The following is a 144179-nucleotide window of genomic DNA, read 5'->3' as shown; positions in this document are numbered from 1 at the left end:
GTGTTCCGTAAGTATCTGCTATTTTCTTTCTAAAGTCATGTTGTAAGATCTTCCGGCGACTTATGATCGTGCCTCTTTACTGTAGGTCCTTGAGGTGCCACTCTTCAGGATGATTGCATTTTGAAGTTGAAGGCGATCTATACTTTGACAGAGCAGTTGTACACTGGTGGCATGATAACTATGAAGGTCGTCATGGGCGACAAAGAGCCCATAAAATCAATCAAGTATATGCTGGGATGCTTGTCCATGCTGCCACCCTAGATAGACGAGCTGAAGAAATCGGCCGTCCGTAAAGGAGCACTGACCACCTTGAGCTGGTGCTTCGCCTATGCTCCGGAGCTTAAGCCGGAGGAAATAACTGGGGGATTTCCAGAGCTTAAAGACGACGGGTCAGAGTTTACCCAAGAGGATTACCATCGTTGTGTGAAAGAATCTCGCTTTGCGGCGACTCAACTAGCAGCCGGCTTGGACTTAGCCAAATATAAGGCAGCTTATGATGAGCACAGCAAACGGGTTACTCCTCCTTCATATGAAATCACTGTTCTGACTCCTCAACGCCGTAAGCATCCTTTTGACTCTAATGGCGATCTGTCCACCATCTTGACTGACAAGGATGAGTTCCATGCCTTGATCAATTGCAATTGGAAATTGGGCGACTTACAGATCCAAGATGGCGAAAGATCGAGGCAGGATAGTCCATTGGCGGCTTGAGTTAGAAGCTACTTGAAGATCACCCACATAATTTAGTTTAAACATCCAACACCGGGTTATGTCACCTGATATTGCGTTCCGAGCCATGTAATAGGCTAGAGATTGAAACAATATTATGATACAACTGTACCTTTTGCTGAATTTTAAGGTCTCACCCTTTTATTAGCATGAATCGCCTTACCAGGTGCTTTTGCCATATCTGACAGATAATCACTTCCCCTGTTTATCAGAGAAGAAAAGATGAGCCGGCTCAATGAGTCGCGGCGGTTTAGAATGGAGTTTCTTTTATATAACTCCTGGCTATGCTACAAAGATACTTTATAGTAATAAAGGTTGCCGGCTCAGTGAGTCACGACAGGGTAGGACGAGTTTGCAAGACTCTAGTGCTACCCCACGTAGGCTTTTGCAACACCCTGAGTTGTTTAGACCGGATCATCAGGCGCGAGTCAAGCTTTAGTGAAGAAGGTTCAGTGAACCCATGGTTTGTTTATTTTCCATATACCGGCTCCCGCCAGCACCCTTCATGTTTTAACCTAGGCAAGTTCAGGGTCCAAAAAGTGGATTGACTTACCATGAGTACATGGGACCATAGGTCGAGTCGCCAAACACACAGTCCAGTATAACCATTGTAATGCGTTAATTTTTTGCTAGCCAAGAGGGTATTCAGGCTGAACTCAATGAGCAGAAGCCCCCAAGTGACCTATGATTAGGGGGGAAACTATACAAAGGATTACACAGCGTTTAAGCTCTTACTGCAAAACGACTTGGGAGCTAGTAGACCCCAAGTAAGTCGGCTTAATTCTCAAAACCATATAGGGTGCCTATGTTTGAACCGTGCAACGTGGCAACTTTGGTCCTCTTTGGCGTACCAACATCCAGTTTTGAAATAAGCGCGGCATGGCGACTTATGCTCTTTGGTGCTGATAGCGTCCATGCTTGGACGACTTATGAAACAATAAAGACTCATGCTCTCAAGAAGCTGAAACGGCAGAGACCCCGAAGTTCGTGGGGGCGGGCTTTATCGCTTTATATATATATAAATAGATTACACTGACTAAATTATGTGCACAGATAAGGAGCCAGTAGCTCTAGGTATAGTAAGGCATTAAGTGGGCAATGTTCCAAGGTCGGGTTGTTTTAACCTCTGTTGTTGGCCTATCTGGGCGAAGACCCACCAGATAGTAGGAACCATTGTGAAGACTCTTGCTGACAACAAAAGGTCCTTCCCATAGAGGGGATAGCTTATGCATACCAGTATGATCCTGAATCCACCGGAGTACTAAGTCACTCTCTTGAAAGACTCGGCTTTTGACTCGACGGCTATGATAGTGTCACAAGTCTTATTTGTAAATCACCGATCGTGATGCTGCCAAGTCGCGTTCCTCCTCTAAGGCATCCAACGAATCTTGACGCGCCAGCTCATTGTCTTTCTCTACATAAGCGGCGACTCGTGGCGAGTCATGCCTGATGTCACTTGGTAACACCGCCTCAGCTCCATAGACAAAGAAAAAGGGCGTATAACCAATAGATCGATTAGGGGTGGTCCTGATGCGCCATAAAACCAAAGGCAACTCTTCAACCCAACATCTCGGAGTACGTTCCAAAGGCACCATAAGTCGGGTCTTGATCCCCCGTAAAATTTCTTGATTCACCCTCTCTGCTTGTCCGTTAGATTGGGGGTGTACAACTGCGGAGACATCAAGCCGGATGTACCCTTTCTCTCAAAATTATTGCATGGAGCCTTTGGATAGATTAGTACCATTATCAGTAATAATACTATAAGGATACTCGAAGCGAAAAATCAACTTCTTGAGGAACATGATGGCCGTGTCTAGATCGCAACTACTGACCGGCTCTGCTTCAACCCACTTGGTAAACTTGTCAACCGCCACCAATAGTTGAGTCTTTTTGTTAGATGACATTTTGAAGGGGCCAACCATGTCCAGTCCCCAAACCACAAAAGGTCAAGTAATTGGGATCATCCGTAGTTCCTGAGCCGGCACATGCATCTGACACCCAAATTTTTGGCATCCGTCACATCTGCATACTATGTCCTCAGCATCTGCATGGGCTGCCAACCAGTAAAATCCATGCTTAAAGGCTTTGGATACCAAAGAGCGTGACCCTACGTGATGACCACAATCACCTGCGTGAATCTCGTTAAGAATCACACACCCTTCTTCGGACGAGACACACCTTCGAAAGATTCCAGAAGTGCTTCACTTGTGCAACTCGCCTTTATGTATAACCATGGATTTGCAGCGCAGGATAATTTGGCGGGCCATCAACTCACCAGTAGGTAACTCTCCTCGCGCCAGATATGCCATGTAAGGGACCGCCCAATCCGGAGTAGCACGGAGAGCCGCCACAAGTTGAGACTCGGGGACAGGAACCGCTATATCCTCCTCCGAAGGCAATTTCACAGATGGGTTATGCAAAATATCCAAAAATACATTGGGGGGGACCGGCTTACGCTGCAACCCAAGTCGTGAAAGAGCATCAGCTGCCATGTTGAGTCGACGATCAATATGATCAACCTGAGAACCCTGAAAGTGACCGGCCACATCTGACACGGCATGCTTGTAAGCCGCCATCAAAGGATCTCTGGAATCCCACATGCCAGAGACTTGTTGTGCCACCAGAACTGAGTCGCTCAAACATCTGATTCTACTGAGATTCATCTCTTTGGCAATTCTAAGCCCATGGAGAAGAGCTTCGTATTCCACCGCATTGTTAGTACATGGGAACATGAGCCGGAGGACATAGCAAAACTTTTCGCCCTAAGGTGAGGTTAATACCATGCCAGCCCCCGAGCCTTCCAGCTGCCTAGACCCGTCAAAATGGATAGTCCAATACACGTGGTCAGGTCTGTCTTCTGGAATTTGTAGCTCGGTCCAATCGTTAATAAAATCCACTAAGGCCTGAGACTTGATGGTCGTGCAGGGCGTATATTTCACATGATGGGGACCAAGCTCAATGGCCCACTTAGCAATTCGCCCAGTTGCTTCACGGTTTTGTATGATGTCGCCGAGCGGCGCGGAGCTGACCACCATGATCGGATGCTCGTGAAAATAATGTTTTCTTTTCCTTCTCGCCATAAAGATCTCAAAAACCATCTTCTGCCAGTGCGGATAACGTTGTTTGGGGAGTGTTAAGACTTCGCTGACAAAGTATACCGGCCTTTGGATCGGATATTCCTTTCCTTCTTCCCTACGCTCGACGACCACTGCTACACTTACTGCCTTAGAGTTGGCAGCAATGTACACGAGCATAGGTTCTTTGTCAACAAGGGCAGCTAAAATAGGCGGCTTAGCCAGTTGTTTCTTCAAGGCCTCAAAAGCTTCATTGGCTTCATCGTTCCAGACAAAACGGTTAGTTTTCTTGAGCAGCTAATAAAGAGGGATGGCCTTCTCCCCAAGGCGACTTATGAAACGGCTTAGAGACGCAATACGACCCGCCATGCGCTGAACTTGGTTAATATTGGCCGGCTTGCCAAGTGAAGTAATCGCCTTGATTTTGTTCGGTTAGCCTCAATGCCTCGTTCCGACACCAAGAATCCCAATAACTTTCCTATAGGAACGCCGAAAACACAATTGGTCGGGTTAAGCCTCATCTGATATACGCGCAAGTTGTCAAAAGTCTCCTTAAGGTCCTCCAAGAGTGACTCTTTCTTCTAGGATTTCACCACTATGTCATCGACATAGGCATGACCATTGCGCCCAATTTGACTGTGCAGACAATTCTGGATGGATCGTTGATAAGTGGCCCCCGCGCTCTTGAGCCTGAATGGCATAGACACATAGCAAAAGGCTCCAAAGGGAGTTATGAACGATGTCTTCTCCTAATCCTCCAAAGCCATTTTGATCTGGTGGTGTCCTGAGTAAGCATCCAAGAAACACAGCCGCTCGCAACCCGCCATAGAGTCAATGATTTGATCAATACGAGGGAGGGCGAAAGGTTCTTTTGGGAAAGCCGTGTTGAAGTCGGTGTAGTCTATGCACATGTAGAAGGTACCATTGTTCTTGAGTACCAGAACTGGATTGTCCAACCACTCAGGATGAAAAACCTCGACAATGAATCCGGCGGCCAAAAGTCGGGCGATTCCTCCCCAATCGCTTTACTCCTTTCTTCGTTAAACCAGCGAAGATACTATCGAACCGGCTTCATCTTAGGATCAATGTTAAGGTGGTGCTCAGCTAATTCCCTCATTATACACGGCATGCCAAAAGGATTCCATGCAAATATGTCCTGATTCTCGCGGGTGAATTCGATGAGCGCGCTTTCCTATTTGGGATCCAGACCCGTCCCAATGGTGAATTGCTTGGAAGAGTCGTCGGGCATGAAATCCACCAACTTAGTGTCATCTCTTGGTTTGAACTTGAGAGGCGGCTGTGAATCAATCGTGGGTTTCTTGAGTGGTGTCATATCCGCCGGGTCAACATTGGCCTGATGAAACTTGAGTTCCTCAGCTGCGCAAGCTGACTCAGCATAAGCTGCGTCTCCCTCTTCGCATTCTTGAGCTATCTTCCGGTCTCCACTGATCGTGATAGTTCCCTTAGGTACCGGCATCTTGAGCTTAAGGTAGACATAACATGGGCGGGCCATAAAACGGGCATAAGCCGGTCGACCGAAAAGCGCGTGGTAAGGACTCTTGATCTTGACCACCTCAAACATGAGGGACTGGCTCCTGTAGTTAGACTCTATGCCAAAGGCCACATTAAGCTTGATCCGCCCAACAGGGTATGCCGACTTACCCAGGAAAGTGTCGTGGAAGACCATGGAGGATGGCATCAAATCACCTTCCGAGAAATTCATCCGTCGAAAAGTATCATAGTATAAGATGTTGATGCTGCTGCCTCCGTCCATGAGGACCTTGGAGAGGGTATAGCCCCCTACATGTGGCGCCATGACCAAAGCTATGTCGCTAGGGTTGTCAACCCGTGGCGGGTGATCCTCCCTACTCCAAACAATGGGCTGCTCAGACCAGTTGAGGTATCTCGGGAGAGCCGGCTCAATAACGCTGAAGGTTCTGTGCCTGATCTTTTGGTCCCTTTTGCAAGTATTAGTGGTGAACACGTGATACTGCCCGCCATTCAATTTCTTAGGATTGTTTTGAAAGCCGCCGCTATCATTCTGTTGTTGGGAGCCGCCTTTTGGAAGTTTCTGCTGAAAAACGCCCTACGGGTTATACTGTTGACTGTTCTGGATCTCATACTACCCAGCATTAGTCTACGACCCGCCCTATGAGCCTGGTTTTGGAAAACCACCAAATGGGTTTCTGTGTGAGCCGCCCAAACCGTACTGATCCGGGTGTCCGCCATGATTGACTCCTTGCCCGTTTTTGAGCACTTCGACATGAAACTCTTGCATCACATAACAGTCTTCCCAAGAGTGGGTGGATGGGTCTTCCGTGGTGGTATGTTGTGGGCACGGACCCTTGAGCATTTCATGGTAGTTGCGCGCCTTTTCCCGTTGAAGCCCCTTTTCTTCTGACACTGGTACCCGTTCCTAGTGTTAGTATTGGCAACAAAGTCAGTGGCACCTTCCTGCTGCCTTTTCTTCCCTTGCCCCGCGGGGTTGTAGTTGCCTCATCCTTGGAACTGAGGGTGGCCTTTTCATGACTCGCCCCTCCTGGCGGTGCTGATTTTGTCATCATCCTCCCTGGGATCTTTGGTATCGTCTGAGTCGGCATACCTAGTCAGAGTGTCCATCAATTCCCCCATGTCCTGCACCTTGTGCTTGAGTCGCCCAAGTTTCAACACCAAAGGCTCGTAGTGATAGTTTTTCTCCAAGATTAGCATGGCCTGAGCCGCTGAAATGCCATCCGATGAGTGAATCACCTCTGCAACTCGCCGCGTTTAGTGATGGGCCGACTCGTCCGGGTGCTGCAAGTCAACGATAGTCATCAGGAACTTGCAAGTCCCTCTGAAGTTTTTAACGAAACGTTCCTTCAACTCGGCCCAGGTGTTGATGGAGTTGGGTGGCAAGTTCTTCAGCCAAGTGCGTCGTCCCCTCAAGCATCATTGTAAAAAATTTGGCACACACTGCCACATTCACATCAAGCATATCCATTGCAAGCTCGTAGCTTTCAATCCATGCCCTTGGCTCTAAATCCGGCGTGTAATTGGGAACTTTGTGTGGGCCTTTGAAATCCTTCGGCATACGCTTGTTACAGAGGGCGGGTGATAGACAAGGTATCCCAATGTTCCTACCTCCTGACTCGGCCTACGTGGGGGAAGGCAACACAACTTGTAGGTGATAGACAAGGTACCCCAATGTTTGAGACAAGTGGTATGACACGGTGAAGAATTATCCTTGGGTTCATGACCACAACTCGTCTTTGAAGCACAAGTGCCATCAACAATGGCTAATGTGAAATACTTGATCAATTTATGCATAATGGGGGAGGGAAAGTTCATTGAGAGAACAACACTTCCCCTATATCCATGCCTAGACCTAGAGCCAAATATAATGATGACTGAGGTGTGGTGTGCCTAGTTTCAGTCTACATTACTTGAATCAATGATATTTAGCTCATGCCTTAACTTGCGAAACCTTGTTTCATCTAGAGGTTTGGTGAAAATATCTGCAAGTTGTTCTTGATTGTTGATGAAGAGGACCTCAATATCTCTTTGCTTGATACGATCTTGAATGAAATGATGACGTAGATCAATATGCTTGGTCTTGCTATGTTGCACCGGATTAAGAGATATCTTGATGGCACTCTCATTGTGACATAGAAGAGGCACTTTGTCACAAGTGACACTGTAATCCTTTAAAGATTGCCTCATCCATAATAATTGAGCACAACAACTTGCGGCAGCTACATACTCAACCTCGGTGGAAAAAGTGACACACTGTTTTGCTTCTTCAAAGACCAACTTACCAAAGAATGACCAAGAAATCGGCATCCTCCAGAGGTTGACTTCCTTCCTACACAGTCTCCAGCCCAATCTGAGTCAGAGTAACCTACTATACTAAAGCTTGCTCATCTGGGGTACCATAAGCCAAAGTTTGGGGTATGAGCCAAATACCGAAAGATTTGTTTGACTGTCGCATAGTGGATTTCCTTTGGTGTGGATTGAAACCGTGCACATATTCCCACACTCAGTATGATATCGGGTCTAGATGCACAAAGGTAAAGCAAGGATCCAATCATGGAGCGATATACCTTTTGATCCACGGCTTTACCATTGGGATCACTGTCGAGCTCGCATTTGGTTGGCATGGGAAATTGGACCGACTTGACGTCCTCGAGCTCGAACATCTTGAGCATGTCCTGAGTGTACTTGGATTGTTTGATGAAGGTTCCTTCTCTTCCTTATTTGATTTCAAAACCGAGAAAGAACTTCAACTCTCCCACCATTGCATCTCAAACTTCTCAGTCATTAGTGCAGCAAACTCTTCATTGAAAGATTCGTTAGGGGAACCAAAAATAATATCATCAATATATAGTTGGCATATGAACAAATCCCCTTTGACATTCTTGGTAAAAAGAGTGGGGTCAATTTTCCCAATCTCAAACCCATGATCTTGCAACAACTCAGTAAGGTACTCATACCACGCACGTGCGGCTTGTTTAAGACCGTAGAGTGCCTTCTTGAGTTTGTATACATGAGTGGGGAACTTGTGATCCTCAAATCCTCCGGGTTGTTTAACATATACCAACTCATTTAATGGACCATTAAGAAAATCACTCTTCACATCCATTTGTTTCAATTTAAAGTCATGATGGGAAGCAAAAGGAAGTAACATGCGAATAGATTCAAGACGAGCGTCAGGAGCAAAGGTTTCACCATAGTCGATACCCTCGACTTGGGAGTAGCCTTGTGCCACCAGTCTTTCCTTGTTTCGAATGACAACACCATTTGCATCCTACTTTTCCTTGAAGATCCATTTGGTTCGAATGTCATTATGCTCCTCAGTTGGCCTTGGCACTAATTCCCACACTTGATTGCGCTCGTAGTTGTTAAGTTCATCATGCATAGCTTCAATCCAATCCTCATCATCGAGCGAATCATGTACCTTTTGGGGTTCAACACATAAACAATCGCGTGATGCATACTAAAGTTTGATAATTGTTGACGAGTGGTTACCCCTCTATCGAAGCTACCAAGCATATTCTTGAATATATGTTGTCGAACTCGGAGCCTGTTGGCTATCCTGGCAGCACGGCACTTCATGACTTCCCTAGTTGATAATTTAGGGGTTTCTACTTGAACACTTTGAGCACCGTCTTGAGCTTCTCACTAGATTGCCCTTGATCTTGTGGTTGCACTTGATCTTCAGCAGGTTTAGAATCTGGAGCATGATCTTGGACATCATTTGGTGCGACACCATCTTCATGAGGTTGATCTTGTCCTTGATCAGGTTTGTCAGGTTGAAGGCCTTCACTTTGTTCTTCGGAAGCGTGTGGGTCTAGTGAGGGTGATGGATCCACTTGAATAGAGCATTGTCCATCTCCTTCGGCCACAAGGGGTTCCTCAATGGGGACTATTTGACCAATCCCTATTATTTTTATGGATTGAGGAGGAATTTCATCACCTACATCACAAAGACCACTTTGCTCCACTTGGCAACCATTATTTTCATCAAACTCCACGTTACACGTCTCCTCAATGAGTCCGGTGGACTTGTTGCGAAAACGGTAAGCATGAGAGTTTGTAGCATAACCAACAAATATGCCCTCTTGAGCTCTAGCTTCAAATTTAGACAAACGAACACTTTCCTTGAGTATGAAACACTTACAACTGAACACCCGGAAGTACTTGAGATTGGGCTTGTTTTCGGTAAGAATCTCATACGGAGTATTGTTCAAGCATTTGCGGAGGTAGAGCCGTTTGCATGCAGGACATGCAGTGCTAATGGCTTCGACCCAAAAGTTGTACCGAGATTTGAATTCCGCCATCATGGTTCTTGTCGCGTCCATCAATGTCAGGTTCTTCCTTTCCTCAACACCGTTGTGTTGGGGAGTATAGGGTGCTGAATATTGATGCTTGATCCCCTCATCACTAAGGAACTCATTTAAGGTGTAGTTCTTGAACTGAGTGTCGTTGTCACTTGTAATCATCAATATCTTTTTTTCATGATAGTTTGTTGAGTCTCACTCTTCCTATTGAAGAAATATACCCAAGTGTATCTTCAGTAGTCATCCACAATTACCAAGCAATACTTTCTTCCCCCAAGACTATCAAAAGGAGTTCCAAAGAGATCCATGTGAAGGAGCTCCAAAGGCATTTTAGAGTAGATGATAGTTGTGGGACGGTGAGCCGTTTCATGAAGCTTTCCTTCAATACAAGCACTGCAAGCACAGTCTCTGGCAGAACTCACATTTGTTAGTCCACGAACATGGTCCCCTTTTAGTAGACTTTCTTAAAGATCTCATATTGAAATGAGCTAGCCGGTGATGCCATAGCCAACCCACATCAACCTTAGCCATTAGACAAGTCGCGATCTTAGTAGGTCGCTCCAAAAAGTTCACTACATAGAGACCGTTCTCGACATGTCCAACAAAGGCTACTTAAGAATCCTGCTTCACAAAAGGGCCACGGTATCTAGATTAAAGAATGTGTCAAAGCCCATAATCGCAAGCTGACGAACAGCAAGCAAATTGTATGCGAGGGACTCAACAAGCATGGCCTTCTTTATATATAAATCTTGAGAGATGACCACCTTACCAAATCCCATTACCTTAGATGTTGAAGCATCAGCAAATTGGACACGGGTTGGCATAGATGGTATTGGATGCACATCCACCACCAAGTCCTTGCTCCCGGTCATATGATTTTTTGCTCCACTATCGAGCAACCATGACACTCCACCGGAAGCAAAATCCTGCAAGAGATCAATGCTTGGATTTAGGTATCCATTTTTGAATGGGTCCTTTGAGTTAGAAACAAGGGTCTTAGGAACCCGAATAGCCCACTCAATGTACTCATAATAGGAACCAACAAATTTGGCATAAACATGCCCATCACTAGCACGACATAAAACATAAGAGGGGAATTTATCGAACTCATTTTCATCAAGTTCCACTACCTCACTATTATCAACATAGTCTAATAAAGAAGGAGAGGTAGTGAGAGTGGTTTTGATGCTAGGGTTTACCTTATTTATACCTTTGGCCATGAGGCACTTGGCGATACAGTTCTCGTTGGTGGCTCCGAAGAGAGATACCTTGGGGGAGGAAGTGGCAATGACCATGGTAGCCGTTGCCATCCCGTCACGGCGTGTATCGTCTTCGTCAACATCGGAGGTGTACTCTTCATGGGCCACCAAGCCCCTTGTATGATTCTATTTGGTTAAGGTGTTCTTGCTAGGGAAAGACTTGGGTCTGTCCTTGCGAGTGAGCTTGCCCCCGTGGTCTTCTCTCTTCTCATAAGGACAATCTGCCACAAAGTGACTCACATTGCCACAGTTGTAGCATGTTCATACTCGTTGCTTGTTCTTGGACCCACTTGAGTTCTCCTTGGCAAAGTTGGACCTTGAGTTTCTCTTGATTACCCAAAACTGCCTTGAAGCAAGAGCCATGTGCTCATGATAAGCGTATTTTGTGTCTTCGGGGCAGCCATCCTTGTCGGTGAATACTAACAACATATGCCATAGGTAGGCTAGAGTCAGTCAGAACCGAAGGCACAAAGGAGGGCGCTGGGAACGAGGTTGGTACAAGCATGGAACGCACGATGTACCCAGGTTCAGGGCTCTCCGTAGAGATAAGACCCCTAGTCCTGCCGGAGTGTTTGATGTATATGGATGGATTACAAGGTTGCTCCTGGAGCTGTGTTGGGAGGAGGAAGAGGGGAGCAGCCAGCCCGCCTCTGCCTCTCTCTATGTGGTTGGTGGATGTGAAGTCTTGTTCGACCGTCCCTCTGCATGAAGGGTGACCGGGGGGTTTTATAGACGAACCTGCCAACCTACAATATGGATAAAAGGTACAAGAGTGGGACCCGGGTGGCAGCCTCGCCGGCTGACCAGGGGCCCATGAGGGTCTTGTCTTGTCGCTTGAGGGGCCCGCCGGCTGCATGGTCTCGTCTGCCAGTGGGACCCGCCGGCTGGCCAATGAAGCTCTCGCGTAAGGTTGACGCCGAGCACGCGCCATACGTCGAGCATCGTCTAGCGAGATTCGTCATGGGCCGATAGTACGACCGCCTCCACTGTTCCCCACGTCGAGTGCAGTAATGGAGTGTGAGTGTGACGGTCCGACTCTATGCTAGGTGATGGATCAGAGCCGAGGTAGGCCAGTGGCGTGGCCGCTGACGCTCGTACCTGCCGAACACTCTGATCCAGTACCTTTGCTGACGCGTAGCCACCTTTAATCGTAAGGTCTCGTCCTGACCTACGATCATATGGGACTTGAGATCCCCGACCGGCTAGCCTGCTTCGATAGCCGGCTTGGGAACGGCCACCTCGTTCCTAGCCAGCTGGCTTGGACAAGACGGTCAGGAAGAGGTTGCCGTCTCGCATGTAGCCGGCAGGGGTTGCCTAGCCAGCTAGAAAGTTGGCCGCCTCGTCCTCCAGCCGGCAGGCGCAACCTAGCCGGCCATAAGACTTGGGCCTCGGGAAATTGTATTTGTTCATATCCTTTGGGCAGGAAATGAAGGAGCAAGCTTGATGATCCTACCCCGGAGTTATCCCCCCGACAATAGTCCCCGAAGCTAGAGAGGCCCGCCGTCTGCGGACGGGCGGCCTCACCGGCTTGATATTTTGTCTTGGTATTTCTGCCGCCATCCATGTCAGGGAGCGTCGGCTCCGAAACCGGCTGGCTTCGAAGCGACGCCTCGGCTTCGTTGTAGGTCGCTCAGAAGGCGCCACGTGCCAGGCCCTACCTGATGTAATGATGGTGCTTACCGGTGACGGGACAGGACCTGGTCCCTAGGTCCCGCCACGACACACCCTCGGCCTCCGCGCGAGAGATCATCTGCGGATTTACTCCGCGACGGTTGAGCTTAGGGAAGCGCTACCGCACGTAATACACGGGGTTAGTGGGGGTCCCGCGCGCATCGGATCCCCTCCCCACGATGCTTTGTGGGGTTTAAATGGGATGCGGGGGTTCCGAGGAGGCCATTCGCCCCCCATTCTCGCCCTGCATCGACGCTCTCTTCCTCCCTCAGCCCAGAGAGAAAGAGCCCGTCCTTTTCGTCTTCATCGCCCTCGTCGCCGTTGAGCCACCAGCCGTTTCGAGCTCTAGCGGCCCGCAGCCATGGCCGGCGGCTCCACCTTGAAAAAGTCTTTGTCGCAGAAGCCTTCGTCGCAGGGAGCCTGGCTGGGCAGCGAGATCTGCGAGGGCCACATCGAGGCGCTCCACCATCACCGGCTGCTTCCCCCGGCCTCCCAGGTGCTGGTGCGAATCCCAGGCGCACAGACCGCTCCCACACCTGCCGTGGGAGAGGTCGTTGTCTTCAACGAGCACTTCTACTGGGGCTTCGGGCTCCCAGCGAGCGCCTTCTTCTCCGAGTGGTTCCACTTCTTTGGCCTCCAGCCGCATCACCTGGCGCTGAACGCCATATTGTAGTTGTCGGCCTTCGTCGTCTTGTGCAAGGGTTTCCTAGGGATCGAGCCCCGCGTCGATCTCTCGTGCAGATTGTTCTTCTTCAAGCAGCAGTCCATCGCGATGGAGAAGGCCGAGGTAGAGAAGCTCGCCGGACCACGCCCGATGACACCGTTCGAAGCCGCACTGGTGCATCATCGCTCGAAGTCCGGCTTCCCCTAGCTGCGGCTGCAGGAGTCCATCAAGAAGTGGCAGAGGGGCTTCTTCTACGTGAAGAACGCGGACCCTGCCCAGGACGCCCTCAACATGCCCCCGTTCAACATCGATCTGTCGACGAAGTTGAACTGGTCGGCGAAGACCCCCAAGACGATTCTCGAGGTGGCGCAGATCGACGCCTACCTCGAGATTCTGGAGAAGGGAGGCCTCCTTGGCCGCGACCTGCTCACCACCATGGTGCCCCGTAGGATCCTGCCGCTGCAAAGGCGGCCACATCTGGTCGGCCACATGAGCGGCCAGCATGACCCCTGCAGGACGTCCACCAAGAGGTTCACCACGGTGCGGTGGTGCGAAGGGTGAACCTGATTTCCACCGCCCGCATGGATGACGACGAGAGCTGGTCGTGGGGGATGACCCCCTTCAACAGGTCCCGTCCGCCTCCGGTGGTAAGTGTTCTCTTTGTTCTTTGCTATTTGTCTTGCGACTGGCCGTCTCACTGAGCCAGCTGTCGAATCCTTTTTCATAGATGTTCGAGAAGCTGCAGGCATCCTTCCGTCCACCTGCTCCCGACGTGGCCACGTCCAACGCCTCGGAGATCTAGGACGAGGGCGTGATCGAGTCCCGCTCGGACTCCTCCGCAGGCTCAGAGAACGCGCTGGAGTCGGAAGGGACAGAGCCATCTGGTGAGTACCCGCGGCCCTCCGTCGCAGACTGGATGGATGACGACGAGACTTCCTCATTCATATCTGATGCAGCCTTCGAGGAAGGCTCCGACGGGGTGGGGCAACCGTCGCTGACGAGGCGGCCGGGAAGAAGGGCAAGGGTGCCACAGCTTCCAAGCCGGCTCCTAAGCGCGCGGCGCCGGGTCCTCCAGCCGGAGTAGGGGCAGGCGGTGCCAAGAAGCGACGTGGTGCCGGTAGAAGGCAGGTGCCCATGGTCGCAGGGTAAGATTTCCTCCCCCTTTTCTTCATTTGTTTGGTGTAAAGATTTGTTCCTTAAGAACCTCGCCCGGCAGGGAGGTGGAGGAAGTGGAGGTAGACACTGCCTCCGCAGCCGAGCGGGCCGGCTGGGCAGCAGCTGATGCTGCCCAGAGGGAGCTTGAGGAGCAGTCCAAGCGCCGGTGGGACACGGTCGCGGGGAAGACGGCGAGGGCCAGTCTCGCCCCAGCCGGGCCGAGAAGCCGGTGGAGAAGCGTACGAAGGCTAGACATGACCCCTCCGCGCAGGCTCGCGTGGAGGAGCCAGCTAGCGAGGCAGCCCCGAGGCACACCCCGAGGACTAAGGGGGGCCAGCCCTCCGAGCCGGACGCTTCTGCCCCGGTGAATTTGGAGACGATCCCTGACTCCCCTAGGGACGAGGCGGCGCCTGGCGCGCAGGAACTGATCCTGGACGCGCCAGACGCGGCCCCTGATGCGCCAGGGGTGATCATGGATGCGTCGGATGGGGCCCATCCACCTCCCGTCAAGGAGGTCGCGCCTGCCGGGACATCGGCGGAGCCGGACGCTGCACCGGCGCCTGGAGCTGATATGTCTCAAACGTATCTATAATTTTTGATGGTTTCATGATGTTATCTTGTCATCTTTGGATGTTTTATGTACCTTTTATATCTTTTTTGGGACTAACTTATTAATTCAGTGCCAAGTGTGAGTTCTTGTTTTTTCTGTGTTTTTGGCTCTTTTCAGATCTGATTTTGGAACGGAGTCCAAACGGAATAAAATCCCCAAAATGTTTTTTTCCCGGACGGAAGAAGATCAGGGGGCCTGTGGGCCAAGCCAGGAGGGCTGCAGGGAGCCCACAAGCCCCCACTCCGCCACCAGGGGGAGGCGGCTGTGTCAGGGCTTGTTGCCACCCTGGCGCCCGCCTGACCTAGATCTTTGGCCTATATATTCCCTAAAATACAGCAAAAAATCAGGGGATCCACGGAAATACTTTTCCGCCCTCGCAATATTCCGTTTCCGCGAGATCTCATCTGGAGACCCTTCCCAGTGCCCTGCCGGAGGGGACTTTGGAGTTGGAGGGCTTCTTCATCATCATCATCGCCCCTCGAATGACTCGTGAGTAGTTCACTTCAGACCTACGGGTCTGTAGTTAGTAGCTAGATGGCTTCTTCTCTCTCTTGGATCTTCAATACAAAGTTGTCCATGATCTTCATGGAGATCTATCCGATGTAATCTTCTTTGGCGGTGTGTTTGTCGAGATCCGATGAATTGTGGATTTGTGATTAGATTATCTATGATATATATTTGAGTCTTTGCTGATTTCTTTTATGCATGATTTGATATCCTTGTAATTCTCTCCGAGTCTTGGGTTTTGTTTGGCCAACTAGATCTATGATTCTTGCAATGGGAGAAATGCTTGAATTTTGGGTTCTTACCATGTGGTGACCTTTCCCAGTGACAGTAGGGGAAGCAAGGCACACATTGAGTAGTTGCCATCAAGGGTAACAAGATGGGCTCTATCGTTGATATGAGATTGTCCATCTACATCATGTCATCCTCCTTAAGGCGTTACTTTGTTCTTTTGGACTTAATACACTAGATGCATGCTGGATAGCGGTCGACGTGTGGAGTAATAGTAGTAGATGCAGAAAGTATCGGTCTACTTGTTTTGGACGTGATGCCTATAGATATAATCATTGCCATAGATATCGTCACGACTTTGCGCGGTTCTATCAATTGCTCGACAGTAATTTGTTCACCCACCGTCTACTTGCTTTCATGAGAGAAGCCACTAGTAAACACTACGGCCCCCGGGTCTATTCACATCTATCGTTTACACCTCCTCTTTTACTTTGCTTTGTTACTTTGTTGCTTTCAGTTCTCACTTGGAGAACAATCTATAAGGGATTGACAACCCCTCCATAGCGTTCGGAGCAGGTTATTTGTGTTTGTGCAGGCTCTTGTGATACTCCATCACTGGATCGATACCTTGGTCCTCAAACTGAGGGAAATACTTACCATCGCTGCGCTACATCACCCTTTCCACTTCGAGGGAACACCAACGCAAGGCTCCAAGGCCACGGGGGAAATCCTTTGCATATTTTCCTAGGAAGTCCCTTAAGGTGTAGCCGTAGCAGAAGATTCCTGGTGCCGTCGACACACCTATTTCTGGTGCCATTGGAAGGTCTTTTGTTGCAGTAGCAGAAGTATTTCTGGCGCCATTGCCGAGGAAGGAGAGATCTATCCAAGTAGGTCTCACAAACTCATCTCTTGCATTTACTTTTTTGCTAGTGGCCTCTTGTTTTCCTCTCCCCCACTTCACATTTGCCATTTTTTTTCCTTTTTCGTTCGCCCTTTTCTCTCGCTTGCCTTTCCTTCGCTTGTGTGACATGTGCCTTCAATATGCTTGCATCTTCGCTTGCTGAAAAACTAGTGATATGGATCCTCATCCACTTGCTAATCTCTTTAAGAGACCCAATTATGTTGATCGAATTGCTAGTGAGTTGAGTGCACTTGACTATCTTTATGGAGTTTTGCTTGAGCTGCGTGAATCTGAAAATTGTGAGGAAGAAATTTATGAAGTGATTCATGAGGGCTCCTTGGATGAAAAGCATGATTGCAGTGGTTTCACTATAAATTCTATTAGTGACAATCATGCATAAAATATGCAAAACCCTAAGCATGGGGATGCTAGTTTTGCTATGTCCACTACTTGTTGCAATAATCATGATTGTGGTGATGATCTTTCTTATGATCTTGAAAATTTGTTCAAACCTCATGATGAATATGATATTTGCAATAATATTGAAAGAGGGTTTGGATACGTCATGACTTTAGTTGATGATAATCCCACTATTTTTGAAGAGCATCAACTTTGCATGCATGTGGATCCTGAAAAGAATATCCTATGTGATAGTTACATTGTTGAATTCGAATATGATCCCACATGTAATTATTATGAGAGAGGAAAATATGGTGGTAGAAACTTTCCTACCACTAAATCACCTCTCGTTATGTTGAGATTGCACTTGTCTCTTTCTTCTTCCTTGCATTTGGTAACTATAGGTTGTCTTGCCAATTTGTTTTCCTATAAAATGCCTATGCATAGGAAGTATGTTAGACTTATATGTGATTTTCACATGCTTTATGATGCTCTCGTTGTGCTTCAGTTCTTTTCTTTTGTGTGAGCATCATTGAAATATCAATGCCTAGCTAAGGGCGTCAAACAATAGTGCTTGTTGGGAGGCAACCCAACGAATCTATTCTTTTTCTTTTTGTTTTGTGTTTTCCGCACTTTCATAATTCTGTTATGATTGTGTTTTTGTGTTTCTTTTTGTGTTTGTGCCAAGCAAAACCATTATGATTAGTCTTGGGGATGATCGTTTGGTCATGCTGGAAAAGACAGAAACTTTCTGCTCACGAAAAGAATTTTCATTTTTTTTCTGTAAGAGATTTTGAGTTGATTCGTCTTGCTGCTGATTGCTACGCAAATTCTTCAAACTTTTGTAATTGTTTAGAATTTTGGAAGTACCAGAAGTATATGAAATATATAGATTGCTACAGACTGGTCTGTTGTTAACAGATTCTGTTTTTGTTGTGTTGGTTGCTTATTTTGATGAAACTATGGATAGTATGGAGGGGTATTAGCCATGGAAGATTGAAAATACAGTAACCCAACGTGAGCATAAGTAGAATTTATGTTTGGTACAGTACCTAAGGAAGTGGTGGTTTGCTTTCTCATACTAATGTTATCACGAGTTTCTGTTTAATTTTCGTGTTGTGAAGTTTTCATGTTTTGGGTGAAGTTCTTATGGACAAAGAGATAAAGAGTGGCAAGAGCTCAAGCTTGGGGATGCCCAAGGCACCCCAAGAGATTCAAGGATGCCGTATGTCGTGGGTATAAGTCTGACAGTAGATGTGTAGGGTACGAAAGGATGGGCAGAGCCTTAGCTACGGCGAGGATGTATGAGTTCAGGCCCCTCTACGGTGGGGGTGAAATCCCTACGTGTCAGTGCTCTTGGGAGCTTAGTGTCGAGTGGAATATAGGATTACAGTAAAAGACAACCCCTGCACCAGTGGGGAAGAGCGGCTTATATAGAGTGCGCTGCCCTCCACAACGGCCCGGTGGACAGGGGTGGAATAGTGGCGAATAAATGCCTACGTTAGAGGTAACGTATGCCTTAAATGCTAATAATGGTGTATGAAAACATATGACCGTTGCCCTCCTGGGAGGTTACGATGTACAGAGTGGAATTCAGTCGGTACGTTAAATACGCTCCGAATGCTCGTCACCGACTGGATGATGGGGGAGTCCTTAGTTCAGTCGGAACTGTCTAAGGGCCTTGTCCTCTATGAAGGGTAGTCCTTGGTTAGGACCTATAGGGCAGGCCTATGACCCTACCCTGGGACTATAACCCCATCATTAGTCCCCGAATGGATCAGGGTTGGAACGACGAAGTGATGCCTGGAGTACGGATCCTCTGGTATGGATGTGACTTTGGAGTTGTTTACCTCGATCCATTTTATCCTTTCGACCAGTGATCCGAGTGAATATACCAGTGAAACGAACCGTCACGGACCGAGTGCTTCCGTGGAATCTTTCGATGTGACCGGTCAAACTGACAACGGCGGATTTTCCGGGATCCTCAAATTTCGGTTGCCGCGCGCTCAGCGGGGATGACGACATTGCCATCGAGTAGTTTCTGCCGCCTCGATTAACGCGCCGTTATCTTCTCCACTAACATCGCACCAGCCGGTCGGGGGGATAAGATTTCGGGGCCACATGTTAGCGACTCAGTCGGAAGCTTATTTAAGCCCTTCCGGCGGGGATCTCTTGTTGCGTTGCTCTTCTTCCTCGCATTAACCTCGCTCCTCCCGCAGCTCCCTGCGCGCCCCAAGCCTCCTCCTTCCTCTCCTCCTCTGCGGATCTGTTGCCTTCACCATGACGAAGGGGCAGACCAGCAAAATCGAAGCGCAGAAGAAGAAGAAGAAGGGGGCGGCCCCTGCTCAGCGGCGACAGCGGGTACTGCCAGCAGGTTGAATCCAGGGGGATTTCCTCCCCTCCACGGTGACGGCGGATGACTTGCTGGAGCCAGTGGAGTACGGCATGATCGCCAACAAGTCGTGGAGGCTGCCGGCCGAGGGCGAGACGGAGCTGGCGCCAAAGGAGGGGGAGCGCGTCCTGCTGCTCAGCCATGTGTTCAGGGGTTTCTCCCTGCCTCCCAACCCCTTCTTCAGAGGTATTACGAATCACTTCGGGGCGCAGCTCCATTATTTTCCTCCGAACGCGATAGCCCACCTTGCCGCATTCGTCACCCTTTGCGAGTGCTTTATTGGATGTCCCCCCCACTGGGGGCTCTTTAAGTACGTCTTCTCCGCTAGGTCCCAAACTATCAAAAAGCTTAGCCAGCCGGATGATAAGACCCATCTCCTCCAACTCTGCGGGGGCTTAGGCTTCCAGAAGAAAACAAAAAGTAGCTACCCCCCTCTCCAGTTGTCCGAGTCAGTTAGGAACTACCAGTCGACCTGGTTCTATTGCCAGGACATCGCCTGTCCGAATGCTGCGACTGGGCTACCACCTTTTAGCCTAGACCGTCCGGCCCCTCCCAGGCAGCTTGTGCTCTCAAAGGTGGAAAAGGTTCAGATCCAGCCTCTAGTCGATGCGTTGATAGCCGTCGTCCGCAAGGGAGTCACCGGCACGGACTTGCTAGAGACTTTTCTGGGTCGGCGCAGCCAGCCGCTGCAAGCCCGACACCACGCCATGTGGCACTACGTGGGGCCTGAGGATTCCACTCAGACTCATCCAGAGTGCGTGACCGGGGAGACTCTGACAGCGTGGGTCCGCGGCATCACACGCGCATGCGACAATCCCCAAGGAGCCCGGCGAGTGAGGCCCTTCCGCACCGAAAATCCCCCTCCGGATGAGGTGAGTGCATCTTGTCGAGTGCTTTCAATCTTCTTAGATTTATCGCTTTTCTTGTACCGCCGCCTGGCGTCTGACGTTGCCGACTGTGTCTTGTGCAGGAGTGGAATAACTGGCATTCTGCCGTCTCGAACGGGAATCCAGCTGAGGAAGAGGAGGGCAGCCAGGAGGGCAGCGTGGAGAGCGCCGAGTACGTCTCCGACAGTGGGGAGACGAAGGAGGAGACCGAAGAGGAGGAGGAGGTTGGGGAGCAGAGCTCGCCACCTCTACCATCAGAACATCGAACTAAGCGCCGTCACGATCCCGCGACTCCGCCGGCTCCTGCAGCGGCCCCAAGTGCTCCGCCAACCCCTCCCGTAGCTCCGAGTGCTCGGAGTGTGAAGAGGACTAGGGACGATGCTGCCGAACCCACGGACCAGCCATCCAAGGTGGCCAAACCTGGCGGGCCCAAGCCTCGGAAAGCTTTTCCTCGGATGAGGATCGCTGTTCCAGTCGCCTCAGCGTAAGTGTCTTGCTCTCCCATCATCCTTCAGTATCTGATTGAACTCATGCTTATCTGTCGAGTGGATTTCACTCAACAGAGCTGCTACCTCCGCCGCCTCTCTGCCGCACCAGGACGATGATTCGATGGACACGAATAATGCTGCCACATCCCAACAAGGTATGTTGTCATGACTCTGAGACTTTGTATTTATTGTTTCGCGAGTGCTGCCTTTAATCTTGCCCTTTTTCTGTAATTTCATGTTGTTCAGTCGGGCTTCCTTTGGAGGTGATTCATCTGGAGGACGACGACCAAAGGGGGTCAGGGCCAGCTTTAGCGCATGTCCTTGAGGTTGTCCCATCTGCTGCTGCTCCCACCATGAACGTGCCGCCAACCGAGACGATGCCGCCGACTGAGACGGTGCTCCTCGCGGCGGAACCGACTAGAGCGGAGCTTGGGATGCCCAAGGAGTCTTCTGTCGTGCCGAGTCCGTCAACCGTTCAGTATCACGCCCGACATCTCCCAGAAGACCAGGTGGGGGCCGCCAAGGACGCCATGGTGCAGGTGGAGTTGATGGTGGGTGATGCCAAGGGAGCGTATGACTCCATCACGTCTTTGTACAAGAGAAGCTTGGAGCTCCGGGACGATATCCGAGTAAGTGCGCTAGTAAGTGTTTACTTTCCTCTTGTCACTCACTGGGGGTTTCAGTGATAAACTCGGATAGAGTAGGATGATTTTGCAGTGGGTTCACTTCGAGTGAACCCAGTGGGTGTAGTCCCCGAGACTTCTGTCGAGTGCTTGCACCGGCAGTTGTCTTTAGATGCAGTTTTCATGACCTGAGCGGATCAGAGCTGATCTACCCGAATGGTTCCAGTGGGGGCACTCCGAGTGCACCCACTGGGTGTAGTCCCCGAGAGTAGTGTTACTCAGGTCGGGTAATAGTAGTGTCATAGATTTGTGTGTTTGTCATGTAGCTCAATAGGGCCGGCCTGTTCGAGCTTCATGCCAGTGGGGTCACTCTTAGTGAACCCACTAGGTGTAGTCCCCAAGACCGCTATCGATTGCTTGCATCGGCAGGGGTCTGAAGAACTTTGAGCTTTGATTGTTTTCCTTGTTGAATGTGTCTGATTTTCCCTTTGCGCTGATTTGGCAGAAGACTTGCGAAATGGGATCCGCGTACAATGCTCTGAAGGCTGAAAAGATTCAGCTTGCTGCGGACTTGGAGGCGGCTGTGAATGACTTGGTTGGTGTGAAGGGGGCTCTTGCGGACCGAGAGAAGTGTTTCGAGGAGTCCCGGGAGACCAACAAGGCATTGGTAGCTGAAATTAAGAAATTGAAGAGTCAAAGAACCGAACGGATGGGTGAGCTGAAGTTGATGAACAATCGGTGCATGGCGCAGGAGAAGTACGTTAGCGACTGGGCAAGGAAGATGATTGCACTGCTTGGTGGTAAGCTTTTTGCCGAGTGCTTCTTGACTTTGGAGTTTATTCTGCGCTTACTTTGTGCTTGTCTTTTCTTGGCAGATTTTTGTCTGGACGCTGAGGCTAAAGCAGCCGACATTGAACGGTCGGTTGTTCCGAACGTTCCACTCGGCGACGAAGCCAACCGGGACTTGCTCCGAGCGCATATTCGCCTTGGCAGAGTGGGACCTTTCATTGGCCACCTGAGAGAAGTCATCGGCCGGATCGACAAGGAGCTGTGGCCCGAAAACGATTCCCAGCAAGAAATAGAAGGGTTGATGACTCGGGTGGAGGACGTCCCGAACAGAGTGCACGGATGGAAGAAGTCTGCCACTCGTTGTGGTGTGGACTTGGCGATATCGCTGGTCCGAGTGCATTGCAAGGAAGCTCGCAAAGAAAAGCTGAAGGCGTTGCAGGTCGCCAACACCAAGAAGCTTCGATCTGAAGATTTCATGGAGACCTTCCTCGACACAGCCACTCGCATCGCAGACGGGATCGACCTTAACACCTTTGTGGAGCCTGTCAGTCCCGGTGATGCTTGAAAAACTTTACCTCGGTATGCCGAGTGGTATCTGTATTAAACTTTGGCCATTGCTGTTGGCCATCACATTCGTGTTCGGTGTGGATAAGCTTGATCCACACCGAGCCGACTGATCGTAGATCTAACTTTGAATTCGAATCGAATATTTTGCTCTTCTTTCGCCAATTTTTTTACACGATTTTGGCTCGTGGTTTTTGTTTGGCGTTTCTTGGTGAAGCCAATGGCAAACATGAGGAAGCTTTTTACTTAGGCGACTCTAAGTCGCAGCTAAGTCTCCGAGTGTGACTTTTCGTGCGCACTCGGAGTGAGTTGATACTCATGTAGTTGTCAGTTGTCTTCACATCCACATGAGCCTCAATGAGGGTCTGCTAAGCCTCCGAGTGGATCTCGAGGATACACTCGAAGGAAGCTTTTTACTTAGGCGATTCTGGATCGCAGCTAATTCCCCGAGTGCGGCTTTTAGTGCGCACTCGGAGCGAGTTTGTACTCAGGTGATTCTGGGTCGCAGCTAAGTCTCCGAGTGCGGCTGTACGCTCGCACTCGGAGCGAGTTTGTACTTAGGCGAGTCTGGGTCGCAGCTAAGTCCCTGAGTGCGGCTTTTGGTGCGCACTCCGAGCGAGTTTTTACTTAGGCGATTCTGGGTCGCAGCTAAGTCCCCAAGTGCGGCTGTAAGCTCGCACTTGGAGCGAGTTGTTACTCATGTAGTTGTGAGTTGTCTTCACATCCACATGAGCCTCAATGAGGGTCTGCTAAGCCTCCGAGTGGATCTTGAGGATACACTCGAAGGAAGCTTTTTACTTAGGCGATTCTGGATCGCAACTAAGTCTCTGAGTGCGGCTTTTATTGCGCACTCGGAGTGGGTTTGTACCTAGGCGATTCTAGGTCGCAGCTAAGTCCCCGAGTGCGGCTTTTGGTGCGCACTCGGAGCGAGTTTTTACTTAGGCGATTCTGGGTCGCAGCTAAGTCCCCGAGTGCGGCTTTTGGTGCGCACTCAGAGCGAGTTTTTACTTAGGCGATTCTGGGTCGCAGCTAAGTCCCCCAGTGCGGCTTTTGGTGCGCACTCGGAGCGAGTTTTTACTTAGGCGATTCTGGGTCTCAGCTAAGTCCCCGAGTGTGGCTTTTGGTGCGCACTCGGAGCGAGTTTTTACTTAGGCGATTCTGGGTCGCAGCTAATTAAGTCCCCGAGTGCGGCTTTTGGTGCGCACTCGGAGTGAGTTTTTAGACCAGAGTCTGCAAACGTGGAAATTTTTTGAACCTGCGAGAAATCATTATGCTTTGTTTTACTTCAATGATACTTGTTCTTTACATTGTCCCCGTCGGTGGTCACGTGTAGAAGCGCTTCAGGAGATCTCCATTCCATGCTCGCGACTCGTCCGTTTCTCTGTCAAGGTTGTAGAGTCGATACACTCCGTTGTTCAGCACCTTAGTGATGATGAAGGGTCCTTCCCAGGCGGGAGCTAACTTGTGAGGTCTCTGCTGATCCACTCGGAGCACCAGGTCGCCTGCTTGGAATGTACGACTCCTGACGTGTCGCACATGAAATCGCCGCAGATCTTGTTGATAAATTGTTGAGCGAGTCAGTGCCATCTCGCGCTCTTCTTCTAGAAGATCTACTCCGTCTTGTCTGGCTTGCTCTGCTTCGGCTTCGGAGAAGAGTGCGACTCGCGGGGAGTCATGAAGCAAATCACTCGGAAGGACTGCCTCGGCTCCATAAACGAGGAAGAACGGGGATCGCCCAGTAGATCTATTCGGAGTTGTGCGGAGGCCCCACAACACCGAAGGCGGCTCGGTGACCCATGCGCCGGGGGCATGTCCAACTTCTCGCAAGAGTCGAGGCTTCAACCCTTGAAGAATAAGTCCATTCTCCCACTCTGCTTGCCCGTTTGTTTGGGGGTGCGCCAAAGATGCAAAATCCACTCGGATACCTTAGCCTGTGCAAAAACCTTTGAATATGTCCGAGTCAAAGTTTGTGCCATTATCGGTGATTATGTTGTGCGGAACCCCGAATCTGGCGATGATGTCTCTGACAAATTTGATGGTCGTAAGGGCGTCGAGCTTCTTGATGGGCTTGGCTTCAATCCACTTGGTGAACTTGTCGACTGCTACCAACAGATGAGTGAATCCCCCTTGGCCTGTTCTGAATGGTCCGACTATATCTAATCCCCACACGGGGAACGGCCAAACAAGAGGGATTGTCTTCAGCGCAGATGTTGGCTTGTGGGACTTGTTCGAATACAACTGACAGCCTTCGCATGGTCGACCATATCTTTTTCCATTTCATTCGCGTGCAACCAGAAGAAACCAGCTCTGAATGCTTTGGCGACGATTGCTCTTGAGGAGGCATGATGGCCGCAGGTTCCCGAGTGAATTTCTTCCAGGATTAACTGTCCCTCCTCATGGGAGATGCACCGCTGAAGGACGCCTGAAACACTTTCCTTGTACAACTGGCCATCAATGACGGTGAAGGACTTCGACCTGCGGACGATCTCCCTAGCTTGTACTTCGTCTTCTGGTATTCTTGCCTCAGGATGTACGCAATGAACGGCATAGTCCATTCGGGCACAACGGCAAGAATCTCCATAATCAAATCAACCATAGCGGGGACCTCGGCTTCAGTCAGATCTGTTGAACACTTCGGTTGTACCGGTTCCTCTATAAAAGGATCTTCTTTCACCGAAGGGAGATGTAGGTGCTCGAGGCAGACATCACTCGGGACTGGTCTCCGAGTGGATCCGAGTTTTGCAACTCATCAGGTGCTTGGTTTTTCAGTCGGGGAACATGGTGAAGTTCCAGACCCTCAAACTTCTTCTCGAGCTTCCTTACTGCGTTGCAGTATGCGGTCATGGTGGGGTTCCTTACGTCCCATTCCTTCATCACTTGATTAACCACCAGCTCTGAATCGCCATAGACCATCAGGCGACGGACGCCAAGTGTGATGGCCATGCGCAATCCATAAAGGAGAGGTTCGTACTCTGCCTCATTGTTGGAAGAATCGAAATGTATCTGTAACACATACTTGAGTTTATCACCTTTTGGCGATATGATCACTACGCCAGCGCCAGAGCCATTCAACATCTTGGACCCATCAAAGAACATGGTCCAATGAGCCGAGTAGATGTGAATCGGTTGCTGTTGTTCTACCCATTCTGCTATGAAGTCAGCCAGAGCTTGAGACTTTATAGCCTTCTTGGCTTCGAACTTGATGTCGCAGTATAACATCTCCATTGCCCACTTCTCCACTCGGCCTGATGCGTCCCGATTGTGGAGGATTTCCGACAACGGAGCATCAGAAATGACAGACACCGAGTGGTCTTGGAAATAATGAGCCACCTTCTTTGCAGTCATGTAGATCCCATAAATAAGCTTTTGATAATGGGGATACCTCTGCTTGGAAGGAGTCAGGACTTCGGAGACATAATATACTGGCCGCTGAACCTTGTACGCTTTGCCTTCTTCTTCGCGTTCGACTGTCAGAACGGTCCTGACGACTTGATTTGTAGCCGCGATGTACAAAAGAAGGGGTTCTTTACTGAGCGGGATAGGAAGTACCGGCTGGGTGGAAAGCAGGGCTTTGAGGTCGTCAAATGCAATTTGGGCTTCGTCTGTCCACTCGAAGGTATCTGATTTCTTCATGAGTCGGTACAGAGGTAACGCCTTCTCGCCGAGTCGAGCGATAAACCTGCTCAAAGCTGCTAGGCAACCTGTAAGCCTTTGAACATCATGTATTCTGACCGGCCATTCCATTCGGACGATGGTCCCGATCTTTTCGGGGTTGACATCGCTCCCTCGTTCGGAAACAAAGAAACCGAGTAACTTCCCGCTGGGAACGCCGAATGAACACTTGGCTGGGTTGAGCTTGATATCGTACCTACGTAGGTTGGCGAATGTTTCTGCCAAGTCTGTCAGCAGGTCGGAACCTTTGCGTGACTTGACTACGATATCGTCCATATATGCCTCCACATTTCGACCGATCTGGTCAAGGAGGCATTTTTGGATCATGTGCATAAAAGTTGCTCCTGCATTCTTCAAACCAAATGGCATAGTGATGTAGCAGAAGCACCCGAATGGGGTGATAAAAGCTGTTTTTAATTCATCCGGACCATACAGACGGATCTGATGATAGCCCGAATAGGCATCAAGGAATGATAAACGCTCGCAACCCGCAGTCGAATCAACAATTTGATCAATGCGGGGGAGCGGGGAATGATCTTTCGGGCAGACCTTATTGAGATGCTTGAAGTCGATGCACATACAGAGAGACTTGTCCTTCTTGGGCACCATGACAACATTGGCGAGCCACTCGGAGTGGTGTACCTTGCGAATGAAGTTGGCTGCCAAAAGTTTAGCCACGTCCTCTCCGATTGCCTTCCTTTTGTGCGCGGCGGACCGACGCAGGCGTTCTTGGACGGGCCGAGCAGCAGGATCCACATGCATTCGGTGCTCAGCAAACTCCGTGGGTACACCTTGCATGTCAGCGGGCTTCCATGCAAAAATGTCCCAGTTCTCACGGAGAATTGGATGAGCTCGGCTTCCTATTTTGGATCAAGGGTGGTGGAGATGTTCGTTGGGGCAGCGGCGTCGTCCGTCGGGTGGATGCTGACTTTCTTCGCGTCTCCCGCCGACGGGAATGCGGACTCTGAAGCTGGCTTCTTCGAACACATCAGGTCAGCGGGGTCGGCTGTCTTCTTTTACTCATCCAGCTCGAGGATAGCCATCTGCTGGTCGGCAATCCTCGACCCCTGCTGCAGACACTCCTCGGCCCGCTGCCGATTTCCTGTGACCGTGATCACACCTTTAGGACCCGGCATCTTCAGCTTCAAATACACGTAACATGGACGGGCCACGAAACGCGCATACGCCGGACGACCCAGAATCACATGGTATGCACTCTGGAAGTCGAGCACCTCAAATGTCAGCCTTTCCTTGCGGAAGTTCTTGTCAGAGCCGAAAACGACGTCCAACGCGATCTGGCCGAGTGACTTGGCCTTTCGTCCTGGGATGACTCCGTGGAACTGCATGCTGCTCTCGCTAAGTTTGGACATCGGAATGCCCATCCCCTTGAGAGTGTCGGCGTACATGATGTTCAAGCCGCTGCCGCTGTCCATGAGGACTTTGCGCAGCCGGACTCCTTCCACCACCGGGTCGACGACTAGAGCTTGCCTCCCTGGGGTGGGTACCTGTTCTGGATGGTCCGACTGATCAAAGGTGATCGCAGTCTGAGACCATTTGAGGAACGTGGGGTTGGTTGGGGTTGCCATGTTCACCTCCCTGTTCACCAGCTTCAATCGACTCTTGCTTTCCACATCAGCAAAAATCATCAATCTTGCATGGACTTGGGGGAACGGATCCTCCTTGTCCTCACCATCCTGCTTGTTGTCCTTTTCAGTCGGCTGCCCTTCGCCAAACCCTTGGATCAGGAGGCGACATTGCCGAGTGGTGTGCTTCGGGAATATGGCGTTACCTTCTTCGTCCATCTTCGTGTGGATTGGACATGGCTGATCCAGGATGGAATTCCCGAACTATTTCTTCTTGGGGGTATACTGAGCTTTCCCCTTGCCCTTGAACTTGGCATTGGTAACGGCTGCTGCCTCTGCCTGCGGAGTGGACGGAGCTTTCTGCTTCTGCTTCTGATTGTTGTTCCCATCTCCATCGGCGACTGCCGTATGCTTGCCGCTACGTATGCGGTCCTCTTCTTCGCCATTTGCATAGCGTGCGTCTATCTCCATCATCTTGCTCATGGAGATGTCGCCTGTCCGACCGAACTTCAGGTATAGATCTCTGTACCGCACGCCTGCCTTGAAGGCGCAGACTGCTTGGTGCTCTGTAACGTTCTCCACCTTGTGGTAGAGGGTCGTCCAGCGCTGGATGAAATCGCGCAGGGGTTCATTCTGCTTCTGGACATAGTGTTGGAGCTCCACGAGACCAGCAGGGCGTTTGCACGTGCCCTCGAAGGTCCTGATGAAGACTCGGGATAGATCTGCCCAAATGTAGATGCTTGACGGAGCCAACTGGTTCAGCCATGCTCGTGCCGAGCCGTCGAGCATCAGGGGGAGATGTTTCATGGCCACCTGGTCATCTCCGCCACCGAGGACCGCCACTCGGTAGTCGTCCAACCACGTTTCTGGCTTGGACTCTCCTGTGAACTTGCTGATCCCCGTCGTCAATCGGAAGTTGGGAGGGATGTGAGCTCAACGGATGGCCCGACTGAAGCACTCGGGGCCAGAGACGATGGTCCTGCTTCCACTCGGACGGTCTCTATCGTGACCATCACGGTGGGCTCGACTCATGTCAACCTTCCTCTGGGCGATGTACCCTCTTGCGTCGGGCCTTGGATCATACGCGTCACCGACTGAACACCGATCATCGTGATGTCGGGGCCCGTAAGGCCCACCTCACAGAGGGGTGCGTGAACGGCGACGATCTTCGGGATTCATGGAACGGCTGCCCCCTCTGCGTCGCTGATGTGAGTCGGGGCTGAAAACCGACCGATGCGTGTTCGCGTGAACAGAACTGTTGTGGATCCTGTTGTGCGACTGGGAGACCGCCGAATTCTGCTGCTGTGCCGTGTGCAACAGGGCACGGATCTGCTCGATCCCTCTACCAGCCTCTGAATCAGTCGGTTGGAGGGAATCGGCTATCTTGGCAGCGGCAGCCAGGTTGAGGACGGGTGTGCGGAACACCTCGACGTTGCTCTAGCGAGTGCGCCGACTGGCCGAACGGCGGTGTTGACGACGAGCGCCGGATGATTCGCCGACCTCATGCTCGTTCGACCAGTTCGGAGGGGACTTTCATGGGAATCAGCCATGAGAACTTCGGCTGCACGCCCGCGACCCAATTACTCGGAAGGTAACTCAGTCGGAACTGAGTCCAAGCATTGGGACGGCGGCGCGACCACAACCGACTCGAGGACCGCCACTTGAGAGGATGCGTTCTGTCGCGCCTGGGCGTGTCGCACCCAACGCTGGAGCCGCGGACGGCGGGACCGCTTGTTGCCGCGCGTGACGGGGGCGAAGATCGACACCGGGGCCGATTGCTGGACAAGAAGGATGCCGCGGGAACCGGCACGGAAGTGCGTAGCCCCGCGGCTGGGGAGCGCCTCGACATCGAGGGGCGCATCCCGAAGCCATGCCGAATCGTCGACGATGAAGGAGAGTGCGCCGAAGAGGATCTCATGACCCATGCACGAATCACCGCCGGCCGACATGATGAAAAGATGAAGTCGCAAACTCGCTGGAAGTCGCTTAGACGCTTGCCCCACGGTGGGCACCAACTGTCGTGGGTATAAGTCTGACAGTAGATGTGTAGGGTACGAAAGGATGGGCAGAGCCTTAGCTACGGCGAGGATGTATGAGTTCAGGCCCCTCTACGGTGGAGGTAAAAGCCCTACGTCTCAGTGCTCTTGGGAGCTTAGTTACGAGTGGAATATAGGATTACAGTAAAAGCCAACCCCTGCACTAGTGGGGAAGGGCGGCTTATATAGAGTGTGCTGCCCTCCACAACGGCCCGGTCAACAGGGGTGGAATAGTGGCGAATAAATGCCTACGTTACAGGTCACGTATGCCTTAAATGCTAATAATGGTGTATGAAAACGTATGACCGTTGCCCTCCTGGGAGATTACGATGTACAGAGTGGAATTCAGTCGGTACGTTAAATACGCTCCGAATGCTCGTCACCGACTGGATGATGGGGGAGTCCTTAGTTCAGTCAGAACTGTCTAAGGGCCTTGTCCTCTATGAAGGGTAGTCCTTGGGTAGGACCTATAGGGCAGGCCTATGACCCTACCCTGGGACTATAACCCCATCACCGTAAAAGCCTAAGCTTGGGGATGCCCCTGGAAGGCATCCCCTCTCTCGTCTTCAATCCATCGGTAACGTTACTTGGGGCTATATTTTTATTCACCACATGTTATGTGTTTTTGGTTGGAGCGTCTTGTATCATAGGAGTCTTTTATTTTTTTGTGTCACAATAATCCTTGTTGCACACCTAGAGAGAGAGATATGAACTCACCATGATTTTGTCGAGCTTCACTTATATCCTTTGGTAGACAATTCAGCTGACATGTGCTTCACTTATATCTTTTGAGCTAGATACTTTTGCTCTACGTGCTTCACTTATATCTTTTAGAGCGCAGCGGTGCGTGGCTTTGTAGTTGATCTATGCTTTGAAAGTAGTGTCAAAAGGGGTAGTTATCCAAAGGGATACGAAAACTTCCACCTTCATGTGCATTGAATAGTTAGAGAAGTTTGATCCATCTCAATTAGTTTTGAGTTGTGGTTTTAGTTAAATTGAAGTCATGCTAGTAAGGTGTTGTGGATCTAGAAATACTTGTGTTGAAGTTAGTGATTCCTGTAGCATGCACGTATGGTGAACCGCTATGTGATGATGTCGGAGCATGATTAGTCTTTTGATTGTCATCCTTTGCGTGGCGGTCGGGATCGCGCGATGGTTTATACCTACCAACCCTTCCCCTAGGAGTATGCGTTGAATGCTTTGTTTCGATTACTAATAAAACTTTTACAACAAGTATATGAGTTCTTCATGACTAATGTTGAGTCCATGGTTTAGTTGCACTTTCCACTATCACTATCTTCTTAGTGCTGTGCAACTTTCGCCGGTGCACAAAAACCCACCATTAGCCTCCCTCAAAACAGCCACCATACCTACCTACTATGGCTTTTTCAGAGTCATTCGGAGATATATTGCCATGCAACTACCACCATGACATGTGCCACAACATCTACATTGCCATTGCATGATCGTAAGATAGCTAGCATGATGTTTCCATTAATGTCTATGCCATGCTAGATCATTGCCACAGTACACTACCGAAGGCATTCCATATAGAGTCATTGTTTCTCTAAGTTTTGTGTTCAAAGTGTGATGATCATCATTAATGGAGCATTGTCCCATGTGAGGATATAAAAGAGGCCAAAGAAGCCCACCAAAAAAAGAGAGGTGAAAGTGCGTTATATCGACTAGAGGGGGGGTGAATAGGAGATTTGTAGAATTTCATCATTCAGGAAATTCCTTTTGAGGAAATTCCTCACTCATGACTAACTCACAGCAGAAACAGTAAAGGATCAGAAGTGCAAAGTTTCACACCAGCAGTTTTTCAGAGTGAGGAATGTGAAAACAGATTGCACAGTGTGCACGCACGCAGAATACATATGACGATTAACTGACGTGAAGAATTTGGGGTTGAGAAAATTCAGAGAAAGTCTTAAGCAAATTCTTCAAACAGTAGCACTGAATGTCATCAACACATAATACGAGGAAATTAAGGAGTTGAGGAATTAGAACCCGTTTCTCAGTGAAGACAGTCGTTGATGACCGAGTTCCAACTGCTGTGACAGTCGTACATCTGGTTTGGAGCGGCTTGGTATTGAAACCAAAGGACACACAATCCCTACCATGTTCTCCTTGGGCTAAGAACAGTCAGTCCTCGCCCACCACTCGTGGTAAGTCTTCAGGGCAGACTTCCAAACCCTCACAAACTTGGTCACCCGACGATCCACAATTGACTGCTGGAAACCTCTAGACCATGACGCCTAACCGTCTGGAGGATGCACAGTCCTCAAAGGTAAGAGGCTTCAGTCCCACACAGGAACAACTTCTTCAGTGATGCTCAATCACTAGGTTTGGTTTGTGGTTTCGGTGTATGGGGTATTTCCTCACTAATGAATTACTCTCGAAGACTCCGAGGAATTGGGTTGCTCTTATGACAAGTGTCAGTTTCTAACGGAGCAGCCAACCAGCTAATGGTTGTGGGGGGTGGCTATTTATAGCCTGGGAGCATCCCGACATGATTTTACACTAATGCCCTTAAATAATATGACCGTTGGAGTGGATAAGACCAATGACTTGGCGTGGCTATCGAAACGGTCGGAACCCTCAACTGTGAGAGTCCTCATGTCACTCGTATTCCTCACTTGAGGCTTTTGATAGGATTAGGCTTGGGTTAAGCATCATGAGGAAATTCATTCCAAAGTGTAACTTCGACCCCCTTTAACAGTACGGTGTTCCTATTACTCAAATGAGAAGAAAATAAAACAGAAAGAGTAAGTCTTCATGCTTCAAATTCTTCAAAGTGATTTTCTTCAGGACACACTGAATTCCTCAATTTCAGTATCTTCATGAGGAATATCAATTTCATCGCAGATTCCTCGCGATTCATTTCTTCAGCTTCAGAACAATTTCATCAACCGAAGATATATATTTTTAGGAGTCGATATTCTTCAAATATCTCAAACTCCTCAATGACTTATAGATCCTGTGTACACTCATAAACACATTAGATACTTAACCTATAAGTCTTCAAACCACCAAAATCACTAAGGGGCACTAGATGCACTTACAATCTCCCCCTTTTTGGTGGTTGATGACAATTAGGTTAAGTCTTCAACAAGGATCAAAAATATGCAGTGTAAATACTCATTTGAGGAATTTGAAATCAAGATTCAGAGAGACTCCCCCTGAAGATGTGCTTATCGTGAGGATTTTGCTTTTCACAGCAAATGCACATTGATGATTTATATCATGGAGATCTCCCCCCGAGTCTTGTAAATCATGCATACATGTAACATATCATATGAAGAAAATGAAAATGCATGATGACAAATGGTATCTGACGAATTCCAGCATGCGTGCATTAAAACTTGAGGAATAAGCATGCGAAGATAAACGTTGAAAAGCATCAGAGTACCATCGGGCTTAAGTTACAACTCATTACATAAAGAACTTCAGAAGAGCCAAGAATTTGTAACTTAAATATAGTTCATAAGCCCCAAAAATATCCCGTTTGAAGACTAACTCTCAAGTTTCTCCCCCTTTGTCATCAAGTGAAAAAAGGGACAAACTGAGGACTAACGCCCATGAAGACTTCACTTCTTAGCGGTTGAGGAAGAGCCGTGACGCTTCTTGGGAGTAGTCTTCTTCCTTGGACCGGTAGCAGTGTTGAGCTGTTCTTCATCAGTTTCAGCAGTGCGGAATGAAGAAAAGGAGCTGTCTTCAAGGTCTGGAACTGGAATGGGCCTGAACTTCACCTTGGGAGGCCACGACCAGTCAAAGTCTCACTCAAAGTCCATTTCTTCAAGCTCAGTCTGAGTCTTTAGATGTGCAAGTGCAGCCCAGGTGCGATCAAAAACCTCATGCAGATAGTGATGGTTGAGCTTCACAGATTTCTGTGTTTCAGTGAGGGCTTTCACAATGGCGCCAAACTGGCGTTTGACCCACTTGTGATTGCGATCCACCTTCTGGTGAAGACTGAGGAGGAGCTCTCTTGTATTCATCACTCGAGGAGGAACGGGGCTTGCCGGACGAGTCTCAGTATCATCCCATGAAGAATAAGCTTTTGGCTCTCTGAACTGGCTATCAAGGGGCATACTGCCTTCTTCGATCACAGATTTGCCTTTTCCTTCAATGGGCTCGAAAGTCTTCTTGTTGACCCGGATAGGAGGCATATAACCAACATGGATTTGGCATTCAGCGAGAAAGTTGGTGCCTGTCCTTGTCCTGATGAATCTCATGATCCATGGGGCATATAACTTGTAGTCAAAAGGACAAATAGCATTGTCGGCCAAAGTCCTCAAGAAGAAATCATGGATGTTGATAGGAATACCATGAATGATGTTGAAGAGGATATTCTTCATGAGGCCTACGACATCTTCTTCATCATCATGGCCTTTGATCGGCGCGAGCACACTACAGAGGATTCTGTAGACAGACCTGGGTGTATACTTGAGCTCGTGGACGAGGAAGGTTTTTCTCGGTGGTTTTCCTTCAGCCAAAGGCTTCATGAGGACTTCCATCATCCCATTGGGCAGCTCACGCTCACCATAAAGCTTCACAGCCTCCTCTGAGGGAATTGGTACAGGCAGTTCATGGAGGAGCTCAGTAGCAGGAGCCTTGTAGTGAGTGTTTTGTGTCATCCAGTCAAACACCCAAGTGTTAATGTCTTCAGGGTTGCCAGAGATGTGAAGAGTGGCATAAAACTGAAGAATTAGCTCGATGTTCCAGTCAGAGATGTCGCAGCACATTGGCAGTAAACCAGCATCACGGAGTACATTGAGGACTGGTTCTAAGCACGGTATAGCTTCAAGTTCAACGTGAGGAATATGCCTGTGCTAGAATATCTTGTTTCTTCCACACAGCATAGAGGCATAGTAATTCATATGTGTCCTAGTCCAAAACTTCAGATGCCTCATTTGAGGCTTGTCATAGGGGTTCTCTCCAATGAAGTACATGCGTTCTTCAAAGAAATTCTTCTTTTGAAACTTTGGACGCTTGGAGAATGGCTGACGCTGAACTGGCTGAAGGTTTTGCTGAGGAACTGGAGGGGAGACAACAATTGCATTCTCGGGGTTGAGCATGACGAATACATTGTCTTGTCCAGGTGCATTGTCCTTAGCATTTTCTTCAGGGTGAGGACTTTCAGCAGCTGGGAGTTCAGGCGGAGGAGATGGTTCTGGCTGGGCGTCAGGCTGAGGGGCTTGCTCTGGCTGTGCATCAGGCTGAGGAATAGTTTCATCTTGCTCAGCTCGAGGAGTTGGGTCAGCCTGTTGCTCATCGTGAAGATTTTGCTCAGAGCTTTGAATTTCATCAGCTTGAGGATTTTCAGTTTGTTCTTGATCACCTGGCTTGGTGGTAGAGGCAGTTTCTTCAGCTAGTGCAGCTGATCCTTGAGTAGTGTCTTTCTGAGGAATGAAGGGCTGAGGACTATCGTCAATACGAATTTCTTCGTCGGTGTGTTCCTCAGCGGCAGCATCCTTCATTTCCTCATCTGCCCCTTTCGCTTGATCATCAAGGATGACCATTTCATAAGAAGGAGCGACATTTAGGGGCACATGGTCTAGAGGGGCAGTCTCTTCAAGCGCTTTGAGGCGCTTGGCCTCTGTTTCTTCTTCTGCTGAGGAGGCCTTTCTCTTTTTGGCTTCCTTCTCAGCAGCCCTGTTTTCTTCACGTCTGATACAGACGGAATCATCTTCTTCACCTTTGAAGCTTTTGGTGAAGGGGTTCTCTCGACAGATTCTTCAGCTGGTTTTGAGGAACCAGCTGGAACAGAGTCACCAGCTTGCTTTGATGAAGCAGCTGGGTCAGGGGCAGTCTCATCAACTCCAGCAGCTTCATTAGCTGGAGCTTCCATGATGATTTCCTCAATAGCCGATACATCTGCACGGCTTTCTTGGTGGATTTCCTCAGCTTGAGAAGTTTCCTCAGCATGAGGAGATTCGTCTGTTGGCTCCTCAATGAAGGGCTGAGAAGTTGGTGCTGGAGGTGCAGCCTCCTTGTTGTAGTAATCAACAGCTTTAGTGGCCAGCTTGATGAAATTGCTCTTGAGACTCTTACGATCTGACAGCTTGGAGTACTTGTCAGTCAAATTCTTCAGCTCTGCATGTGTTGATATCAGTGCATCAGGCGTCAAGCTGAGGAGATTCTGCTTGAGGAATTTCTCCTTTTTAAGCTTTGCTACCTTGGCCTGCTGTTCTTTCCACTTGGATTCATTGATCAAAGTGGCCACCATGTGGCTGATGCCAGGGGGAAGTTTCAAATCATCAAGCGGAGTGCTTGGGTCCTCATACCAGATGTTGATGTAGTCTAGGAGGACCTTGGGGTCCATGGCCAGAGGAATGGTGCTACCTGATGCCTGAGCTACTCTCTCCTGCTTGTTTCTGATTATAGCTTGCAGGGTTTGATCATCATATTCATCACTGCCCTCTGATGTAGACGGGACGGTGATGATTTTGCTGGGGCTCGGCAGAGTTGCTCTTTCAGCAGACACCCGAGTCTTCACAGGAGGTGGAGAAGACTTTGTCTCCGAGCTGGTTGCAGCTGGGAGTGAGGAGTTGGAGCTGGCGGTCATAGGCTTCATGACTTGCTTTTGTACTGGTGTGTCTTGAGGCTTTGGTGGTGGTGCTGAGGATTTTGGAGCTAAAGAGATTGGCGCTGAGGGTTTTGGCGCTGATGGTTTTGTAACTGATGCCTGAGCAGACTTCTCTTGAGTCTTTGGAGCTCTTGGCTTTGATGGCACACACTACGGTTGAGGAATTGCAGAACCAGAGGTCTCAGCGGCAGAGGAAGTAGCTGCAGCTGAGGCAGCAGCTGAGGATTCATTGAATTTCCTCACTGCAGCTTCTGCTTGCTTCTTGAGCTTAGCCAGATGCTTTTCCTTCTCATCTGGATAGTCATCAAGGGTATTGAGGCTTGAGGGATGTGCTACTTGATGAGCCTCAAGAGGGGCCCGTTTGCCAGGGGGCTTCAGAGCGAATTTCTTTGCATATTTGGCAGTTACAAACCTGTATTCCTTCCATTCCTTTGTCCATTGGCGTTCTATCTTCTGAAGCCGGATCTTTCTCTTGGCCATTGTCTCATTTTCATCAGGTGTGCAATAGTCCAAGTAAATATCCTCAAGGATATCCACAGCTGTGTTTTGCTCAAGTTTCTTTCCTCCCTTCTCTTTTCTGTCATCCTCCATTTTCTTCAGCTGAGGATTTTGCTGATGAGATTGAACTCTTGAGGATTCAGATGAGACTTGAAGATTTTCTTCCAGAAACGCTGCAAATGAGTTAATGTGATGAGAACCGAGAGATTCATCAGCTGACATGTGTGTACCTGTGAATTTGGAGAGGTCATATGCGTTCTCAGATTTGAAGAAAATGAAAAAGTTTGGCAGTTGAGGAATTTAACCAGTGGTTGAGGAATTTGCCTAAGCATACTGTTCTTGGGTTCCAGAGTTGTACAGATCCGAAAATTCGCACAATTGAGGAATCTCGTGAAAATCTTAGATGCTTAGTATAGTTCATCAATGATGTGGTGATAGGTAGTGTTTGAGGAATCAAGTGCGTATCGATTCTTGAGGAAAAACAGATTTCTCATAGAAGATGTAAAATTGTAGATCTAACTTGCGGTAAAAATGGGATTTTATTTACCCATGAAGGAGCACACGAAGAACACAGAGAAGTTGTGTAGAGAGGCTCTTCGGTCGCGTGTCCAATGCGCCCTAACCCGGCGACAGAGGACGTCTACGGCGGCGGCGGACGAAGATGATCCGACTCCAAACGATCATCGAGGCAGTCTATTGACGAAGATGAAGTCGAGGCAGTGAAGCTCTTTGTCGGGACCCCGATCCTAAGCCATAGGAATCCAACCTGTAACACATCGCATCCCTTTGCGGTCTCACGCACGGTTAACTCCATGGCTGCAGCCTTACCTTAGCCGGGACCGTTTGCGTCTTTTGACTCACGTATGCAATAGTGTCGCTAGCATTCCAATGTCAAGAACCCGGATCGAAAAGTCTAGTCAGAAACCAAACTGGCAGCACCGCACAAGGACAGGCATACATGACCCAACAAAGCAGGTGTCGGTCACCAGCGAGTGTAGACGAGTCGTAGCAAGCTACCAGGACTCCATTACATCACGTGACATTTCCCCAAAGGGGACAGACACAGCAGCTAAGAAGGACACATGCCGGTCAACCAATGTGTCCGGAGCAGTAGCGAGCTACCATGGCTCGTTGGATCACGAAGGGGCATTTCCCTGTAAGGAGTGCTACTAAAATTCACGACTAGGTAATCGAACCCCATACATATCAAGTACGACACACGTACGCATGGCATACCGATATGTATAGATACATCGATGGCATCACAACATAACCATAACATACAAGCATTATTTAAGAGGCTCGGAAGAGCCACACACATAATATTACACAGTAAGGGTCTCACGACCCATAATAGCAGTCATTCAGTTACAAGCCAGCGGAAGAGTTTAACACTGTCTGAGTACAGACAGGTGCAACTAAAAGGCACATGGCCTGACTATACTACAGACCCAACATAGCGCCAGATCGTAGCTGGGACACCAACTACTCGTCGTCGTCGATGTCTATGAAGAACCCTCCGTTAGGGTCATTAGCAACCTCTGCAACATTTATTAAACAACCATGAGTACGGAGGTACTCAACAAGACTTTAGGATAACTAACTACTCATCCACGACATGTATCAACAAGGTATGGTGGGGTTTCATGCGGAAAGCCAGCATTTGACTCGTGGCTAGACAACTTGCATTTTTAAAATAATTTTGACAACTTGATTTCTCGCACACGAGTCCACTAACACCACAATCAATACACCATCGTGGAATCATTCCGTCTCCATACGGAATTCCCGTCCACGACACTCACGCTTATCTTGACAATTTTATGAGTAGCCATTGAAGTTATCTATGAACAACATATGTCTCCAAGTAGTCCATATCCGCGGACGCGGCTATTCGAATAGATCATAACCCTGCAGGGGTGTACTTCGTCACACACACTCTCGCGACTTATCGCCATGTGCACGTCATGCACCTCGGCAACCTTCAAGCGGAAGCCTAGCAAGGGTGTCGGCCACGACCGTTAACCACACTAGTACCTAGTCCAGGTTTATCGCCTATCTGAGGGTAACCCGCACGGAAGTCCGGCCGAGGTTTCCGCCACGGCCCCAAACGATGTGCGCACGGTTCCCAAGCCCACCATCCGGGTGCCACTTGGTACACCGTGCCACTGCCTACCGCATCACAGCCCACCTCTCAGGTCAGCGCTATGCACGGCTTCCAGCATGACTATAAACACCAGAAACTACTTGCAACTCCTGGACCGAGCACTAAGCGATTAATAAGTCGAGAGGGTCAATTAAGTATCCCAACGTGTGGTAGTATCTAGTCTTGGATTACATACACGGAACTCAGTTCCTAAGGATGGTTCCAATGAAACAACCCGCCATGTACTCCTACACAGCCTTTCACCGGTACCTTTACCAAATCAGGTTCAACACACAACCTTTGCTTACCGAACACATTCTCACAATTATGTTCATCTCCCAGATGACAGACCATACACAACTCTAAGCATAGCATGCATAGCAGGATAAGGCCCATCACGGCTCAAGCAACTACCAGGTATGCTAGGTTGCAAGGTTCAGTTATTTACTGTGACAAGGATAGGTCATGCAAAGGAAGTGGGTTCAACTAACGTGGCAAAAGCATTTGAAGCATTTGATCCTATGCAATAAGTAAGTGCAGGAGCAAGAACATGGGACTTATCGGAATGATCAAAATGGTTGCTTGCCTTGTTGCTCAGAGGAGTGACAATATCCGTCAGACGGATATTCGGTGGAATCCGGGGGAGCGGAGCCTACCGATAGGAATGACATCAATCAATATCAAGCATATGCAATCAAGATGATGCATTGAGCATGGCATGAGAATGCAAGGTGATATACTATTATAACTAACATGTATTAGGTTTGATGTTGATTTGAATCAAATTCAAATATCACTTCAAACGAGGTATTCTCGGATACCATTTTAATTGATTCGACCTGATGCTCAGATCAACTTGATGTTGACATGCATGGAATGACATGTTAGGTTGATGGTTGGTAATTAGGACAGTACTTGATCATGTCAATCATAGTGAAATTTAAATATTTTCCATAATCCATTTATAAAGTATTTATAAGAATTGACTTATTCATTAATCTACATGTTTGGGTTCTGTAACGTTTTCAAAGATGTTTGAAAACGACATATTCAGATTCCTTGAATTGTTCTGATACTTTTTCATATATAAATTATTTTCATTGGAGTTACAGATTAATTTCTATGAATATTTGAAGTTTTAAACATTTCTAGAATTATTCTTATACTAGAAAATCCCTTTACTGCATCAGCATGACATCAGCAGGTCCAACTGGCCGTTTGAAAGTCAAACCTGACCAGTGGGACCCACTGGTCAGTGTCTCTGGTCAGTTTTAGATTAAAATTAAACTTAATTAGCTAATTAATCTCACTGGACCCACATGTCAGTGACTTATCAAATTAATTAGATTTATTTTCTTTGATCCTAAACTCCCAGAGGCTGGCCCCACACATCAGTGGCTCAGGCCAGCTGAGATCCACCGGCGGCGAGGTCGTCCTCGCCGGCGGGGAGCCTCCGGCAAGCGCCAGTACGTCGGAGGGGCTCGGAAACGGCACACAGGGGGACAAACTCGGGGCGGAGAGCACCAGAGGAACGACACTTCTCCCGCGGGTTCATTTTTGCATTTGGCTGGGGCTGATCTGGCCAGAGATGACGCCGGCGACGAGCTTGGCGGCGGCCATGGTTCGGGCGTCATCCGGTTCTTTGATACAGAGGGAGTTACGCACGGGACTTAGCTCCTACGGCATCTACGCGACGGCCTGAAGCTGCTGGTGGCCTCAAAAGGACGAGCTGATCACCGGAGGGCTACCGGCGACGAGCTCCCGCGGCAGATCTCGTCGGGCTCCGTTGGAACTAGGCCTAGAGGAGGGGATCGACAGGGAGATCTTAGGGGAAAGATGCGCAAGCTCACGAGGAGTGCAGTGGTGGCGCTAGCTTGCTCGGGGACGGCCTGGAGAGGAAGAACGCCGGCGACGAGTTCGGTGACCCGAGGAAGAAGACGATTGCGTCTCGTCGTTTCACTGCGTCTCGGCGTCGGGCTCGTGGCTAGAAAGATTCAGGGAGTTGCGGCAGACCTATTGCGCGGCTCAGGAGGGAGAAGGGTAGGCTAGAACGACGACGAGCTCGAGCTCTGCTCGGGCTCCAATGGCGGTAGAAAGAAACGAGGCAGAGGGGGGGAATGAGCTGGGGAACGGATAGCTACGAGCTCGGGGAGGTTATCCCCGTGCTTGCCAGCGCGAAGCGGCGGACAGGCAGCCAGGGAGCTGCGTGGAGGCGCGCGGCGACGCGTCGGCCACCTCCTGCTGCTACCGGCGAGGAGGAAGACGACAGGAGCAGATGGGCCGGGCCAGGTGAGCGTCAGGTAAGGTTTTTCTCATTTTCTTTCTGATTTGTTTCTGTTTTGCTATTGCATTAACTTGCTATTTATTTAAGCTCCCAAATAGTTTGTAAAAGCTATTTGAAACACACCAGAATATTTGTTGGAATATTTCCAACCATTCCCAAAGTTTTCAACATTTTTGAAAGTTTAAAGTTTCTGATTTCAAATTTAAAACTTGAAACTAGTAGCTTTTTCCATTTATTTAAAATGCTTAATGTGTCAAGAAGAAGGTTTTCTTCATTGCTTATTTACTTTCACGATTTATCAGAAAGATTGAACTTTTCTTGAGGCCACTTTGGGTTCATTGATTTTAACTAGTTTGAATTTTCCTTTATTCTTTTGAAGTGGCTAGGGTTTTAGCATTTTCCTTCATCACTTACTTTGTTCTTGTTGAGAACGTCCTAGATGCAATGCAAAGAAAACATGAGCACAAAGCTAACTTGCTTAAGGGGTCAGGGATGTGACAACTCACCCCCACTCAAAAGAATCTCGTCCCGAGATTTAGAAGTCGTCGTGAATAACGCAAGATACTCAAGTCGGAGACGATCCTGTCTTTCCCAAGTTGCCTCCTTTTCAGAATGATTTGACCATTGAACTTTAAGAAACTTGAGGTTTCGACGTCGAGTGGTACACTTAGCTTGATCAAGAATACGCACGGGGTATTCTTGGTATGAAAGGTTATCTTGGAGATCAAGAGTTTTGTGGTCCACTTCACGGATGGGATCCGAAAAGCAACGCCTGAGTTGCGAGACGTGGAAGACATCATGAACCTTGGAAAGATGCGGAAGAAGTTCCAACTGGTAGGCAACTTCTCCTCGTTTGGCAAGAATGCGAAAAGGACCAATGTAACGAGGAGCCAACTTGCCCTTGATACCGAATCAATGGGTACCCTTCAAAGGTGCAACCCGAAGGTAAGCCTTCTCGTCAACTTCAAAGGTCACAGCCTTATGATGACGATCATATTGGCTCTTTTGACGAGACTCGGCTGTTTTCAACTTTTCACGAATAATGCGAACCTGCTCTTCTGCATCCTGGATCATATCTACGCCAAAGAGTTGCCTCTCTCCGGTTTCTGACCAATTAAGAGGTGTTCGACATCTTCGTCCATAGAGAACTTCAAAAGGAGCTTTGCCCAAGCTTGATTGATAACTATTGTTATAATCGAATTCGGCGAATGGTAGGCACTTCTCCCAATTCATACCGAACGATATAACACAAGCTCGGAGCATATCGTCTAGGATTTGATTCACTCTTTCTACTTGACCACTTGATTGGGGATGGAAAGCAGTGCTAAAAGATAGGTGAGTCCCCATGGCATTCTGAAAACTTTCCCAGAAGCGAGAAGTAAAGATACTCCCACGGTCCGAGTTAATCTCCAAGGGAACACCATGAAGAGACACTATTCGAGAGATATATAGCTCTGCTAGCTGGCTAGTTGTTATACTCTCACGAACGGGAAGAAAATGAGCCACTTTGGAGAGACGGTCAATGACCACAAAGATAGCATTATTTCCTTTCTTGGTCTTGGGAAATCCGGTAATGAAATCCATGCTAACTTTATCCCATTTCCATTCAGGAATAGCTAGAGGTTGAAGGGTGCCAGCAGGCCTTTGATGTTCTGCCTTAACTCGACGACAAACGTCGCAGTTAGCAACGAACTCAGCAATTTCTCTCTTCATCCTAGTCCACCAGAACCTCTGGCGTAGGTCCTGATACATCTTAGTACTTCCGGGATGAATGGTGAGAGGAGAATCATGAGCCTCCTTAAGGATCAATTGCCGCAGACGTTTGCTCTTAGGAACCACTAAACGGTTCTGAAAGAACACAACACCTTTCTGATTGATGGAGAAATCCCTAGCGTTACCACTAGCAATATTCTCCTTGATCTGGGATATACCCTTATCATAAGCCTGCACGGCTATGATTTGATCCTTAAGAGTAGGCTTCGCCACCAGGGTAGAAAGGAATCCTTGAGGAACAATATGAAGATTCAACTTCCGAAAGTCCTCATAGAGATGTGGTTGACCTTGTTGTAGCATCAAATTGTTACAATAAGATTTACGACTTAGTGCATCGACATAACATTGGCCTTCCCTGGGGTGTAAGTTATCCCTAAGTCGTAATCCGAGATCAACTCAACCCACCGTCTTTGCCTGAGATTCAAATCCGGCTGGGTGAAGATATATTTCAGACTTTGGTGATCAGTGAATATTTCGCAACGATTACCCAAAAGGTAATGTCGCCAGGTTTTTAGTGCATGGACCACAGCTGCAAGCTCAAGGTCATGTGTGGGATAATTATCCTCACGTGGACGCAACTGTCGAGATGCGTATGCGATCACATGACGATATTGCATGAGAATGCAACCTAATCCTTGTCGCGAGGTGTCGCAATAGATAACAAAGTCCTTAGAAAAATCTGGTGGTAGCAACACAGGTGCGGAAGTCAGGCGTCTTTTCAGTTCCTGAAAACTATGCTCACACTGTGGTGTCCACTCGAACTTTTTATCCTTCTTGAGGAGTTTAGTTAGAGGCTTTGCAACCTTGGAGAAATTCTCGACAAAGCAGCGACAATAGCTCGCTAGACCAAGAAAACTCCTAACTTGCTTAACCGATTCAGGTTCAGTCCAATCAAGGACAGCTTGAACTCTCTCAGGATTGACAGCAATACCCTTACCAGAGAATACGTGACCTAGATAGGTCACTTCTGGTAACCAAAATTCACATTTTGAAAACTTGGCATAAAGGCGATACTCTCGAAGTTTCATCAATACCAGCCTTAGCTGCTCAGCATGTTCTTGTTCGTTCTTCGAGTAGATGAGAATATCATCGAGGTATACCATGACGAATTTATCCAAATACTCCATGAAGATTGAATTCATCAAACGAGAGAAGGTGGCTGGGGCATTGGTTAAACCGAACGACATGACGGTGTACTCGTATTGGCCATAACGAGTAACAAAAGCCTTTTTTGGAATGTCCCCGTTCTTGATCTTGATTTGATGGTATTCCAACCTCAAATCCATTTTGGAGAAGACTGAGGATCCAGCGAGCTGATCGTACATGTCATTGATCCTGGGGAGCGGATACTTGTTCTTTATGGTGACCAGATTAACTGATCGGTAATCTACAACCATCCGATCCATTCCGTCTTTCTTCTTGACGAAGAGGACGGGGCAAGCCCAAGGAGAAGAGCTAGGACAAATGAAACCTTTATTCAAGGCCTCATCTAGTTGCTTCTTAAGTTCGGCTAGCTCCATGGGTGCCATCTTATATGGTCTTCTGGCTATTGGGACAGTTCCCGGAACAAGATCTATCACAAACTCTACATCTCTGTGAGGTGGAATTCCTGGCAGTTCCTCTGGAAAAACATCCGGGAAGTCACGGACTACCGGAATGTCTTCAAGTTCTGGAAGATGGTTGGCATTTAAGGAATAGAGTTGGCATTTGGCAACTCGAGTAGGGACATTTACTATCTCACCCGAGGGATGGGTAAGCTGGACATTTCTAGAATGAGTATCAACTTTGGCATAGTGAGCTGACATCCAGTCCATGCCCAAGATGATATTAATATCCGAAGATTTCAATGCTATCAATGAGGCTAGAAAAACTAGCCTGTCTACTAGAATTTCATTGTCCTAGGTTATCCTAGAGGTTTGCCATTTTCTACCAGGAGTTTGGACAACCAATGGAATTGGCATATCACAAAAAGACATGTTATGCAACTGTGCATAACTTTCTGAAATGAAGGAATGAGAAGACCCAGTGTCAAAGAGAACAGACGCTGGGTGATGATTAACAAGAAGCGTACCCAGTATGACGTCGGTATCCTCTGCAGCTTCTTCTGCTGAGACATAGTTCACACGGCCACGTGCAGGAGTTGGCTTCACATAGTAAGCTTTGCCCGACTTGCCTTGCCCGACGGACTTTTTGGGTTGCTTGGCACCCACATTTTGTGGACACTCACGGGAATAGTGCCTTGGTTCTCCACACTTGTAGCATATCACTTGGGTGGCACGTGGTGCAGCATTGCTAGCTGGACCACCATAAGTTTTTGCTGGACGGTTGGTCTGATTCGTCTGAGGCGCCACGTAGGATGGCCTCGGAGTGTATCTTGGCGGCAGGGAACTATTGGAACCCACAGTCTGCGTTTTGGGAACGCGGAACCAGAAGACGAGCCAAAGTCACGGGAGTGCTTCCTTGTGACTTCAAAGTCAGTATGACCAGTCTCGGCACTGATCGCCTTGTTGACCAGGGCGTGAAAGCTTGCACACTCGTGGAGGCGCAGATCACGACGAAGCTCAGGGCTCAGACCCTTACGGAATCTTGCTTGCTTCTTGGCGTCAGTAGACACCTCCTTTGTTGCATAGCGGGCGAGGTTACCGAACTCACGGCTATAGGCATCCACGGTCAACTTGCCCTGAGTGAAGCACAGAACTCCTCTCTCTTTCTGTCCATCACGCCCTCTGGAATATGGTGCAGACGAAAGGCTGCACTGAAGTCTGCCCATGTGGCTGCTGGTTCAGCAGGACACATAGCTTCAAAGTTCTCCCACCATAGATTGGCGGGTCCTTCCAGGAAATACGCCGTGAAGGTCACCTTGTCGGCCTCAGAAACATTCGCAGAGCGAATCTTGCGTGAGATGATGCACAGCCAGTCATCAGCATCGAGGGGATCGACGGAATGGTGAAACTTTGGAGGATTCAGCTTCACAAAGTCATTGGGGGACACTTCAGCATTCCTAGGCTGACGAGGCGTATTCTGCTCAATACGCTCTAACAGTCTGTTGGTCTCCCTTTTGTTTCTCTCTGCCTCAAGCATAACTTCCGCCAGAGAGGGCGGGTGAGGCAGGTCTTCCTGCGATGCTTGACTACCCTCGCCTTGCTCATGACCAGGGGCACGGTTCAACCTGGTGAACACCATCCTGACAAACAAACTCACAGCTTAGACCAATATCATATCAATACTAGCTATGGGTTAAGAATGTACTGAACACATGGAATGCGGAAATGAATATCCGAACAACATGGTAACAAGCAACTGCTATATATACACCATGGTTCATACACACCCTTACATAGTTCAGTACAACCTTAACCGAAGAGCAAACTACCGAAATTATGAAACTACTCATCAGAGGCTTACAAGCTTCCTATACATTATTTATCTAGGCCTCCGGAATTCATTTCACATCACAGGCATACTTCACAAGTCACGCAGGACTGTGAACGTACGGCTACTACCATACTAACCTTCCGCTCACAGCTCAGGCATCCGCATAGAACATCTCATAGAGATTACCTCCATGACCTGGAAGCTCATCCTGCGGATCAGGAAACACTCTAGCCTGAGATCCCTGGGATCCATAAGGACACGGATGTGGCCTTGGTCCCCTGACTGGTGGTAAGAGGGGTCCCCGAAGAGGGGTGACTACTCCTATAGCTGGCCAGTCAACGTGGGCCGGAAGATGGGTCCTAACAGGGTTCAACATCTCCATATCTCCGTACCCTGTCTGGACTACCGGTGCCAGCTGCGTCAAAGCCGTCCACAGACGGGCACGGGTAGCATAAAGCTCCTTGCAGAGAGCACGAGCATCCCTGTCTCTGTTCTCTAGCATCTCAACAGTGGACTGCAATAGTGGATCCTCCATAGAAGAATCAAAATAGACTCCGCTGAGGTATCCCTCTTCACCGGGCTGAGAGGCCGGAACATAGCAGAACTCTGAATTCTGCAGCAGTGCATGTCTCACTCTCATAATGGTCAGCATTGAATAGGCAGCATCTTGTACTGCCATGTCAACAGTGACTCCCAACCCATAGGACCAATGGATTGGCTCCTCAGCTCCAGGGTAGTCTGGAAATACCCTAACAGTGCAGATGTACTAGCTCTGGTTGAAGTCTCGGTACTGTTCCTCCACTGTGTACTAAGGTACCAGCGGTAACCGCACACCGACATGACCCTGACCAGCATGGCCGTATGACCCGGCACATCAATGCACCTGGTGAGGCGTACCACCTGACGAGAAGGACGGCCAGACATTTGTAAATAGAGAGTAATGCAAAAGCATTAGAGCTCTGAATGCAAAATTGGGCAGCATAACGGCTGTAAATGCTCAAAAACAAATTTTGAGACAACCCAAAATGGAATAGCGTAACCACTCAACTATCAAGTTCAATTCTCTGATGATCAAACTTACTTCCTTTTTCCTAGGAATGGAAGAAACCCAAATATCTATTGACCCGGAGTCCTATAATCTACCGATCAGAAACACGAGCCTACAAGAAGATGAGTAACCTAGTCCTTAATTCCCGCAGAAAGACGAGGATGACCAAAATAGAATAACTTGAGAAGAGAACAAGAGTCTTACGTTCCCTTCCACAAACAATTCCCTTATATATAACTAAAGCAATTCTAGACACAACTTCGACCAGTTTGACTTAGTAATCCTACATTCAGTCAGGCTCTGATACCAACGCTGTCGGGACCCCGATCCTAAGCCATAGGAATCCAGCCTGTAACACATCGCATCCCTTTGCGGTCTCACGCACGGTTAACTCCACGGCTGCAGCCTTACCTTGGCCGGGACCGTTTGCGTCTTTTGACTCACGTATGCAAAAGTGTCGCTAGCATTCCAATGTCAAGAACCCAGATCGACAAATCTAGTCATAAACCAAAGTGGCAGCACCGCACAAGGATAGGCATACATGACCCAACAAAGCAGGTGTCGGTCACCAGCGAGTGTAGACGAGTCGTAGCAAGCTACCAGGACTCCATTACATCGCGTGACATTTCCCCAAAGGGGACAGACACAGCAGCTAAGAAGGACACATGCCGGTCAACTAATGTGTCCGGAGCAGTAGCGAGCTACCATGGCTCGTTGGATCATGAAGGGGCATTTCCCTGTAAGGAGTGCTACTAAAATTCACGACTAGGTAATCGAACCCCATACATATCAAGTACGACACACGTACGCATGGCATACCGATATGTATAGATACATTGATGGCATCACAACATAACCATAACATACAAGCTTTATTTAAGAGGCTCGGAAGAGCCACACACACAATATTACACAGTAAGGGTCTCATGACCCATAATAGCAGTCATTCAGTTACAAGCCAGCGGAAGAGTTTAACACTGTCTGAGTACAGATAGGTGCAACTAAAAGGCACATGGCCTGACTATACTACAGACCCAACATAGGGCCAGATCGTAGCTGGGACACCAGCTACTCGTCGTCGTCGATGTCTATGAAGAACCTTCCATTAGGTTCATTAGAAACCTCTGCAACATTTATTAAACAAACATGAGTACGACGGTACTCAGCAAGACTTTAGGATAACTAACTACTCATGCAATGTATCAACAAGGTATGGTGGGGTTTCATGCGGAAAGCCAGCATTTGACTCATGGCTAGACTACTTGCATTTTTAAAATAATTTTGACAACTTGATTTCTCGCACACGAGTCCACTAACACCACAATCAATACACCATCGTGGAATCATTCCGTCTCCATATGGAATTGCCGTCCACGACACTCACGCTTATCTTGACAATTTTATGAGTAGCCATTGAAGTTATCTATGAACAACATATGTCTCCAAGTAGTCCATATCCGCGGACGCGGCTATTCGAATAGATCATAACCCTGCAGGGGTGTACTTCGTCACACACGCTCTCATGACTTATCGCCATGTGCACGTCATGCACCTCGGCAACCTTCAAGCGGAAGCCTAGCGAGGGAGTCGGCCACGACCGTTAACCACACTAGTACCTAGTCCAGGTTTATCGCCTATCTGAGGGTAACCCACATGGAAGTCCGGCCGAGGTTTCCGCCACGGCCCCAAACGATGTGCGCAGGGTTCCCAAGCCCACCATCCGGGTGCCACTTGGTACACCGTGCCACTGCCTACCGCATCACAGCCCACCTCTCAGGTCAGCGCTATGCACGGCCTCCAGCATGACTATAAACACCAGAAACTACTTGCAACTCCTGGACCGAGCACTAAGCGATTAATAAGTCGAGAGGGTCAATTAAGTATCCCAACGTGTGCTAGTATCTAGTCTTGGATTACATACACGGTACTCAGTTCCTAAGGACGGTTCCAATGAAACAACCCGCCATGTACTCCGACACAGCCTTTCACCGGTACCTTTACCAAATCAGGTTCAACACACAACCTTTGCTTACCGAACACATTCTCACAATTATGTTCATCTCCCAGATGACAGACCATACACAACTCTAAGCATAGCATGCATAGCAGGATAAGGCACATCACAGCTCAAGCAACTACCAGGTATGCTAGGTTGCAAGGTTCAGTTATTTACTGTGACAAGGATAGATCATGCAAAGGAAGTGGGTTCAACTAACGTGGCAAAAACATTTGAAGCATTTGATCCTATGCAATAAGTAAGTGCAGGAGCAAGAACATGGGATTTATCGGAATGATCAAAATGGTTGCTTGCCTTGTTGCTCAGAGGAGTGACAATATCCGTCAGACGGATATTCGGTGGAATCCGGGGGAGCGGAGCCTACCGATAGGAATGACATCAATCAATATCAAGCATATGCAATCAAGATGATGGATGAGCATGGAATGAGAATGCAAGGTGATATACTATTATAACTAACATGTATTAGGTTTGAAGTTGATTTGAATCAAATTCAAATATCACTTCAAACGAGGTATTCTCGGATACCATTTTAATTGATTCGACCTGATGCTCAGATCAACTTGATGTTAACATGCATGGAATGACATGTTAGGTTGCTGGTTGGTAATTAGGACAGTACTTGATCATGTCAATCATAGTGAATTTTAAATATTTTCCATAATCCATTTATAAAGTATTTATAAGAATTGACTTATTTATTAATCTACATGTTTGGGTTCTGTAACATTTTCAATCATGTTTGAAAATGACATATTCAGATTCGTTGAATTTTTCTGATACTTTTTCATATATAAATTATTTTCATTGGAGTTACAGATTAATTTCTATGAATTTTTGAAGTTTTAAACATTTCTGGAATTATTCTTATACTAGAAAATCCCTTTACTGCATCAGCATGACATCAGCAGGTCCAACTGGCCGTTTGAAAGTCAAACCTGACCAGTGGGACCCACTGGTCAGTGTCTCTGGTCAGTTTTAGATTAAAATTAAACTTAATTAGCTAATTAATCTCACTCGACCCACATGTGAGTGACTTATCAAATTAATTAAATTTATTTTCTTTAATCCTAAACTCCCAGAGGCTGGCCCCACACATCAGTGGCTCAAGCCAGCTGAGATCCACCGGCGGCGAGGTCGTCCTCGCCGTTGGGGAGCCTCCGGCGAGCACCAGTACGTCGGAGGGGCTCGGAAATGGCGCACAGGGGGATAAACTCGGCGCGGAGAGCACCAGAGGAGCGGTACTTCTCCCGCGGGTTCATTTTTGCACTTGGCTGGGGCTGATCTGGCCGGAGATGACGCCGGCGACGAGCTTGGCGGCAGCCAAGGTTCGGGCGTCATCGGGGTCTTCGATACAGAGGGAGTTACGCACGGGACTTAGATCCTATGGCATCTACGCGATGGCCTGAAGCTGCTGGTGGCCTCAGAAGGACGAGCTGATCACCGGAGGGCTACCGGCGACGAGCTCCCGCGGCAGATCTCGTCGGGCTCCGATGGCACTAGGCCTAAAGGAGGGGATCGACGGGGAGATCTTAGGGGAAAGATGCGCAAGCTCACGAGGAGTGCAGTGGTGGTGCTAGCTTGCTCGGGGACGGCCTGGAGAGGAAGAACGCCGGCGATGAGCTTCGGTGACCCGAGGAAGAAGACGACTGCGTCTCGTCGTTTCACTGCGTCTCGGCATCGGGCTCGTGGCTAGAAACCTTCAGGGAGTTGCGGCGGACCTATTGCGCGGCTCAGGAGGGAGAAGGGTAGGCTAGAATGACGGCGAGCTCGAGCTCTGCTCGGGCTCCAATGGCGGCAGAAAGAAACGAGGCAGAGGGGGAGAATGAGCTGGGGAACGGATAGCTACGAGCTCGGGGAGGTTATCCCCGTGCTTGCCAGTGCGAAGCGGTGGCCAGGCAGCCAGGTAGCTGCGTGGAGGCGCGCGGCGACGCGGCGGCCACCTCCTACTCCTACTGGCGAGGAGGAAGACGACAGGAGCAGATGGGCCAGGCCACGTGAGCGTCAGGTAAGGTTTTTCTCATTTTCTTTCTGATTTGTTTCTGTTTTGCTATTTCATTAACTTGCTATTTATTTCAGCTCCCAAATAGTTTGTAAAAGCTATTTTAAACACACCAGAATATTTGTTGGAATATTTCCAACCATTCCCAAAGTTTTCAACATTTTTGAAATTTTAAAGTTTCTAATTTCAAATTTAAAACTTGAAACCAGTAGCTTTTTGCATTTATTTAAAATGCTTAAAGTGTCAAGAAAAAGGTTTTCTTCATTGCTTATTTACTTTCATGATTTATGAGAAAGATTGAACTTTTCTTGAGGCCACTTTGGGTTCATTGGTTTTAACTAGTTTGAATTTTCCTTTATTCTTTTGAAGTGGCTAGGGTTTTAGCATTTTCTTTCATCACTTACTTTGTTCTTGTTGAGAATTTCCTAGATGCAATGCAAAGAAAACATGAGCACAAAGCTAACTTGCTTAAGGGGTCAGGGATGTGACACTCTTCCTCACCGGCGACGAGACTACCAGCAATGGCGCTAGGGTTCGGTGGTGTTTGCTGTAGCAGGACAGCGATGGAGGAAGAAGAGTTTGCCGAGGGGGATAGGGACATATTTATAGCCAGACAGTTACTGTTGGCGCGAAGATTTCTGACCAAACAACCCCTGCCTCTACGTCTCCGCTGGACACATGTAGTTCCCGAACAAGGCGGTGGAGATAGTGGAGATCGTGGTTATCCGATCGTGAGAAGTGGGGTTTAGTTACTGTGCATTAAAGAAACAATTTTTGAAGATTTGAGGATTTTCGTTACAAAATCATCAGCTGACAAGGACGCAGTGAGGATTTTGAACAAAGTTTCAAGTAGAACGCATATGAAGAATTGAATAGACTGGATGAGTATAGCATAGAGGGAAAGTAGGGTCCGATCACATTCACTTAGCAGAAATATCAACTTGAAGAAATAGCTATAAGTGAATGTTGTTGAGGACTTGAAATCACAGTCTATCTAGTCAAATGAAAGTCATCAAGTGTTTTTGAAGATTTTGTGATAAATCGTCACAATGAAGAATAACTGTTTTGAAGAAAAACACATTTTGAGGAAATGGAACTTTTGAAGAAAATCAACTTGAGGAATTTCACATTGGGCGGTGGCGTGACCCACCATATAAGAATGTTGATTACAGACGTCGCGTACAATTGTCATAGGGCCCTGAGAATCAATTTCTTCGTTGATTTCTTCACATTCAGAGTGACATTCTTCATGAGTTGAAGAAAATCGATTCATCATGTGTTGCACATCTAAGTCATGAATTTTGCATAAGTGTTAGGATGTGTGCATGTTTTTACAAAACATTTGAAGATTCTAAGATATTTAGCTCACACCGCAACTTGCAAAACCTTTTCTCATCCAAGGGCTTAGTGAAGATATCTACCAGTTGATCATCAGTCTTCACATGGTCGATGAGGATATTGCCCTTGAGGACATGGTCCCGAAGAAAATGATGACGAATCTGGATGTGCTTGGTCTTCGAGTGTTGTACTGGGTTGTATGCAATCTTGATTGCACTCTCATTGTCACAGTAGAGAGACACATTCTTCATGTTGATGCCGTAGTCCTTGGGGGTTTGCTTCATCCATAGTAATTGAGCACAGCATGAACCAGCATCAATGTACTCAGCTTCGGCAGTGGAGAGTAATACGCAGTTCTGCTTCTTTGAGGACCAGAAAACTAGTGATCTTCCGAGGAAATGGCATGTGCCAGAGGTTGACTTGCGATCCACACGGTCACCAGCATAGTCAGAATCATAATGCCCTACCAGATATAGATTTGAGCCCTTGGGATACCATAATCCTAGTGTTGGTGTGTGAGCTAAGTATCGAAGAATATGCTTCACAACCTTATGGTGTGATTCCTTTGGTTTTGCTTGAAAACATGCACACATGCAAACACTAAGCATTATATCTGGCCTAGATGCACATAGATACAATAAAGAACCAATCATAGAACGATATACCTGCTGATCGAAATCTTTACCATTTTCATCAGTGCCGAGCTGGCCGTTGGTAGGCATTGGAGTCTTGGCACCTTTGCATTCATGCATGTCGAATTTCCTCAGAACATCCTTGAGGTATTTCTCCTGTGATATGAATATTCCATTGCTTTTTTGACGAATTTGAAGACCTAAGAAGAATTTCAGCTCCCCCATCATGGACATCTGATATTCTTCACTCATCATGTAAGCAAATTCGTCACTGTATTGTTTGTCAGTACAGCCAAATATGATGTCATCGACATATATTTGACACACAAATAGCTCATTATCATAGGATTTAGTGAAAAGAGTTGGATCGAGTGAACCAGGTTACAGCCTTTCGTCATGAGGAATTCCTTCAATGTATCATACCATGCCCGAGGGGCTTGCTTGAGACCATAAAGAGCCTTTTTGAGTATGAAGACTTTGTCTGGATTCTTTGGATCCTCAAAACCTGGGGGCTGAGCAACATATACTTCTTCCTCAAGCTTACCATTGAGGAATGCACTTTTCACATCCATTTGATATAAGATGATGTTATGATGATTAGCATAAGCAAGTAGTATTCGATTAGCTTCAAGTCTAGCAATAGGTGCAAAAGTTTCATCGAAATCTATTCCTTCAACCTGGGTGTAGCCTTGGGCTACAAGTCGTGCCTTGTTCCTCACCACTTGACCGTCCTCATCTTGCTTGTTTCGGAAAATCCACTTGGTGCCGATGATGTTGTGCTTGCGAGGATCTGGTCGTTTGACAAGATCCCATACGTCATTCAGCTTTAATTGAAGAAGTTCGTCTTGATAGCTTGGATCCACTCCGGTTCCAGAAAAGCCTCAACAACTTTTGAGGGTTCTGTGATGGATACAAAGGAAAGATGCCCACAAAAGTTAACTAAGTGTGAAGCTTTTGAGCGAGTGAGAGGACCTGGCGCGTTGATGTCATTGAGGATTTTGTCAAGTTCTACTTCATTTGCAATCCTCGGATGAGCTGGTTTAGGATTTTGTCTGGGCTGAGGAAGTGGTTCTGGTGCAATTTCCTCAGGAGCATATTCTTGATTTTCATCAGTGATGGGGATCGTTTCTTCACCAATTTCCTCAGTGGGGACAATGTCTTCAGTAGGTTTGAGCTTTATTGCTTCCTTAGGAGACAGCTTATCTGGATCAGAAGGCAATTGCTCTCTTTGCGTGCCATTAGTTTCATCGAACCGCACATCTATAGTCTCAACAACTTTGTTGTGATAGTTGTTGAAGACTCTGTAAGTGTGCGAGTCCTTTCCATAACCGAGCATAAAACCTTCATATGCCTTCGGTGCAAATTTTGAGCTATGATGAGGATCTCTAATCCAGCATTTTGCACCGAAGACTTTGAAATAACTTACATTGGGTTTCTTGTCAGTGAGGAGTTCATATGAGGTTTTCTTGAGGAATTTGTGAAGATATACCCTGTTGATGATATGGCATGCAGTGTTGATTGCTTCAGGCCAAAAGCGACGAGGAGTCTGATATTCTTCAAGCATAGTTCTTGCCATTTCAACCAAAGTCATGTTCTTCCTTTCGGCGACACCATTCTGCTGAGGAGTATAAGGAGCAGATAATTCATGAGTAATACCAAGTTCATCAAGATAATCATCAAGACCAGTGTTTTTGAACTCGGTTCCATTATCACTCCTGATATGTTTGATCTTGATGCCAAAGTTCGTCGAGGCCCTTGAAGAAAATCGTTTGAAGATTTCCTGCACTTCGGTTTTATACACTATGATATGCACCCATGTATATCTGGAATAATCATCAACTATGACGAAGCCATATAAAGATGCTGCATTGGTTAGTGTGGCATAGTGAGTAGGTCCAAATAGATCCATATGAAGCAATTCAAATGGACGTGTAGTGGTCATGATAGTCTTCGAGGGATGCTTTGATCTGGTCATTTTCCTAGACTCACTAGCACCGTAGAGATGATCCTTGAGGAATTTGACTGATTCGATGCCGATGACATGCTTCTTCTTCGTGAGCGTGTGCAAATTCCTCATGCCTGCATGACCTAGTCTTCGGTGCCACAACCATCCTTCTGAGGTTTTTGCTAGTAAGCAAGTGGCTGGTTGAGGACCTGTAGAGAAATCAACAATGTACAAATCCCCTCTTCTTACACCTTTGAAGACTTTGGATCTGCCAGATTCCATGATGACTACACATCTATATCTACCAAAGATCACAAAGCATCGAGACTGACATGAGGTTAAAACCAAGGGATTCAACAAGCATCACTTTGTCCATATGCCTATCCTTGGAAATAGCCACTTTGCCAAGTCCCAATACCTTGCTTTTACCTTTGTCAGCATATGTGATTTGCTTCAGAGGTGATGGAGTTAGTGGCATATTCATCAGTAAGCTTTTATCACCAGTCATGTGATGTGTGCAACCACTATCAAGAACCCACTCAGTATTCTTGGGTTTGTCATCCTGCAGATGAATTAGTACAGCTTACCATCTCATATGCTTCAGATTTGAAGAATATGATATTAATTTCATCAGATAAGAATTTAATCATAACAGAAATATAAGGCCGTGTGAAATATTTCTATTTCATAAATCATTAGCTTGCGTCCTATCAAGCATTTCCTCAGGTCTCCAGCAAATTCTTCAGATGATGATTTTCATCTAGAGACCTGACCTGCAGAAGTGATTAGTTCGATTTCTTCACCACCCACATCTGAAGGGGTGGCAATGCATTCATCATCCTGCGAGCACCATATGAGAAAGGTGGCATTGAAGCCAATGCACTTCTCTTAACAGTAGGGGGGGGTTAAAGTACTCATATGAATATGCAGAGAGCTGGTTTGAGGATTTATGAACATAATGATTTGAGGAGTAACACTCATATTCATATTCCTTGTAGTTTCCCTGCATGTTAGACGCATTAGCACGGGTACGAGCATAGTTTTGACCAGTTGAGGATTTTGATCCTCTTGAAGACTTTGGTACTCCTGATGAATTTGATCCGGGGTTCAGATTCTTCAGTGGTGGTGTCATGAGGACATTCACCTGAAGATTTTCAAGACAGCTTTTGGGAACCCAGATTTTCCACAAGGGAGGGCCATTCCTGCAGTTAGTTCCAACATATCGAGCAAATACTTCACCAGATTGATTTTTGAACAGTTTATAGTTGGAGTCAAATGACTCATCTGAGGAATAGGATAATTCACATGAAAAGCCAGTTAGATTAGATGGATCAAAAGGAGGCCCAGCAGCAGCAACCCATGAGGTTTTGGAATACTGCTCAGGTTTCCAATAAGATCCATCAGCATTTAATTTCCTCTCAAAGGCAATTCCTTATTTCCTCGGGTTCCTGTTCAAGATCTGCTTTTTGAGCACATCACAAAGGGTTTGATGTCCTTTGAGGATTTTGTATATGCCTGTCACGTACAATTCCTTCAACCCTGCATTTTCATCACTAACATTTGTGTTTTCCTCAAGTGAGGAAATAGACACAACAGGTGCAGTTGAAGAATTTGTAGCAATAGTAGAATTTGCTGATTCTGGTGAGGAATTAGCAGTTTCGCGTTCAATGCATTTAAGACATGGAGGAATGAATTCAACTTGACCAGCGCTGATCTATTGAGCTAGTAATGAATCATTTTCCATAAGAAGATCATCATGATACATCCTCAGCTTCTCAAGATAGAGCTTCCTGTGAAGAAATTCATAGGAAAGCTTCTCATGATCAGTGAGGAGTGTATCATAACGATCCTGAAGATTATCAAATCTAGACTGAAGACTTTTCACATCTTCAGTGAGGATTTGGGTAAGGTTCATTTCATCATTCAACAGATCATCACTTTTATCTAGCAGTTTCTGAAGCTTGTCCACGACAGTTTGTTGTTTAGTGGCAATGATAGCAAGTTTACTGTAACTGGGTTTCTTATAATCATCAGGTTCACAGTCACTTGAATCAGAGGAGGAGGAATTATTTGGTACCTTTGAACCCTTTGCCATGAAGCAATAGGTTGGAGCGAAGTCATCAACATAGTCATCACTGTGGATGGTGCAATCATTTTCTTCAAGATTGAAGATTGACTTGCTAACGAAAGTGGTTGCCAGTGCAAGACTAGCCTGTCCGGATTCTGAGTCTTCATCAGAACCCTCTTCTTCATCACCTTCCTCTTATTCTGCCTCTGAGTCCATTTCCTTGCCAATAAGTGCCCGAGCCTTTCTGAAACTAGTCTTCTTGTGCGATGAGGGCTTTGAAGATGAGGATTTTGAAGATTTCTTCTTCTTCTTCGAGTCATCAGAACTGTCATCCTTGTATTTCTTCTTCTTTGATTCCTTTCCCCAATGGGGACAATCAACAATGTAATGACCTGATTTCTTGCAATTGTGGCAGGTTCGTTTCTTGTAGTCCTCAGATGAAGATTCTGATTTCCTCATGTCTCTTCTTGAAGATTTACCAAACTGGCCACGTCGTGTAAATCTCTGGAATTTCCTCACGAGCATTGCAAGCTCCTATCCAAATTCTTCAGGGTCACCAATGCTGTCATCTGTGTCTTCTTCTTCAGATGAGGAAATTGCTCTAGCCTTCAGTGCACGTGGTCAAGAATAGCTTCGTCCATATAGATCTTTCTTTTCTTCTAGCTGGAATTCATGAGTATTTAGCCTGTCGAGTATATCAGCTGGATCAAGCATCTTGTAGTCTGGTCTTTCTTGAATCATCAGAACTAAAGTATCAAATGAAGAATCCAAAGATCTCAACAGTTTCTTCACAACTTCGTGATTAGTGATGTCTCGAGCTCCCAGTTTTTGCAGTTCATTTGATATGTCAGTGAGGCGATCAAAGGTATCTTGGCAGCTTTAATTGTCATGTCTCTTGAAGCGATTGAAGAGATTGCGAAGAATATCAACACGAGAGTCACGCTGGGTTGATACTCCTTCATTTACTTTGCACAGTCTCTCCCAAATCAGTGTTGCAGAGCCCAAAGCACTTACTCTTCCAAACTGGCCTGGGCTCAGATGGCCATAGATGATATTCTTCGCTTGAGAATCGAGTTGCTTGAATTTCTTCACATCAGCAGCAGAGACACTAGCAGAGATGATGGGGACGCCATGGTCCACAATATACCAGAGATCATTATCAATAGCTTGTAGTTGCATTTGCATTTTGTTCTTCTAGAAGGGAAAGTTCTTTCCTTTGAAGGTAGGACATGTTGCAGTCACCTTAAACATGCCTGCAGTCGACATAACTAAAACTCCAGGTGGTTAAACCAAAATCACACAGAACAAGGGAGTACCTTGATCTCATACCAATTGAAAGTGCGTTATATCGACTAGAGGGGGGTGAATAGGAGATTTTTAGAATTTCATCACTGAGGAAATTCCTTTTGAGGAAATTCCTCACTGATGACTAACTCACAGCAGAAACAGTAAAGGATCAGTAGTGCAAAGTTTCACAACAGCAGTTTTTCAGAGTGAGGAATGTGAAAACAGATTGCACAGTGGGCAGGCACGCAGAATACATATGAGGATTAACTGACGTGAAGAATTTGGGGTTGAGAAAATTCAGAGAAAGTCTTAAGCAAATTCTTCAAACAGTAGCACTGAAAGTCATCAACACATAATACGAGGAAATTAAAGAGTTGAGGAATTAGAACCCGTTTCTCAGTGAAGACAGTCGTTGATGACCCAGTTCCAACTGTTGTGACAGTCGTACATCTGGTTTGGAGCGGCTTGGTATTGAAACCGAAGGACACACAGTCCCTACCGTGTTCTTCTTGGGCTAAGAACACACAGTCCTCGCCCAACACTCGTGCTAAGTCTTTAGGGCAGACTTCCAAACCCTCACAAACTTGGTCACCCGGCGATCCACAATTGACTGCTGGAAAGCTCTAGACCATGACGCCTAACCGTCTGGAGGATGCACAGTCCTCAAAGGTAAAAGGCTTCTGTCCCACACAGGAACAACTTCTTCAGTGATGCTCAATCACTAGGTTTGGTTGTGGTTTTGGTGTATGGAGTTTTTCCTCACTGATGAATTACTCTCGAAGACTCTGAGGAATTGGGTTGCTCTTATGACAAGTGTCAGTTTCTAACGGAGGAGCCAACCAGCTAATGGTTGTGGGGGTGGCTATTTATAGCCTGGGAGCATCCCGACATGATTTTACACTAATGCCCTTAAATAATATGACCGTTGGAGTGGATAAGACCAATGACGTGGCGTGGCTATCGAAATGGTCGGAACCCTCAACTATGAGAGTCCTCATGTCACTCGTATTCCTCACTTGAGGCTTTTGATAGGATTAGGCTTGGGTTGAGCATTGTGAGGAAATTCATTCCAAAGTGTAACTTTGACCCCCCTTAACAGTACGGTGTTCCTATTACTCAAATGCGAAGAAAATAAAACAGAAAGAGTAAGTCTTCATGCTTCAAATTCTTCAAAGTGATTTTCTTCAGGACACACCGAATTCCTCAATTTCAGTATCTTCATGAGGAATATCAATTTCATCGCAGATTCCTCGTGATTCATTTCTTCAGCTTCAGACCAATTTCATCAACCGAAGATATATATTTTTAGGGGTCGATATTCTTCAAATATCTCAAACTCCTCAATGACTTATAGATTCTGTGTATACTCATAAACACATTAGGTACTTAACCTATAAGTCTTCAAACCACCAAAATCACTAAGGGGCACTAGATGCACTTACAAGAGGCCAAAGAGCCCACCAAAAAAATGAGAGAAAAAGAGAGAAGGGACAATGCTACCACTTTTTCCACACTTGTGCATATTAAGCACCATGATCTTCATGATTGAGAGTCTCTCGTTTTGTCACCACCATATAGCTAGTGGGAAATTTTCATTATATAACTTGGCTTGTATATTCCAATGATAGGCTTCCTCAAATTTTCCTTAGGTCCTCGTGAGCAAGCAAGTTGGATGCACACCCACTAGTTTTCTTTAAGACCTTTCACATACTCTTAGCTCTAGTGCATCATTTGTATGGCAATCCCTACTCATTCACATTGATATCTATTGATGAGAATCTCCATAGCTCATTGATATGACTAGTTAATGTGACTATCTTCTCCCTTTTTATCTTGCAACCTCCACCACACTCCACACCACTTATAGTGTTATAACCACGGCTCACGCCCATGTATTGCGTGAGAGTTGAAAAGGTTTGAGAAATTAAAGGTGTGAAACAATTACTTGGCCAATACCGGGGTTGTGCATGATTTAAATTCGTTGTGCAATGATGATAGAGCATAGCCAGACTATATGCTTTTGTAGGGATAACTTTCTTTTGGCCTTGTTATTTTCAAAGTTCATGATTACCTTGCTAGTTTGCTTGAATTATTATTGTTTCCACGTCAATAGCGAACTATTTTTTTGAATCAAATGGATCTGAACATTCACGTCACATAAGAGGAGTTACAAGGGACATCTATGCTAGGTAGCATGAAAGCATCAAAAATTCATTCTTTATCACTTCCATACTCGAGGACGAGCAGGAGTTAAGCTTGGGGATGCTTGATACGTCTCAAACGTATCTATAATTTTTGATGGTTTCATGCTATTATCTTGTCATCTTTGGATGTTTTATGTACCTTTTATATCTTTTTTGGGACTAACTTATTAATTCATTGCCAAGTGTCAGTTCCTGTTTTTTTTCTGTGTTTTTGGATCTTTTCAGATCTGATTTTGGAAAGGAGTCCAAACGGAATAAAATCCCCGAAATGATTTTTCCCGAACGGAAGAAGATCAGGGGGCCTGTGGGCCAAGCCAGGAGGGCTACAGGGAGCCCACAAGGCCCCACTCTGCCACCAGGGGGGAGGCGGCGGTGGCAGGGCTTGTGGCCACCCTGGCGCCCCCCTGACATAGATCTTTGGCCTATATATTCCATAAAATACAGCAAAAAATCAAGGGATCCACGAAAATACTTTTCCGCCGCCGCAAGATTCCGTTTCCACGAGATCTCATCTGGAGACCCTTCCCGGTGCCCTGCCGGAGGGGACTTTGGAGTTGGAGGGCTTCTTAATCATCATCATCGCCCCTCCAATGACTCGTGAGTAGTTCACTTTAGACCTACGGGTCCGTAGTTAGTAGCTAGATGTCTTCTTCTCTCTCTTGGATCTTCAATACAAAGTTCTCCATGATCTTCATGGAGATCTATCCGATGTAATCTTCTTTGGCGGTGTGTTTGTCGAGATCCGATGAATTGTGGATTCGTGATCAGATTATCTATGATATAAATTTGAGTCTTTGCTAATTTCTTTTATGGATGATTTGATATCCTTGTAAGTCTTTCCGATTCTTGGGTTTTGTTTGGCCAACTAGATCTATGATTCTTGCAATGGGATAAGTGCTTGGTTTTGGGTTCTTACCATGTGGTGACCTTTCCCAGTGACAGTAGGGGCAGCAAGGCACACATTGAGTAGTTGCTATCATGGGTAACAAGATGGGCTCTGTCGTTGATATGAGATTGTCCATCTACATCATGTCATCTTGCTTAAGGCGTTACTCTATTCTTTTGGACTTAATACACTAGATGCATGCTGGATAGCGGTCGACGTGTGGAGTAATAGTAGTAGATGCAGAAAGTATCAGTCTACTTGTTTTGGAGGTGATGCCTATAGATATAATCATTGCCATAGATATCGTCACAACTTTGTGTGGTTCTATCAGTTGCTCGACAGTAATTTGTTCACCCACCGTCTACTTGCTTTCATGAGAGAAGCCACTAGTAAACACTACGGCCCCCGGGTCTATTCACATCTATCGTTTACACCTCTGCTTTTACTTTTCTTTGTTACTTTCTTGCTTTCAGTTCTCACTTGGCTAACAATCTATAAGGGATTGACAACCCCTTCATAGCATTGGGAGCAGGTTCTTTGTGTTTGTGCAGGCTCTTGTGATAGTCCTTCACTGGATCGATAGCTTGGTTCTCAAACTGAGGGAAATACTTACCATCGCTGCACTACATCACCCTTTCCGCTTCGAGGGAACACAAACCCAAGGCTCCAAAGCAACGGGGGAAATCCTTTGCATATTTTCCTAGGAAGTCCCTTAAGGCGTAGCCATAGCAGAAGGATTCCTGGTGCCGTCGACACACCTATTTCTGGCGCCATTGGAAGGTCTTTTGTTGCAGTAGCAGGAGCCGGCGCCATCATCATCCCCCACCATGGTCCAACTGCGTCGGGAGCTAATGGCCGGGTCGGGAGTCGGCCCATGAAGTCGTGGCGGGCGGCCAATTCGACGCGCGCGCGATTGCCCGCCGGCACTGCGCTCACCGGTGTCCCGGAGCTGGTGTTGCTATTTTCCAGCAGTCGGTCCAAGGTGGAGCAGTCGGCCCGCGTGGTGGCCAGCGAATTGGAGCGCCTAGAGGCCCGCACCAGGGTAACTGCCTCATCTTGGTCTCGAATCTTGCTTCAGTGGGGGCGCGCCAGCGCACCCACTCGGTGTAGCCCCCAAGAATCGGGCCGGCCGATCATCGGCCGGCCGAATCACTTTGAGCATCTTTTCTTGTTTTGCTTCTTTAGTGGGGGCACGCTAGCGCACCCACTGGGTGTAGCCCCCGAGAATCGGGCTGGTTATGAGTTAACCAGGCCGAATCTTACTTCTGCTTCTTCTTCGCTTTTGCAAGATATTTATGATGCCCAGGTCTAGGCTTAGAACAAGCTACGGGCTCAGCACCAAGCGGCCGATGGCCAGGTTGCCGGGCTCCAAGCCCGGCTGGGTGAAGTCGCCGTGGAGCGGGACGCCGTGCGTGACGTAGGCGACCGGCTCCAGGAGCAACTGGCTCTTCTCCAGACGGAGAAGAAGGAGCTCGAGGCGGCCAGCAGGGTCGAGCTGGAGCAGCTGCATGGCATGCTGTAGGAGAAGGAAGCCTCCCATTCTACCTCCGTTGAACGCCTCGCGTCGGCTCATCTCGAGGAGATGAAGCTCAACGACACCGCCTTGAGGGAGAAGGAGGAGGCCCTTGTCCAGAAGCAGACGCAGCTGGCCAAGGCCCTGGAATCTGTGGCGACCCTCCAGGAGGAAGTTGCCCTCCATACTCATGCGAGCAAGGTGCGGGAGCTCGAGGTCCTGGAGAGCGCCCATGAGACCGATGGCGCCTTCCATCCTGAGTCTTCCTTTTTTGTTTTGTATTGAGCTTTCTTGGCCGTCTCCTCTTCTTACTCGTTTCTGCACTCGTTTTCCTGTCTCAGGCCTCTTCCCTGCGACCCAGGGCGCAGCCGACACGGCCGTCGAGGTGAGCTGTGAGGAGCGCCGCACGGCTGGGCAGGAGGTAGATGCTACTTCCGGCTGGAGCATGGAGGAGATCATAGTGGGACTCAGGGCCCTCCTGCAAGCCCTACGCGAGTCTGTGGCTTGGCTCCAGGTCGCAGGCTTGTTGATGATGGCGGCCCTGTGGCCGGCTGGCGTGGAGCCGGCGTCAATGAGCCGACTCGCCCGCTGGCTTGCAGCTCGCGAGGATCGCCTTGATGCCTGGCGTGCCTCGGCCACGCGCGCTGGAGCCTGCATGGCCCTGCGCTTGGCCAAGTCCTGGTATCGAAACCTGGACTTGGGCAAGCTCGTCGCTCAGTGCGACGGCTTGGAGGAGGAGCTGCAGGCTGTGGAGGAGGCCCTGCGCGTGAGGGCTAGCGGCATCGCTGAGTACACCGCTTGGGACGAGCTTGTTTTGGAGCATGGTGAAGGCGGCGATGTGATCCCTAAATATCTACACGGCCTTCAACCCTATGACCCCAATGGTAGCTCCGACGAGACGGCCCACGGTGTGGATACTGCGGCTGCCTCTAGCGGTGCGGCGTACGCCGACTCCGATGCGGATGGAGCCGGGAGCCCTCGCGAAGGAGACGGCGCAACCGCCTCGGGAGCAGCCGGGGATGGTGAAGCCACCACTTCAGGAGCAGCAGTCGGGGCGACCGATGAGGCCGCATTTAACGACTAAGATGCGGTCCTTTCCGATCTGGGGAACGAGGCCCCGAATTGGAAAGAAGTGAATCTTAGCGTTTCGCAAACATGGTAACATAGCACATACATAATATCAACAGAATGACAATAAAGGATTCAATTGCCATCTCATAAATATATCAGAGTTACATCATGCATCCAAACAAGGTAGTTCCGCTACGGACTAGAAAACAAGGGAAATGACTATGCTACCCTGCATGCTGGCCCACAATCACGACCACGCCTCAATCTTCTAGATAGTTCACGTATAGGCGGTCGTTCTCCTTATCGTACTGCCACGCCATCTGTGTGCCGTCGGGATCACCTGTCTCGGGGGTACCTGAACCTGTTGGTGTTGTGAAGGAATTTGCGAGCCACGGGGACTCAGCCATCTATGACCTCGGTGACAAAACTAGTCAAGTTATTAGGTTGGAAAGGTGGAGTATTTAGGTTGCAGCATCCTAAGCTTTATATGGTGGCTAGCTTACGTAGAACATGAATTGAACGTGGTCTATACTAGCGATCAATGAATAGATGATCACTAAGTGATCCTGAACACCTACCTACGTCAATCATAACCCCACCGTGTTCCCGATCGAAGAGAGGTCTTCGAAGGGGACAATCACGGTTACGCACACAGTTGGCAATTTTATTATCTTATGTTTAAGTTATCTATTACCGGGTGTTAACAAATATTCCAAGTTGCCACATAACCGCGGGCACGGCTTTCCGAAAGATTAAACCCTGCAGGGGTGCTCCAACTAGTCCATCACAAACGTACACGGGCCGCAAAGTAATCCTGTATCACGAATCTCGTGATCTCGTCGGATTCCTTAGAGGAAAACCTCAACTCTGGGGAGAACCAAAGCTTCACCGGGATTCCTATACGCAAGATATATCGCTAAGGTAAGACAAGACTAGCAGGACCTCCCGACGTGCCGACGACCTTGATAAGAGTCGCGTATCTCAGTCTCAGGACATGCCGGATAAGCGAAGCATATAGTGGCCAGAAAAATCTCCCGAGTTGCCCCGGGATGGCCCCGCAAGGTGTTCTAGTTTAGACCAACACTCATGAGGAGCACTGGCCCGGGTAGGTTATTAAATTCCTCGGGTAGGCCATTCCATATGCAGATTATTATTAAGTGATTAGCAAATTAACACCAATGTTGGGTCCTGCCGGACAAGTCTTAACACTACGCGATTTATCGAGGGGGTCCCCATACCAACCCCGAACGTGTTAGGAGCGATCATTATGGAATCAAACACCAGTAGCCGGTAACTATGGCGACAATAACGAAACAAAGCACCCGGCAAAAGGCTAGGCCTTCCGTTATTTACCAAGTATATAGGTGCATTAATTAAATAACAGAGTTAAGATAATGATATCAAGCTCATGTTATCACATGAGGCAAAGCACCTGCATCTAGCAACGCTAACATTAGTAGCTGAGCAAAGCCTACTTAGCCATTCAAGTTTGCTAAGAAGGGATAAGTGTTTGGTTTCACGGCATATCAGGAGGCAATTATTTCAGTGGTAGGAAGCGAGCATATGATGGAAGAAACGTAATCTAGCATAACAAGTCTAGAGATGGAATCAAGGTCATATCATCTTGCATGTGATATCCTCAGCTTGGAACTGTTCTTGTTCGTCTTGCACGTACTCTCCCGAATCCACGTACTCGTTCTCCGATCCCGGTGCTACCCAACATAAAAATAACATGCAATGAACAACAACACCTCAAGATGCAACAAGCACATGATGCATGAGATGAATATGAGCATGCATCACTATTCCACTCACTAGCACAAGCATGAGACCTAAATACATGTTCCTGGACATAACTACATCCTAAGCTATCTTTACATGAATTACAATGACATGATCATATGCATCACATGAAAACGATGCAAAAGCATATAAAGAACATTACAATCGGAGCTACGGATCAACGGGAAACAACGAAACAAGAAATGAAGCCCTACGTGTCAAATTCATCACAACACGCACCAATGGCTCAACTCTGGTATTTCCAGGTTGCCAAGACATAAAACAATCAAACATGGATGGGGTGGAGCAAATAAGAACACCACACCATCAACTATGCACTCACAATCATCAAAATGGCAAAACTACACAATCTACCATAAACAGCATCATAGCCCTTTGTGAGCTACATGCAAAGCACCTACACCCACCTAAACATGCCAAATAAGATATTTGGTTGTATTTATCCAAGATTACTACAAGCACAAGAAATTTTTTCACACAAAGGAGTTAAACACAGAAAGTTACACAGCTGCAAACTTGCCCAAAAATATCAGATTTCAGGGACTTAGTGAAAATTGCAGATTCTCGCTATCTGTTTATGCTCAAAAGCATTTTGACAGCAGCCAAAACAATATCTAAAGGACTCCAAATATAATGAAAATTTACAGGGAGCTAGACAAACACATAATATTCAACTTTCCAGTTTAAATCTAAGGCTGAATCACAACACATTGACCTGCACAAGCTCATCAACAAGAGAAGAAAATATAAACAGATTCTCAGACTTAGTGAAAATCTCAGATTTTCACTAATCTGGAATTTCAGCCACTTGCCTACTTTGATTGGGCACAACTTGCACATATGGAGCCCTAAACATGAAATTAAACCAACATGTGGTAGAGGAGGTCACCCTCTACTACCACAACCAATAATCAAACCCTTGGGGACACCACATCACATGGAACCAACCTCTAAACATGGAACAAATCTGAAATAAGTCATCTCCAGAAAATGTTCCAATGGCAAAAATGATTTCACCAAAGGATTCCTGGGATGATTCTACCCCAGAAACATATATAAAACATATGCACTTGCTCGGAACAAATGAGCACAAACTAGGAAGGAAAACTACATAGAATCACATAGAGATGAATAGGCATCATCACATGTGATTCCACTAGCTCATCACCTACACCATGATTATACACACATTCACAAGGAAGGGTACACACTCACACATATGGAAATGTGTTGGTGCACCTTGCTTTAGTAGGTGGGGTTAACCCACATACACTCACACAACTACACACACACATACTCACATGCATCACAACTAACATGCTCATGATCCCCTACACAAACACAAGGTAGGTGAGGGGGGAAACCCACACACACGCATCAACTATTTACATCCCCTCGGACTCGAACCCACAACCTCGCGAGAACAAACACGTATACTTGCCACTGCGCTACGCTAAGGAAGTCTGACAGAGGGGAGGACTATAATAAGGTAAACTGTCATGAGCGCCTGGTGCTCTGCTTGGCACACAGAGTCACCGGCGACAGGAAGGACGTCGTGCTAACCTGCTTCTTCAGCTGCACCACGAGGGGATACACCCCTTCTGCTACTGTTGCGCTACTCTGATGGGGAGAAAGCCTCTCTCTGCTCCTAGCTCTACGGAGCAACCACAACGAACACAACAACACAAGCACGCAAGAACTACTCTCTCACAGAGGCACGCCGGAGACGATCTACGCGAGCTACCCAAGGAGGAAGGAAGGGAAAGATGTTCCTCACCTAGGGAAGGAAGAGGATAAGCTGCACGGTGGAGGAGACTGAATTCAGAGGAAGAAGGCGCGCCAAAGGAGCCCCTGCTACAGAACCGACGTAGAACCGAGGAAGACATAGAAGAACTCCGGGGCCGAGGCGATGGCGAGATCCTAGCCGATGACGTGGGCGTTCCCTGGCCTCAGTGAGGTCGGAAATGGGGCGCGGGGAGCCCTCCCGAGCTCCTGGACATGGTGGCTGCGCCGGACGACGTGGATGCAGGGGGGTAGACGCCGGCGATGCTCTCTCTCTCTCTGATCTGAACTGCAGAGGCTTACCTTGGGGGAGAAAGAAGGAAGGAGGGGGATGGAGAGAAGTGGCGGTGCAGATGGGGAAGAGGGGGAACCCTAGAAGAGGGGAGGCACGGACGCCCAAGTTATAAGGGGGGTCCTCGATGGTTGTGCCTCACGACGCTTGCATCTCTCTCGGTAAGCCTGACGGAAAGGTGCAGAGGGGGTAGACGGCGTGTGAAGGAGGGAGGAGGGACGTGGGAGTTGGGCTAGCGCGGGGAGAGGAGGAGTTGGGCCACGCTGTGTGGGAGTAAGCCCACCAGTGGCGCAACATGGAGAAAAAAAAATCCCTGGAGCCTATTCCTATTTACAGGAAAAACCACAGAAGAAATAAAGCATAGAAAATATACTAGGGATAAAATCAAACAAAAATACCCCCTGGTCATGGAAAAATATGACTTATTGAACTAAAGTGGAAAAGAAAAGTTTGGGGCAAATAAATCTTTACAAAACAGCATTTGTTAAATCTGTTTTGTAATTAGTTGCACCTTTAAAACATGTTTTCAAAATAGCAATCACACCTCTCCATATCCAACACAAAACCTGCTAATTCATGGTCATTTTTAAAACAGGATAGGAACAAGTGGAAATTGAGCTAGAGATAGTTGGAGAAGGAGTTTTGAAACCCATGCAAGCCACAATGCACTATTCCTATTATCACATGCAAACTCCAAGAGTTGCACCACACCACACATATCATAAAACCACACCATCACACAAGGTATCACAACAACTCATAAGAACACAATGCAACATCACAAGGACATGGACATGATATGATATGCCATGCATGCATGCAAGGAAGAAAAACAAATGACATCACAAGAAATCACATGCATCGATAACTCTCATGTCATTGGAAAGATGGACCCACATGAAGAAGGTTCCAAAAAGGAAGGTTACACACTTGGGTCATTACAAACTCTCCCACACTACAAAAAGATCTCGCCTCGAGATCTATGCGTGAAAGAACTACGGAAATTCAGAACGGAGGTGATCCTCGCGTTCCCAAGTAGCCTCTTTATCGGAATGGTGTCACCATTGCACTTTGAGAAATTTGACAGTCTTGTTGCGGGTCTTGCGCTCAGTCGCCTCGAGAACCACAACTGGATGCTCACGATAAGATAGGTTAGGTTGAAGGTCGATGTCTTGAAGATGAACAGTGCACTCGAGGGTCTTGAAGCACCTCCGGAGTTAAGAAACATGGAACACATCATGGACATTTGCAAAGTTTGACGGGAGCTCGAGCTGGCATGCAAGGTCGCCTCTCTTGCCAACCACTCTGAACGGGCCAACGAAACGAGGCGCAAGCTTGCCTTTGATGCCAAAGCGTTGCATACCCTTCATAGGCGACACCTTGAGATAGACAAAGTCATCAAGCTCATAAGACATGTCACGGTGCTTGCTATCATAATAGCTCTTCTGACGGAACTGAGCTGCTTTGAGGTTGTCACGAATGACCCGACACATGTCCTCAGCTTCTTCTATCAAATCATTCCCAAGGATCCGACGCTCGCCGGTCTCGGACCAGTTGAGAGGGGTACGACACTTCCTGCCATAGAGAATTTCAAACGGAGCCTTGCCAGAATTAGCTTGATAAATGTTGTTATACGAGAACTCCGCAAAAGGCAGACAATCCTCCCACTTCATACCAAAAGTGATAACACAAGCTCTCAGCATATCCTCAAGAACTTGATTGACTCGCTCCACTTGACCACTAGTCTGAGGATGGAACGCTGTGCTGAAGCGGATCTTCGTGCCCATAGCAGACTGAAAAGAGTCCCAGAACTTGGAAGTGAAGATACTTCCGTGATCCGAAGAGATCATCATAGGCACACCGTGCAAAGACACAATCCTGGAGGTGTACAACCCTGCAAGCTGAGCTGCGGAAATGGATTCCTTAACTCAAGGAAAATGAGCCACTTTACTCAACTTGTCAATGACGACGAACATGGCATCATTACCCTTCTTGGACTTCGGAGACCCGGTGACGAAACCCATCTCAATGTGATCGAACTTCCACTCGGGAATCAGCAAAGGCTGCAAAAGACATGCTGGACATTGATGCTCTGCTTTCACCCTTCGACATACATCACATTCATTTACGAACTGAGTAATCTCACGCTTCATACGAGTCCACCAGAAGGTCTGTTTCAAGTCGTGGTACATCTTGGAGCTTCCAAGATGAATAGAGAGCAGAGAGTTATGAGCTTCTTCCAAGATTACCTTTCTGAGATCACCTTTCGGGACGACAAGATGATCTCGAAGAACAATGTGTCTCTGGCATCAACAGTGAAGCACTTATACTTGGGAAGACTCTTTGCCACGCCAATCTTGACTTTCTTCACCATCGCATCAAGAAGCTGTGCTGCTCGAACCTGATCTTCCAAGGTAGGAGAGATCTGGAGGTTTGCAAGAAATCCCTGATGTACTAACTGAAGGTTGAGCTTCCTAAAAGACTCACAAAGACCAGGATGGAGAGGTTGCAGAATCAGACTGTTGTAGTACGCCTTCCTGCTCAAGGCACCTGCCACGACATTAGCTTTGCCTGGCGTGTACTCAACACTCGGATTAAAATCTTGGAGCATTTCCACCCAACGTGTTTGCCAAAGATTCAGGTGAGGCTGAGTGAAGATGTACTTGAGACTCTTGTGATCGGTGAAGACTTCAACCTTACGTTCCAACAAGAGGTGTCTCCAAGTCATCGCAGCGTGTACCACAGCTGCTAGCTCAAGATCATGCACAGGATAGTTCTTCTCCGCTGGCTTCAACTGCCTGGAGGTATAAGCAACCACTTTCTTCTCTTGCATCAGAACTGCACCAAGACCCTGGAGAGAAGCGTCGCAGAACACCTGGTAAGACTTGGAATCATCCAGAGGAGCAAAGACTGGAGTGGAGGTGAGCTTCTCTTTGAGTGTGTTGAAGGCCAACTGACACTCTGGAGACCAAGCATATTTCACACCCTTCTGAAGAAGACTTGAGAGCGGCTTGGCGATCTCGGAGAACTTCTCAATGAACCTTCTGCAATAGCCTGCAAGCCCGAGAAAGCTTCGAAGCTGCTTCACATTCTGCGGAGGCTCCCATTCAACAATGGCCTGAACCTTGGACAGATCAACTTTGATGCCCTCGGCAGTGATAATGTGACCAAGATAGATGACTTCTTTCAGCCAGAACTCACACGTGGAAAACTTGGCATACAATTTGTACTCTCTCAGCTTATCAAGCACAAATCTGAGATGTTCTTCATGTTCTTCCTCGGTTCCAGAAAAGACCAGAATGTCGTCGAGATAGAGCAAGACAAAGTCATTCTTGAACGGAGAGAATATGTAGTTCATCAAATGACAGAATGTTGGAGGAGCATTAGCCAGACCAAAAGACATGATCGTATACTCATACGAGCCAAAACTAGTCCTGAAGGTAGTCTTCGGAATATCTTCCTCGCGAATGCGAATTTGATGATAGCCCATTCTGAGATTGAGCTTAGAGAAGACCTTAGCACCTTTCAACTGTTCGAACAACTCAGTTATGTTCGGAAATGGATATTTGTTCCTGATTGTCTTCTTGTTCAATGGACGGTAATCGACACATAGTCGGTCCGTGCCATCCTTCTTCTTGACAAACAGAACTCCATAGCCCCACGGAGACGAGCTCGGTCTGATTAGACCCAAACGCTCCTGCTCATCGAGTTTCCTCTTAAGTTCCTTCAACTCTTCTGGAACCAATTTATACGGCCGTTTGCACACGGGCTCGGTGCCTGGCTCAAGCTCAATCACAAATTCATCTTCTCGGTGCGGAGGCATGCCTAGCAGCTCTTCAGGAAACACATCTTCATATTCGCAGACTACTGGGATTTGTGAAATAGGATTAATCTCGCCCTTTTCATTCAACGAGAACAGACGGATTGTATCATCGCGCGCCGCGAATATAATCACGTCCTCCAAAGAGTGGGTAAGCTTCACTTCTTTAGCTTCACAATCAATCGATGCCTTGTTCATGGCCAGCCAGTCCATACCAAGGATCAAGTCAATGTCGGAATTGCTCAAGATATACGGAGAAGCCAGAAAAGAATAACTCCCTATCTTGACATTGACATCAGGAACTCTAGAATTTGACCTCATCTGAGCACCCGGAGAAACAACACCCAAAGGTCTATGCAAACTTGTCGAGGGAAAATCATGCTTGATGAAAAATGACTTTGACATAAAGCAATGCGAAGCACCAGAATCGAACAAGACTTTAGCAGGAAAATCATTGACTGAAAGGTTACCCATGATCACATCAGAGGAGTTGTGTGCTTTAGCTGCGTTCACCATGTTGACTCGAGCTGATCTGGGGTTGAACTTGACAAGAGCATTACTTGGAGGTTTTCCTAGAGGAGGAGGCGGCAGTCGGAGCTGAGAAATACACTTTTTGGCATAATGACCCTTCTGCCCACACTTGTGACAAGTAACATCTGCTCGCTGCCGGTACTGAGTCTGAGGAGGCCCTTGCTTCTGATGCTGGAATCTCTGCTGAAAGACAGGGTTGGGAGGGTGGGAAGAACCACGGCCACCAGAATGCTTGAGCTGCTGCGAGTGCCGAGGAGGAGGAGGAGACACCCAAAACTCCTGTTGCTTCTGAACCACCTAAGTAGAGGAAGAGCTGGAATCTGTGAAGCACTTCTTAGAATTCTCCACCCCGAGCAAGGCTGCCTCTTCCCTGAGAGCTAAGTTGTAGAACTGGTCGAACTCCTCAGGATCGTGCAAAGCGAGATCTAACTGCAAATCTTCTTTCAAGCCACCTCTGAACTGATAAATCTTGCTCTTCTGATCAGGGATATCCTGCAAGGCGTATCGGGCTAGCTCGTGGAACTCAACGTTGTACATGTACACGGAATTACCACCCTCTTTCAAGCGCCTAAACTTCTCACGCATTTCCTCCACAAAGCTGGAAGAATGTAGTGGGACCTGAAGTCACGGCAGAACTCATCCCAAGTGATCACTCTAGCGCCTTTGGAGTCCTTCAACTGTTGCCCCCAGATAGAAGCCTGCCCCTTCAACTGGAATGTTAAAAATTTGACAAAATCCTCAGGACGAACATTGCTGCACTCGAAATGCTTCTTCATATCATGGATCCAATCCTCGGCATCAAATGGTTGGTCACAGGAAGTGAAAGTCTTTGGCTGATTCGACAGGAACTGACTCAAATTAGCAAACTGATTGCCACCATGCTGGAAATTGCCTTGTGGCTGATTAGCTCTCTCTTGCAACAACTGTAGCAGCATCTGGGTGTTTGCATTAGTAGCAGCCATCACCGCTTGCCAGGCCTCTGCAGGAGGAGGCGGCGGCGGGGGATTCTCCGGAGGAGGAGGTGGTGGAGGCACATCCTCATGCCCTGGGTTCTGACGCGTTGGTGGAGCCATCCTGAAGACGGACAACACATTAGCTCATAGAATAAATGAAGATATAGCTGAATCAAAATGACAGGAATATCTGAACAGGAATATAGAAATTGCGCTCGAACAAAATAGTGAGAATGCTTCCTCAAAGTGACGGTCGACAAAATTCTGATTAAGACCACTACAAACAAGTATGAGCTAGAACTGCTCGGAACAAACATATGATCGAGATTTCATCCGATATCTTCGTGGATAAGATCGCACGGGCTCGAATTTACAGTAGCCATCCTGTGCAAGGTATTGCACATGACATACGGAGTATCCCCGAGTTGTAGCGAGCTACAAGGACTCTTTAAGACACAACGAGAACCGTTGTAAGACGACCGTGAACAAACACACCCACTGAACATCGAATCCCAACCTCAATCATACATCTGTAGGAAGATAGTCCTATAAGATACTACTTGATATCCCACCTATGAATTCCCGAAATAACTGGTCATGCAATCTGGTACACGGATACAAGGAATAATATCACACAACTCCTATACTAACCCGTCACCTGTATCACATCCGTCAACACACAACTAGCATCTCGGACCTTCATCTACAATAGACCCTCGTGATCACAACGATACAAAGTATGGCAGTAATCCCGAACAATCTGCACCAGTACTGGGGACATCGGGGTTATCTCGCCACTACCCGTATTGAAGCAATAACGAACATCCTTCGTTCTTAGATACTCAGAAATCTGAATGATGGCGATGTGCGCAAAAATCCCCTGGAGCTCAACTCCCCGGAAGAAATCAAGGCAGACAGGAGGCACCAAGACAGAACTCCGTCACATCGAAATCATATAGATTTCACAAATACCCGTGTAATCCTAAAAAAAATTTGAGCGAGAAGAGGAGTAGAATTAAGATTTCCTAAGACAGGAACCTCACTAGAGCATGGAAGAGGAGAAAAAAGAATCCTACTCTCCGATATAACTAAGACTCAAAACATTTTACTAGACTCGACTCGGCCAAGTACGATCACACAAAGGCTCCTATGGTCGTAAGGCTTTGATTACCAACTTGTAACGACTAAGATGCGGTCCTTTCCGATCTGGGGAACGAGGCCCCGAATTGGAAAGAAGCGCATCTAAGCGTTTCGCAAACATTGTAACATAGCACATACATAATATCAACAGAATGACAATAAGGGATTCAATTGCCATCTCATAAATATATCAGAGTTACATCACGCATCCAAACAAGGTAGTTCCGCTACAGACTACAAAACAAGGGAAATGACTATGCTACCCTCCATGCTGGCCCACGATCACGACCACGCCTCAATCTTCTGGATAGTTCACGCACAGGCGGTCGTTCTCCTCATCGTACTGCCACGCCATCTGCGTGCCGTTGGGATCACCTGTCTTGGGGGTACCTGAACCTGTTGGTGTTGTGAAGGAATCTGTGAGCCACAGGGACTCGGCCATCTATGACCTTGGTGCCAGAACTAGTCAAGTTATTAGGTTGGAAAGGTGGAGTATTTAGGTTGCAGCATCGTAAGCTTTATATGGTGGCTAGCTTACGTAGAACATGAATTTAAGGTGGTCTATACTATCGGTCGATGAATAGATGATCACTAAGTGATCCTGAACACCTACCTACGTCAATCATAACCCCACCATGTTCTCGATCGAACAGAGGTCTTCGAAGGGGACAGTCATGGTTATGCACACAGTTGGCAATTTTATTAGCTTATGTTTAAGTTATCTATTACCGGGTGTTAACAAATATTCCAAGTTGCCACATAACCACGGGCACGGCTTTCCGAAAGATTAAACCCTGCAGGGGTGCTCCAACTAGTCCATCACAAACGTACATGGGCCGCAAAGTAATCCTCTATCACGAATCTCGTAATCTCGTGGGATTCCTTAGAGGAAAACCTCAACTCTGGGGAGAACCAAAGCTTCACCGAGATTCCTATACGCAAGATATATCGCTAAGGTAAGACAAGACTAGCAGGACCTCCCGGCGTGTCAACGACCCTAATAATAGTCGCGTATCTCAGTCTCAGGACATGCCGGATAAGCGAAGCATACAGTGACCAGAGAAATCTCCCGAGTTGCCCCGGGATGACCCCGCACGGTACTCTAGTTTGGACCAACACTCATGAGGAGCACTGGCCCGGGTTGTTGATTAAATTTCTCGGGTAGGCCATTCCCTATGCAGAATATTATTAAGTGATTAGCAAATTAACACCAATGTTGGGTCCTGCCAGACAAGTCTTAACACTACGCGATTTATCGAGGGGGTCCCCATAACAACCCCGAACGTTTTAGGAGCGATCATTATGGAATCAAACACCGGTAGCCGGTAACTATGGCAACAATAACGAAACAAAGCACCCGGCAAAAGGCTAGGCCTTACGTTATTTACCAAGTATATAGGTGCATTAATTAAATAACAGAATTAAGATAATGATATCAAGCTCATGTTATCACATGAGGCAAAGCAGCTGCATCTACCAACGCTAACATTAGTAGCTGAGCAAATCCTACTTAGCCATTCAAGTTTGCTAAGAAGGGATAAGTGTTTGGTTTCACGGCATATCAGGAGGCAATTATTTCAGTGGTAGGCAGCGAGCATATGATGGAAGAAACGTAATCTAGCATAACAAGTCTAGAGATGGAATCAAGGTCATATCATCTTGCATGTGATATCCTCGGCTTGGAACTGTTCTTGTTCGTCATGCACGTACTCTCCGGAATCCACGTACTCGTTCTCCGATCCCGCTGCTACCCAACATAAAATAACATCCAATGAACAACAGCACCTCAATATCCAACAAGCACATGATGCATGAGATGAATATGAGCATGCATCGCTATTCCACTCACTAGCACAAGCATGAGAAGTAATACATGTTCCTGGACAGAACTTCATCCTAAGCTATCTTTACATGCATGAGAATGACATGATCAGATGCGTCACGTGAAAAACGATGTAAAAGCATATAAGAACATTACAATCTGAGCTACGGATCAACGGGAAACAACGAAACAAGAAATGAAGCCCTACGTGTCAAATTCATCACAACACACACCAATGGCTCAACTCTGCTATTTCCAGGTTGCCAAGACATAAAACAATCCAACATGGATGGGGTGGATCAAAGAAGAACACCACACCATCAACTATGCACTCAGAATCATCAAAATGGCGAAACTACACAATCTGCCATAAACATCAGCATAGCCCTTTGTGAGCTACATGCAAAGCACCTACAGCCACCTAAACATGCCAAATAAGATATGTGGATGTAGCTATCCAATAGTACTACAAGCACAAGCAAAAATATCACACAAAGGAGTTAAACACAGAAAGTTACACAGTTGCAAACTTGCCCAAAAATATCAGATTTCAGGGACTTAGTGAAAATTCCAGATTCTCACTATATGTTTATGCTCTGAAGCATTTTGACAGCAGCCAAAACAATATCTACATGACTCCAAATGGAATGAAAATTTACAGGGAGCTAGACAAACATCTATGCTTCAACTTTCCAGTTGAAAGCTAAGGCTGAATCACAACACATTGACCTACACAAGCTCATCAACAGGAGAAGAAAATATAAACATATTCTCAGACTTAGTGAAAATGTCAGATTTTCACTAATCTGGAATTTCAGCCACATTCCTACTTTGATTGGGCACAACTTGCACATATGGATCCCTAAACATGAAATGAAACCAACATGTGGTAGAGGAGGTCACACTCTACTACCACAACCAAGAATCAAACACTTGGGTACACCACATCACATGAAACCATGCTCTAAACATGGAACAAATCTGAAATAAGTCATCTCCAGAAAATATTCCAATGGCAAAAATGATTTCACCAATGGATTCCTGGGATGATTCTACCTCAAAAACATATATAAAATATATGCACTTGCTTGGAACAAATGAGCACAAACTAGGAAGGAAAACTACATATAATCACATAGAGATGAATAGGCATCATCACATGTGATTCCACTAGCTCATCACCTACACCATGATTATACACACACTCACAAGGAATGGTACACACTCACACATATGGACATGCGTTGGTGCACCTTGATTTAGTAGGTGGCGTGAACCCACATACACTCACACAACTACACACACACACATACTCACATGCATCACAACTAACATGCTCATGATCCACTACACAAACACAAGGTAGGTGAGGGGGGAAATCCACACACACACATCAACTATTTACACCACATAAACTAGGTGTCTGGGGAGGGGGAAACCCATCCACACACACTCACTCTCACTTGTGCACCAAAGGGACAAGCATGACATGACAACAACAACTACACATACATACACTCTTGTTAGCCACACAAACACCACATGCTTGCACTCTTGCAATGTGTGCGACCACACACATATCTACCATCACTGCACCATCACATATATGCACCACTAGCTACAAGGACTAGGCAACACCAATGTATGACTTGGAGCAAAAGGTATAGAAACCACATGTTGTTGATAGCTGCAAAAAAAATACCTCAACACTACCTACCGCACACAGCATTTACACAGCCCAGGAAATAGCAAAAGGAAGGAAATACACAACAAAAAAATAAAATGGGGGAAGGGGATTCGAACCCTGTACCCCCTGGTACACCAGGGTGAACTCTACCACTCTGCTATGGAACTGTTCTCGACAAAACAGGGTAACACAGGAAGGTAAGCTGCCCTGCTGCGGCAACCATTGTACCAAAATAAAATCAAAACAGGGGGGAGACATCCCCTGGGAATCGAACCCATAACCTCACGAGAACAAACACATATACTTGCCACTGTGCTACGCTATCGAAGTCTGATAGAGGGGAGGACTATAACAAAGTAAACTATCATGAGTGCCTCGTGCTCTGCTTGGCACACAGAGTCGCCAGCGACAAGAAGGACGCCGTGCTGACCTGCTGCTGCTCCTGCACCACGAGGGGATACACCCTTCTGCTACTGCTGCGCTACTTTGATGGGGAGGAAGCCCCTCTCTGCTCCTAGCTCTACCGAGCAACCACAACGAACACAACAACACAAGCACACAATAACAGGGCAAGATGTTCCTCACCTAGGGAAGGAAGAGGAGAAGCCTCCCGGTGGAGGAGACCGACTAGAGAGGAAGAAGGCGTGCCGAAGGAGCCCCTGCTGCAGAATCGACGTAGAACCGAGGAAGACGTAGAAGAACTCCGGGGCTGAGGCGATGGCGAGCTCCTGGCCGTCGACGTGGGTGTTCCCCGACCTCAGTGAGGTCAGGAATGGGGGCGCGGGGAGCCTTCCCAAGCTCCTGGACATGGTGGCTGCGTCGGACGACGTGGATGCAGGGGGGTAGACGCCGACGATGCTCTCTCCTCTCTCTGATCTGAACTGCAGAGGCTTACCTTGGGGGAGAAGGAAGGAAGGAGGGAGATGGAGAGAAGTGGCAGCGTAGATGGGGAAGAGGGGGAACCCTAGAAGAGGGGAGGCAGGGACGCCCAAGTTATAAGGGGGGTCCTCGACGGTTGTGCCTCACGGCGCTTGCATCTCTCTCGGCAAGCCTGATGGAAAGGTGCAGAGGGGATAGACGGCGTCTGAAGGAGGGAGGAGGGACGTGGGAGTTGGGCTAGCGCGGGGAGAGGAGGAGTTGGGCCACGCTGTGCGGGAGTAAGCCCACCAGTGGCGCAACATAGAGAAAAACGAATCCCTAGAGCCTATTCCTATTTACAGGAAAAACCAGAGAAGAAATAAAGCACAGAAAAATATACTGGGTATAAAATCAAACAAAAATACCCCCTCGTCATGGAAAAATATGACCTATTTAAATAAAGTGGAAAAGAAATGTTTGGGGCAAATAAATCTTCAAAAAACAGCATTTGTTAAATCTGTTTTGTAATTAGTTGCACCTTTAAAACATGTTTTCAAAATAGAAATCACACCTCTACATATACAACACAAAACCTGCTAATTCATGGGCATTTTTAAAACAGGATAGGAACAAGTGGAAATTGAGCTAGAGATAGTTGGAGAGGGAGTTTTGAAACCCATGCAAGCGACAATGCACTATTCCTATTGTCACATGCAAACTCCTAGAGTTGCACCACACCACACATATCATAAAACCACACCATCACACAAGGTATCACAACAACTCATAAGAACACAATGCAACATCACAAGGACATGGACATGATATGATATGACATGCATGCATGCAAGGAAGAAAAACAAGTGACATCACATGAAATCACATGCATTGATAGCTCTCATGTCATTGACAAGGTGGACCCACATGGAGAAGGTTCCAAAAAGGGAAGGTTACACACTTGAGGCATTACACCGTAGCCCCGTAGCCGGTGTCCTGTTTTTGTTGTCTGCAATTTTCTTGTCAGTCCAACTGTTCCACCCACTAGGGGGTGTCATGAACCTCGGCCGTGGGCCAATGCATTTTCAATGTATGTATTCAGCATTATATTCGTATTGTCATGTGTGTTGTTTTATATCTTTTTCTTTTGATTCCCGATTGACTTCTTTTTCTCCAATCCCTGTATTCCCAAGTTTCCACCCCGCCAGCCCGACAGCCGAGAGCCGGTCTGTGACTGGGTCGAGGTTTTTGGCCTTAGAACACAAGACTTAGATTTTTCGAAGCCATCAAGATTTAAAGATTCAGACATAAATGTCACACCCTGTTTTTCACCACAAGTATTTTATGTTGCAAAAATCAGAGCTTGTTAAAACTCTTTCAAATAATGTTGTGAGTGCAATGTGAACCCTTGTATCAGTGAATGCTTGCTTGTTTGATGACTCAAACCCATATAAACTTCTTATTTTGCTCTCTTCAAAAACCCTTTTTCCTTTATATCAAGATCACCTTGACCATGTTGGGATACACTACTAGCTCATGAAGCCAAGTGGCACTTCCAACCAAAGTTGGTCATCTGATCCAAATATTATTTTCATTCATTAAAAACATTAATTGGTGATTTAAAATATTATTTTCCTATTTTATATCTATGTCTGTTTCTAAGGCAGTAATGATATTTCCACAAGGAAAATTGCTTTCCTGCCTTAGAAAATTCTGAGTAAATTCATGGAAGCTCAGAAGGACATAAATTTTCCATATATAAGATTTTCAACCCTATTTTATATTAATATTATTTGAGTAAAACCCTGAAAACCATTTGTGTCTGTTTTAGCTTTTTGAGATGTTTCCAAAGGAAATTATCTCAGTAAATTCCCATAAAATTACAGGAGCCCTCCCAAGCCATATTAGGTGCTCACCTAAAATCTCACCTTGATCCAAGGTGGGGAAGTGCACCTAATGAGCCCCAAACCCTCTTTGTCCAGAGTAGAGTTGGAACAACTCTACATTGCAAAGTTCCTCCAATGGAGCTGAAACTTTGCACAGGTGTTTGACACCCCAAATGAGGACTCCACACCAAAGATGGGATTTCTGAGACTCTGTTTGGCCACACTTCCTTTGTAGAGTACAACACTGGTCATTTTGAGGCATTTTCAAGTTTACAAAGCCAAACTGGTTCAATGGAGCTCAAATTTGGTGAAACCCCATGTTTTTACCCCAAGACCAAACCTGTTAAGTTTCATTTCTAGTGGTGGAGTGGAAGCACCCCAAGTCACTGTTGAACACCTACTGACAGGAAGGTAAAAACCCTCCTAGCCACTGTTTTACCCAATGGCAAGGCCCCAAACTTGGTGGGTTAGAGCCCCAGAACACCCTGAGCACCCAGTCAATCAGCCCCTCCCCAACTCCAAGCACTAGTGACAAGAACTCCAATTTGAGCAGCAGGGCAGTACTGGCAACACTAGTGTTCCTTGCTCCCTTGACCAGCTCGAGCTCCCACTAAACCACAACGGCTAGGCACACTCCCAGCAACACTCGGGACATGGAGGACACGTCCCAAGTGCCCCAGAGAGTGCCAGCATGTCGTGGCATGCCAAAACTGCCCTCTGGGCGCGCTGCAGAGAACCTCCCGCAAGGGGACGACGCCCCGGCCGGTCCCGACCTCCCCAGTTATGTCCAAACTCTCCCCCGACAACCATTCAGTGCAAAGCTACCCCAGGGACCCTCTCCCCCTCACGCAAGAGCTCAGGCAACGCGTGCCCGTGCGCACCTGACGCGGCCGAGCATGCACGGTCGTTGCGGCTCGACCCCACTCGCTTTTCCTCTGCAGCCGATGCACCGGGAGGTCCTAAACCACGTCCTGAACCGGTGGTTTCGCGGCCACCACCTCACTATGCTCGCACGCGTGCCACGGTGAGTCACCGGCGCACCCGAGTCGGGTCACCGTCGATGGCCTATAAATAGGTCCTCCGGGCACCCCCAGCACCCTCCAAGCAGCTTCAGCACGACTAGTAGACACCCCCTAGCCACCCAGTCGAGCTCGCAGATCCCCGGTGCTCGAGATTGACCGAGGCCCCTCCGCCTCGGAGCTCAGGTCGATCTCCGGCTACACGTCGGCTCCTGCGCTACCCGACCTCCCATTACACTCCCCTTGACACCAGGAACATTTCCCCCAGCTTTCCCGAGCGAATCCGTGATCCTAGCCACCAGTTCAACACCAACCTGAAACCCTTCCTCCACAGTCACCTCGTCGCCGGCGACCCAGACCACCTCCGGTGACGTCCCGACCAAGAGCAGGTAGGCGGAGGCACGAGGGACCCGTTCCCGTTCCTAGATTGGCCTGAGGACAAGGCAGCCTCGCCGGCGTCCGTCTCCACCTCTCTGGCTGGAGGTAGGAGAAGGACCCGACAGGTGGAGCCCACCTGTCGGTGTCACAGGGCAGCCAGCGCGCGCAGCCGCTGACGCTGACCCCAGGGGCCCGCATGTCAGGTTTGAACGTGGCCCGCGCGCGCCTGGTGGCCAGGCCTGCTGGCTGGGCCGACTGGATCCAACCCCTGGCCTTTTTCCTTTTGTTTTAATCCAGTAACTTAAATGATTTTTATAAAAATATTTAACCAGTAGAAAAATATGATTCTTCCACCAGTAATTTTCTAAAAATGAGTAGTATTTTATTCTGTAGTGTTTGACATTTATCAAAAACAGAAACTATTTTGATATAATAAAATAATATTAAAAATCACTTGTTTGCTTCTGTTTGCTTTTAAATAAATATGCTTAGCTAATAAAAACTAAAGGAAACATTTTCCAAAATAATAAACTGAATTTATTCAAACTTTGCAACATTTTTTAAAAGCACTTTGTGATCTGTTTTTAGTGACAATTATTATTTATTTACTCCTTTCTCGATGGTAGAGTTACCGAGTGACGGAGGACCCGGAGCGGAAGACCTCGAAGACCCCGGATACCTAGCTGACCAAGGCAAGCAACCCTTTGACCATGACTTAAGCATATGAATTGATGCACGCTAGTATAGCAAGTACTTTCGTTGCATAAGATCACAGTGCCGGTTCATCATTGATGTGATGGTACCGAAGGCTTCATCAAAGCACTTGCATGATAGTAATGTTATTCACATGGCTCCTAGGAGCACAAACATGATGAGCTGACCCTACTGTCTGTGAGGATCATGCTACTGTCATGTTGATTAGTAAAGATATAAGATCATTGCATTGAGCTTGACCCTACCCCGTGAGGGTCATGTTATTACCATGTTGACAAGTAAAGATAGAGCATATTATCACAAGCATGATGATGAGTTAAATAAAGAGTTCATGAAAACCCCGTCGGGTGCCACTAATGCCCGAGGGTGATGATGAGTTGGTGATCACTTTTGTGAAGTGATGCACCGGTGTTTTTGTGTGAGTATGGTTTCGGAAATGGGATTAGATTTATGATGTGTCGATCGTACCAACCTTACCAGTACGACCATGATACCCCTTTTATGGGACGGGGCTTTGTTGATTACTCTGGTCGGTACTAGCAAAGAGCCACATTACTAGTGGCGGGAGTGATCGGTGTCACTCTCGTGATGGGGTCATGCCAGGTAGGACGACTATGCCATTATTATGAGTTCCAGGCCACCGTTGGTCCCTGCATGGTTGATATAGTCCAGAGTCGGTGCTCGTAATACGTACAACATGTGGGCTGGGTACCAATCGAGTGGACCTCCTTGTCTAGTATCGTCAGGGGAAAGATGATGATCGGGTACTTACCTCGGGTATATGTGATATACCGTGAGTCGTGGATGACACGGAAGTTTCCTGTTTGTCGTGGGTCCGGCGTACTACCTCTGCAGAGTGTAAACTATTCGAATAGCCGTTCCACGGTCAAGGACAGTTGGGTGGTGCTACTTAAACTACGTCCAATGTTTCCGCATAAACCAAGTGTGTGTGTGTGTGTGTGGTGTTAAAAATGTGTTGTTATAATCATGATAAAATATGACCAAGTTCGGTGACTTGGGCATATAGGGTAAACCTAGATGGTTTAACCCTCAGCTGATACATTGAGGTTATGACAAGATAGATGAGTTGGCATATAGGGTGAACCCGAATGGTTCAACCCTTAGCAGATATGTTGATATGTGTAACCTGTTCTTCAAGAGTAATTCTTTAACTTGTTGCATATACCTGATCATTCCACCAAATTGCGTTCCACTAAAGATGCATGTTACTGTTATTTTTTCACTATAAATGTTCATATCACGGGCTGTTTGCGAGTACATTCAAAGTACTCATTGGCTTGCCACTGGTTATATTATTGACCAGACATGGAAGGACTGGAGTTTGGCGATGAGTACGTCGTCAGAGACGAACCTGCGATCTAGGATGCTTCCAAGTCAGAATGCCTGTCGGTGTAGGCTTGATGGCATGGGCACCGCTTAGCCCTTACGAGTTTCCGCTACTCGATGTATCTGTTTAATTTGGCCTTAGGCCTCGCTCTTGAACCCGACCTTCTGGTCGCTTGATGTAATAATTTCGGTACTTGGATGTAAGACTCTATTATTCAGTATTTGTGTTCAGTGAACATTGATCCTTGGGGTCACTGGGCACGGCGAACTCGACTTGCTAGTCGGGGTCCCCACAGAACTGGTATCAGAGCCATCCTGACTACAGGAAGCCTTAGATAGCATGGACGTTAGCCGAGAACGTTAGAACGCCAGCCTTGCACAAGACTTTTGCACATACAACCTTCTGACTTCTCTCGTATGCCTTGTAGATGGCTGCCGTACCTGAGATGCTTCTGGTGACCGGCTTTCCACTACTTCTGGTGGATTGTCTCGAGAAGTGCCACGTACGTCGCACGCCCATCTTCCTCTACCACGAGCACTGGGTCAACGCCGACACTAAGGAATATCACGTGGATGTGATAGTGAAGGCTAATGACTCCCCGTCTAGTTGGTTCTTCGAGGGACCACACATGGGAGAGCTGATGTTGGCAGTGGAGACGGCTGCACGAGAGGCGCTCGTGCAACTCCGCAGCATCCTCCCTGAGATGGCTAATGAGCATGTCACTCGTCGCCTACCTTTCATTAAGGAAGGAGTGGATGGGAGTTGGACACTCACCCCAGCCACGGAGGATGGGATGCCATTAAGGTTTCAGACCTACTTCAGTCTCTCGTCGGACACCCTGACGCACTTCCTGGTTAAGGAATCAGTCAAGCTTCGCCAAGAGCTGCACCTAGTCAAGGGCCTGCTCCACGCTGAGAAGATGCAGAACCGCAAGCTAAAGAACGCAGGCACACCTGAAGGGAGGACAGTTGTTGCCACTAGGGGTGGTGTGTTACCCATCCAGGCAATCCCACTTCGGAGTCGCCTCCTGACAGCGGAAGAGTACACTGAGATCTTCGCCGCCTCGCCTAAGAGACGCCGTGATGTGCGGATTCTTTCTTCCACTCCTATAAAGAAGGAAGATGTTGATGAAGATGAGGATCCTGTTGAGTCCGCCTTTGAGACCGAGCAGTCCGCCGCGTAGGATTTGGTGTAGGCAAATTAGGAATACCCCGAGCATAGGGTATCCATGTATCCGTTTCTAATTTGCGTATGTGTGCATGATGTAGTCACATATTGCCTTAGGAAGCCTGTAAGTGACTACATCACTTAGTTTTTATGAATGCAATTTCCAGTTTGTCAAAATTTTGGTGTTGAAAACTTGGCACATGCACGTATTGGACCCCCTCTTACTAGGAGCGAATCCTTGTATTCCCGAGCAAGGTGGCATTTTGACCTGTCTGTTTCTATGACAGGATGGTGAACGCAACCCGCAACAGCACCTTCGGCAACCCCGGCGCCGGCTCCTCAGGGACGCCGCAGGGAACCGAAGGAGAAGCTCACGCTGGAGGTCACCACGAGCAGCCTAGAGACCTTCCGCCACCACCTCCTCCTGAGAACTTGACGATGGCTCAGTTCCTTCAAGCTCTTCGGGAGGAGCGTCAAGCCAGCAATGCCGCTATTTAGCAGCTGACTCAAGTCCTGGTGGACAACCCGCCGCGGAATGGGAATGGCGGTGGTCGCTCTACTCTTTCTGAGTTCATGCGGACTATGCCCCCCATATTCACGGAGTCGACTGAACCACTGGACACCGATGACTGGATTCGCACCATTGAAGACCTCCTTGCACTGGTCAAGTGCACCGACGATCATGAGAAGGTCCTTTATGCTTCTCACTGTCTCGGAGGCACCGCCAGGGCATGGTGGGATGGATTCCAGATCACGCGGATAGGGCAAGTGATCACTTGGGCGATGTTCAAGGAAGGATTTCGCGTGGCTCACATTCCACCTGGACTGATGACCATTAAGAAGCGGGAATTCCGAGCCTGGAGGCAGGGGCAGTGGAACTGTTAAGGAGTACCTGCAGAAGTTTAACCTCTTGTCGAGGTATGTGCCCGAAGATGTTAACACTGAGGCCGCTAAGGTGGAACGCTTCATGGAAGGGTTACAGCAGTCCCTGCAATACCAGCTGGTGGTTTGCGACAGCCAGACTTTCAGCGAGCTGGTTAACAAGGCGCTTATGCTGGAAGACAAGCGTCGTGCAATGGACGACACCCGCAAGCGCAAACTGATAGGCAGTGGAGGACCCAGTAACGCAAGACCAAGACCATGGCAGTCAGCACCTGCAAGACCCAACTTTCAGCAGCAACAGTACAAGTATCTGGTGTTCCGCCAGAATTATCAGCCTCAGCAGCAAGCCAAGCCAGCAGTCAACCCGCCAAACAACGGTGGAGTCAAGACCAACCCTCCGGGGCAAGTCACCTGCTTTGGGTGTGGTCAGACCGGGCACTATTCCAGGCAGTGCCCCACCAAGAAGCCCGACGCACCATGTCCCAATGCACCCAACCCCGGTCAAGGTGCACCAGGAAGGAACCAGGCCCCCCGCAACCAGCAGTTCAATGGCAAGGGCCGGATCAATCACATCACTGCAGAACAGGAGCAGGAAGACCCGGACTGCATTCTGGGTATGTTCCTCGTCAACTCAACTCCAACAACAGTGTTGTTTGATTGTGGTGCCTCGCATTCTTTTGTTACTCAAGGGTTTGCGGAGAAGTGTGGTTTAAAACCCACTCTACTCCATGGGCAGATGGCAATTCAAATCCCAGGAGCAGTATTGCGACCAACCTAGGGTGTAGAAGGGTCGAGATAGTTATCAATGGGACGAGCTTCTTGGCAGACCTCATTGTGCTTAAATCGCAAGGTGTAGAAGTAATCCTCGGCATGGATTGGTTGGCCAAGCACCAGAGTCTTTTGGACTGTGCCAACAGGGCCATTACCATGACAAGCAACCAAGGGGTCAAGGTCAAGTTTGTCTTTGAGCCAGTATCGGCTCAAGTGCCTCGAGTCAACAGTCTATCCGAGGTAGAACTTGATCAAGTGCCTATAGTCTGTGAATACCCGGACGTCTTTCCTGACGAGCTACCCGGAATGCCTCCTGACCAAGATATCGAGTTCATAATTGAGCTCATGCCCTGATCAAGACCTATATATAAAAAGCCTTACATGATGGGTTCCGAAGAGTTGGCAGAGCTGAAGAAGCAGCTGGATGAGCAACTCAGGAAAGGATTCATCCATCCGAGTGCATCACCTTGGGGATCACCTGTTCTATTTGTTTCAAAGAAGGATGGTACCATTCGACTATGCGTCGACTACCGTTCTCTTAATGAAGTCACAATTAAGAACAAGTACCCGCTCCCCAAGATCGAAGACATGTTTGACCAGTTAAATGGGGCCAGGGTATTTTCCAAGATCGATCTTCGATCGGGATACTACCAGTTGAAGATTCGACCCGAAGATATACCCAAGACTGCACTCGTGACCCAGTATGGTCTATATGAATGCACAGTCATGCCCTTCGGTTTGACAAATGCCACAGCCTACTTCATGTACCTCATGAACAAGGTCTTCATGGACTATTTGGACAAGTTTGTCGTCGTGTTCATCGATGACATATTAATCTTCTCCAAGTCCGAAGAGGAGCATGAGCAACACCTGAGGCTAGTACTGGGAAAGCTTCGAGAGCACCAACTTTATGCCAAATTCAGCAAGTGTCAGTTCTAGCTGAACAAAGTTGGATTTCTGGGTCATACCCTGATGGCACGCGGTTTGGCCGTAGATCAGTCCAAGATTACTACAGTGACCAACTGGGAATCACCAAAGGACATGAAGGATGTCAGGAGTTTCCTCGGGCTTGCGGGATACTACCGCAAGTTTGTCGAAGGATTCTCCGGCATCTCTCGACCTATGACTCAGCTCTTGAAGAAAGGCCGGAAGTTCGAGTGGACACCGGCGTGTGAAGCAAGCTTCCAGGAGTTGAAGAAGAGGCTAACTACCGCCCCGGTATTGGCTACCCCAGACATCAACAAGGAATTCGTGATATATTGTGATGCCTCTGGAACTGGGCTCGGTGGTGTCCTGATGCAAGATGGCAGGGTCGTGGTGTACTTGTCACGGCAACTACGACCGCATGAGGAGAACTACACCACCCATGATCTCGAGCTAGCAGCTGTAGTGCATGCTCTGAAGAGGTGGCGACATTATCTTCTGGGAAGCGATGTGAGATATATACAAACCACAAAAGTCTGAAATATATCTTCACTTAGAGGGAACTGAATATGAGGCAGCGGAGATGGCTTGAGTTAATCAAGGATTACGACCTCAGCATTCAGTATCATCCCGGCAAGGCGAACGTGGTAGCCGATGCCTTAAGCCGGAAGGCAGGCTCCTTGAACGTCACGCTCAAGGAAAGGTTACCCGTCTTGTATGAAGAGATGGAGGACTTCGGGCTTGAGATAGTGGAACCAGGGTACCTGGCCAACCTCAAGGTCAAGCCTACTCTGGCAGACGACATCAAGGAAGCCCAGAAGGGGCACAAGAGTATCGAAGGTCCCAAGAGGAAGGTGCGAGAAGGCAAAGCCCCACGATTCTCGATTGATGAGCAAGGAGTACTGTGGTACGGGAAGCGCTTGTGCGTACCTAACAAGGCCGAACTTAAGGACTTGATCCTGCAAGAGGCTCATGTCACATCGTACTCTATCCATCCAGGTGGTACCAAGATGTACCAAGACATCCGAGAATGATTCTGGTGGCATGGCATGACGAGAGAAATTGGGTCCTATGTCGCTAAATGCGATGTATGCCAGCGAGTCAAGGTTGAACACCAGCGACCTGCTGGATTACTGCAACCTCTTCAAGTGCCGGAATGGAAGTGGGATAAAGTCGGCATGGACTTCATCACCGGGTTGCCCCGGTCGAATAAGGGTCATAACTCCATTTGGGTCATAGTCGATCATTTGACCAAGGTGGCCCATTTCATCCCCGTTAACACCACCTATGATGGCAGCCAGCTGGCCAGTCTGTACATTCATCGAGTGGTGAGTCTCCATGGAGTTCCCAAAGAGATCGTGTCTGACCGCGGCACGCAATTCACCTCAAGATTCTGGAAGAAGTTTCAAGAAGCTCTCGGAACCAAACTCTCCTTCAGTACGGCTTTCCACCCACAGACGGTCGGACAGACCGAGAGGGTAAACCAGATACTTGAGGACATGCTCCGCGCATGTGTTTTGGCTCATGGCGCCAAGTGGGAAGACTGCCTGCCGTTTGCTGAGTTTTCTTACAACAACAGCTACCAGTCCAGTCTTCAGATGGCCCCATTCGAAGCGTTATATGGGCGGAAGTGCCGCACCCCGCTCAATTGGTCCGAAACCGGTGAAGGACTAGTTTTCGGACCAGAAGCACTGCAGGAAGCAGGGGACAAGTTTCAGCTTGTCCGAGAAAACTTGGAGGCAGCTAAGTCAAGGCAGAAGAGCTACGCGGATCCTCTCCGCAGAAACGTGGAGTTTGTTCCCGGAGACCAAGTGTACTTGCGAGTCACGCCTCTCAAAGGGACCAAGCGTTTCCGCGTCAAGGGGAAGCTAGCTCCAAGGTTCATTGGACCCTTCAAGATCACGGCAAGGCGTGGGGAAGTAGCTTATCAGTTGGAGCTACCTCCTGAGCTTTCGGGTGTGCACAACGTGTTTCACGTATCACAGCTCTGGAAGTCCTTGCAAGTGTCGAACCATCCCGATCTTTACAAGGACATTGATCATCAAGCTATTGACCTTCAATCGGATCTTACCTACCGTGAGAGACCGATCCGCATTTTGGATGAAGCCGAGCGTTGCACCAGAAGCCGCACCCTCAAGTTTTTCAAGGTTCAGTGGAGCAACCATACCAAAGCAGAAGCCACGTGGGAACGTGAAGACTATCTCCGATCAGAATTTCCCGAGCTATTTAACGCTTAGCTTAGGAATCTCGGGGACGAGATTCTTGTAAGAGGGATAGGTCTGTCACACCCTGTTTTTCACCACAAGTATTTTATGTTGCAAAAATCAGAGCTTGTTAAAACTTTTTCAAATAATGTTGTGAGTGCAATGTGAACCCTTGTATGAGTGAATGCTTGCTTGTTTGATGACTCAAACCCATGAAAACTTCTTATTTTGCTCTCTTCAAAAACCCTTTTTCCTTTATATCAAGATCACCTTCACCATGTTGGGATACACTACTAGCTGATGAAGCCAAGTGGCACTTCCAACCAAAGTTGGTAATCTGATCCAAATATTATTTTCATTCATTAAAAACATTAATTGGTTATTTAAAATATTATTTTCCTATTTTATATCTATGTCTTTTTCTAAGACCAGTAATGATATTTCCACAAGGAAAATTGCTTTCCTGCCTTAGAAAATTCTGAGTAAATTCATGGAAGCTTAGAAGGACATATATTTTCCATATATAAGATTTTGAACCCTATTTTATATTAATATTATTTGAGTAAAACCCTGAAAACCATTTCTGTCTGTTTTAGCTTTTTGAGATGTTTCCAAAGGAAATTATCTCAGTAAATTCCCATAAACTTAGAGGAGCCCTCCCAAGCCATATTAGGTGCTCACCTAAAATCTCACCTTGATCCAAGGTGGGGAAGTGCACCTAATGAGCCCAAAACCCTCTTTGTCCAGAGTAGAGTTGGAACAACTCTACATTTCAAAGTTTCTCCAATGGAGCTGAAACTTTGCAGAGGTGTTTGACACCCCAGATGAGGACTCCACACCAAAGATGGGATTTGCGAGACTCTGTTTGGCCACACTTCCTTTGTAGAGGACAGCACTGGTCATTTTGAGGCATTTTCAAGTTTACAAAGCCAAACTGGTTCAATGGAGCTCAAATTTGGTGAAACCCCATGTTTTTACCCCAAGACCAAACATGTTAAGTTTCATTTCCAGTGGTGGAGTGGAAGTACCCCAAGTCACTGTCGAACACCTACTGAAAGGAAGGTAAAAACCCTCCTAGCCACTGTTTTACCCAATGGCAAGGCCCCAAACTTGGTGGGTTAGAGCCCGAGAACACCCTGAGCACCCAGTCAATCAGCCCCTCCCCAACTCCAAGCACTAGTGACAAGAACTCCAATTTGAGCAGCAGGGCAGTACTGGCAACACTAGTGTTCCTTGCTCCCTTGACCAGCTCGAGGTTCCACTAAACCATAACGGCTAGGCACACTCCCAGCAACACCCAGGACATGGAGGACACATCCCAAGTGCCCGAGAGCGAGCCAGCATGTCGTGGCATGCCAAAACTGCGCTCTGGGCGCGCTGCAGAGAACCTCCCGCAAGGGGACGTCGCCTCGGCCGGTCCCGACCTTCCCACTTATGTCCAAACGCTCCCCCGACAACCATTCAGTGCAAAGCTACCCCAGGGACCCTCTCCCCCTCACGCAAGAGCTCAGGCGACGCGTGCCCGTGCGCGCCTGACGCGGCCGAGCATGCACGGTCGCTGCGGCTCGACCCCACTCGCTTTCCCTCTGCGGCCGATGCACCAGGAGGTCCTAAACCACGTCCCGAACCCGTGGTTTCGCGGCCAGCACCTCACTGTGCTCGCACGCGCGCCACGGTGAGTCACCGGCGCACCCGAGTTGGGTCACCGTCGATGGCCTATAAATAGGTCCCCCGGGCACCCCCAGCACCCTCCAAGCAGCTTCAGCACGACTAGTAGACACCCCCTAGCCACCCAGTCGAGCTCGCAGAGCCCCGGTGCTCGAGATCGACCGAGGCCCCTCCGCCTCGGAGCTCCGGTCGATCTCCGGCTACACGTCGGCTCCTGCGCTGCCCGACCTCCCATTACACTCCCCTTGACACCAGGAACATTTCTCCCAGCTTTCCCGAGCGAATCCGTGCTCCTAGCCACCAGTTCAACACCAACCCGAAACCCTTCCGCCACGGTCACCTCGTCGCCGGCGACCCAGACCACCTCCGGTGACGTCCCGACCACGAGCAGGTAGGCGGAGGCACGAGGGACCCGTTCCCGTTCCTAGATTGGCCTGAGGACAAGGCAGCCTCGCCGGCGTCCGTCTCCACCTCTCTGGCTGGAGGTAGGAGAAGGACCCGACAGGTGGAGCCCACCTGTCGGTGTCCTGGGGCAGCCAGCGCGCGCAGCCGCTCACGCTGACCCCACGGGCCCGCATGTCAGGTTTGAACGTGGCCCGCGCACGCCTAGTGGCCAGGCCTGGTGGCTGGGCCGACTGTATCCAACCCCCTGGCCTTTTTCCTTTTGTTTTAATACAGTAACTTAAATGATTTTTATAAAAATATTTAACCAGTAGAAAAATATGATTCTTCCACCAGTAATTTTCTAAATATGAGTAGTATTTTATTCTGTAGTGTTTGACATTTATCAAAACAGAAACTATTTTGATATAATAAAATGCTATTAAAAAGGACTTGTTTGCTTCTATTTGCTTTTAAATAAATATGCTTAGCTAATAAAAACTAAAGGAAACATTTTCCAAAATAATAAACTAAATTTATTCAAACTTTGCAACATTTTTTAAAAGCACTTTGTGATCTGTTTTTAGTGAGAGCTATTATTTATTTACTCCTTTCTCGACGGTAGAGTTACCAAGTGACGGAGGACCCAGAGCAGAAGACCTCGAAGACCCCGGATACCTAGCTGACCAAGGCAAGCAACCCTTTGACCATGACTTAAGCATATGAAATGATGCACGCTAGTATAGCAAGTACTTTCGTTGCATGAGATCACAGTGCCGGTTCATCATTGATGTGATGGTACCGAAGGCTTCATCAAAGCACTTGCATGATAGTAATGTTATTCACATGGCTCCTCGGAGCACAAACATGATGAGCTGACTCTACTATCTGTGAGGATCATGCTACTGTCATGTTGATTAGTAAAGATATAAGATCATTGCGTTGAGCTTGACCCTACCCCGTGAGGGTCATGTTATTACCATGTTGACAAGTAAAGATAGAGCATATTATCACAAGCATGATGATGAGTTAAATAAAGAGTTTATGAAAACCCCATCGGGTGCCACTAATGCCCGAGGGTGATGATGAGTTGGTGATCACTTTTGGTGAAGTGATGCACCGGTGTTTTTGTGTGAGTATGGTTTCGGAAATGGGATTAGATTTATGATGTGTCGACCGTCCCAACCTTACCAGTACGACCATGATACCCCTTTTATGGGACGGGGCTTTGTTGATTACTCTGGTCGGTACTAGCAAAGAGCCACATTACTAGTGGCGGGAGTGATCGGTGTCACTCTCGTGATGGGGTCATGCCAGGTAGGACGACTATGCCATTATTATGAGTTCCAGGCCACCGTTGGTCCCTGCATGGTTGATACAGTCCAGAGTCGGTGCTCGTAATACGTACAACATGTGGGCTGGGTACCAATCGAGTGGACCTCCTTGTCTAGTATCGTCAGGGGAAAGATGATGATCGGGTACTTACCTCGGGTATATGTGATATATCGCGAGTCGTGGATGACACGGAAGTTTCCCGTTTCTCGTGGGTCCAGCGTACTACCTGTGTAGAGTGTAAACTATTCGAATAGCCGTGTCCATGGTCAAGGACAGTTGGGTGGTGCTGCTTAAACTACGTGCAGTGTTTCCGCATAAACCAAGTGTGTGTGTGTGGTGTTAAAAAGGTGTTGTTATAATCATGATAAAATATGACCAAGTTCGGTGACTTGGGCATATAGGGTAAACCCGGATGGTTTAACCCTCAGCTGATACATTGAGGTTATGACAAGTTAGATGACTTGCCATATAGGGTGAACCCGAATTGTTCAGCCCTTAGCAGATATGTTGATATCTGTAACCTGTTCTTCAAGAGTAATTCTTTAACTTGTTGCATATACATGATCATTCCACCAAATTGCATTCCACTAAAGATGCATGTTACTGTTATTTTGTCACTATAAATGTTCATATCATGGGCTGTTTGCGAGTACATTCAAAGTACTCATTAGCTTGCCACTAGTTATATTATTGACCGGACATGGAAGGACCGGAGTTTGGCGATGAGTACGCCGTCGAAGACGAACCTGCGATCTAGGACGCTTCCAAGTCAGAATGCCTGTCGGTGTAGGCTTGATGGCATGGGCACCGCTTAGCCCTTACGAGTTTCCGCTACTCGATGTATCTGTTTAATTTGGCCTTAGGCCTCGCTCTTGAACCCGACCTTCTGGTCGTTTGATGTAATAATTTCGGTACTTGGATGTAAGACTCTATTATTCAGTATCTGTGTTCAGTGAACATTGATCCTTGGGGTCACTGGGCATGACGAACTCGATTTGCTAGTCGGGTTCCCCACAATAAACTAGCAGAGGCCGCCCTGAATTAGATCGTAAAATTGATCAAGCCAACCCAAGCCGACAACCTTTTTGTAGTCGAACTTTGCATGCATCCGGCCTGATCTGGCGTTGCCTCGCTAGCCGGACGGGCGGAGCCGGTGTGCAAGCTGATACGAGGTGACCAGGGATCGGTCCGGCGTACACTATGTGTTCTTCTACAACATAAGAAAGGCGTCCGGGCGGCTAGCGAGTCCCCGAGCTTATTAGAGCCAGCAAGGGGCGTCGCAGAGTGAGTACTCTAGATATGGATTCTAAAAATAAGCATGAGGCATGCTCTTTCTATTGCATTCATTAGGGATCCCTCAAGAGGGAGAAAGATACATATGTGCATGCTCTTTCCATGTTTGATACTTGCCTTCTAGCAGTAGAACGGGCGAAGCTACGCCGCGTTCCATGGACGTTCCGTCTCGTGGCCGGAGTCGTCCCTCTTGCGCTTCATTGGATTTTGGGCATTGTTGTGCAACGCCCTACTGACGATGAAGGGTCCCTCCCATGGGGATGAGAGCTTCTGCTGGCCGGCAATGCGCTGGATTCTTTTGAGGACCAAGTCAACCTCTCTGAAAGAGAGGGGCTTGATCTTCTTGTTGTGGTAGTATCTCACCTTCTGTTGATAGATGTCCGTCCGGCTCAAGGCCAAGTCCCTTGCTTCTTCGAGGAGATCCACACCATCTTCTCTTGCCTCCTTCGCCTCCATTCCGTGTACAGGGTGACTCGAGGCGAGTCGAACTTGATATCTGTAGGGATAATAGCCTCGGACCCGTATACAAGGAAGATCGGGGTGAAGCCGTTCGACTGGTTGGGCGTGGTGCCAAGGCTCCATAGTACAGCCGGCAGTTCCTCGATCCAGCAACCGGCCGATCTGACAAGTGGTGCCACCAGTCTTGGCGTGATGCCGATCAAGATCAGGCCGTTGGCCCTCTCCGCTTGGCCATTCGACTGGGGATGTGCCACTGGTGCCAAATCGAGCCGGATGCCTACCTGGGAGCAGTAGAGTGCCAGAGCGCCCTTGGTGAAGTTGGTGCCGTTGTCGGTGATGATGCTGTGGGGGATGCCATAACGAACAGAGATGTCCGTGATGAACTTGACAGCCATGGGGCCATCAAGCTTCTTGATAGGTCTGGCCTCGATCCACTTGGTGAATTTGTCGACGGCTACCAAGAGATGGGTCATGCCACCACGAGCCGTATTGAAGGGCCCTACCATGTCCAGTCCCCAGACGGCAAACGACCATGACAGGGGGATGGTTTTGAGGGCCAAAGGCGGCATGTGGCTCTTTGCGCTGAAGAACTGGCAGCCTTCGCATTTGTCGACCAGATCCACGGCCTCCTCAAGGGTCGTGGGCTAGTAGAATCCATGGCGGAACACCTTGGCCACCAGGGTTCTAGAGGCGGCATGATGCCCGCACTCCCCCTAGTGAATGTCTCTAGGATCTCCTGTCCCTTTTCTGATTCGACGCGGCGCTAGAACACGCCAGTCACGCTGCGCCCTACCAGCTCGCGATTGATGATGTCGTAGGCTGCAAACCTGCGCTGGATCTGCCTCGCCTCTGCCTCGTCTTGAGGAAGCTCGCCGCGAAGGAGGAAGGCCAGGATAGGTTGAGCCCATGACGGAGCCGACACAAGGGCTGGCTCCGCCTCGACCTGACTGTTAAGGGCTTCTACAGCCCCGCGCTTGGTGGAACATCGGTCGTGGACTCGAGACGAGGTGTCTCTGGTGCTGCTGTGGCAGCTGGCTCATCGTCTACCTCTATGATGTCCACCCACTGGGTTTCGAGACGACAAGATTCGAGGCAGGGCGGAGCCGGAGTTGTTGTTATAGTTGGTGCCGCTATTGGAGTCGGCATGGCCAGCGTAGCCGGCACAGGAGTTGTAGCCGGCACAGCTGGTGGAGCCGACGGCGCTTGCATCATAGATTCAGCCGGTGCCGCTATTGGAGTTGGCATGGCCAGCGCAGCCGGCACACGAGATGTAGCCGGCGTAGCTGGTGGAGCCAACGACGCTTGCACTATAGATTCAGCCGGTACGAAGATCGATGCCGACTCTGGAGACGACCTGATAGACGGCTTATGGAGTTGCTCGAGGGAGACGTCGTCTGGGATAGCCTATCTCATGGAGCCAATTTTGGCCACTGTATCAGCCGCCTCATTGTCTGCTCTGGGAACATGGTGGAACTCGCAGCCCTCGAAGGGACCGCTGAGCTGCTGGATGAGGAAGCGGTAGCTTGCCATGTCGGCGTCCCTGGCGTCCCATTCGCCAGAAACTTGCTGCACCACAAAGTCTGAGTCACCAAAGCATATGAGCCGCCGGATGCCAATCTCCTTGGTGAGCCGGAGGCCGTGAGCAAGTGCTTCATACTTGGCGACGTTGTTGGAGGCGGTGAAGTGGATCTGGAGAGCATACTTGAGTTGGTCTCCTTTCGGAGACGTCAAGACGATGCCGGCTCCCAGACCCGTCCGCATCTTCGAGCCGTCGAAGTGCATCCACCAATGCGTAGAGTCTGGAGGTGGCGGCTCGAACTGGGTCTTAGCCCAGTCGACTAACAAGTCGGCCACCACCTGAGATTTGAAGGCGGTGCGAGGCTCGTAGCGAATATCGTGGTCCGCCATGGCGATGGACCACTTGGTAATCCTGCCCGTTTCATCACGGTTGCCCATGATCTTTGAAAGTGGAGCCGTGCTCACCACAGTGATGGCATGCTCTTGGAAGTATTGCTTCAACTTCTTTGCAGCAAGGTAAACACCATAACACATTTTTTGGTAATGGGGATAGTTCTGCTTGGAGGCGGACCAGACCTTGTTGAGGTATTAGACAGGGCGCTGCACTAACAGTACCTTGCCCTCCTCCTTGCGTTGAACTACCAACACTACACTAACCACGCGAGTGGTCGCGGCAATGTATATGAGTATGGGTTCCCTTTCAGCCGGCGCTGCCAAGATTGGCACGCTCGAGATGACCCGCTTGAGGTTGCGGAAGGCTTCGTCCGCCTGGTCGTTCCACTCAAATTTCGTTGTCTTCTTCATGAGCTGGTAGAGCGGAAGGGCCTTCTTGCCAAGCCGGCTGACGAACCGGCTAAGGGACGCCAGGCAGCCGACGAACTTCTGGACGTCTAGGATTCGAGCCGGCCGCACCATCCGCTAGATGGTGCCGATCTTCTCGGGGTTCGCCTCGATGCCACGAGCGGACACGAAGAACCCCAAGAGTTTGCCGCCTGAAACCCCAAAGACGCACTTCTCCGGGTTGAGCCGGATCTTGTACTCGCGTAGGTTGGCGAACGTCTCCCGCAGATCGTCGAGGAGGCTAAAGTGTTGCTTCGTCTTGACGATGATGTCATCCACATAGACGTGGATGTTTCTGCCGATCTGTGGCAGTAGGCACTGCTGCATGCAGCGTTGGAACGTCGCACCAGCGTTCTTTAGACTGAAAGTCATGGTGGTGTAGAAGTAGGCCCCAAAGGGCGTGATGAAGGAGGTCTTCAGGCGATCAGCTGGATCCAGCTTGATTTGATGGTAGCCTGAATAAGCATCCAGAAACGACAGCAGCTCGCAGCCTGCAGTGGATTCGATCACTTGATCTATCCTAGGCAACACGAAAGGGTCTTTCGGACAGGCCTTATTCAGGCTAGTGTAGTCGATACACATTCGCCACGTTTTATTCTTTTTCAGCACCAGGACTGGATTAGCTAACCAGTCTGGGTGGAAAATCTCCATGATGAAGCCGGCTGCAAGGAGCCGGGTGATCTCTTCTCCAATTGTGCGCCGCTTCCCCTCGGCGAAGCGGCACAAAGGCTGTTTCACCGGCTTTGCATCCGGTCGCACGTGAAGTTTGTGCTCGGCGTACTTCCTCAGAACACCCGGCATGTCTTTGGGAGACCATGTGAAGATGTCCCGATTCTCACGGAGGAAGTCGACGAGCTCGCCTACCTATTTGGGGCTGAGGCCAGCCCCGATGGTGATGCATTTCTTGGGGTTGGTAGGTTCGAGTGGGACCTGCTTGGTCTCTTTCGCCGGCTTGAAGGAGCCCTCGCCGGCCGACTGGGATGGAGGAGAAGGAATCGCCGGCTGCTCGGTAGCCTGGGTTACGAGCTGGTCGATTTGCCGCTTCTCCTCAGTGATCACCAGGGCGTCGGCGAGGCGGCTGCTATCTTGGGTGCACTCGAGTGACTTCTTGTAGTCGCCAGCAATGGTGATGATGCCCTTTGGACCCGGCATCTTCATCTTTAGGTAGGCATAGTGCGGAATAGCCATGAATTTGGCCGGAGACGGTCTGCCCAGCAGCGCGTGATATGGGCTGCTAAGGTCCACTACCTCGAACCATATGGACTCTCGGCGGAAGTGAGCCTTGTCGCCGAAGAGGACGTCCAGCTAGATTTTGCCAATAGGTGAGCAGGACTGCCCAGGCACGATGCCATGAAAGATAGTGATGGTCGGCAGGACGTGTGTCTCCTTGAGCCCGCGCTTGAGGAGAGTGTCGAGGTAGAGGATGTTGATGCTGCTACCGCCGTCGACCAGCACCCGGGAGAACTGGCAGGTGAGCCTCTTGGAGGCGAAGGTGGGGTCAAGGACGAGCGCGTATGAGCCCGGGTTGGGCATCATAGCAGGGTGGTCCACCCGACTCCATGTGATTGGTCAGTCACACCAATGCATGTACTGGGGAACCGTAGCATTCACCTCGCGCCGTCTCTGGCGCAGGCTATGCTTGTTGTCGCCTTCAGTGGTGAAGACGACGAATGCTCCATCTTGATGAGGGTAGTCATCATGGAGGCGGCGGTCGTAGCGAGGCGGCGGCGGTGGAGCCGGAGCAGGACCAGGAGCCGGTGCATGAGGCGCCGCCTGCGCACCTGGGGGAGCCGGCAGGCCATCCCCTTGCGACAGCCTGCATGCGAAGCTGCACTGTTGAAGGGTGTGGTTGGACGGCTGCGCCCCAGAATGTATCTTGCACGGGACGTCAAGCAGTTGCTCGAAGGACTGCTTGGGCAGCCAGTTGGCGTTGTTCCTGTTGGAATGCTTCCACGGAGGGCCGACTTGAGGAGCCGACGTCTTGCCCTCCACGATGGCTACCAACTTGCTGTTGGAGTGCGAATCCATCTGATCCGCCTTGCGCTTGTGGTTGTTCTGGCCGCCTCGACCGTCTCCAGCCGGCTTGGGAGTAGCCGGCGTGGGGACAGCCTTGTCCGAGGCGGTCACCTTGACGCGCATCGCCGAGTCGGCAGTAGCGTACTTGTCCGCCTTGGCCATGAGCACCGCCAGAGAGGTAGGCTCGGAGCACATGAGCTTGTGCTTGAGGAGGGTGCCGTCTCGGCAACCGTCGATGAAGTACTGGATGGCTTGTACCTCATGCACCCCCTCCCAGGAGTTGTGGAGCTCCGTCCATCGGGTGACATAGTCGCCAAGGGGTTCGTCGGGCCTCTCGACGCACATGGCCAGCTCGCGGGGCCAGCGAGGGCGCTTGTAGGTGCCAGTGAAGTTGCGGACGAATGCCTCCTCGAAGTCCATCCAGGAGTTGAAGCTGCCGATCAGAAGGCTGTTAAGCCAAGTCCGGGCCGAACCGGCCAACATGAGTGGCACGTAGCAGACCGCTACGCGCTTGTTGCCCGTGGCAATGCCGACGGCTGTGGTGTAGTCGATCAGCCAGTCCTCTGGCTTGGCAGTGCCATTGTACTTGGGCGTCTCCCGAGGCAAAGTGAAGCCTCGGGGGAATGGCTCCCCTCGGATCCGGGGGCCGAAGCAGGCCGGACCGATGGGACCGTCCTCCTCCAGGAGGGCTGACTGGGCCAGGACGATGAGACGCCTGCGGGCGTCTCGATCATCATGGGGAATGCGAGCGCCAATCCGAGTAGCGAGAGGGGAGGCACCTGGAGAACCAGACACATGGGTCCTTCTTGGGCGAGGAACCTCACACGTCGAATAGCTCTCATCGCCATCGCGACGCTTGCTCGAAGTGTGCTCGCTCTGGAGCTGGGAGCACTGGTCTTGGATTCCCTCGCCCCTCCAGCCGGAGGTGTGATGCGAGGAACATCCCTTCGCGTGATGCTGACCGCTAGGGTTGCGGCGAGCTCCGGGGTTGGGTCCCGGAGACTCTGATTGGGCCTGTCCGAGGTCAAGCCGAGTTTGCTGCTTGTTGGCGGCGTCAAGGAGATCCTTGACCCGCTTCTCTTGGAAGGCGCACTCCTCGCCCTCCAAGCTCGTCATCTCTTCCATGGCCTCCTGCACCGCCCGCAAGTTGGCCACAGGGGTATCGTAGGTGGGCTGATTGCGCCTAGGATCTCGGCGATGAACCGGCCGCGGCCGCGGACCGATCCAAGCCGGCTAGGAGCCTCGGAAATCGGAGTGAGGCCGTATGCCGAGTTATAATCGCGCTGCATGGCCTCCATCCGACGCTTTGCCGAGGCGACGGCGATGCCCTGCTCCAAGATATGCTTGCGAGCCTCCTCTAGTGAGGCTCGGGCGTCGTTAGGGTTTGTGGAAGCAGCAATGGGTGTCTTCAGGCCGGCGATAGCGTCCTGAAGAGTATTAGCGGTGGCGGCAGCGGGCTCACCAGCGTCTGCAGACGCCTTGCCATGAGCCGCGCTGGTGCCAGCGCCGATAACCATCACCTCCACGACGTTGGAGACAGCGGCGACATGGTATGGGGTGAAGAACCCCAGCGAGGGAGGAGGGCCGTCGAAGACGAGTACGTTGCTGGGGTACACATCATGCGCAGGCATCTTAGCGATAGAGAGCCTGCTGAAGGTGGTGCAGAGAGCCTCAATGTCGAAGTCCTCGCCGAAGTAGCGAGGACCGTCGTTGAGACGTAAGTCACTAAAGAGAACGTTGAGGTTCTCCATAGCAGCGACGACGACACTAGGAAGCGCCTCGTCATCAGAATCTTCATCCGAATCCGTGTGGCCGACAGGGACGTCGATAATCATCGGAGTTGCCTTGTCGAAGGCGGGCTCCATGGGCATGCAGACCGATCCGGACGCGATGCATCCGGTGGCGTAGGTGCGGGGCCCCGTCCAGCGCGTAAAGCCAGCCGATGCCGCGATCGGCCCCACGGTGGGCGCCAAATGTCGGTGAATACTCACAACATATGCCATAGGTAGGCTAGAGTTGGTGAGAACCGAAGGGACAAAGGAGGGCGCTGGGAACGAGGTTGGTACAAGCATGGAACGCACGATGTACCCAGGTTCAGGGCTCTCCGTATAGATAAGACCCCTAGTCCTGCCGGAGTGTTTGATGTATATGGATGGATTACAAGGTTGCTCCTCGAGCTGTGTTGGGAGGAGGAAGAGGGGAGCAGTCGGCTCGTCTGTGCTTCTCTCTATGTGGTTGGTGGATGTGAAGTGTTGTTCGACCGTCCCTCTGCATGGAGGGTGACCGGGGAGTTTTATAGACGAACCCGCCGACCTACAATATGGATAAAAGGTACAAGAGTAGGACCCGGCTGGCAGCCTCGCCGGCTGACCAGGGGCCTACGAGGGTCTTGTCTTGTCGCTTGGGGGCCCGCCGGCTGCATGGTCTCGTCTGCCAATGGGACCTGCCGGCTGGCCAATGAAGCTCTCGCGTAAGGTTGACACCGAGCATGCGCTGTACGTCGAGCGTCGTCCAGCGAGATTCGTCATGGGCGGATAGTACGACCGCCTCCACTGTTCCCCACGCCGAGTGCAGTAATGGAGTGGGAGTGTGACGGTCCGACACTATCCTAGCTGATAAATCGGATCCGGGGTAGGTCAGCAGCGTGGCCGCCGAAGCTCGTACCTGCCGGACACTCTGATCCAGTACCTTTGCTCACGTGTAGCCACCTTTAATCGTAAGGTCTCGTCCTGACCTACGATCTGATGTGACTTGAGATCCCCGACCGGCTAGCCTGCTTGGCTAGCCGGCTTGGGCATGGCCGCCTCGTTCCTAGCCGGCTCGCATGGCCAAGACGATCAGGAAGAGATTGCTGTCTCGCCTCTAGCCGGCAGGGGTTACCTGTCTGGCCAGAGAGTTGGCCGCCTCGTCCTCCAACCGACAGGCGCAGCCTAGCCAGCCAGAAGACTTGGGCCTCGGGAATTTTGTATTTGTTCATATCCTTTGGGCAGGAAATGAAGGTGCAGGCTTGATGAGCCTACCCCCGGGTTATCCCCCCGACAATCCTCTTCCTCTTCTTCTTCAACAACAATGGCCTTGGTTCTTAAGGCAAGGTCGGGTGATGTTGTCTTTGATCGGACACGGGCAATAGCATTGTTGGCGGTCTTGTTCATAATATCCATGGAAATGAACTCATCCAACACTTCGCCTGAGGTCAAGGAGTGGAAATCTAGTCTTTGCCGAATGATGAAAGACATGGCTTTGTTGAAAGGCATGATGGCCTTGAGAAACTTGCGCTTGATCCAAGTGTCATTCGTATCTTTGCTCCCATGGTCTTGGAGAGCAACAGCGAGGGTAGTCACCCTTTGATAGAGATCAAGGGGGTCTTCATCTTCTAGCATCACAAACTCGTCGGCCTGATCAAGGACCACTTCAAAGTTAGACTGTTGAATGCTCGAGCTCCCCTTGTACATCACCATGATGTGCTCCCAACAATCCTTTGCACGAGTGAAGGGGTGCAGGTGTGGGAGATTTTCTGGAGGAACCGCGGATTGAAGGATGAACAACGCGAAATGATTGTATTGGTTATCCGCCTCTTCTCTTGGAATAAGGTTCCTTGGATAATGAGGGTAATAGCCTTGTTCGATGACTCTCCAAAGATTTCTTGAGTTGTGATGCAAATGAGACTTGATGGAAAAAACCAATTAGCGAAATCACCTTTAATAAGTTTAGGAGGAGGACCTAGGTTATTAATATGCGGTGTAGGGACTGGTCCTCCCTAGACCGGGGGAGGGGGAATCGAGGCAAAAGTCCCCGTCCCATTCTTGTCATGAGGGGAGAAATTTCGAGTACCTTTAGTCGCTTCCTTATCGGAATTGGCCTCCGACTCCGATGATGTGGGTTTAACCACAACCAATGGGTCGAGAGAATTCTTCATCCCCTCGAGTAATTCTTTAAGCGTGGATTTGACTTCGGTCGTCACAGACTTCTTGAGTGAAGCCATGGCCTCATTCAAGTCGTCCCATGTGACCGAAACCAACTCCACAGTCTCGGACCCTTCGGGACAAACCTCACCATCGTCAACCATACTCTTCGGGTGGTGAAACCCTTAATAAAGAGATGTGGCCCTCATACCAATATAAAGGATCGATATAGTTGACTACAGGGAGGGTGAATAGGCAACTACCAATTTTTAGCTTGTCTTAACAAATTAGCATTAGCAACAAAAGGTTCTATATGTGAACAACTAGGTGAGCAACCTATATGATACTAACTACAAGGATAACAAGTGCAAGCAAGGTATACACCACAACAATAACAAGTACAGAGTAAAGGTAAGTGATAACAGCAAGTGGAACTGGTGGAGACGAGGATGTGTTACTGAAGTTCCTCCCCTTTGACAGGAAGTACGTCTCCGTTGGAACGGTGTGGAGTCACAATGCTCCCCAAGAAGCCACTAGGGCCACCGTATTCTCCTCACGCCCTCACACAATGCAAGATGTCGTGATTCCACTATTGGTGCCCTTGAAGGCGGCGACCGGACCTTTACAAACAAGGTTGGGACTATCTCTATTGGAAATATGCCCTAGAGGCAATAATAAAGTGGTTATTATTATATTTCCTAGTTCATGATAATTGTCTATTATTCATGCTATAATTGTATTAACCGGAAACCATAATGCATGTGTGAATATATAGACCACAATGTGTGAATATACAGATCACAATCTCGTTGATCAATAGATGCGCATGGTTTCCTGATCATGGAAATTGGATGTCATTGATAACGGTATCACATCATTGGGGAATAATGTGATGGACAAGACCCAATCCTAAGCATAGCACTAGATCGTGTTGTTCATTTGCTAAAGCTTTTCTAATATCCTGTATCATTTCCTTAGATCATGAGATTGTGCAACTCCCGGATACCGTAGGAGTGCTTTGGGTGTATCAAATGTCACAACAAAATTGGGTGATTATAAAGGTGCACTACAGGTATCTCCGAAAATGTCTGTTGGGTTGTACGTATCGAGACTAGGATTTGTCACTTCGTGTGACACAGAGGTATCTCTGGGCCCACTCGGTAATCCATCATCATATTGAGCTCAGTGTGACTAAGGAGTTAGCCACGAGATGATGTGTTACAGAACGAGTAAAGAGACTTGCCAGCAACGAGATTGAACAAGGTATAGGGATACTGACGATCGAATCTCGGGCAAGTATCATACTAGTAGACAAAGGGAATTGCATACAGGATTGATTGAGTCCCAGACATCGTGGTTCATCCGATGAGACCATCGAGGAACATGCGGGAACCAACATGGATATCCAGACCCCGGTATTGGTTATTGACCGGAGAGGTGTCTCGGTCATGTATGCATGCTTCCCGAACCCGTGGGGTCTACACACTTAAGGTTCGATGATGCTAGGGTTATAGGGGAATAGTGTACGTGGTTACCGAAGGTTGTCCAGAGTCCCGGATGAGATCCCGATGTCACGAGGAGTTCCGCAATGGTCCGGAGGTAAATATTGATATATAGGATGTGAGTATTTGGTCACCGGAAATGTTTCCGGCGACACCGGTAATGTACCGGGACCACCAGAAGGGTTCCAGTGGTCCACCGGCAAGGGCCACCAACCCAAGTTGCTACATGGGCTAAGAGTGGGTGGGAACCAGCCCATATGTGGGCTGGTGCACCTCCACAATAAGCCCAAGGCACAACAACGGTGGAGAGGGGAAAACCCTAGGCGTGGGGAGGCCACCTTGGGCCTCAAGGCCCACCCTAGGGCCCCACCTCCTTGGCCGCCGCCCCAAACCCATCTAGGGCTGTCGCACCCTTTAGGGTCGGAAACCCTAAAGGTGGGCACCCTCCTCCCTCTCCTTCTATATATAGTGAGGGTTTGGGGGCTGATTTGAGACAACTTCTCTCTTTGTCTCTCTCTCTCTCTCTCTCTCTCTCTCTCTCTCTCTCTCTCTCTCTCGGCGCAACCCTACACCTCCTCCTCGTCGTCCTCCGTAGTGCTTGGTGAAGCCCTGTCAGAGTTACCACGCAGCTCCACCGTCACCATGTTGTCATGCTGCCGGAGCTCTCCGTCAACCTCACCTCCCTCCTTTCTGGATCAAGGCGTTGGAGAGGTCATCGGGCTGCACGTGTGTTGAATGCGGAGGCACCGACATTTGGTGCATAGATTGAAATCCACAGTTGTTTGAATCGCTACAAATACGACTCCATCAACCGCGTTCTAGTAACGCTTCCGCTTAGCAATCTTCAAAGGTATGAGGATGCTCTACCCCTTTGCTCGTTGCTGGTTTCTCCATAGATAGATCCTTGCATGACGTAGGGAAATTTTGAAATTACTACGTTCCCCAACAATCTCCACACAATGCTTGGAGGCTCCCAACAAGACCACGAAGCTTCACCATAATGGAATGTGGCTCCGAGGTGAGCTCAATCGTCTAGGGTTCTCAAACACCCAAGAGTAACAAGATCCGCAAGGGATTAGTGAGGGGAATCAAATATCTCTTGGTGGAAGTGTAGATCAAGGCCCTCTCAAGCAATCCCTATGAAATCAACAAGTTTGATTGGCTAGGGAGAGAGATCGGGCAAGAATAAGCTTTTGAAGCAACAATGGAGCTTGGGGTGGTAAGAGATGAGCTTCTCAGGGAAGAAGACACCTATATATAGTGGTGAGGGGGTACAATCCAACCGTTACCAACCAACTGCACTAGCCAAGCGGTACTACCGCTGCTAGGAGCGGTACTACCGCTCGGCAGCTCACCAACCACGGTAGTAAACAAATTCTACCGTGCCTACTACTATGGGGGAAAATGATGTGCAAAGTCCGACGTAGCGGTAGTAAAGAACTACTACCGCCCCGAGGGCGGTAGTACCGCTCATGGATCGGTTGTAAAAAATTACTACCGCCCCTAGAGCGGTACTACCGCTGGCCCTCTTGCATATGCATGAAAGACAAGGTTGGAGCTCCATTGTAGCAACGGAAAGGTGGTGCACCATAAATGTGTACGTGATGATTCCACCCAAACCTTTTCGACGCGGACCCGCTCTTAATAGTACGGCTTTCCTACGACTCAAATCCACCAAAGAGAAACAAAGAAAGCAACCGTATTCGAGAGACTCTGAGGGGCAACGAATCGTCTTGTGCCTAGACATGAATTATCTTAAATGCTCAATGCACGCAATTAGTCCGCACATGCATTGTGATCAATCAATAAAACCACTTAGGAGAAATATGTTGGGGAACGTTGCATGGGAAACAAAAAATTTCCTACGCACACAAAGACCTATCATGGTGATGTTCATCTACGAGAGGGAGATCGGATCCACATACCCTTGTAGATCGCTAAGCGGGAAGCATTAAGAAACACGGTTGATGTAGTGGAACAGCTTCGTGATTCAAATCACCGTCGTCCCACGATCCGTCCCGATCCAGAACCAAAGGACGACACCTCCGTGTTTAGCACACGTACAGCTCGATGACGATCTCCGCCTTCTTGATCCAGCAAGAGAGATGGGGAAAAAGATCAGTTCTCTAGCAGTGTGACGGCGCGCCGGTGATGGTGATGATCTATTCCTGCACGGCTCCGCCCGAGCTCCGTAGAAAACTGACCTAGAGGAAGAACTACGATGTAGAGGTTTAGGATTGCACGTGGCAAAGTTGTATCCCAAAAAGCCCTAAACCTCAAGTATATATAGGAGGAGACAAGGGGTGGGGCTTGCCCCTAGGGTGCCGGTCGAGAGGGAGGAGGGATCCTCCTCCAAGTCGGTTTGGAGGGAGGAGTCCCTTCCTTCCTTCCCACCTCCTCTTTTTTTCCTCCCTTGATTTTCTCTCTTGGCCGAAATAGCCCTATTGGGCTGACCTCACCAGCCCACCAAGGGCTGGTGCGCCACCCATGCGCCTATTAGGTTCTCTCCCGGGTGGGTGGCCCCTCCCGTTAAAAACCCGGAACCCATTTGTCACTCCCGGTACACTGCCGGCAATGCCCGAAATCTTTCCGGAAGCCAAATGAAACAATCCTATATATCAATCTTCGTCTCCGGACCATTCCGGAAACCCTCATGACGTCCATGATCTCATCCGGGACTCCGAACAAAACTTCGGTCACCAGCACCTATAACTCAACTATACCAAAATGTCACCAAACCTTAACTGTGCTGACCCTACGGGTTCGAGAACTATGCAGACATGACCTGATACACTCCCCGATCAATATCCAATAGCGGGACCTGGATGTCCATATTGGATCCTACATATTCTACGAAGATCTTATCGGTTGAACCTCTCTGCCAAGGATTCATATAATCCCGTATACCATTCCCTTTGTCCTTCGGTATGTTACTTGTCTGAGATTTGATCGTCGGTATCCCTATACCTATTTCAATCTCGTTACCGGCAAGTCTCTTTACTCGTTCCGTAATACAAGATCCCATAACTAACACTTTAGTCACATTGCTTGCAAGGCTTATATGTGACGTTGTATTCGAGTGGGCCCCGAGATACCTCTCCGTCACACGGAGTGACACATCCGAGTCTTGATCCATGCTAACTCAACGGACACCTTCGGAGATACCTGTAGAGCACCTTTATAGTCACCCAGTAACGTTGCGATGTTTGATACACACAAGGTATTCCTCCGATGTCAGTGAGCTACATGATCGCATGGTCATAGGAATGAATACTTGACACGCAGAAAACAATAGCAACAAAATGACACGATCACATGCTGCGTTTATAGTTTGGGTCTTGTCCATCACATCATGCTTCCAATGATGTGATCAATTCATCAAGTGACAACACTTGCATACGGTCACAAAACCTTAACCATCCTTGATCAACTGGCTAGTCAACTAGAGGCTTACTGGGGGCATAGTTTTGTCTATATATCCACACATGCATTTATGTTTTCATTCAATACAATTATAGCATGGATAATAAACGACTATCTTGAAACAGGAAATATAATAATAACTATTTTATCATTGCCTCTAGGGCATATTTCCAACATTCTCCCACTTGCACTAGAGTCAATAATCTAGTCTCACATGGCTATGCGATTTACATTGGAATGAATCTAGCACCCATATAGTTCTCGTGTTGATCATGCTTCGCTCGTGGAAGAGTTTTAGTCAGCGGATCTGCAAATATTTACGTCCTCTCCTTCGACATAGTCGCAGATGAGGTTGAAGTGTCGTTTGATGTGTCTGGTCTTCTTGTGAAACCTTGGTTCCTTGGCTAGAGCAATGGCACCAGTGTTGTGCTACTGCAACAAAAGACCTTCCAACAAAGCCAGAAACGTGCTACGGCACTAGGAATCCTTCTGCTACGGCTACGCCTTAAGGGACTTCCTAGGCAAATATGCAAAGGATTTCCCTCGTGGCCTTGGAGCCTTGCGTTAGTGTTCCCTCGAAGCGGAAAGGGTGATCTAGCGCAGCGGTGGTAAGTATTTCCCTCAGTTTGAGAACCAAGGTATCGATCCAGTGAAGGAGTATCACAAGTGCCTACACAAACACAAAAAGCTTGCTCCCAACAGCATGAAGGGGTTGTCAATCCCTTATAGATTGTTCACCAAGTGTGAACTGAAAGCAACAAAGCAACAAAGCAAAGTAAAAGCGAAAGTGGAAACGATAGGTGTGAATAGACCCGGGGGCCGTAGTGTTTACTAGTGGCTTCTCTCATGAAAGCAAGTATACGGTGGGTGAACAAATTGCTGTCGAGCAATTGATAGAACCGCGCAAAGTCGTGACGTCATCTATGGCAATGATTATATCTATAGGCATCACGTCCAAAACAAGTAGACCGATACTTTTTGCATCTACTACTATTACTCCGCACGTCGACCGCTATCCAGCATGCATCTAGTGTATTAAGTCCAAAAGAACAGAGTAACGCCTTAAGCAAGATGACATGATGTAGATGGACAATCTCATATCTATGACAAAGCCCACCTTGTTACCCTTGATGGCAACTACACGATGTGTGCCTTGATGCCCCTACTGTCACTGGGAAAGGTCACCACACGGTAAGAACCCAAAACCAAGCACTTCTCGCATTGCAAGAATCATAGATCTAGTTTGCCAAACAAAACCCAAGACTCGGAGAGACTTACAAGGATATCAAATCATGCATATAAGAAATCAGCAAAGACTCAAATATATATCATAGATAATCTGATCACAAATCCACAATTCATCGCATCTCGACAAACACACCGCCAAAGAGGATTACATCGGATAGATCTTCATGAAGATCATGGAGAACTTTGTATTGAAGATCCAAGAGAGAGAAGAAGCCATCTAGCTACTAACTACGGACCCGTAGGTATGAAGTGAACTACTCACGAGTCATTGGAGGGGCGATGATGTTGATGTAGAAGCCCTCCAACTCCAAAGTCCCCTACGGCAGGGCACCGGGAAGGGTCTCCAGATGAGATCTCGCGGAAACGGAAGCTTGCGGCGGCGGAAAAGTATTTTCGTGGATCCCTTGATTTTTTTTCTGTATTTTAGGGAATATATAGGAGAAGGAGCTAGCTCAGGGGGGCGCCAGGGAGGCCACAAGCCTGCTGGCCGCCCCTGGTGGCAGATAGGGGGCTTGTGGGCCCCCTGTGGCCCTCCTGGCTTGGCCCTCAAGCCCCGTGATCTTCTTCCGTTCGGGAAAAATTCATTTCGGGGATTTTATTCCGTTTGGACTCCGTTGCAAAATCAGATCTAAAAAGAGCCAAAAATACAGAAAAAACAGGAACTGGCACTTGGCACTGAATTAATAAGTTAGTCCCAAAAAAGATATAAAAGGTACATAAAACATCCAAAGATGACAAGATAACAGCATGAAACCATCAAAAATTATAGATACGTTTGAGACGTATCATGTTGTCACATAACAAAGTTATTGGACTTAGTGCGCTCGGCACAACTCCAAGATCCGTCATGAACTGCTTCATCCAGACACCCTCCTTAGCCGGCTCCGAGGCAGCCATGTACTCCGCTTCACATGTAGAATCTGCTACGACGATTTGCTTGGAACTGCACCAGCTTACCGCACCCCCATTGAGAATAAATACGTATCCGGCTTGAGACTTAGAGTCATACAGATCAGTGTCAAAGCTTGCATCGACGTAACCCTTTACGACGAGCTCTTCATCACCTCCATAAACGAGGAACGTTTCCTTAGTCCTTTTCAGGTACTTTAGAATATTCTTGACCGTAGCCTAGTGTTCCACTCCTGGATCACTTTGAAACCTGCCTGCCATACTTATGGACAGGCTGATGTACGGTCTTGTGCACAACATTTCATACATGATAGACTCTACGGCTGAAGCATAGGGGACGGTACTCATCTTTTCTCTATCTTCTGCAGTTACTAGACATTGAGTCTTACTCAACTTTATACCTTGTAACACACGCAAGAACCATTTCTTGGATTGTTCCATTTTGAACTTCTTCAAAACTTTCTCAAGGTATGTGCTTTGTGAAAGTCCTATCTGGCGTCTCGATCTATCTCTATAGATCTTAATACCTAATATGTAAGGAGCTTCTCCTAGGTCTTTCATTGAAAAACTTTTGTTCAAGTAATCCTTTATGCCCTCCAAAAACTCCAGATTGTTTCCAATCAGCAATATGTCATCCACATATAATATTAGAAACGCTACAGAGCTCCCACTCAATTTCTTGTATATACAAGATTCTCCAACAACTTGTATAAACACAAACGCCTTGATCACCTCATGAAAGCGCTTATTCCAACTCCGAGATGCTTGCACCAGTCCATAAATGGATCGCTGAAGCTTGCATACTTTGTTAGCATTCTTTGGATCGACAAAACCTTCGGGTTGCATAATATACAACTCTTCCTTAAGAATCCCATTAAGGAACGCCGTTCTGACATCCATCTGCCAGATTTCATAATCGAAAAATGCACCTATTGCTAACATGATTCGGACGGATTTAAGCATCGCTACGGGTGAGAATGTCTCATCATAGTCAACTCCTTGAACTTGTGAAAAACACTTTGCCACAAGTCGAGCTTTATAAATGGTCACATTACTGTCCGTGTCCGTCTTCTTCTTAAAGATCCATTTGTTCCGAATAGCCTTGCGACCTTCAGGTAATACTTCCAAAGTCTACACTTTGTTTTCACACATAGATCTTATCTCGGATTTCATGGCCTCTAACCATTTGATGGAATCTGGGCCCACCATTGCTTCTTCATAATTCACAGGCTCATTGTTGTCTAACAACATGATAGATAAGACAGGATTCCCGTACCACTCAGGAGCAGTACGTGATCTTGTCGACCTGCGAGGTCCGGTAGTAACTTGATCCGAAGCTTCATGATCATCATCATTAGCTTCCTCCTCAAGTGTTGTTGCCTCGACTGAGATTTCCCTCCGCCCTGCACCACCATCCTGTTGGAGCAGAGGTTCCACAACCTCATCAAGTTCTATCTTCCTCCCGCCCAATTCTTTCGAGAGAAACTCTTTCTCAAGAAAAGCTCTGTTCTTAGCAACAAACACTTTGCCCTCGGATCTTAGATAGAAGGTGTACCCAACTGTCTCTTTTGGGTAACCTATGAACACGCAGTTTTCTGCTTTGGGTTCCAGCTTTTCAGGCTGAAGCTTTTTGACATAAGCATGGCATCCCCAAACTTTGGCTTCTTGCCATGCCATAGCTAATATGGTGTCGCCTCAACGGATTTTGATGGTGCCCTATTTAAAGTGAATGCAGATGTCTCTAATGCATAGCCCCAAAACGATAATGGAAAATCGGTAAGAGACATCATAGATCGCACCATATCTAATAAAGTACGATTACGACGTTCAGACACACCATTACGCTGTGGTGTTCCAGGCGGTGTCAACTGTGAAACGATTCCATATTGTCTTAAGTGAGCAGCAAACTCGAAACTCACATACTCGCCCCCTCGATTAGATCATAGGAACATGATCTTCTTGCTATGATGATTTTCAACTTCACTCTGAAAATGCTTGAACTTTTCAAATGTCTCAGACTTGTGCTTCATCAAGTAGATATATCCATACCTACTCAAATCATCAGTGAAGGTGAGAAAATAACAATATCCGTTGCACGCCTCCACACTCATTGCTCCGCACACATCAGCATGTATGATTTCCAACAAGTCACTTGCACGCTCCATTGTTCGAGAGAACGGAGTCTTAGTCATCTTGCCCATGAGGCATGGTTCACATGTGTCAAGTGATTCAAAATCAACTCACTCCAAAAGCCCATCAACATGGAGTTTCTTCATGCGCTTTACACCAATATGACCTAAGCGACAATGCCACAAAAAGGTGGCGCTATCATTGTTAACTCTACATCTTTTGGTCTCAATGTTATGGATATGTGTGTCATCACAATCAAGATTCAATATGAACAAACCGCTCACATTGGGTGCATGACCATAAAAGATATTACTCATATAAATAGAACAACCATTATTCTCTGACTTAAATGAGTAACCGTCTCGCAATAAAAAAGATCCATATATAATGTTCATGCTTAACGCAGGCACTAAATAACAATTATTTTAAGTTCATAACTTATCCCGATGGTAGCTGAAGTTAGAGTGTGCCGACGGCGATTGCATCAACCTTGGAACCATTTCCCACGCGCATCGTCACTTCATCGTTCGCCAGCCTTCGTTTACTCCGCAGTTCCTGCATCGAGTTTCAAATGTGAGCAACAGAAACGGTATCAAATACCCAGGCACTACTACGAGAGTTGGTTAAGTACACATCAATAAAATGTATATCACATATACCTTGTTTGGCGTTGGCCGCCTTCTTATCTGCCAAATAATTGGGGTAGTTGTGCTTCGAGTGACCCATCCCCTTGCAATAATAGCACTCAGTTTCCGGCTTAGGTCCAGCCTTGGGTTTCTTTGTTGAAGGGGTGACAGCTTTGCCGTTCTTCATGGAGTTACCCTTCTTGTCGTTGCTGCTTTTCTTGAAAGCAGTGGTCTTATTGACCATCAACACTTGATGTTCTTTCTGGATTTATGACTCCGCGACTTTCAGCATTGCAAATAACTCGCCGGTGACTTATTCATCCCTTGCATGTTATAGTTCAACACAAAGCTCTTGTAGCTAGGTGGCAGCGATTGAAGAATTCTGTTAGTGATAGCCTATTGCGGGAGTTCAATCCCCAGATCAGCTAGACGATTTGAGTACCCAGACATTTTGAGCACGTGTTCACTAACAGATGAATTCTCCTCCATTTCGCAAGCATAGAATTTATCGGAGGTCTCATACCTCTCGATTCGGGCATTCTTCTCAAAGATAAACTTCAACTCCTAGAACATTTCATATGCTCCATGACGTTCAAAGCGTCGTTGAAGTCCCGGTTCTAAGCCATACAAAACTGCACATTGAACTACGGAGTAGTCCTCCTTACGTGCTTGCCAAGCATTCAAAACATCTTGTTCAGACGTAGCGAGGGGTTCATCTCCTAGCGCTGCTTCAAGGACATAATTTTTACCCCCGCTTGTAGGATAAGCCTAATATTACGAGCCAATCTACAAAGTTACTACCATCATCTTTCAGCTTAGCTTTCTCTAGGAACGTATTGAAATTCACGGTTGCTACTGCGCGAGCCATTGATCTACAACATAAAATATTGCAAAGTTTACTTAGACTATGTTCAAGACAATTAGAGTTCAGCTAATCATATTACAAATAAACTCCCACTCAAATATACATCCCTCTAGTTATTTGAGTGTGGCATGATCCAAATTCACTAACTCAAGTCCGATCATCACGTGAGTTGAGTGTAGTTTCAGTGGTAAACATCTCTATGTTAATCATATCAACCATACGATTCATGCTCGACCTTTCGGTCTCTTGTGTTCCGTGGCCATGTCTGTACATGCTAGGCTCGTCAAGTTTAACCCGAGTGTTCCGCGTGTGCAACAGTTTTGCACCCATTGTATGTGAACGTTGAGTCTATCACACACGATCATCATGTGGTGTCTCGAAACGATGAACTGTCGCAACGGTGCACAGTCGGGGAGAACACAATTTTATCTTGAAATTTTAGTGAGGGATCACCTTATAATTCTATCGTCTTTCGAAGCAAGATAAGGTGCATAAAAGTATTAACATCACATGCAATTCATAAGTGACATGATATGGACATGATCATGGGCTTCTTGATATCCATCACCAAACCACCGGCATGATCTTCATCGTCACCGGCGCCACACCATGATCTCCATCATCGTGCTGCCATCGAGGTTGTCGTGCTATCTATGCTATCACTACTAAAGCTACAATCTAGCAATATAGTAAACGCATCTGCAAGCACAAACGTTAGTTTAAACACAATCCTATGGCTCCTGCCGGTTGCCGTAGCATCGATGTGCAAGTCGATATTTAACTATTACAACATGATCATATCATACATCCAATATATCATATCATGTCTTTGGCCATATCACATCACATGCATACCCTGCAAAAACAAGTTAGACGTCCTCTAATTTGTTGTTGCATGTTTTACGTGGTTGCTATGGGTATCTAGTATGATCACATCTTACTTACGCAAAACCACAATGGTGATGTGCAAATTGCTATTTAACCTCTCTCCAAGGACCGCCTCGGTCAAATCCGATTCAACTAAATTTGAAGAAACAGACACCCGCCAGTCATCTTTATGCAACAAGTTGCATGTTCGTCGATGAAACCGGTCTCTCGTAAGCGTACGAGTAAGGTTGGTCCGGGCCGCTTCAATCCAACAATACCGTCCAATCGAGAAAAGACTAAGGAGGGCAGCAAACCGAACATCAACGCCTAGAAAAACTTTTGTGTTCTACTCGAGATTACATCTACGCATGAACCTAGCTCATGATGCCACTGTTGGGGAACATTGCATGGGAAACAAAAAATTTCCTACACACACGAAGCCCTATCATGGTGATGTTCATCTACGAGAGGGAGATCGGATACACATACCCGTGTAGATCGCTAGCGGAAAGCATTAAGAAATGCGGTTGATGTAGTGGAACAGCTTCGTGATTCAAATCACCGTCGTCCCACGATCCGTCCCGATCTAGCACCGAACGGACGACACCTCCTCGTTCAGCGCACGTACAACTCGATGAGGATCTCCGCCTTCTTGATCCAACAAGAAATACGGGGAAGTAGATGAGTTCTCCGGCAGCATGCCGGCCCGCCGGTGATGGTGATGATCTATTCAAATAGGGCTCCGCCCGAGCTCCGCAGAAAACCGATCTAGAGGAAGAACTACGAAGTGGATGTTTAGGGTTGCACATGGTAAAGTTGTATCGCAAAAGGCCCTAAATCTCAAGTATATATAGGGGGAGCCAAGGGGTGGGGCTTTCCCCTAGGGCGCCGGTCGAGAGGGAGGAGGGATCCTCCTCCAAGTCGGTTTGGAGGGAGGAGTCCCTTCCTTCCTTCCCACCTCCTCATTTTTTCTCCTTTGATTTTCTCTCTTGGCCAAAATAGCCCTATTCGGCTGGCCTCACCAGCCCACCAAGGGCTTTTGCGCCTCCCATGGGCCTATTAGGTTCTCTCCCAGGTGGGTGGCCCCTCCCGGTAAAAACCCGGAACCCATTCGTCACTCCCAGTACACTGTCGGCAATGCCCGAAATCTTTCCGAAAGCCAAATGAAACAATCCTATATATAAATCTTCGTTTCCGGACCATTCCGGAAACCCTTGTGACATCCCTGATCTCATCCGGGACTCCGAACAAAACATCGGTCACCAACACCTATAACTCAACTATACCAAAACGTCACCGAACCTTAAGTGTGCAGCCCCTGCGGGTTCGAGAACTATGTAGACATGACTTTAGAAACTCCATGGTCAATATCCAATAGCGGGACCTGGATGTCCATATTGGATCCTACATATTCTACGAAGATCTTATCGGTTGAACCTCTGTGCCAAGGATTCATATAATCCCGTATACCATTCCCTTTGTCCTTCGGTATGTTACTTGCCCGAGATTTGATCGTCGGTATCCCTATACCTATTTCAATCTCATTATCGGCAAGTCTCTTTACTCATTCCGTAATGCAAGATCCCATGACTAACACTTTAGTCACATTGCTTGCAAGGCTTATATGTGATGTTGTATTACCGAGTGGGCCCCGAGATACCTCTCCGTCATACGGAGTGACAAATCCCAGTCTTGATCCACGCTAATTCAACGGACACCTTCGGAGATACCTGTAGAGCACCTTTATTGTCACCTAGTAACATTGCGATGTTTGATACACACAAGGTATTCCTCCGGTGTGAGTGAGCTACATGATCTCATGGTCATAGGAATGAATACTTGACACGCAGAAAACAATAGCAACAAAATGACACGATCGGATGCTACGTTTATAGTTTGGGTCTTGTCCATCACATCATTCTCCCAATGATGTGATCTAGTCATCAAGTGACAACACTTGCATCTCGTCAGAAAACCTTAACCATCCTTGACCAACTGGCTAGTCAACTAGAGGCTGACTAGGGACCTAGTTTTGTCTATATATCCACACATGCATTTATGTTTTCATTCAATACAATTATAGCATGGATAATAAACGATTATCTTGAAACAGGAAATATAATAATAACTATTTTATCATTGCCTCTAGGGCATATTTCCAACAAAATATGCCCTAACATCGCTGCTCTCGCACTTGGATTCGTCGGAGGAACCATCGCACGAGGAGGGAAACAAGCCGAGGGTGGCTCGTTGGAGTCGAGCATAGCCACGTGTCTGGTCGTGGCTTGAAGCGCCACGTCGTTGTTGATCTAGTGTTGAAGCTGTGATCACACGAAGCGCTTGCGACGGGCCGCAGTGGGGTGAGGAGGAGCCCAGCGGTACGGGACCAACGGCTGTCGTAGAAGGACTCCGTACGTCGCTGCACTGAAATGCGTCGCGCGGTGGGCGGGTAGCGCATCCGTATCCAGCACATTTTCCTGCAGCCACGCCGAATCATCAGCGACGAAGCTGAGGGAACCGAACAGAATCTCTCCGCCGAGTGTCATCATGATGACCGAAATTGAATCTCCACCTACGCCAGATTTCGCTAAACGCACAGCCCCACGGTGGGAGCGAACTGTCGAGGGAACGATCTGACAACAGTAGTAGGGGTACGAATGAGGGGCGGAGCCTAGCGCCATTACAAGGGCACTAAATGAGAGTAACTACAGGTGTTACTCGAGACTGCCGTCTTAACTAAGGTATTTACATGTAATGTCCGTCTTGACATCACTTCATGCAAGGTTTTAAGTCCCTCAAACGTTATAGCTCCCTCGTCGTCCATAAATCTTCTCTGTCCGAATGCTGGTGCATGTCCGACTGACTAGAAGACGTCCGGTGATTTCATGGGTCCGAGTGACTCATGGTTATGCGTCGGTAGTCCTCGGAGTTTAATGGCCATGTGGGGCTCTAGGTGGCCCCTCGATGACTAGTCCATGACCCTACCCCTCGTAAGTGACCCCATCAGTTTGTAGTATGGATTTGCACTATCTGCCTTGAACTCCGACGAACTATGTTTATTTTGCCCGACGATGAAATGTTGATCGAACGAACTCTGTGTTGATCGTGTTTTACGTAGCATTGCACACATTGCATGGTTTTTTTGGTGTTAATACTCTTAGCTGGCTGGTCACCCATGCACTCGAGGAAAGCCACACAAACATGCACACGTGCTACCCCTTGTCCAAATCTACATGTGGAAAGTTTTTTTCTAAGCAAACCCCTGTTTGCAAAGTGATTGGTACGTTTTGTTGCTTCGAAAACCATGGTACCTTTCATAAAATGATGATGTTTCATAATAACTAGATGATGTCCTGACGCGTTGTTGCGGGAAACTTGCTAAAAAATCATGAAGGTTGCTAAAAAACATCTATAACTGATGGAAAGTGAATGTGAGCTTACAAATGAAAATAAAATATAAATAGTATAAAAAAGAAAAAATACAGTAAAAAGAATGTTATTTTTAACAAAAATATGAATGTGAATATGGTACATTCGACCAACACATATATTATCAATACAAAATCTAATGGGAAAGTAACTTAAGAGTAACATCATGCATAGAGTAATGAAAAAACAATGTAATTTATGACTTACATGCATGAGTTGCTCATCTAACATGTTTGCATGTCTAGGAAAAATAGCTAATGTATTATAGCCATTTAAAAATAGAAGATTCTTCTGATTTCGTTTCAGTTTGCATATTACTTTTGAAGAGGGACTTGTGCAAAGAAAATCATGGCACCTTTCATAAAATGATGATGTTTCACAATATTTCACGTGCCACCCCTTGTCCAAATGTACAGTAAAAAAATTATGCATGTCAAGATGGAGTTAAAAGGGATTGGTTAGTCTTCATGTGCAAAGATTGGCTGCCAAACTAGAAAGCATTTTTTTTCCAAATGCGCTTACTTTGCTCCGAACATTTTTTTAACAAAGTACAACCAAACTTGCTTCTATAGATGAACATACACTTATCTCTATAACCGCATGTTCACACATTTTATCCATATGGACGCCTTTGAACGATTGAGCCGGCACATCATTTTAACATCAACTAAGTCGTCAGAGACGCCTTCGTAGTCGATGTGAACATCTATTCACATTGAACGTACATCATCGAAAGACTTGAAATAAACTAAAAAAATACAACCACCAATATCAAGTCTGAGACTTAAACTCTGATGAATAGAAAATACCATTGTCCTCCTAATCATTCAACCGTAAGTTGGTTTGCCCCGGATGTTAATATGTAGAACATGAACATTTGCCATGCGTTTTTTATATTTGTACAACTGATTAAATTGTAAAACCCATTATAATTATGGACCCTAAATCAAAAAATCACCATCTTTTTTTTCAAAAACCCACCAGTACTATACTGACAGTTTGTCCGGAACACTAATTGCTTGATTAGGAGTTGTTGACATAAAAACTGGATGATTCGTCCCACCCGTCGGCTGACGTGGCACCAAGTTCTCGCATTGTTCGGTCAGCCCGTTAAACTATTCATGGGTCCACCTGTCAACTGTATCAGCCAGAAAAGCCTGCCAGCTGCAAGAGCATGGTTAATAGTATAAGCAGATGATGGCTACATGATATTGCCATGTTATTTGTAGTCAAGTTTATAGCCGACAAATACATACTTAATTATAAAGATGAGCTATTTTATTAACATGAGGATCACCTTTCATTCTTACATAGTGTTTAGGAGCATGTGTTGCAGTTGGCTTTTATTCTATAGTCAGGTCTTCTTCACTTTTCTTTATGTTATCATAAAAATAATATTTTAATCCATATAATTTGCTTACATAAGCTTATTGTATTTTCTTAAGAGCCTGTGCATTTCGGCACTCGCTCCGGCCGCCATTCGAGGAGCCCTTCTCAGCCAACTACTCGTTGTTGCCCTAGTCCGCTCGCACCAGCTCTACCTGGTCCATGACCCAGCTGCCGAAGGCTATGCTCTCAGTGAACTACTCTACACCCACAACATGCCGCCACTGACATTGATCGTCGCATGCGCGACCATCGTCGGAGAATAATTGTCAGACCTGGAGGCTCTTCCGTGCGCACGGGAGCACCCCTGCCGAAGGAATGAGGGATGATCGCCAGAGGTCGCGACGTGGTGTTGCCAGTTCGTTGCGGATCTCGCAGCCAACACTAGTAGAAAAAGGGTCTTTCAGCCGAGGGCCGAAAGACCATTAATCCCGATTCAAACCAAAACCGAAACCAATGTCAGGCATTGATCCCGGTTCGGCTTGTCGGGGCATTGATCCCGGTTCGGTCACCTCATTAGTCCAGGTTAAACGAAAAACCCGAGACTAAAGATCCATCAACTGTCACGTGGCGTGCCGCGGATCATTAGTCCCGGTTTGTGGCACGAACCGGGACTAAAGTGTAGGCTATTAGTCCCGGTTTTAGACAAAAATCGAGATTAAAGTTCTGTCTATATATATCGTCGTCCCTGCCCACACTCTCCTCTGTTTTTGGCTGAAGTATGCCCATGCCATATGCAACCCTTGCCACTTTAGTTCATGCACTTGACGTGTTCGATGAAATTCCCAAGCCATACTAGTTAAGCTTTCTTCCCTCCAAACTCGACATCCAAACTTCATTTTCCTCAATATTTGTCTACGTTTGGCCGTGCACCAACTCCACAAGTGTTTTAAAAGGTTAGCTACTTCATCCTTTCATGTGTCACTACTAGTTTAGCTCATTTGAAATGCTTAAAATAACTTTTTAGAGTTTGCACATGTGTAGGGTGTCGTCCCGTGCCCGTGCTCACCGATCACCCCACGCCGATCTCGTCGCGAGCACCACCGTGGTGAGCCTCTTGTTCTTGTCTTCTTTTTAAAAGAAAAAAAAATTCTTACTTGTATGATTTAGATACATACTTGTATAAATTACTTACTTTTATTATTTTTTGTTATTATATAGTACGATGGTTTTGGTATCCGCCTCCGTCGGCCCTCGTCCTGTCTATGATTCGGATGTGGTATATATTATCTTTTATAACTATTTGTTTTATTTATTGTTTATGACAATTATGACGACCAACGTGACATATATATTTTAATCTAAGAGGTATGTGAACCGGAAATTCCAACCCACATAGAAATTCTTCTCGAGAAGTTAAATTTGATTGAAAAAGAAAACAAATACTTGAAGGAAAAATTGAAAATAATTGAGGACAAGAATATGGAACTGGAGTTGCATGTCGCCGATGTCGTCGATGATCGCAAGATGAAGATCGATGAGATGTTGTTGAAGATGGATGCACAACGCTTGAAGATGGATGCAATGCGATCGAAGATGGATGAAATGCGCTTGAATATTAGGAATGTTAGAAAATATGTCATTGATAAAGAGGCTTGGTATCATTATGATGTTGGGTCAATTGTTACCTTAATTGCGATTTTGATCACATTTGTTGTTGCATTTAAATGTTTTACATAGTTGTATGTTGTTTTATGAGAGAACTTTATATATTTATTTTTGCAATAAAAACATTTGATCACTACTGAGCTTTGGTTTTAATGTGATGATGAACTTGTATTAATTTGGTCATTTCTTTATTCATGATGTTCTGCAATGGTTTTTTGATATACTTAATTTCATAATAGAGATGAACCGCTAATGGATGTACGGTGATCGGCGCACTTCGGCGTACATTACGAACCGGGTGCCCGAGTCACACTAAATTTCACACGAAATGGTATCCTCGACCGAGGTTAGCAACCTTCTTCATGTGTAATTGATACAAAAATATTGCATGTGTCAATGTACGGTGGTCATTTCACTTTTCATGTATGATGCAAAATTGTTGCACGGAAGTGATGGATGTACGGCGAACGACGCGGTTTCGGATTTATTGCAGGCCTGCATAAATTTATCGATGTGGCTGAGGCAAACAAAGTGGATAATTTTATGCATTGCCCATGTGTTGGTTGTTGAAATGGGAAGGAGTACTCTAGCTCGAAAGTCATTCATCTCCACTTGCTTTAGAGAGGTTTCATGCCCACATATTATTGTTGGACCATGCACGGAGAAAGAAGAGTTACGATGGAAGACAATGAAGAAGAAGATGATGATGACAACTATCATATGTTCACTGAAGAACACGGTGATACTACAATGGAAGACAATGAAGAAGAAGGAGGTGAAGAACAACCGGCATCAGATGAGCCCGCTGATAGTCTTGGTCGGGTCATTTGTGATGCAAAGAGAGAATGCGATACACAAAAGGAGAAGCTGAAGTTGGAGGCTATGCTAAAGGATCATAAAAAGTTGTTGTACCCAAATTGCGAAGATGGCAGCACAAAGCTTGCTACCACACTGGAACTGTTGAAATGGAAGGAAGAAACTGGTTTATCTGACAAGGGATTTGAGAAGTTACTGAAAATATTGAAGCCGGAGCTTCCAAAGGATAACGAATTGCACGAGACTACATACGAAGCAAAGAAGGCTATCTGCCCTCTTGGATTAGATGTGCAGAAGATACATGCATGCATTAATGACTGCATCCTGTACCGCGGTGAGAAGTACGAGAATATGGATAAATGCCCGGTATGCACTGCAAGTCGGTACAAGATCAGGCAGGATGACCTTGGTGATGTTGAGGGCGATAACGAGCCCCTCAGGAAGAAGGTTCCTACTAAGGTTATGTGGTATGCTCCTATAATACCACAGTTGAAACGTCTGTTCAGAAACAATGAGCATGCCAAGTTGATGTGATGGCACAAAGACGAGCGTAAGAAAGACGGGAAAAAGTTGAGACACCTCGCAGATGGGTCGCAGTGGAGGAAAATCGAGAGGGAGTGGCCGGATTTTGCACATGACCCAAGGAACTTATGGCTTGAGCTGCAGTCACAGTACCTGGCCCATGACTCTATGTATCTACAACCTTCCTCCTTGGTTGTGCATGAAGCGGAAGTTCATTATGATGCCAGTGCTCATCCAAGGACCGAAGCAACCCGACAACGACATTGATGTGTACCTAAGGCCATTAGTTGATGAAATTTTGCAGCCGTGGGCCAAACCAGGTGTACGTGTGTGGGATGAGCACAAACAACATGAATTTGACCTACGAGCATTGTTGTTCGTAACCATCAATGATTGGCATGCTCTTGGTAACATTTCAGGACAGTCAAACAAGGGATACAATGCATGCACGCACTGTTTAGATAAGACTAAAGGTACATATTTGGAAAAATCTAAGAAGGTTGTCTACGTGGGGTGTCGTCAATTTCTACCGACCAATCATCCTGTAATAAAGAAAGGCAAGCATTTCAACGGTGAGGCAGATCGTCAGAAGAAGCCTAACCTCCCTACTGGTGATGAGTTATTGGCTATGGTCAAGGATTTGTATCAAATAGTAATCTTTGGAAAGGGTCCTGGTGGTCAATCTGTTCCGAAAGACGACATTACCGGACACGTCCCCATGTGGAAAAATAAATATTTTATTTTGGGGGCTACCCTATTGGAAACACCTAGAGGTCCGGTCTTCAATCGACGTGATGCACGTGACGAAGAATCTTTGTGTGAACCTGCTAGGCTTCTTGGGCGTGTATGGAAAGACAAAAGATACAACATAAGCACGGGAGGAGCAGCAACGTATGAAAGACCCATACGACAAGAAGACTGATAAAGGGCGTCAATACTTCAGCAGCTACGCTCTTAGCAAAGCAGAGAAGGAAATCTTTTTTGAATGTCTGAGCAGTATGAAGGTCCCCGCTGGCTTCTCGTCTGATATAAAGGGAATAATAAATATGGCAGAGAAAAAATTCCAGAACCTGAAGTCTCATGATTGCCACGTGATTATGACGCAGTTGCTTCTGGTTGCATTGAGGGGGCTTCTACGAGAAAATGTTCGATTACCTATTGTGATGTTATGTGCATTCCTCAATGCAATATCTCAGAAGGTAATCGATCGAGAACGTATGGAAAGGCTAAAGAAGGATGTGGTCCAATGTCTTGTCAGTTTTGAGTTGGTGTTCCCCCCCCCCTTCTTCAATATTATGATGCATCTCCTGGTTCACCTAGTCGATGAGATTTCCATTCTCGGTCCTGTATTTCAACACAATATGTTCCCCTTCGAGAGGTTCATGGGAGTCCTAAATAAATATGTTCATAACCGCGCTAGGCCAGAAGGAAGCATCTCCAAGGGCTATGGAACAGAGGAGGTCATTGGGTTCAGTGTAGACTTTCTTCCTGACCTTAAGCCGATTGATATTCCTGAATCGCGGCATGAGGGGAGACTGAGTGGAAAAGGCACACTAGGAAAGAAAGCAGTGATATGTAGGGACGGGCATTCTTTCACTCAAGCACACTACACAGTTTTGAAAAGTTCCACCTTCGTGGCTTCGTATATCGAGGAGCACAAGAATTTTGTATGCTCCGAGTTCCCGGGGAAGGCTATCTCCTGGATTGAAGAAAAACACATGGATACTTTCGGCAGTTGGTTGCGAGCACGTCTCATGAATGACAACACTGTTGGAGATCAACTCTACTTCTTGTCCGCGTCACCTTCTTCGGCTGTATTACATTTCCAAGGGTACGAGATAAAAATTAATACTTTTTACACGACTGCCCAAGATAAAAAGAGCACCAACCAAAACAGTGATGTCTGCTATGATGCCGCAGACGATAATGGGAAAAAGGACACATGCTATGATTACATAGAGGATATATGGGAACTTGACTACAGACCTACTTTGATGGTCCCTTTGTTTCGGTGTAGTTGGGTGAACATGAATGTAGAAGGGGTAAAGGTAGACCAGTTGTACGGAATGACAACAGTTGTTTTTAAGAATCTTGGTTGCATAGACGAGCCATTCGTCCTAGCCAATGATGTGTCTCAGGTTTTCTACGTGAAAGACATGTCCTCCAGACCAAAAAAAGAAAAAAAATAAGCAAATGAATACATCAGACGATGAGCCAAAGTGTCACATAGTTCTTTCAAGGAAAATAAACATCGTGGGGATCGAGGACAAGACACACATGTCAGCAGATTATAATAAGTTCGATGAAATTCCGCCCTTCATAGTGAGAATTGACCCAAGCATCCCATTAAATAATGAAGATGCTCCATGGTTATGGCCAAAGCGATCATAGGCAACTTTATGTGATGTGTACTAATGTATTAAACTTTATGTGATGTGTACTACTGTATTAAACTTTATGTGATGTGTACTAATGTATTAAACTTAGAGAGAGATTGTCCGTTTTGTACACGAAGTGCATCCAGTTTTTGTCGTAACCCTCTCAACATTTTATCACATGCTATGTGGATGAAATGATGATACCAGGCCAACTTTCAACATTTTCAGAGTTCATTTGTAGTGCTTTTCAATTTCAGGGTCAACTAGCTAAAAAAATAAGTAAATGCACGAAAAATATCAAATGAATTCAGTAATTGTTGAAAATTTGTGATGTGCCTTTGAATGGTGCATTTTGAACACACAAAAAGTATGGAGTTCAAATAAGGTCAAAAGAATGAAATCCCTTTGTAACAGATGAGTTATAGTTCGAAACCTTGATACTTCGAGAGAGATTGTCCGTTTTGTACACGAAGTGCATCCAGTTTTTGTCGTAACCCTCTCAACTTTTTATCACATTCTATGTGGGTGAACTTATGATACCATGCCAACTTTCAACATTTTCAGAGTTCATTTGTAGTGCTTTTCAATTTCAGGGTCAACTAGCTAAAACAATTAAGTAAATGCACGAAAAATATCAAATGAAGTCAGAAATTGTTGAAAATTTGTGATGTGCCTTTGAATGGTGCATTTTGAACACACAAAAAGTATGGAGTTCAAATAAGGTCAAAAGAATGAAATCCCTTTATAACAGATGAGTTATAGTTCGAAACCCTCATACTTCAAGAGAGATTGTCCGTTTTGTACACGAAGTGCATCCAGTTTTTGTCGTAACCCTCTCAACTTTTTATCACATGCTATGTGGGTGAAATGATGATACCATGCCAAATTTCAACATTTTCAGAGTTCATTTGTAGTGCTTTTCAATTTCAGGGTCAACTAGCTAAAAAATTAAGTAAATGCACGAAAAATATCAAATGAAGTCCGAAATTGTTGATTTTTTTATGTGCCTTTGAATGGTGCATTTTGAACACACAAAAAGTATGGAGTTCAAATAAGTTCAAAAGAATGAAATCCCTTTGTAACAAATGAGTTATAGTTCGAAACCATGATACTTCGAGAGAGTTGTCCGTTTTGTACATGAAGTGCAAATAAGTTCAAAGGAATGAAATCCCTTTGTAACAGATGAGTTATAGTTCGAAACCATGATACTTCGAGAGAGTTGTCCGTTTTGTACATGAAGTGCATCGAGTTTTTATCGTAACCCTTCAACTTTTTATCACATGCTATGTGGGTGAAATGATGATACCATGCCAACTTTCAACATTTTCAGAGTTCATTTGTAGTGCTTTTCAATTTTAGGGTCAACTAGCTAAAAAAATAAGTAAATGCACGAAAAATATCAAATGAAGTCAGAAATTGTTGAAATTTTGTGATGTGCCTTTGAATGGTGCATTTTGAACACACAAAAAGTATGGAGTTCAAATAAGTTCAAAAGAATGAAATCCCTTTGTTAAAATCTTAAATAGAAAATGAAAATAAATGAGATAAATTATTAAAGTAAAAATAATGCCGCCTATTGGGCCATCACGACGTGCATACGACTAGAAACCCTACCCGACAGGTGGGCCACGATGCAGGCTCGCGAGCCCAGTAGGCAAAGAGAGGATAGATAGGACCGAAGGCCTGCTTTAGAGAGTAGCTCGATGCAGTTGCTGCGGCGGGGCTTATAAAGTAGTGCGAGCGCCCCTCGCTCGGCGAGGTGGGACTAAACATATGCGCAGCCAGCCGAGGGGCTTTAGCCCCGGGTCGTGGCTAGAACCGGGACTAAAGACCCCCTTTAGTCTCGGGTCTAGCCCCGACCCGGGGCTAAAGCCCCTCGCCTTCCATCCTCCTCGCCTGCCGAAAGCTACCTTTAGCCCCGGGTCGTGGGAAGAACCGGGACTAAAGGGTGGTCTTTAGTCCCGGTTCTTCCCACGACCCACGGCTAAATCCCGTCCTATATAAGCGGGACTTCAATTTTTCCAACCACCACCATCGCCAGTTTCGTTTCTTCCTCCTCGCGCACCGCACGCGACAACGAGCTCGACGCCGCCAGGCTGCCCCGACGTCTGCCTCGCTATCGCCATCGCCGACGCCCATCGTCCTCCTCGCCGGCATCGGATCTCCGTGCGGGCCTCTTCTCCCCCGAGGTGAGTGATACGTCCATTTTGCATCATGCTTTCATGTTGATATTTGTCGCTTTATGGACTGCTATTACACTTTGTGGTACCATACTTATGCCTTTTCTCTCTTATTTTACAAGGTTTATTTGAAGAGGGAGAATACCAACAGCTGGAATTCTGGAATGGAAAAGGAGCAAGTCTGAGTCCTCTATTCTGCGCAACTCCAAATGCCCTGAAAATCAACGTGGAATTTTTTGGGAATATATAAAAAATATTGGGTGAAAGAAGTGCCAGAGGGGACCTGCCAGGGGCCCACAATCCTGGTGGCCGCGGCCTGCCCCCCTGGCCGCGGCAACAGGGTTTGTGGGCACCCTGGTGGCCCACTGTCCCCCCTCTTCTGCTATATGAAGGGTTTCGTCCGGAAAAAAATCAGGGCGGAGCTTTTTCGTGGATTCTCCGCCGCCACGAGGCGGAACTTGAGCAGAACCAATCTAGAGCTCCGGTAGGACGATCCTACCGGGGAAACTTCCCTCCCGGAGGGGGAAATCGTCGCCATCGTCATCACCAACACTCCTGTCATCGGAGGGGACTCATCTCCATCAACATATTCATCAACACCATCTCATCTCCAAACCCTAGTTCATCACTTGTAACCAATCTCCGTCTCGCGACTCCGATTGGTACTTGTAAGGTTGCTAGTAGTGTTGATTACTATTTGTAGTTGATGCTAGTTGGATTACTTGGTGGAAGAGTTTATGTTCAGATCCTTGATGCTACTCATTACACCTCTGATCATGATTATGATTATGCTTTGTGAGTAGTTACTTTTGTTCCTGAGGACATGCGATAAGTCATGCTAATCATAGTCATATGAATTTGGTATTCGTTCAGTATTTTGATATGTTGTATGTTGTTTTTCCTCTAGTGGTGTTATGTGAACGTCGACTACATAATACTTCACCATATTTGGGCCTAGAGGAAGGCATTGGGAGTAGTAAGTAGATGATGGGTTGCTAGAGTGACAGAAGCTTAAACCCCAGTCTATGTGTTGCTTCGAAAGGGGCTGATTTGGATCCACTAGTTTAATGCTATGGTTAGACATTGTCTTAGTTCTTCTTTCGTAGTTGCAGATGCTTGCGAGAGTGGTTAATCATAAGTGGGACGCTTGTCCAAGTAAAATCAGTACCCAAGTGCCGGTCCACCCACATGTCAAACTATAAAAGTAACGAACGTGAATCATATGAACATGATGAAACTAGCATGACAGAAATTCCCGTGTGTCCTCGGGAGCGTTTTTCCTCATATAAGACTTTGTTCAGGCTTGTCCCTTGCTACAAAAGGGATTGGGACACTTTGCTGCACCGTTGCTACTACTTGTTACTTGTTACTTTACACCTGCTACGTTTCACATCACTACACCATCACTTGTTACCGCTACTTTCAGTGCTTGTAGTTATTACCTTGCTAAAAACCATTTATGAGAGGCTTCTGCTCCTCGTTGGGTTCGACACTCTTACTTATCGAAAAGATTACGATTGATCCCCTATACTTGTGGGTCATCGGTGAGCCACCGTCCCTCTTCTCCCTCTCCTCGTGAGGCCGCGGCCGACGAGCTCGACCGCGCGCCGGCCATTGCTGCCATGGCCTCCCCTCCCCGAACCCATCCCCACCTAGCCACCACCGGAGATGCCCGATCCATCTCCGGCGTAGGAGCCCCACCGCGCCCCATCCATCTCTGAGGTTAGATCCACCTGTGTCGTACGTATATACACACACACGTACACGTACACACACACTCTCTGAAACAGAAAATTAGGATTATTGTTTTAGGTAATTATAAGTGTTCATATTGTTTTAGTTAATTAAGTTTGTGTGCATATATTGTTTCTGGTAATTAAGTGTTTCATATTAATTGTTTTAGTTAATTTAGTTGTTTTGGTTGTTTAGTTTTTTTGCAAAAGTTTGATGAGAATTTTGACATTGGCAAAAGTTTGTTATGTATTTGCAACTAATTACTAGCTCCCTCCGTTCCTAAATATAAGTCTTTTTAGAGAGGTTACATTAGTGGACTACATATACGGATGTATATATATAGACATACTTTAGAGTATGTGTTCACTCATTTTGCTCTATATGTAGTTTTCAGATGAAATCTTTAAAAGGTCTTATATTTTGGAACGGAAGGAGAGTAAAAACTTAAATTTTTCTATTAAATAGTAGGAATTTAAATAGTAGGACATACAATGCCCGGCCAGCATCATCGTCGTTGACTCGGTGGCGGCCACTTGCTTGATATGCGCCAGCGTGTGCGGGACTGGGCTCCGCCGGGCTAGCACTGGGAGGAGTTACCTTCCGGGGCGCGCAGCTTGGTGAGGAACCAGGCTCCCGTCGTCAACCCGGAGCTTCTTTGGTGGCGGTCGCAGGGGCCACAAAGGGTGCTGCCCCCCGAGGAGGAGGTACGTCCCCGTGTCGGGGAGGAGGACGAGCACGTCCGTCGCTACATGGAGGCGTGATACGTCTCCAACGTATCTATAATTTTTTATGGTTTCATGCTATTATCTTGTCAAACTTTGGATGTTTTGTATGCCTTTTATATCTTTTCTGGGACTAACCTATTAACTCGGTGCCAAGTGCCAATCCTGTTTTTTCCGTGTTTTTGACCCTTTTCATAGGAGGATTTTAAACGGAGTCCAAACATAATAAAACTTCCGAAAAGATTTTTTCCGAAACAGAAGACGATCGGGAGACTTGAGAACCAAGGCAGAGGGTCACCAGGGACCCCACAAGCCCTCATGGCGCGGCCAGGGGGGCCCACACCTCCCAGGCTTCTGGGCTCCCTGGGCCTCCTCTGCCCTAGCTCCTTCGCCTATATATTCCCTAAAATCCCAGAAAAAATCGAGAGAGCCACGAAAATACTTTTCTACCGCCGCAAGCTTCTGTCTCCGCAAGATCCCATCTGGGGCACGTTCTGGTGCCCTACCGGGGGGATTCGGATACGAAGGGCTTCTTCATCAACACCATGACCTCTCCGATGATGCGTGAGTAGTTCACCATAGACCTACGGGTCCATAGCTAGTAGCTAGATGGCTTCTTCTCTCTCTTGGATCTTCAATACAGAGTTCTCCATGATCTTCATGGACATCTATCTGATGTAATCTTCTTTTGCGGTGTGTTTGTCAAGATCCGATGAATTGTGGATTTATGATCAGATTATCTATGAATCTTATTTGAGTTTCTTCTGATCTCTTATATGCATGATTTCATATCCTTGTAATTCTCTTCGAGTTGTGGGTTTTGTTTGGCCAATTTGTTCTATGATTCTTGCAATGGGAGAAGTGCTTGGTTTTGGGTTCATACTGTGCGGTGACCTCACCTAGTGACAGAAGGGGTAGCGAGGCACCCATCGTGTTGTTGCCATCAAGGGTAAAAAGATGGGGTTTTCATCATTGATTTGAGTTTATCCCTCTACATCATGTCATCTTGGGTAAGGCGTTACTTTGTTTGTCATGAACTCAATACACTAGATGCATGCTGAATAGCGGTCGATGTGTGGAGTAATAGTAGTAGATGCAGAAAGTATCGGTCTACTTGTCTCGGACGTGATACATATATGTATGATCATTGCCTTAGATATCGTCATGACTTTGCGCGGTTCTATCAATTGCTCGACAGTAATTTGTTCACCCACCGTAATATTTGCTATTTTCAGAGAAGCCTCTAGTGAACACTATGGCCTTCGGGTCTACTTCACATCATATTTTCAGCCTTACACTTTTACTTCGTTGCACTTTCCGCCTTCAGATCTCACTTTGTAATCAATCTTGAAGGGATTGACAACCCCTTTATAGCGTTGGGTGCAAGCTCTTCTGTGTTTGCGCAGGTACTCTGGACTTTATGCGATTCTCCTGCTAGATTGATACCTTGGTTCTCAAACTGAGGGAAATACTTACTGCTCATGTGCTGCTTCAGCCTTTCCTCTTCAAGGGAAAAACCAACGCAAGCCAAGTCTCCGTCAACGTGCCAATTTCTGGCACCGTTGTCTGTTGCCGTAGCAGAAGAATTTATGGCGCCGTTGCCGGCGAGGATCAAGTCAAGAACTCATCCAAGTAAGTGTCGCAAACTCATCTCTTGCATTTACTTTTTTGCCTCTCGTTTTCCTCTCCCCCACTTCTGAAAACAAAAATTTACAAAAATATTTTCCTTTTTCGTTTGCCCTTTTTCTCTTGCTTTATTTGCCTGTGTGCTATGTGCCTTCAATATGATTGCATCTTCGCTAGCTGAAAATTTAGTGATATGGATCCTCATCCACTTGCTAATCTCTTTAAGAGATCCAACTATGTTTATCCAATTGCTAGTGAGTTGAGTGCACTTGACTATATTTATGGAGTTTTGCTTGAGATGCGTGAATCTGAAAATCGTGATGAAGAAATTTATGAAGTGATTCACGAGGGCTCCTTGAATGAAAAGCATGATTGCAATGGTTTCACTATAAATCCTATTAGTGTCAATCATGCTAAAAATATGCAAAACCCTAAGCTCGGGGATGCTAGTTTTGCTATGTCCTCTACTTGTTGCAATGATCATGAATGGGGTGATGATTTTTCTTATGGTCTTGAAAATTTGTTTAAGCCTAATGATGAATATGATGTTTGCAATAAGATTGAAAGTGGGTTTGGAGAAGTCATGACTTTAGTTGTTGATAATCCCACTATTTTTGAAGAGTGTCAACTTTGCATGTATGTGGATCATGAAAAGAATATCCTTTGTGATAGCTATGTTGTTGAATTTGATTATGATCCCACATGTAATTGCTATGAGAGAGGAAAATATTGTGGTAGAAACTTTCATGTTACCAAATTACCTCTCGTTATGTTGAGATCGCTATTGTCTCTTTCTTCTTCCTTGCATTTGGTAACCATTGGTTGTCTGGCCAATTTGTTTTCCTATAAAATGCCTATGCATAGGAAGTATGTTAGACTTAGATGTGATTTTCACATGCTTTATGATGCTCTCGTTGTGCTTCAATTCTTGTCTTTTATGTGAGCATCATTGAATTATCAATGCCTAGCTAAGGGCGTTAAACAATAGCGCTTGTTGGGAGGCAACCCAATGAATTTATCTTTTTCTTTCTGTTTTGTTGCGTCCACACCATCATAATTCAGTTATGATAGTGTCTTTTGTGTTTCTTTTTGTGTTTTAGCCAAGCAAAACCTTTATGACTAGTCTTGGTGATGGTTGTTTGATCCTGCTGGAAAAAGATAGAAACGTTTCGCTCACGAGATTATTTTTCATTTCTATTCGGAAAAAGCTTTTGAGTTGATTCTTTTTGCTGCTGGTTTATATGCCTTTTTCCCAGGTAGTCGTAATTTTTCAGAATTTTTGAGGTAACACAAGTATACGAAGTATACAGATTGCTACAGACTGGTCTATTTTTGTTGAGTTGGTTGCTTGTTTTGATGAAACTATGGATAGTATCGGGGGTTACTAGCCATCGAAAAGTGAGAATACATTAATCTAACACCAATATAAATAGAAATCAAGATTGCTACAGTACCTAAAGAGGTGGTAGTTTGTTTTCTTGTGCTAATGATATCACGAGTTTCTGTTTAAGTTTTGTGTTGTGAAGTTTTCAAGTTTTGGGTGATATTCTCATGGACAGAGGGATAGAGAGTGGAAAGAGCTCAAGCTTGGGGATTCCCAAGGCATCCCAAGCAAATTCAAGGACATCAAAAAGCCTAAGCTTGGGGATGCCCCGGGAAGGCATCCCCTCTTTCGTCTTCAATCCATCGGTAACATTACTTGGAGCTATATTTTTATTCACCACATGATATGTGTTTTTCTTGGAGCGTCTTGTATCGTAGGAGTCTTTTCATTTTGTTGTGTCACAATCATCCTTGCTGCACACCTTTTGAGAGAGACATGCACTCATCGTGAATTTGCTAGAATGCTCATTGTGCTTCACTTATATCTTTTGAGCCTAGATAATTTTTCTCTATGTGCTTCACTTAGATCTTTTAGAGCACGGCAGTGCGTGACTTGGTAGTTGGTTTGTGCTATGAAAGTAGTCCCAAAGGTGATAGGTACCCAAAGAGGATACAAAAACTTCCATCTTCATGTGCATTGAGTAGAAAGAGAAGTTTGATTCCTCTCAATTAGTTTTGAGACGTGGATTTGGTAATATTAAAGAGTTATGTTAGTAGGGTGTTGTGCATCTATAAATACTTGTGTTGAAGTTAGTGATTCCCGTAACATGCACGTATGGTGAACCGCTATGTTAGGAAGTCGGAGCATAATTGATCTATTGATTGTCATCCTTTGTGTTGAGGTCGGGATCGCGGGATGGTTTACACCTACCAACCCTTCCCCTAGGAGTATGCATTTAGCACTTTTTTTTGATTACTAATAAAAACTTTCGCAATAAGTATGTGAGTTCTTCACGACTAATGTGAGTCCATGGTATAGATGCACTTTCACCTTCCAGCATTGCTAGCCTCTCTAGTACCGCGCAGTTTTCGCCGGTGCACAAACCCACCATATGCCTTCCTCAAAACAGCCACCATACCTACCTACTATGGCATTTTCATAGACATTCCGAGATATATTGCCATGCAACTCCCACCGTTCCGTCTCATGACTTGTGTCGTCACTCTCATATTTCCATTGCATGATCATAAGATAGCTAGCGAGATGTTTCAACATCATACGCTAAGCTAGATCGTTGCACATCTCGGTACACTGCCGGAGGCATTTCCTATAGAGTCATCATCGTTCTGAGCTTTGAGGTGTGAGTAAATAAAAGTGTGATGATCATCATTATTAGAGCATTTCCCATGTGAGGAAATAAAAAAAAGAGGCCAAAGTTTCCCGCATAAAAAAAAGAGAGGCCAAAGAGCCCAAATAAAAAAAAGGAGAGAAGGGACATTGCAACTATCTTTTTCCATAGTTGTTCTTCATGATTGAGAGCCTCTTGTTTTGTCACCACCATATACTAGTGGGAATCTTTATTATATAACTTGGCTTGTATATTCCAAGGATGGGCTTCCTCAAATTTCCCTAGGTCTTCGTGGGCATGCAAGTTGGATGCACACCCACTAGTTCTCCTTTTGAGCTTTCACATACTTATAGCTCTCGTGCATCCTTTGTATGGCAATCCCTACTCATTCACATTGATATCTATTAATGGGCATCTCCATAACCCTTTGATACGCCGAGTCAATGTGACCATCTCCTCCTTTTTTGTCTCACAACCAACACCACACTCTATTCCACCTATAGTGGTATATCCATGGCTCGCGCTCATGTATTCTGTGATAGTTGTAAAAAGTTTAAGAAAGTAAGAGTGCGAAAACAATTACTTGGCCAATACCGGGGTTGTGCATGATTTAAATTAGTTGTGTGGGGATGATGGAGCATACCCAGACTATATGATTTTGTAGGGATAACTTTCTTTGGCCTTGTTATTTCAAAGTTCATGACTACCTTCCTAGTTTGCTTGAAGTATTATTGTTTTCATGTCAAAAGCAAACTATTGTTTTGAATCTTATGGATCTGAACATTCATGTCACATGAAAGAAGTTACAAAGGACAACTATGCTAGGTAGCATTCCACATCAAAAATTCAGTCTTTATCACTTCCCTACTCGAGGACGAGCACGAGTTAATCTTGGGGATGCTTGATACGTCTCCAACGTATCTATAATTTTTGATAGTTTCATGCTATTATCTTGTCAAACTTTGGATGTTTTGTATGCCTTTTATATCTTTTTTGGGACTAACCTATTAACTCAGTGCCAAGTGCCAGTTCCTGTTTTTCCGTGTTTTTGGCCCTTTCCAGAGGAGGATTTTAAACGGAGTCCAAACAGAATAAAATTTCCGAAAAGATTTTTTCCGAAATAGAAGACGATTGGGAGACTTGAGAACCAAAGCAGAGGGTCACTAGGGACCCCACAAGCCCTCATGGCGCGGCAGGTGGGCCTGCGCCTCCCAGGCTTGTGGGCTCCCCGGGCCTCCTCTGCCCTAGCTCCTTCACCTATATATTCCCTAAATTCCGAGAAACAATCAAGAGAGCCACGAAAATACTTTTCCGCCGCCGCAAGCTTCTCTCTCCGCAAGATCCCATCTGGGGCACGTTCTGGTGCCCTGCCAGAGGGGGGATTCGGATACGGAGGGCTTCTTCATCAACACCATGACCTCTCCGATGATGCGTGAGTAGTTCACCATAGACCTACGGGTCCATAGCTAGTAGCTACATGGCTTCTTCTCTCCCTTGGATCTTCAATACAAAGTTCTCCATGATCTTCATGGAGATCTATCCGATGTAATCTTCTTATGCGGTGTGTTTGTCGAGATCCGATGAATTGTGGTTTATGATCAGATTATCTATGTATCTTATTTGAGTTTCTTATTATTTCTTATATGCATGATTTAATATCCTTGTAATTCTCTTTGAGTTGTGGGTTTTGTTTGGCCAACTTGATCTATGATTCTTGCAATCGGACAAGTGCTTGGTTTTTGGTTCATACCATGTTGTGACCTCACCCAGTGACAGAAGGGGTAGCGAGGCACACATCATGTTGTTGCCATCAACGGTAAAAAGATGGGGTTTTCATCATTGGTTTGAGTTTATCCCTCTACATCATGTCATCTTGCTTAAGGCATTACTCTGTTCGTCATGAACTCAATACACTAGATGCATGCTAGATTGAGATTGATGTGTGGAGTAACAGTAGTAGATGCAGAAAGTATCGGTCTACTTGTCTCGGACGTGATGCCTATATGTATGATCATTGCCTTAGATATCATCATGACTTTGCGCGGTTCTATCAATTGCTCGACAGTAATTTGTTCACCCACCGTAATATTTGCTATTTTGAGAGAAGCCTCTAGTGAACACTATGGCCCCCGGGTCTACTTCACATCATATTTTTAGCCTTACACTTTTACTTCATTGCACTTTCCACCTTTAGATCTCACTTTGCAATCAATCTTGAAGGGATTGACAACCCCTTTATAGCGTTGGGTGCAAGCTCTTTTGTGTTTGTGCAGGTACTCTAGACTTGACGCGATTGTCCTACTGGATTTATACCTTGGTTCTCAAACTGAGGGAAATACTTACTGCTCCTGTGCTGCATCACCCTTTCCTCTTCAAGGGAAAAACCAGCGCAAGCCAAGTCTCCGTCAACGTGCCAATTTATGGCGCTGTTGTTTGTTGCCGTAGCAAGGAGTTGGATGCCAGGTTCGACAGGATCTGGCAGGTTCTTTGGGGATCTCACCGGAGCTATGATCCGGTGATGGTCCCTACTCTTTGGGTGTCCACCGCCCGCGCCTCAGTAGTACGACGACTCTTTGTTGACTCATCAGTCGTTATTATATTCGATGTATTACTGTATTCGAGAGATGTATTATTTATGTATTCTAGATTATATATTCGATAATATTAAGTGGATTATTCGATGATGCATTAATTAAGTGGATTATTAGATGTATATATATATATAGTTTTAGTTTTTAGTTAATTTAGTTTTTTATGTTTAATTAATTTGTAGATACTATGGATCCACACGGAAGAGACGAATATTAGGAAGACGTGATGCATGGTGTCATCCGCGGGGATGATATTTTAGTTGGCGATGTCGATGTCACTAATCAGTTTCCGAACGAGTCCGGCGAGGGAGATGAGTCTCTCAACACACAATGTAGAAGCTCCGGTGAGGTAGATGCCCACGCCTCGGGCGAGGGAGGAATCGGCAGCTCCAATGAGGAAGAAGCTGAAGAGGGCGAAGCCGACCGCTCCGTCGAGGTGCATATATATATTAATAAATTAATCCTCTGCTATATTTATACATATATTAACACGATTTCTTTTAGCCCTCCGGATCGAGCAAAACTTCAGTACGTACGAAACGAGGCCCAACCAAGAAGCTGGATGACGGTCAGAGGTACAGAATCGAAACAGTCTTAGATGCCGGGGAACCAATTGCTCCCGCAGATGTAAAGCAAAAGTTTGTGAAGCCATGCGGAGTTGTTGTTAGGGACTACATCCCTATCACAATTCGAGAATGGATTAAGCCAAAGGATGAGGAAGGAGTCTCATATGTCGGCACAGCAGCCAAAGAAAACCTTTGGAGAAAGCTCATGCTTAATTTCACCCTGCCGGTGCCAGAGGTGGATCCAGATGAGGAGGATCCAAATGAGGAGGAAATGAATAGGCGAAAAGAGGCCCTAGAGAAAAAAAAGTCAAGGAGTGGGTTCTTAAGAAGATGCCCGATCTATTCAGGGGCTGGAAAAAAAGATTGCACAACGAATTTATCTTGAAAGAGAAGACTCCAGATTTCGATCACGGCTATGATAAGATAAAAAAACTACTGGGCTGAATTTGTGACGTACAAGAAATTGGAGGACGCCTTGAAAAAGTCCGAAAAAAATAGGGCGAATGCAGGCAAGAAGAAGTACCACCACATTATGGGGCCTGGTGGCTACGACGCTAAGATGGCTAAGTGGGAAGCACTTGAGGCATCATATCTGGAAAAAATAATCACTCTTGAGCCCTTAAGATGGCTCCCACGAGGAAGAATATGGTTTTACGGGCATGGGGGCACGTTGGACGAAGAAGGAAAGGCAGTATATAACCAAAGACACACAGATAACCCCCTACCCATCGAGGAGATTAGACATGCAGTACATGATGTTGAAGAGGGAGTGTTCGTTCCCGATATAGAGAACGACGAGCTCACATGCGCCCTTGGGAATAAGGAACACAAAGTGCGAGCACGAGGCTTACCAGCCTCCCCGCCGTGGACGCTTGCGTTTTCCGAGAAAAGAAAGAGATTTCCCGATAGAAGCCATCACAGGAGAAAGGAAAAGGAGGCAGCTAAGAAAGCGGCTGCTCCAAACCGGCTGCGTAATGTAGAAGAAGAAGTAGAGCTTCTGCAGCAGGATCAAATCGAGAGACAGCAAGGTAGCGACTGATACGTCTCCAACGTATCTATAATTTTTGATGGTTTCATGTTGTTATCTTGTCAACTTTGGATGTTTTATATACCTTTTATATCTTTTATGGGACTAACTTATTTATTCAGAGCCAAGTGCCAGTTCCTATTTTTTCTGTGTTTTTGACTCTTTTCAGATCTGATTTTGGAACGGAGTCCAAATGGAATAAAATCCCCAAAATAAATTTTTCCAGAACAGAAGAAGATCGGGGGACTTGAGGGCCAAGGCAGGAGGCCCATAGGGAGCCCACAAGCCCTGAAGCCGCGGCTAGGGGGGCCCGTGGCGACCAGGCTTGTGGGCTCCCTGGCGCTCCCCTGCCCTAGCTCTTTCACCTATATATTCCCTAAAATCCCAGATAAAATCAAGGCGTCCACGAAACCACTTTTGCGCCGCCGCAAGCTTCCGTTTCCGCGAGATCTCATCTGGAGACCCTTCCCGGTGCCCTGCCGGAGGGGACTTTGGAGTTGGATGGCTTCTACATCAACATCATTGCCTCTCCAATGACTCGTGAGTAGTCCACTTTAGACCTACGGGTTCGTAGTTAGTATCTAGATGGCTTCTTCTCTCTCTTGGATCTTCAATACAAAGTTCTCCATGATCTTCATGGAGATCTATCCGATGTAATACTCTTTGGCGGTGTGTTTGTCGAGATCGGATGAATTGTGGATTTTTGATCAGATTATCTATGAATTATATTTGAGTCTTTGCTGATTTCTTATACGCATGATTTGATATCCTTGTAAGTCTCTCCGAGTCTTGGGTTTTGTTTGGCCAACTAGATCTATGATTCTTGCAATGGGAGAAGTGCTTGGTTTTGGGTTCATACCGTGCGGTGACCTTTCCCAGTGACAGAAGGGGCAGCAAGGCACGCATCGTGTTGTTGCCATCAAGGGTAACAAGATGGCTTTCATCATAGATTTGAGATTGTCCATCTACATCATGTCATCTTGCTTAAGGCGTTACTCTGTTCTTATGAACTCAATACACTAGATGCATGCTGGATAGCGGTCGACGTGTGGAGTAATAGTAGTAGATGCAGAAAGTATCGGTCTACTTGTTTTGGACGTGATGCCTATAGATATGATCATTGCCATAGATAACGGCATGACTTTGCGCGGTTCTATCAATTGCTCGACAGTAATTCGTTCACCCAACGTCTACTTGCTTTCATGAGAGAAGCCACTAGTGAACACTACGGTCCCGGGGTCTATTCACAACTATCGTCTCCACTTTTACTTTTACTTTGCTTTTGTTTACTTTTTGCTTTCAGTTCTCACTTTGCAAACAATCTATAAGGGATTGACAACCCCTTCATAGTGTTGGGTGCAAGCTCTTTGTGTTTGTGCAGGTACTTCGGACTTGACGCGATCCTCCTACTGGATTGATACCTTGGTTCTCAAACTGAGGGAAATACTTACCACCGCTGTGCTACATCACCCTTTCCTCTTCAAGGGAACACCAACGCAAGGCTCCAAGGCCGCGGGGGAATCCTTTGCATATTTGCCAAGGAAGTCCCTATAGGCGTAGCCTGTAGCAAAAGGATTCCTGGCGCCGTTGCCAGGGAAGGTCTTTTGTTGCCGTAGCAGCGACCAATCTCAGCGGCTCATGATAGAAGTTGCATCGAATCGGAGAAAGCAGTGTCGCTTCCACGCAGCTCCCGGATGATGGTGATGATGCACCGACCACACGTCCTCCTCGTCACTACCCAGTGGATGATATCACCGAGAGCACACATTGTGAGCTAAAGGTGAAAGTTGCTAGCTTGAGGTTGACGGTGGCGGTCGGCATGGCCTTACCAATTGGACCACATCCAACTTGGCAGTGATCTCCGGTTCCACAAGGGTACGATGTCGTCGCGGTGGATGAAGTGATGAAAGATTATGAGGAGCTGAAGCTCGACCACCCTGCAGGTGAAGATAGGGATTTGACTCAACTTGGAGAAGTCAAATCCCAAACCGTTGTATGGCCAAAGCAGGACATCTTCCTTCCAAATTGGACGCCAAGACCACCGACTCCTCATAGCAGCAATACTTCTTCGCCTCCACCTCACCAGTCTCTAGCGCAACCGTCGTCTTCGCTGCCTCACCAATCTCCAGCGCAGCCGTCGTCTTCGCCGCCTCACTAGTCTCCAGCGCAGCCGTCTCACCAGTCTCCAGCGCAGCCGTCGTCTTCGCCGCCTCAGCAGTCTCCACCGCCCCGTCAGCCGTCTCCACCACCCCGTCAGCCATCTCCACCGCGCCGTCAGCCGTCTCCATCCACTCAGGATCAGAGCATAAAGCGGAAACAGACCACCGCTAGTAGTGGCGGTAGAAAGAGGATCCGGTCACCAAAACGTAAGATGTTGCCCCTCCCAACTGTACCTCATAAGAATATGGTGAAGAGACCTTGGGACTATACTGGAGAGGACAGTATTAAGAGGGCAGACGCCCATCATGAGCAGTGGAAGGATAAAGTGGCTAACAAGAATAAACCGAAAGAGCCGGAGTACCCGGCCGCCCAGGAGAGCACGCGCGCGGTAGTGAAAATGCTCGAAAAGCCTTGAAGATCCCCCGCCACCGTTGCCAGCAGACTATGAACACTCTATTATCAAGTCGGTTCACGCAAAAAAGCAGCGGTTGAAGAGTAGTACGTCCAGCGGGCAATTAGTTGCCCAGCTTGGACAATAGAAAAAACAATCGTGCCCCCCACTCAAAGTGTATTCCGATACAAATGTGTGCTCGAGCGGAGCTGCGGTCCAATAGAGGAATGATACAACAGATGTCATCGATCCGGAATTTCTTGCACACTACGGAGAAGCGACCAAGGCTCAAGGCATGTCTATTGATGAGTACTTAACCCATTTGGATGTATTCACTGACTTAGAATACACGTTCCAGTACGGGCGTCCTCTGGTAAAACCCGAGTTAGTCAAAGAGCTACCAACAAAAATAAGAAGAGTGCACGACTGGTACATGCAAGCAAGTGATCAATCGAAAAACTGGCTCTACTTAGCATATGAAGACGAGCATTTCAGGACTAGACGAGGTGTGATTATGATTAAATTCTAAGAATTATTTCAGTTATACAAACAAGACGCCCTCGACAAAACTATCATCAGTTCCTATTGTTTGTAAGCATTATTAATTTATGTCATTAAGTCTTACTCAACTCGTTCTTTCATGTATAATCTTATTCATCACTATATTAATTTTGCAGAATGAAGATTCTCGAATGCAAAAGAGGACAAATCTATGACACTGGGTTCATTGACCCAAATTACAATCATCACCAAAGTGTCGAATAGAATCCCCGCGAGGTAGAGAATAACTTGGTAAAAGCGTTAAGGTTTTGCAGTACCAGAAGGGAAATACTATTTACTTACAACTTCAAGTGAGTGTTATACTATACACACATTCTATTTTCGCTTACTCGATGTTATTATAAGTGTACGTATAATTGACTCGTTATGCACGTGCAGGTTAAACTTTATTTTGTTAATAATTGTACCTGACAAAGGACAAGTAATAGTCATGGACCTGAAACGCACACCCCTCACTTCATGGACAAACATGCAGGAATGCCTCCAGAAGTAATTTCAATCATTATGGCTCTACATTGGCAACTTCTCGTTCATTTCCTGATAGCAACATGAATTAATATAGAACTCCTTTATTCATTTTCTTTTCTTGGCAGGGCTTGGAAACGGTTCACCACCAAGACTCGGGGTGATTGGAAGCCGGAGCTTACATTTAAACAAATAAATGTAAGTAACCACTTGCTAGATCCGCGCATCTCTTTATTCTAGTTTGAATACCATTGCAATTCTTGATTATGTTTTTGATTGAACTCTGTTCTCGTAAAGTGCTTGAGGCAGGAACACGGGAACAATTTACGTGGATACTATGTTTGCGAGTTCATTCGCCAGACGACCCATGCGAAGGGCAAAACCCGGGACCTCAAAAAAATCGAAGTACGATAAACAATACTCATAGCTTTATTTTGTTACCGTGAATTGTGTTCGGTTTCATTGATATATATATTGACCCATTCTTTAAATTAGATCGAACGGTTGCGGGACGGTCATCTACCACAGGAATGTATACGAGCAATTCAAGAGGAAATTGTCGGATTCTTTGATGCAGAGGTCCTAGATCCCAAGGGAGGATACTATTGCCATTCGATGGAAAATATATGAAATGATATAGTGTAAAAAAGATGCATATGTGCATGTAACCCGTGTCTACATTTTGTAAGTACGTTCGACAAAGCACGACGGATGAAATGCATGGTGTAATATATTCGTGACAATGTGCAATGTAGGTGTTCCTTTATTGGTGTTTTTGTGCAATCCAATTTAGTGCAAAACAAAAATTTAAAAAGGCCCAAAACAAATAAATGGGAAAACAGGGGGCAGCAAAATAGCCCCATCCAATTTAGTGCAAAACCCTAAACCCAAAAATTGCTCAAAAAATAGCAAAGAAATAGCCCCGGTTCGTAATACGAACCGGGACTAATACCCCTCCCCCCTCGCTCCCAGTCCCGCCACGTGGAAGGCCATTAGCCTCGGTTCGGGGCCGAACCGGGGCTAGCATTAGTCCCGGTTGATTAGTCCCGGTTCGAGAACGGGGACTAATGGCCCAACCGAACCGGGGCTAAATGCCCTTTTTCTACTAGTGCAAGGGACAAAGAAGAACGTCGACTCGTCTCCCTCCTATATAGATAGTGGGTCGCGGTTGCGCTATTGCTCTTCACCAGAGTTGAGGGGAGAGGAGGCGCGACTCAGCTTGAAGTACCGAGGGCCTTCGTGTCACAGTACGGTGAGGAAGACCTTGGTCGCTGACGACCTGGGGAACGGCAGCAGAGCACTACCACGGGCTGCCTGCTCGAGGGTGGATGAATCTTGCAGGACGGGGCTGGGAAAACAGCCGTAGGTCGGGAACCGGCGGATAGCCGACGGATTCGAGTGAGGACTGCGACAATGGGAGAGTTTGGTCACTGGGTGACTGATACGTCTCCAACGTATCTATAATTATTGATGGTTTCATGCTATTATCTTGTCAAACTTTGGATGTTTTGTATGCTTTTTTTAATCTTTTTTGGGACTAACTTATTAACTCAGTGCCAAGTGCCACTTCCTGTTTTTTCCGTGTTCTTGACCCTTTTCAGAGGAGGATTTTAAACTGTGTCCAAACGGAATAAAACTTCTGAAAATATTTTTTTGGGAACA

Source organism: Hordeum vulgare, chromosome 7H (genome assembly GCF_904849725.1).
Source record: "Hordeum vulgare subsp. vulgare chromosome 7H, MorexV3_pseudomolecules_assembly, whole genome shotgun sequence".
Lineage (NCBI taxonomy): Eukaryota > Viridiplantae > Streptophyta > Magnoliopsida > Poales > Poaceae > Hordeum > Hordeum vulgare.
Note: the sequence above shows the minus strand (reverse complement) of the source record.